Here is a 130832-nt window from a genome sequence, read left to right on the forward strand (position 1 = left end):
ACACCGCTTCGAAGGCAACCCGAGACGCCAAAGCAGCCTCCCCTCTCCCTCCGGCAGGGAGAGCAGGGCTACAGGCCGGAGGGACGCCGGCACCGCCGCCCCGGGAGCCCGGGGTGGCCCTGGGGAGGAAGAGGCCCGGCGGGGACGCGGGGACAGTTCGCCCAAGGGTGGTCGGGGCTGAGTTTCTACACGGGAAAGTTGTGGAGAGATTTTGATGTGAGCAATTCTTTGATGTAGAAACTCGTCTCTCTCCCTTTTATAGAGTTCTGCTTTGGAAAACATAGGCAGGTTCAGAGAACGTCTATTAAGGGAGAGGAATTCTACGTTGTAATGAAAGACTTACCTTATGTATTGAAGGGTGAATAGGGACATGGAAAGAATACTTCTACTGAATGAGAATGCTTAACTGGAGAAAGCTTTTTAGTCAGGACAGGTTTGTGCCTGAGCTGTGTGAAGGCCAGGCTCCGATCATAAGACTGTTCTAACCACAACATCAATAAAGCAATTAATCACCTATGAAGCTAAAACAGTCCCATACAGATTCTGGGGGTCTTCTATATTTATATGTGTATGACAACTTCACTTGCTTCTGAAATACTTAACATCTCTGGAGTAAAAATTATATATATATTTTTCTTAAGAATTTGTTTACTACCTAATTTCAAACTACTATTAGCTCCGAAATTTTAAGTGAGCAGAAGGCAGCTGCTGAAACAATAACGTCACAGCAGTGTTAAGGTACTGTCTCAGTCTCAAATCTGCCTGTGCAATTGCTTTAAGATTTTTAATTAATTTCTCTTACGTTAACATTCTGAGATCAAACACTCATTTTGTCACCTACTTGCTCTCCGTATAATTTTCCTCCCTGCTTCTCCCATTTTCCAGAACTTTTCCGTCACCTGCTTTGAATAAATAGGTTACCTTACAGAGTGTAGGACTGAACAGCACATCTGGATTGGGAGCACTGTTTCAGTAAATTTCCTTCAAATGCATACACACTTTTCTCTGTTCCAACACAGCAGGCGGAGAAAATGGTCATCACTTCCCCTTGCAAGTCACCGACGGTGCTTTTCTCTGCAGCCTCGCCAAACGGGCAATGTAGCTGAGAGCGACGGCTGGCATCATGTGGCCTTAATTTCGTTGGTTTGAGGAACCAACAACAATTTATTGTCACTTAGACAATAATTATAAATAATTATCATAAATAACTCTAAAGAACCAGTATTGGTCCCAATACTAATATAGAATATACGAGGATTACACTCAACCAATTCTATCAGCAGGAAGCTGCACGCTCCCAGCAGGGGACAGCAAATGTCGGACACTGCGAGTGCTACGACTTCAGGGGGAAGGGAAAGACTCAGGGGTCTGGCACGGGGCCAAGAAGTTCTCAGGATGGCAGCCACCATGGGAGAGAGAGAACTTCTCAGCAAACTTACTAATTTATACTGAATGTGACGTTCACGGTATGAAATAATCCTGTTGGCCAGCTTGGGCCAAGTGCCTGGGCCTTGGCTCCTCCTCATCCCTGCGCCTGGCAAGGCTTGAAAACACTGAGACCTTGAATCCCGCATACCATAGCTGGCTGTAAAGTAAATATTTTCACAAATTTAGACACAAGAGTCTTCTAAAAGCCCATTTTCCTAGGCATTAGAAGATAAATTTGTTTTCTGTCGCTCAAACCAGGACATTGGTACACCAGGAAAAAGCTTGGATTGACTGAAGCTGAGACAGGGAGCAGGGAGGTCAATGCACAAGGAAAGTAGCAGGACGTATCGCCCATAGTACTGAGCTTCATGTCACATTTAACTCAGCTGCAGATCACCTCCTCTCACAACCTCAATGTCTTTAGCCTTACTAGACTTAGTATCATATAACTAGCATTTACGTACCTCCATCATGGCAGAATTCGTTTTGCTCTTTAAAATAGACCAACACAGAAGCACAACAGAAGATTTGAGAGGGTTTCATAGCTCCCATGAAGTATCATGAAATCTCACAGTTTATCACAACTAACAAAAACCAGCAAAAGCTTCCAGTCTAACTGGCCATTGTCAGTCAGATCACCCCCTTCTTAAAACGGTGTTCATGCTCAATGTTCAGGACCAGGTCAGGTTCACAGGTGCCTCAGAACTGGAGGGAGGCCTGAAGCAAACCCATTTAGTCTCACTTTTCCAGAGTTTCCCATGTGTGAAATGTAATGAGGATCCTTTCTTCCGCTTGACAATAAGATGGTAATAATATTTGGTTCCTCTACCTGCTTCTGTAATGCAAATCAACCATTTTCATCATGCTAACCCACAAAGTTTTACTGCATTTTCCCAGTTAGGGGAAAGCATGTCTACATCTGACAGTTCAGTCTTACATCCTAAGTTATCAAGAGATATTCTCTGTCAGGTTTGTTCATTATTTTTAATAATGGGAAAGCAAGTTGGAGTCTTTGGACACTGATATTCCTACCTGCTCTGCCTGAGATACCTAGACACAGTTCCTGCAGCTGAACAATTATGAGAGTGAGATCACTTAAGCACTCTCCAAATGCCCCAATGACGAAAGCAAGCTCTACTGATCAGGCTTTTCTCCTACCAACGTGACAGCACGATTTTACCTACGGTTAACTGTTAGCTCTGCAGCTGGGACATCACGCAAACCAATGACCCGCTACCCAGTAGCCTTGTTGTCCATCACAGCTCTGTGCAGTAACTAGAGCATGGCAAAGGTTTTCTGTCTCATAACCTCCTCAGGATGACTGATGAATGCAAAACAAACACAGCTACTACATTTTGTCAACAGGTACTTATAACAGGCAGGGAAAACTAAAATTCAGCTATTTTAGCCATGCTGCCTGTCCATGAATCCCGCAGAGACACTGATGCTCCCTGGAGAGGAAGTTCTTCATTTGCAACTTGTATTTTGTACGTATCGCTGCCAGATTGAAGGACCTACATTTACAGACGTTTGTTTCCTCTTTGTTCTAGCTACAGTACAACAGAGCTGGTATTTGGCTCTACACAAAATCTGTAGTTCAGCAGTATTGCCAGAGTTCAACTAATTTTTCTGTAGTTCACAGTGCTGTGTACGTAACACAAGCGAACTCTTAAAAATTGCTGGCCAAAAAATTGGAAGTTCATTGAAGCAGCTATTAAAAAATATCTGTTCTAGAACGTATTCCAGTGTGCCACACAGCAATCTTGTTTCATTTTGGGAGATGGAGTTAGTGTTGATAGTAAGAAATAAAGCTCTGTCTAGCACACAGACATAAACTTAATTTCTAAAAGGCATCTTATTGCTTATAATCAAGGAATCAGAAACTCCGAGATCTTTAGTTTATGCACACATATTTTTCTTTCCTCTTATGAGGGAACAGAGTCACTGTTGTCTGAACTCCTAAACTGTGCACTTTTTAAGCTTAAGAGTGTAGAATTCTCAAGTGAAAATTTAACTCTAAATCTGAAGCAAGTCTGTGAAGTGTTTTCAATGTTTGAGTCGTTTTTTCCCCTTAGAAATGGACTGACTGTCCATTTCAGCATAGTTTTCCTTAAAACTATTTGTAACATTTACCATAGTTTGATGACATATACTAGCAACCTTAAGACCTCTCACATTTGATTTTAACAGGAGGATAAAATTCACAGTGCAGAGCTAGCTAGTATACACCAAGAAATAATCTGAATTTACTTCTGGCTCTCCCAGACCACCACCAAGTCTTTGTCTACTGGCTTGCTGCAGCAGGAAGGAGAACTTTCAAGTCATCTTGTGGCAAAATGGGAAAACAAATGAGGCTATGAAAAAGTACCCAAAAAGCATGAAGAAAGGTGGACTTCACAAGGATCTAAAAATGAAAAGAACATTATTCAATGTAAAGTCAAGAAGTCAAGGAGGAGAACAGGTATGCTTATTATTAATGCAAAAGAGTGTGACACAAGCAGAAAATAGAAGTCTTGATACCTAACCAAATCATCATTTATTTGGTAAAACAAGGACTTTGTGAAATAATTGTCAAGTGGACTAGCCAAAAGAGCTTCTTACAACAAGGAAAGAAAGATGTACAATCTCTTCCCAGGTCATCAAAGATACACACACCAAGTCCAAAGTCCGTTTCTCTGAGTGAGACGGGTCTCCTGAAAAATCTGTGATGAGAACATACACCTGATTTTTAAGTCATGAAGATGTGGGAAACACAGGCTTTCAAGCAGCCAGCAAAGTCATCCCAAGTTCTAATAGTACTAAGAGGATTTTAATCAAGCAACAGCTGTTGGGAAAGGATACCTACCAACTGATAGACTGGCTAGGAAGATTTGGGAATACAAATGATAAATTTTAATCCAGGATTTGGGAGAAAACAATGAAAGAAGAGGCTCTGGTAGATTTGATTTGAGCCAACAGAGAGGAACTGGTTGAAAATATTATGCGGAAGGTGGTCTGTGTGAAGAGTGAACATAAAATGAATTCACGATCTTCAGCCAATAAGGGTCAGAGAAGAAAGCAGAAACTGACAATTTCAGAAAAGAGGACTTCAGTAAATTCAGTTATTATGACATCCAAGGGGAGGAAACATAGTGCAGAAAGACAATTCTTTCCTTGCTTCAGGAAAAAAGTACAGTTTCGTCAAGAAACTCTTCCACTGTAGAGGAAGCGTAGTCTTCTACTACACTTTTACTAGTAGTATTCTAAGTCATTAGTTTGTCATTACCTTCAATTCAAGAAAGTAGTTTAAAGGAGATGAAAGCTAGGACCAAGCATAACACATTAATGCATAGACAAAGGCTGTGGTAAAAAATTCAAAGTAATTAGTATAGGACATCAAAAGCAATTTTTTTCCAGCAGCCAGAGGAATTGAAGTATTAGACCACTACTGAACACAAAAGGACAAAACAAAAAACTTAAAATTATCAAAGTATTTATTGCCTTTTTTTTTTTTACATCATTCTTTGCAAAAAGAATTAACTGTGACCAGGTGTCTATCATTAATAGCAAAGGCAAAGAAGTAAGCTCTTAGCTTTTAAGGAGATAAAAAAATGTTGGAGAATACTGGGATAATTCTGATAGTAGCAAATAATTTGGCACCCTTACAGAGTAGGCTCATTAAATCTTTGCCATCAATAAGTATTTTAAGAACTCAGGGGATGGACAAGTGACAAAAGACTGGGAAAAGGCCAAAATAATGTCAATTTTCAATAAGATATTATGGAGGAGGAAGGGCTGAAGAATCATGGGCCAGTCTAATTTCATTTGTTTCAGAAAACAGAAGTTATTTGTAAAGACCTAGAAGATAACAGATGATTAAACAGTCAAGATGGATTTGCTGAGAACAAATTGAGTCAAGCAAATCTCATTTCCTCTTATGACAGTCCTGTGGACCAAGGCAAAACAATACATGTCATTCATCTTGATGGTAGTGAAGCATTTGGCGTGGTCTCTCATAACGTTCTCACAAGACAGATAAGGAAAGTCCAGATGAAACTAACAGATAGATTGGACAAATGGGTGGGTTCACTGTTAAATGGAAGGGTGCAGAGAACGGGAGGAATTAAATACCCTCACTATTTAATAATAGCCTCAATGACCATGTAGAGACCACCCATAAATTCCCAGGCTGCACCTACCTCAGAGATGCTGTAACATTTACAAAATTTAAACAGATCTTGGCAGGGGGAGGGCTACTTATAGATGACGAGCTGCACAATTACAAGAGAAGGCAGAGCTGATATGGAGTCAGAAGTTACAGAAGTCACCAGCTGCATGTGATCATTCAGTCTGCCCTGGAAGTCTACAAACACTTGAAAAGTGCTTGCATAGTAGACTGCAGGATCTACAAAGGAATCCTCCAAACGGATTAGACAAGCATCTGGCAGAAGACAAACATGCCTTCCGACAGGAGATACTCTAGCTAGTCTATCATTCATGAGCTTTTAAAAGTGCCTTCCAGTATTGCAAATCTATGATTTTAACAAACTTGCTGTATGTAAATACTGAGGCATATTCCTCATGGTGAAAAAAATGTGCGGTATGATTGATCTGACCAAAAGAACTGGTTAAGTCTGAAATTTATCAGCTCCTTTATGTGGTTCACCATACCCTGCACAAATTAATCATGCCAGCATAAAAGATGTAGCGACACAGGGCAGAGAACAAAGAACTGGGACTGCCACTTTTGGTAGCCATAATTGTACTGGTTTGCTGCTTGAGGAATTATCAAGTCCCTGAATCCAAATATCTGTACATTAGAGACTTTCTTGGTCTCCTGACCAGGACTGACTGGTCTCCTCCAGTTCCTTTAACAGTAAAACCCAAAGAGTGCATGGAAGCTCTCCAAGCCCAGTGCCCAAAGGTGACATGCACCCGTGTAACCTAAAGGATATCTTTACCAATTCATACCCCAAAAGGGTTTTGGAAGAGTTTCTGGTGTTGCATCTCATTGAATTATGACAAGCAACAGAACAGCTGAATATAAGTTCTTTATATGTATTACAGCTATTTTTTGCATTAGGTCTAAATGGGCACGTAAAGGGTGTCATCTTCAACAGGAAGGGTTAATTTATTTCTAGCATGAGCTCAGACACCATCAAGACTGGCCGTCATCACACCACGCTGGGTCAAGCTGGGATGGAGTTAGCTTTCCTCATCACAGCCCGTATGGTGCCGTGCCTTGCGTTTGTGCCTAGAACAGTGCTGGTAACACAGCAGCGTTTTGGCTATTGCAGAACCCTCCCTGCACAGCACTGAGGCTTTCTCACTTCTTCCCCCGGGAGTGGGCAAGAGGTTGAGAGCGGACACAACCAGGACAGCCGACCCAAACTGACCAGAGGGATACTCCATACCTCATAGAATGGTTCAGGTCGGAAGGGACCTTAGAGATCATCTAGTTCCAACCCCCCTGCCATGGGCAGGGACACCTCCCACTAGACCAGGCTGCTCAAAGCCCCATCCAGCCTGGCCTTGAACATTTCCAGGGATAGGGCATCCACAGCTTCCCTGGGCAACCTGTTCCAGTGTCTCACCACCCTCACAGTAAAGAATTTCTTCCTAATATGTAATCTAAATCTCCCCTCTTCCAGGTCAAAACCATTACCCCTCGTCCTATTGCTCCACTCCCTGATAAATAGTCCCTCCCCATCTCTCCTGTAGGCCCCCTTCAGGTACTGGAAGGGGCTATAACATCTCCCCGGAGCCTTCTCTTCTCCAGGCTGAACAACCCCAGCTATCTCAGCCTGTCTTCATAGGGGAGGTGCTCCAGCCCTCTGACCATCTTTGTGGCCCTCCGCTGGACCTGCTCCAGCAGGTCCATGTCCTTCTTGTGCTACCACTGTGCTCAGCAATAAAAGCCCGGGGAAAGGAGGAAAGCAGGGACATTCATGGCCTTGGCGTTTATGTTTCCAAGGCCCCTGTGCTGAGTCCTTGCTTTCTAGGAAGTGCCTGAACATCTCCCTGCCGATGGACAGCAGTGAATGAAGTTCTCTTTGTGCTTTGCGTGCAGGAGCAGCATTTGCTTTCCCTGTTAAACTGTCATTGTCTCAATCCAGGAGCCTTCTTGCCTGCCTTTTATTTTGTCCCCATCCTCTGGGAGAGGGGAGTGGGCGAGGGGCTGGGTGGGACGCTTGGCTGCTGGCCAGGGTCAGCCGCAACACACAGAGGAAACGTTTGCTGAACTGCTAGCCTAGGCAAAAAATTAAGCTCTACACAACGGGGCTCTGCATTTAGTTGGTTAATAACAAGATATGTACGTAGAAACAGTCCAAGAACTAATGTTAAGGTAGGGCACATGTAGCCTGTATAATCAAAATAGATACTATAATCAAATTCTTTCAAAACATAACCCATCTAGAAGACTGCATTTATTTGAATTACATGGACAGTTTGAAATATATATTTGATTCAATTGTGAAATTAATTTTGGATGAGGCAAAAAGTGACATCCTACAATATATTTTTTGTTTGCAATTCATCAGAAAATTCAATTTGTGCCAAAGATAGTGATTTAACATGAAAAAATAGCACACAGTTCTCTAAAAAACGTTTAAGATTAAAATCCCCACTTGAATGAAAAATGAAATTCAAGCTGAATTTATACAAGGCCTGCACTGCAATAACATCACTTAATTGAACAGCAGACATTTTCAAGTCCCACTAAACATGAAGGAAAATTCATGTTTTAACATCATAAAAACATTTGAAAGCATCTTTAAATCAAATAGCACACATATACGAAATCTGTCTGTTAAGTGGATATTATGCGTATGTGTCTCTTATCACCTTATCAATGTGTATATACAGTCATGTCAGCTATTGAGCCGGATATAGGTACGTGATTGCACATAGAGAACCAAGGGTTAAGTTTTCCTGCTTTAATCCCAGCCACCATAGAGCAGCTCGTGGCAATTCCTCCCTAAGAACAAGCACAGACCTCGCTGCCACGATTCCTTCACGCAGATGGAAACGGCACCAGCCGTGGACTAGAAGCGTTCCAACAACAGTCAACAGATTTGAAAAATATACTTCAAGATATTTAGCCAGCCACAAACAAAATCATGTTACCAGCCACTTTTCTACAGACCAAACTTCAGTTTTAAGTTGCATCTATACAAGAATATTGACTAAATGTGAGTCTAAGGAATCAGTTAACACATTTCCTAAACAAGTGATTACTCCTGCACGCGGCCCACTTAATTGCTATTTTCCAATCACATCTGTAATGTGAATCTATTCTCAGATGCACTTTTAAAATTTCACCGTCTTCAGCATTGTTATTTCTGTTGTCTAACAAGGAACAGTTTGAGAAGAACATAGATTTTTACCTACAGAAATTCAATCCCAAACTTGGCAAGGCTTCATTTGCATCACACTAGGATGCATGACTCGTGCTAGCGGTACCAAAACTCCTCCATGGTCCAAGTTCTGAATGCCAAATCATTTACAATAAAATCTTTTTTCAAGTTAGGCAAGATTCTCGTAACACAAAATTCTTCAGAAAAGTGAGGAAAAAGTGCCTCATTTATTTTGAGCTAGAACATTATCACAAAAAATGAAAGCTAGAAGAATACTTTTTACGGCTTTCTGAAGTTTCTGGAGCTTTGATTCAGTGCTTAAGAATATATTTGAAAGTAGTGAGGAATCTGATTCCTTGCTGCTTTGGCTGACTGGGATCAAAGAATTTTAGAGAGTAACACGTGAGGAAAAAGTAAAGAGAATAATTGAAGAGACACCATCAGCATCTTAAATTTGTCTGCTAGAAACATGCAAAGGTTTTAAGAAAAAACTTGTTAGCAACAAAAATTGAGCTTGTTGAACATTAAACGCCTTAATTTTAATTAAACTACACATCCAAACCAAAATGTTGCTAATACAATCAGCATGACAGTATTTCCACATCTGGTTCTTAAAGCAATGAGGACCTGCTGTAACGTATATTCCTTAGGAAGATGACCCACCGCAATGAATACAAGTGGCTATCGCGTGTATCCACACCCAACAGGGGTTTGAAGGCCACTGGGAGCAAACACAGGCGTTAGAGATGAACGGGGACAGGCACACATTTGCTAAATGTAATCAATGCAGCTGAAGCATTAAGTGATTGCTATGGGCAGCTACGTATAGCATCATCCTCTTCGTAGTTTTTTTTAACCTCCCAGTGTCAAAACCATTCTATAAACATTCACGTTCATCCAACCTTCCGAGAAGCTTCAGCCGCTTCTTTTTGTAAGCTATCCTCTTGCCCTCAAACAGAAGAAAAGGCCCTCAAGAATGTACTTTCAAAACCAATAAAATCGCCCAAACAGGCAAAATAAGGAAAATCTCTCTTAAGGAGAAACCTACATAAGTGTAATTTCTGCCTTGGAATGGATAACACTGGAATACTGCTATGATTGAAAAGTATGATGTTTTAAATACACACTCCCAAGAGATAATTATCCTCAAGTCAAGCATGAAGGTAAAAAAGAAAACAAAACAGGTTTGCAGGAACTAAACAAATACAGCCTCTTTCATAGCCTGACAACTGTAACCAAAAACGTATACTGAGTTAATTCACAGATGTTAATTCTAAGCAATCTAAATCATTCGTGTACAAAAGAAATTTACACATCCACAACCTTCAACCCATGGCATTCAGCCATCCTGACCCGAATTAAGGGCTCTCACAGTGTTTGTAGTCTCGGCTTAGATTAATTCCATCCCTAACGATCAGGAATAGTTTGGTGGAAGATGAAGTTCCTCTTAAATCGCAACTCTCTGCAAGGCTGCCTGTCAGCGGGAAGGAAACGGCAGGTAGTGAATGCTGCAAGGGACTTGATCTTACTGTAGGGAAGGAGAGGAAGCCTTCCTATTCCAAGCCTTCCACAGCAGCTGCTCACTGTTAATTCAGGAGCAACCTTCTCATCCTCAACATCCGAGTGCTTAATGCAAAGGGAAAAGATCAACAATTATACCCAAAAAGGAAAGGCAAACTTCAAGGGCTGGTAGTACTTCTTAGCAGCTATAGCTGTAATTCTAAGAAGTGACGGAATTCCACTTAAATATGCTTTTCCTAAACATTTGAATAGTCACATTCAGTCAATTATGATTTTCTTCAAGATCTTAATATGTTGCATATAATTTTTGGTGGCTGCACATCCTGAATAACCAAGAACCACGCACAGTTAATTGACAGACTCACCCACTGCATGTCTTAGTTTTAGACATTTGCCCCCCCCCCCCCCCCGCCCCCGTTTCATTTTAACATAATTTTTGACAAAAAACCCCATACTGCAAGTACACTGCAAAGTGAACCAGGGGCTCCAAAAATACTGAAAGTAACCTCGCTTAGTCTATTTGAACCAAGGTGTTGATTATATAAGTTCTAATGCTTTTATGTATTCTGTGCCACATTAAAAGAAGTGCCAAGCAGCACAACGCTCAACAGCGAACAAAGGCACGATGCTTCACAGTCATTTCCTGGACAGGAAATGAAAGGCCATAGATACGCCGAGCTGTGACTCCCTGACTTCCACCGCGTAAGACTCTTCTTATTAACTGATGAGAGATAGCACACTGACGATATTAAAAACAAAATCTACACTGATTTAGCTCTCCGGTGTCTGTTCACAACTGGTGAGAGAAGTTTAATCGGGTCTCAAATTATTGTAACAACTTGATTTATCTATTAAAGCCTTTCTGTATTACTTGTATTTGCTTTAGATGGCACAAATAACATTTGTAAAAGTAAGCTGCTGCAGAAGAAAAGAAAGCTCTGCCATATGCCACACATCAACTGCCTAGACGTGAAAGGCATGTTCCACTCTGTAATAAACAGATGTTCCCACTGCTCTTCATTACTCACAAAATATAAAATATTGATGAACTGTTAACGTTGTTAGCTATCCCCTCTATCTCATGTTCTTATATCAACAACCAGACAAATAGATTTTTTTCTCTAAATATGATTTAATTAAAAACACTAAATCAGCTTTGATTTTTATTTTATATATGTACAATAGTTACCAAATAATGAGTACACTGATCAGTTATGTTAAATTTCACATAACGTCAAAGGACATCAGCATGGCATGGAATAAACTCACACTGCCTTCTGCATATACAAAAAATGCATTAACGTTAATTCCAATTACTATTTTGGTTTGTGGGTTTTGTTTTTTTTATAATCTGATCATTAATTCTCCAAATACTCTTGCCATAAAAACAGTGTAAGTAGTTAATTGATCAGTTAATATATTAGCAAAGATAAACATTAATAAAGTTTGCAAGAAATCGATTGCAAAATTACCTCAAGTGTAGGACTGACTGTATTCACGTAAAAGTTACCTTCAGTTAGAAAAGTTCTGAAGAAGAGCCCAAGTTGGAGCTGTGCATTAATTTGGTCAAACTGATTCATATGAATGAACAGTCAGTTTATTCAGGTACTGAAAATATGACTATCCTTTTTAGTATTCACAAACATTTGTGTATATAGTGTGTGTATGTGTGTAAATATATATATATGCATATATAAAGTGAAGATATGTTAATGTAAAAATATACTGTTCATCCACTCCCAATTACACAAAATCCGGTATTTGGACATTAAACTGTGTAAGTATAAATGTCCATTTCAAATCTACATTCAACCAGCAACAAATACTTAGAAGTATTTTTGTAAACATTTGAGATAGGGCAAACCCATTCATTTACAGAACAATCCTTCTTTAACACATCAGCATCTCTTCAGCTTGAAAATTTTGTAGAGTGGCTTCAGCTGGCCTATTATGAATCTGCTGAAATCAAAGAGCTCACACTGTCTTAGGTCAATACATGTGAAAGCTCGACAAATGCAGAATTTTCAAATTCATTCTTAATCACCATCCATTTCCAGTTCACCAGCAAAAAGAAAATGCACTTGGCTACAAAAATATTAAGGAATGTTATTGAAAACAAAAGGCTATTTTGGTAGAAGAAACTACAAAAATAGTTAAGTGGAGTCATGTTGTAAAGCTTTAATGCAAGAGCATTACAGTACAGATTTTCTTTCCAACCTTAAAGCTTAATCAACACCAAATTTAAATATCCATCTCTCAAGTGCTTGAAAAAAACGTGCTCAGTAAAAGTCTTTCTTCAATTTAACCAGCTGTAATTATGCAGGTGTCAAGCTCTGCGTGTCAGACATCTGTTGAGTGCTGTCTCCTGTTCCATTGGCAGCAATTACAGGTGGTGAGATACTCTGATATAATGACGTCGGACAACTCAGCACAGCTCCGCTTTCGTCCTCTCCAGTATCTGAATCTGGTGTTACAGAACTACTTTCTATCCCCAGGATCTCACTAACTGCTTGAGGCAATTCCTACAAAGGAGCAGGGTGGGAAATAAAAAAAAAAAAAAAAATCACTGTAATTAAATGAAAAGAGTTAAGAACAAGGTCCCTCCCAGTCCATCCCCCATCCCCAGTAAGTAATCATTCATCTGAATTTAGCTGTACCGAAACCATCTCTCTCAGCATTCGTTCCATTAAAGCTACCATTTTCTGTATCTGCTTTTCGAAAAGACAGCAAAGGAGACAGGCTCAGGAATCAATTCTTGATTAACAATATAATCTTCATTACAAAAAAAAAAGTGTAAACAACTATTATAAATACACTTCATGTTATTGAAATTAGAGTGAACCACTGGCTTCTGCCTGGTAAGTCTAGTGTGCTTTCAGGGCAATGTGCCTTTCACCTCATTTTTCTCAAGCACACTGAACATCAAATTACTTGTATTGTTGTTATCTAGTAAGAGTTAAGAAATCACCATCAAAACCAGCACAATTCAGGTTTACCCCAGTGAACGATATTACTCTATAAAATTAATCACTCTTTCTTAGAGACCTTTAGAATATAGGCGCTGTATAGATACAGTCCATCCTTTATCATACACAGGCATTTAGTTATTTTACAAGTCATACATGTACACTTAGAGTCAACTACATACTTTTACTCTCTATAAAAGCTCATGGTAGATATATTCAAAATAACTTTACCTTGCAATTCTTCATCTGCATAGAAATTGCTTCTGCTTTGCAGAGTATATATTCCACATCAATTTTCATAGACAGTTCATTGATATGCTAAAAAAATATTCACGAATAATAGTAAGTGTGATCAGTGGTAAATATGCTTTATTATAAAATACACTAATACTGCACTGCTAATAAGTATCACCTTATAAGCTTGCCTCTTAAGCTATGAAATGTTAAACATACTCTATTTGCTGTGACAAATGGTACTGAAAGATGTAGTATGCAACAGCTGGCTTTCACCGGCATCCAAGATGTGCAAGAGGAATCCATGGTACTTCTAAATGTGACAAACTATCTAGCCCTCCTGGGTACCCTCCCCCTCTCCCCCCAGCCCCCCCGCTTCACATTTTCAAAGAGATAACAAGTAAGATTACAGAAGAAAAAGCAAAAATTAAGATTAAACATACTAAGCAGTAGTCGAAGGGGGAGACCGTTTTCCATCTGTTAACGATCTTATCACTAAACACAGACATCAAATAAACCATTTTGAAAGCTCGGAGGACAGACATTCTGTTCACATTTAACCCTTCAGAAGGTAGTACGCACCTTATCCTCCCTCCAACATGAAATACAAACATAATGCATAAACACCAAAAACTTAATTAATATTTAAATAATGCATAAGAATTTAGTACCTTTAGTATTTCATTAAAGCCATAGTGCTTGTCCATTATTTGCTGTTTTTCAGATTCTAAGATAGCACAACAAAGGAGAAGATGAAAATTCTGGCAAGGCAATTCCGTCCACATGACCTGTTAGAATATGAAAACCACTTTTGAAATGCTTATGCTTTTCCTCTGAAAAGAACAGTTCTTGGAAAAGAAGTAAGCCCTCAAGCCGAGTGGCTTAACTGCAATTAAGCTATTTTTGAAGCCAACTAAGTATTTGTCCAGTGGTTTGAAATCTTTCTTTTGGCCAATTAGTGACAACTGCAAGTCTGACTCACCAAATGCTTATCTGGTTCTTTAAGACTTCTGTGTCTACCAGGTTATCCACCATAATAACATTAAGCTCCCTGAGCTTGCAATCTTGGGAACATGTGTGTTCTGCCTCAGCTCACGTGAAGTTTTCCTCCTCAACTACTAACTACACATAAGTAATTAAAGCTAACAAATTATTTATGTATCTTTTGTGTCTGGATTAAGTGTGAATTGCTAGAAGTGTGTCATGCTCAGCAATCCCTCCAAAAGGTTCTACGGGTTATAATTAAGGTGCTAAAGTTGTACCCAATCCCCCACTACAAGAGCCTAAATACATGTACACACAGGTGTTAGGGGTGGGTGGGTGTTACTTTCTGACTGGAGTCACATTGGCTTTTGGAACCACAGAGGACACAGATAATCACTCTTCAGGTCACTGGCACAGAAATGTGCACTCTCAGTATTAACACCCTATTTTAGAGTGATCATGAGAGTCAAATCTTAAAAAAAAAGTATTAAAGAGAATGTATGTGGTGGGCAGAAGCTAGAGAACAGTTTTGACAAAAAAAAGAAGGAAACAAAAACTTGTTTGCATAAATTACTCTTGTCAAACAGATAAAGGGATTTAAGTCAATGGATTTATTTTTTAAAAAAGGCAGGTTAAAAAAAAAAAGAGAGGAGGCTTATGAGAGTCTTACTTCACTAGTAAAAATTTTCTTGCTTCATTATTCATAGAACAAGGCCTTAAAGCTCAACAAGAGCTTACTTATACTTGAACTTTTATCGCTAGTACATGTAGCCCACAAATGAAATTGCATAAATCTGAAAGATATCCAAACCAAGTTCACCCAAAAATAAAGTGCAATTAATCTTGAATGTTTCAATTAAGGTTCTATTCATTCAGTCCAGAATTAAATTTCTTATCTTTTTCAGGTATCCAATGTTCTGTTAAAGCACTCTCTCACACCAGGAAAAGGGCTGGAATGTAAATAGGCTGATATACAATAACAATCATTCAAAAACACCTACAGTCTACCAAATACAGTCTGTCTACAAACTACTAGTGTATTTCTACTTCATAAGAAGGAAATGTTGACAGCTGTACATGGGTTTCGTTCAACGTCAAGTCTGCATGTGAAGAGAGCAAACTACTGCCTACACATTTCCAGTACAATCAAATTCTCACAGTACACGTTATTAATCACCTACAGCAATCACTAATGAAGCATATCAGACAACAGGCTGCCTCTTGGCATTAAATCTAAACCAGAACATAGATGATAGAAACATGACAATGCAGGATATGGGGGGAAAATCAAACCAAAATATAGATCTGTATAAAAGTTACCTTCTTATAGACATTAACAGATATTTAACTTTCATATCTACAATTTAATGCTATCCTACTGGAATATCTCCTTTAAGAGGTATTTGCTTTAAGGTGTAACTACAGCAGTAGCTGGATCCAGCTTCAAGAATAGAAAAAACCCCAAAATACTAACAAGGATGTTTACAGATATTCTCTCCTCTGTGAGGTAAATTAGCTGCTGTCACCAGCTGCTAATACCAGCTGCAAAAAATTCCATACTTTTTGCTACCATTTTTGAAACACCTTTCAAAGTCTGGAGCAGAGCACATACTTAAGCTTATGTATGTAAATGTGTAACAGCATCATCACAAAGTGCTTGGAAAAGGATGAAAGAAAAGCAGCATTTAAATTAAGAATATAAAAATACACCACTTAAGTACAATAATTCTTTTCCTCCTATTTCTTTCTGATAAAGCTATGCAAGTAAGGACTAATTAGTTCTAGCACTACCTGAGCATGCATGAATATTTGTATCACATACTAGCATATATATGAAGTAATTTATCACTAGGTCATCCTGGTTTCATACAACATGAGCTGTACTAGAATGACATTGGCAGTAAGTGTGAGCTAGCTGTGTAATTGTTACAGAATGTTTTATCTTTCTGTTTCTTCTTCTACTCAGTCTTCCTGCACCATCTTGAGAACAAAGCAGCTCACTATGCAAAGGAAAGACGAAGAGCTGTCTGGAGTTACCGAGTAATATTGTCTGTCCCTCCAGTGTGAAGGAGGGACTGAGCTGCTCTCATTTTGGGACATCTAAGCAGCAGCTCGGGATGCTGTCTATCTGGGCTGAGTTTGAGAGAGATTGCTAAAGTGTACTGCAAATAATCCCACCCCCCCCCCCCAAGCAGTTTAACCTCCATTCGTATTTCTGCAACCAGGTGTTGCAAGTAACTGCAGTCATACAATGTGTCTCAATTTATGCACACAAAGTGGAATGCCACCTCTCTGGCACTCACACTGCCCGGCACATCCTGCTGCACCACGCAGCGATGATGTAACCACCCACATTTGCTACCACAATCCGATTATTAACGGCTCTCGCTCAGTAAATGGGAGAGCTTGGTTTTAGCTTCTACTCTGGCTGATGGACACTGGTATCTCCCATCTCGAAGGTGAATGTCTAATAATCAGTGTAGTGAAGAATCTTCTTCATTCCTTTTTTTGAGATAAAACACTGGAAGTCATGAAGCCAGAGGGAACAGGGAAGAAGCATCCAATGCTACCTTAGTGGTCCAAGCAACTCACAGGCCAGAAATGGAAGTCCAAAAGGAACACCCTGAAATTCATAGATTACACAGAACTAGGGACTGGAATCTCAGATGGTACCTCCCTCACATCACTTTCAAACGGGTTCCCTCAATTCAGGCACTATTACAAAATAGCACGTGAAATTTGCTCAAACTGAAATACCCTAAAAGCAGTTAATTTTTCTCTACTGATTGCAAAGGAAGAAACGGGCTGCTGTGCCTATGCTTGCCTTTGTAAATCCCACATAACACACGCCACCGATACCAATGAAGCTGCATAGCTATGAACAGGAAAAAACACTGTTGTAAGCTGGACTTTACTGTGACAAAGGTGTCACTAGCTTTCACATAAAAGCATTAACATAATGCCTTAATTATTTGGTTTTATAAAAGAAAACAAGATATCCCCTTTCCCATTCCATATCTCCCAGCAAGAAAGTTGAATACTTGTAGGAAACATACATTATGATTTGCTGGAAGGAACCTACAAGACTGTCAACAGAACTCCATCATCCTCTTTGGACAGAATAAAATACCCAGAAGTTAGAAGTATAGTGTATTTCTTTTCTTTATGCATATGTATACACGCATTAAGGCAGAGGTGATAAAAACATGCTAGCCTGGGACTATAAACTGAATAAAAATACTGTCGTCATCAATTTAAAACCAAAAAATACTGAGAAGGGAACATAACACTGAGGGGGGAAAACCAAATGATGGGTGAAAGTTTTTTCCCCAAAATCATTATCATTTTATCCCTTGGAATAAGAGAATTCTTTTTGGTTTGTACATTTTGGTTCCCTTATTATGAATGTTGTTAATAAACTTTTTAGTCCTCTTCAGTTAAAAATACCACCTCAATACTCTATGATAGTAAATTCTACCAACTGATGATAAAAAGCTAAAAAAGATTTATTTTAGACAGTTTTAAATAGTGGTCCTCCTCTTTATGTGACTCCTTTTTCATTAGTGGAAAAAGTGAATAAAAGCATCAACGTTATTTTTCATCATACCAGAAACAACATTATTTTTCATTATAGTACAAATTTTATGCATCTCAGTCCTGTTCTTTTCATTACCCTTCTGTTCCCCAGCACAATTCAATTTGATGTTATGTCCTAGTAGATACTCCTACCATTCATCTCAACATTTATTCTCGTTTGGGAGTTTTCAGCGGATACTGTGCTCTTGTTAAATGCATCTTAGACAATAAACCTATACTGTTGACACACTTCTCAATTTTATGGGAACAAAGAATCAAAGAATGTTCAACAAAAGTGTTAGTTCATCTTAATTACTCCATCTGATCCCAAGATCACCAAAGTCAGAAGAGATCTCATTAACCTGGAATTATTAGAACTTCAACATTTTGATGGTTTTTTTACATTATGTTATTTGGCATCACACAGCCTTATCATCAAGATTAACTGGATCTTCTGACATCATCCTCTACGGTTTTGAGTAACACAAAAGCTACCTTGCCAGTGTTTCATCCCACTTATTCTATAAAGTACTACCAATATCAAGGAACTAATCAGAGACACACACAAATGCTACTTCTTCTGGCATAAACTGTTTTCCATTAGAAGTTAACTGGTAGTCTACACTTACTACTTTCACTGAAGAGCCTCATCTGAAGGATCCTGTCCAAACGTTTTTGAAAAAGCCAATTTATCCCCACCAGCTCTTATAAATACTTTTTCATTAACTTCCCAGTTTGTTGTTTGGCTAAAAAGACATAATATATGCTAATATGTCCCCCTCTCATTGCAGTGGATCAGTTTAAAAAAAAAAATAATCTCAGAGTATTTATCACTTTGAAGAATGTTCCATGCTTTTCATTCTAAAGTCCAAAGACTGCTGGAGTTTGTGTGATGAAGTATCTTCTTACCTCCCAGAGTCGAAGAATATCTTGAAAACTAAATTCCCTTTTAAATCTGATAAGAAGCCATCGGAAGCAAAAATAAAGGTAGCCTGAGTCTTGAGATTCTAGGAATAAGAGTGTTACATTTCATAAACACCAAATTCGGTTAAGACAACAGGTTAAAAAAAAAAACCACACCACCACACTTCACAGGTACACAATCATACCACTGATTTTTAAGACAGTAGCCTCTTTTCAGAATCAAAGATATTTGCCAGAGGACGACATACTTTTAAAATCAGTAATAAGATGGCGCTATTTTTCAATAGGCATGGTTCAATTATTGAAATCTTTCAGACATTATTAATTTACAAGTCCTGTATTCATATATTACTACTATTGGAATTATGTTTAAAGACTGGTAAGGATATCAATGCACACAGAATGCAGTAAGTCGTTTTAGTTATTGTGCATGAATAATACACCTACCTAAATAACTGCAAAATCCACTGTCTAGTAAACGAAGCAAAGTACTCAGTTGAATTAGTTGTGTCTTCATACCCTGCATCTGTTCTTCAAAATTCTGATGCTGGATGGAATAAAATATTAGCACTGTCATTTTTATTAACTCATTGATAATTTTGAGATTTACAACTATTTTTAATTTTAAGAAAAAATTTTTGTTATCGCAACAGTAGTTCTCATCCTTTAGATATTTAACATTCAACTATACTTCCATCTAATGAAATGTATGCCTTTTACTGAAAGGTTCAACAAAGCAGTGAACTGTGTTTCTTTGGTAACACTTGTATCTAATAAATGGTATTTTAAATCAGCCTATCCTTAGTATCTCCAAGCAGCACCACTGCACTCAAACCAGAAAGATAACTTTTTTTTAATTCTCATACCAGTCACATTGTTTCGCCATATCCACAATTCACAGAAGCTTCAGTTTGTGGAAAGTCTAAATTGCATTTAACAAAATGTCATAAGCTAAGTATGACAGGGAGCCAATATGCTGAACAAAATCTTGCAAAAGGACTCCTGATTAATAGGAATTTGTCTGTGATGGTTCTGAGTTACTTTGAAATTTCCGAGGGGCCAAATTTGTCTGTATTGCACAATAATAGTATCACACACCCAACACAACCTGTGTCAATCAAAGAAAGACACTGGCTTCAAACAAAAGATGATTGCTTTAAAAGAATTTTAAAAAGTAATGAAAATTGTAAAATAAATTAACGCCAAATGTTATCCATAGGTTAACTGTTTATGTGGGCTAAAAAAGCCTTATTTTACCATTTGATCCATGTATGATACAAAGCACCAAAAGGCATCTACTTCATTCTCCATAACATACAAGACAGGCGAAAGTAAGTCGCTCATCCCCTGGACATAACCTTGATGGAGAAAAAGGGAAAAAAGGCAAATAGGAATTTACTTAAACTCAGCAGTTAAACAGTAATTCTTCAAGTGTTGAATGACTGAGTGAAATGAATGTCTGTATTCCCAGTTTGTACTACCATTTTCCAACATCCAGCAGTTCTAACAAAATTTAGCAGCAGTTTTTGCCAATCTAAAGAAAACATAAAACATACACATTGTTTTTGTAGTTGTTAAAATACACACAAACTGAGCTGACACCAGAATAGATTTTAGCTCAGAAGCATATATTGATATTTTTAAGATTAAATATATACCTTGCACCGTCACAAATACAGACTCATATTTAGTCTTCTCTCCACCTGTAATTGATTGCTTTCTCTCATATATTTAAAATCTTTTTATATCTTCCCACTTAACTGAAGGTTTTCTTTTCAATAGATCATCAGAGAAGAGATGCTGAGTTTCAATCACAGGAAAACATATGGTGCAATAGCTTTTATGAAGAAGATTTCACACTTAACATCTCTTTTTTCTAGAACTGAATATACTTTAAGGATTCCTGTATTTAGGGAAGTAGGAACTGTTCTGCTTGGATGGTATTTTAAATACACCAAAAGCCCAAGATCATCTATGTAACCAAGCAGCCAACAACACCCCAAAAAAAAAAGACGACTACTACCTATCAAATTGATGAAGGGGATTATTAGCAAAGTATTGCTTGTGAGAAGCATGAAACACATATCCAGACCTGGTTCAAGGAAGTGCTTTAGGTTTCTGTGCCCAGAAATGGTGAATCAAGCTCATATGTCCTAAAAAGCACTCACATACCTTATAAGAAAGGCTTACATCTAAGTGGAGAATAAAATGCCTATTTTTAGAGCATATCATTTTTACACATAGCTAGAAAATTCTAGTTGCATGCAGAACATTTTCAGAATTTTATAGCTTTTTAATGCGTCTTCCATCTTCCTTGTTTGTAGTTAACAGCCCAATTAAAAGTAGAGGACAAGGACTTTTAGAGCTCATTTTTCCCCTTCTTCCTGACTCTTCCAACTACCTTACCACTGATGCTCAAGTCAGCTTATCTACTGGCCTATTGCTGCTGACCTCCCTAAGTAAGGGAGAACATGATTTATGTGTATGTCTATCATCAGTGGTTGGTTCAACATGACATGACATTTCCCCGTTAGACTCAAGCTTGGCTGATTCCATTTCTTAACGATGCAATTAATTATAACTGAATAACCGAAAAGAGGATTTGAGTCAATGACTGAAAATATGGAGTAGGTGCGAGAAGAAAAATAGAACAAGGAACAGAAAATAGGTAAATAATTAAAAGGTCAAAAGAAACAAAATGATTATTCTCTATGCATTTAAAAATAAATCCAGAGAAAACTGTGTTTCAAACAGTTTAAAAATGTCTCTTAAAAATTAAAACCAGTTTCATTAATGCAGGGATTATTTTGAGGAATTAATTCAGAAAAAGTGTTGTATTAACAGCTGCTCTGTCCCTTCCCCTATCTGGCAGTTTGTGGCCTTATTCATACCTCTCTACAGCTGCTGTTGAAGGATTAAAATCAGCATTGTACCAATGCTTGAGTAGCTTAGAAGCCTTGGAGAGATACAATATCAAATGTACTATATTCCTATTATTCTTGCTTGTTTATAAAACAGAAGACTGCATACGTTTAAGCCATCTAAGCAATGTTTTTAATAGAGTGGGTGGTGAATGTGCTTTAATTTCACTTAGCACTGTGTGTTAATGCAGGTTGAAGTGTGGAAAGACACACGGGACAGAGCTACAGGTTTAAACAATCTTGATCAGTTTTAGTTTTCCCCTTCTTTTTCAAGCCAAAGATTGAGTCTCTCTACAGACTTGACAGAAAGGACAAAAGCTGACAAGTACCACCACTCTGCAGGAAATCTACTAGCAATTAAAGATTTGTTCCTACTTTTTCCCTTCAAAATTTGGCACAAAGTGGGCTTTAAGAACGCCAACACATTTTTCTGAGACAGAATACCCAAAAAAACCTCAAGTACACAACAGCCAAATTTCATGTCAGCGTGGAGGGGGGAATCAGCTAGAAGTATCTTTTCCCTCCCTCCCTTCCAAGACAATTAACAGAAGCCAAGACTTAGACATCGCGTATACGCTGTGATTAAAACAAGATGTTATATGCTCTTCCTTCTGGAACAGATGCATACACTAAAGCGTAATTTTTGACAGACTGTTAAGTGTACTCCTCAAGAACCAGCTTTGAAAGTATTGCTAAGAACACCCACGTTTACAAACAGCTGGTTCAGCATGCTGAGCTTTAATTACAGCAGTGGCAGCTGGTTTATCATTTTTATTGATATATCGGTCTTAAAAATGGATATAACACTCAAGCTCCAAAGATCTAAACCTATTTAAAAGTCTGAAAAGTAAACTTGCTTAAATTCTAAAAAAAACCAAAAACAAACAAAAAAACCACCCACCCCCACACCCCACCCCCCCAAAAAAAAACCCCACAACCCAAAACCGACCAACAGTACGGCTATGGTGAAGACAAACTGCCACTTAATTCCCAATCCCACCTCAGCTGATGAATTCAGATGCCTGTGATAAGCATCAGATAGAAGACAGAAAGAAGCAGGATGAGAAACTGAACAAAGTTATCTACATTATTAAAATGTCAAGATTTGTATTTACAAAAAGCATTGTAATCAATACAAGTTTAATAGTATTAACAGGCCTTAGCAAAACTGCACATCAGAAACTAAAAAAGTTTTTACATTCAGAGGAACACAACTTACCTAAGTCAAAGTCATACATGCAATAGGTCATCAAAATATCATGAAGTAAAATCAATCCTGGATTATCTTCACCTTCATAGAATTTATTTGTTCGATCTGTCCTGTTTACATCTTTTTCTGAGAAAACAGTCCAGATTTAAAAACATTTTCAAAACAAGTTCTACAAAGCCAGCATCAAATGAATTCAGAATGTTTTTAAGCTGCTGATTTTTTCCTCAAACACTGTTGCAAAGCTTTGAAGTGTTTAAGACAACTGCATAACAGAATGTCATTTCAAAATAAAGAATATTTTGAACGAAAAGAAAATCCTTCCTGCCTGGAATAAAAGGATTTGCTTATAAACAGATTTTAAAGCTTTTTGCCTTTTCTTTTGCTAATACTTTTTAATGGAAAAATTCCTGATTGTAATTCAGTGAAAATGTTCTACACTTACAGGGATTAAGGACAATTTTATGTGAGTTTGCTATGCAGTGCCATTTATGAGTACTTTTGCAATGCCACATAAGCCATAGTAGGAAAGTTACCACATGGTTGGTCAGCTCAAAGACACTGTGATAGGTCATGACATCACGTTTGTAAGTTCTGTTGAACAGCTTCCTGTAACTCAGTGAGCTGAAACTGCCCGCTTGTTTTATCAGGCGGTTTTCATGCCTCAAAAATACATGCACACAGCGTATGTTTTAATAATGTGACATTCAAGACTGATGTATTGAAATAAGCAAAATTTTGAGTGCACTTTAATAAAAGGAGTGTTTTGTAGTTTCGGATCTATTTTAGAACATAAACCTAATATTGTCATTTACATTTCAAACACTTAAAAAAGGAACAGAGCTGATTCAACAGAAAACTTTGAAGCCTTTTTGAACTCTGAATATTTTTTTTCATGTTAACACATTAGACTTTCTCAACCCTTTCAGCTTGACTGTTGAGTAACTGAATGAAATACATTTAGTCCATGTGTCAGAATAACACAAAAATTTTATCCTGCCTCCTGAAATAACTATTTAGTAATCCTAAATATTGGTGCCCAAATCTAACTGCCAAAAAGAACTGAGGACACAAAACGCTAATACGCAGAACCTGATGAATTTTTAGAAGTAGGTATAAAACCCCACAAGTCAGAATGCACATACAGAAATCCCTGTAAGAAATTTAAAAATATAAACAGACATATTTTCATTCTTATTGTATGTCATTAATGACATTTGCAGTAAAACTACATCATGAAATAACAGTAAATAAAGAGCCTTTTGTGATTAAGTAAAGGAAGATAAAAAAATCCAGCCGTTCTGTAACACTGATGTGTAAAGTTCTGAATTACTCTGGTTAAAATAAGTATATAACAAAGTTTAGACACCTCTGAAAACAGCAACGTGTTAGTTTTTATTGCCTCTTCATACAGGTTACTCAAAAGATTACATTTTTTCAACTTCATATTGTACAAGTGTGTGAACTTGTACAGTTAGGTATGTTTCTAAATCTAAATTTACCTATAAGACTCCGGTAATCTCTTAATCTTGAATTTCGTTTTTCCTGTTCCTCACTGACAGATTTCCACTGCAGTTTCATCCTGAAATATTCGTCCCTGAAGAAAGATAATTTTGAAATCAGAACATGCTCAATTATTACACTTCTTTTGTTTTTTATCTAAGCATTCATTCATTCCATTTGTTCTTCAGCATAATTAGGATAACTACACCCTGTTTATACAATATTTTTACTTTAGCGTAACAATCATTTTAAAGAAAGTCTCACACACTTCTTTGCATTCAACAAATTTTAGTAGCTGTCTTTCAAGCTTCCAAAAAAGCTTTCTACATCACTATATGCCTTAAGAAGAAAGCAGCTTTTTAATTTATTTTGTAAAATAAAAAAAAAAAAAAACCACTGTACTTACGTTTTCCTTTTTTGCAGATTTGCTCTCTCTTCTTTAGTGCTATTCCAAGGAAAATACCCCAAAAGATATTTCCATGCCTCTTTTCTTAAAGTATGGCAGAGACCCTAGGGAAAAATGGATATGAAACATTAACAAAAAGACAATTTCAACTTTGTGAGGAAACCTTCCTATAGTAATAAAACAGTTCTTAAAGTAACAACTTAAAAAGGAATTTTTATAAGTAAGCTTCTTTTTACATTGTAGCCAAATCTTATCTGCTAACTAGGTATCACATTTGGAGGAAATGGGAGGAAAAGAATATGATTAAGCAGAAAACCGCAAACGGACTGGATTCATCCTCGAAGATAAAAAAGAAACCTGACAAAAGATTTTTCTGTACTTCACTGCTGGCAATAAAAACCTTACAGGAAGAGACATTAAAAAGCAAAAAAAGTACCTTTAAAATGTATATTTTTAAACATCATGCTGCCTAACTGCCAAACTTCCGGTCTCACCACAAACTGATTTGGAGGACTAGACTTCCATTTATTTATTCTTTTTAAATGAAAATTTTAACCTTACAAGACACAGACAACATGCAGATGAATCTTCCAAGTGATCAAAAATATTAGTGTCTGCTGAAGGTCATTATTTGTCAGAAATCTTTCCAAGTAACATTCATGATTTGTAGATGACAAAAAATGACTAGCTGAATCATACCCCACTGTCATCAAGAGTTTCATTCAACTCCTGCAGTACAGTCGCGAAAATGAGCCCCTTTCGCTGTCAGGCTCCCCAGTCTGCGTCCAAGGCAGACCTCATTCCTCACTACATTTCCTCACTTACCATTAGATTAAGGTAACGAAGACAGTACAACAAACAGCATCAACCACTGCAAAAACAAGTAGCAACTGGAACTTTTCCAGTAACTGGCAAGGAGTTTAACAGAGGCATTTTAACTTTTTTCTTTGTTTTTTTCTTTAATAGGATCTGTACTTAATGTACTGCAAGTTATTGGAATCTTGAGTCAAAGAAAACCAATTAAAGGACAGTCACAGAAACTGAAGACAGCCTCAGTTTCGCTATACCCCCCTTCACAGTATATTACTTAATACGTATAGGTCTTTAAAAAACTGTAATATCAAAGTTATCATTCTCTACTTCTGCTCAAACTCCCAAGAATGCAAAACTGCATGCTTGGAAGCACGCATCAATGGGTACACAAAGAATGCATTAAGGCAGCTGGATTCCCATCAAAAAAGAAATAAAGTAACATTACGTAGAACGGATATGGGATATAACTAAAGTTTTCAAAATTTCCACCACTGAGACTGAATTCACATTCATATTGCAAAAAACCTCAGTTCAATAATAAATATCAGCAACAGTGTTTAGGACTGCTTATACAATGAGGGCCAAACCCAGGCAAAAAAAAGAAGCTTTTGCTGGAGAGGAAAAGAAAACATCCTCAAAAAGAACAGAATAAACCCAATATCTTAACACTGAAGCACCAGTTTTTTCCTGAAAGGCACTTTGATTTCTCTTTTTTATCACTTAAGCCTTTGTGTTTTCAACTCATTCACTTTAGCCAGCCACCACAAGATCTCTCTCCTTGTAGAGCACTTTGTATGGCAGCAAGACTGTCAAGGTATTTGATAGCATGAAATCATGGTTTATGACGCCTCTCCAACAATACTGACTGGCTCATGCTCAAAGTCCCACATGAAGCATTACAAGTATAATGAAAACTGCAGAACCATGGTTTGGGAAGGAAAGAAAAAGAAGCCAGAAGCCAGCCATAAGTTTTGTTGACTTCAGAAAAACAAGTTACCCCTTTGAATATTAATCGCTTTATGTAGTCGACATTTAAAATTCTTCCTTCAGAATCCATATTCTTAGCCCATTCTTCAGCCGACACAGGCTCTCTTCTAGTAACTTCAGGCTGTTTTCCTAGATCGATCTGAAACATATGCAAACATGTTACATGAATGATGTGCTTCAGTAGTTTTAAACAACTGCACAAATAGTACTAAGCTTGCCGCTTGCTTATATTCAGTGCAGCTACATTGTCATATGTGCGTACCTCAGTTAGCAATTCTACGGATCTAAGGCTGTGTCCACATTAGCAAGTAGTGCGGACCAAGGCAAGCACATCTTTAGAGCAAGACACTGTGCTGAGGAACTGGGTATGTATGTTAGTATTTCAGATTTTGGAGGAGGATACATGTGTTTTAAATCACCTTCTACCCTCACAAACACCTCTGAACTAGCTTCCCATGGACTAAAAGCCTCTAGGCAACTAGAAATGTATTAGTATGTGCAACACAGCAAACAAGGACAATAGGGAGCTTCACTTCAAAAGCACATTCCTGATACACACTAGCACATCTTAAAAGAGAACTGAAAAACTACTTGGGTTCAGAGATGTTATGCCCACGCAGACTGCACAGTATGGCTGAAAGATCCACTTAAGTACACCGCCTGTCACGGTTTGGGCTGGACTGACCACTGAAGCAAACAACAGACACTCTTCCCCACCTCTCTCTCCAAGGAGAGGAGAGAGAGAAAAGGAGACTTATGAGTTTAGAAAAAAAACTGCCTTTAAAAAAACTCAAAAAACAAGACTATATGTGCTTTCAGAACTCTTAACACACAACAAAGTTCCACAGTCTGTGGTTAGTCTCTCTCAGTTCCCAAATTGCACATTTAAGCACAGCAGAATTCAACAGACAGTAATCCCCTACTTTCAAAACATATTTTGATGATGGCAACCACCAAGTCAATTTGTGTTTCAACTCTTTAGAAGTCTAAGGCATTTGCCAGATTAAGATATATAGGTCCGTAGTATTTTAAATATGTAGCATTTGTTACGCTTTTTCTCATCGGTAAATTAACTGATTAAGTGCTGGGCAGCCAGTTCTTACAATTACATAGTTCATACACCTACTGCTAAGTTATTAAAATAATTTTGAACTCAAGAAAAAAAAAATAACATTCAAAACAGTTTAACATGCTAAAAACATGTTAGCTGCTTAAATAGTAATCACAAGCATTTAAAAATAAATCTTTTTCACCAATCTGTAAAAGACCCCAACAGGAGCCCACACAAAGTGATTCATGATTCAATTGCAAGCTCATTCTAGCTTTATTTCAATTCATACATAAATCCATACATTTATACACCCTAGACATTAATCATACAATTAAATACTTTCTTTTAATCTTCTTAGCCCTCTTAAAACAAATTGAAATGTTAAAGTGATAAGCCAAGAAAGTTGGTTATTAACCTGTATACCCCAATTTTACTTAATATAGCTCTATCTGACCACAGCGGAAACACTAAAAACAAAATGGGTCACTTTTCAGGGTACTGACACTAAGATAATATTCTCATTTCAGTAATGACAAACTTTCTTTCAAAGCAAAACTCCTATTTGTGGGCATAAAAATTACATATTCTAGAAGTAGCTGATAATGATCTTACTCTTCTGAATAAACGGTAGGGCAGCATACGCCACAATCGCCAACCATAAACAGTATAACTCACCAAGCCTCAAGTCCTACCATTCCTTTAAAGGTGTGCATAAACAGAATCAGTGCATCCATATCGATTTATACACTCACTCGTGTAATGACTTCAAATCCTGGTTCTTCCTGCTGATTTATCTTTAGCCCTGGAATAGCATCATTGAGAAAATCTGCCATTTCGGATGGTGGTCGCCTTTGAGTTGAAGGGTCACTTAAACGGAAACTGTCAAAAATATAGTTTGTGACTTTGGAAAATCTTCCCATTGTTACTGTGTATGGATCCTTCTTCAATTTCTGTGTTATAACAAGAAAAACAAGTAAAATACAAAAGGCCTCAGATTATTTGGAATTCTTGTACTCAAAGGAGGCAAAACAACACGGAGAGTATCGTAGCTGTCAACATAATTGAGGTTTCATGTATCAGTAGTTTCATACAGTACATTCAGCACTGTACATTCATATGTTATGTGATTAAAAAAAAGATATCTTAAGTATTAAGATAATACTACTGATTGATTTGAAAGACTGCATAGGAGTGTACTCAGTAAGCCTGACCTACATATAAAAGTGGATCAGATCTACTGTTTGCTTTCCAGCAATTAATGCCTCAAAAAGTCTTCCTTATGCCTAGCTTCTTTACCTTCATAGAAAAAAACACCTTGAATCATCATGTACTCTGTTAGGAATCTCACACAAAACTTGATTTGACAACTAAATCCAGAAACAAATTATTCACTCATGAAGATTTTCTTTAATTAAACAAATCAGTGGGTCAAAACTCTGGCTCATTCAAGTCAGTGGAAATTCTGCTGCTGACTTTCATGAGTCCACAAACCCCACCACATGATAAGCAGTTTTAACATTAAAAAGAGCATTTAGCTCTTTGCTGCTGTATTTCCAGCATCCCTTCAAAACTGTCAGAAAACATCAAGGAAAAGAACATTTAGTCAAGGAAAATTTATAAAATTCTGATTAATGCATTTTGATAACTCCTAAATTTTTTTCGTTCTTCCCCTCTCTAAAACTATCTGTACCCAAATGTAGAGTCACAGACAACACTAACGTGAATATGTTTGAAATACTGCCACAGGGAAGTTAAGAAATTAGAACATAGAAAGTGTTATAAGCTTCCAGAAACGTATAACCTCCTTATAAACTTATAAGTTTCTATAGTAAGCATTTGCTTTAGGATACAGTCAATGCTACTACAATGGCAATCATTCAGGGAATATTTGTGTGACAGTACAGTGGGTTTTTTTAATAAGTGTCTTCAGAATAAAAAAATTCAAAGATAATACATACTTGTAATAAGCCATATGATGGTTCATCAAAGAGATTTTCAAAAGACTGAGACAAAGACTTGTTCTGAGAATTCACAAGAAGAATCCGTTTATCCTGTGGAGATCTGAAAAAAGTTAAAAAGGGCTTCTATAAGTACCACCAGTTCTTCCTGAAAACATTTTTAGAACATCTACTGTTTTCTTAAATCACATTTCAGGTTTTGTGCACAGAAAGTATGTTTGATGCAAGATTGCTCTTAGTTCTTGGCACAAGTTCACAAGCTAACACACTACAAAAATGGGACTTTCATTTTTCACGAGATTAGTCATCATCATTAATTCTGAATTGTACTCTTTCATTCTTTGAAAAATCATGATGCTTTTGAGAAGTTATTCTAGAAGCTAACTTTTGTCACCCACATGTAAACAAAGTTTTCTTCAACTATAGTTTTATATATATGACAACAGACAAAAAAAGATGACACAGGAAAGGAAATTTTGTGAGACACGGTCAGCCTCAACACAGATACACTGAAACTCCTTTAACATAAGAGGACATGAAAAGAGCCCATGTCACCATATACAGTTAAGGATTTCTTTCTACTAATTGGTAAATCTTACATGAAGGCACCCTGTGAAACATTGCATTAAGGAATACAAACTGCTTTTCAACATATAGAAGCAGATCAACAAATTTCTAACCAACAGTATTACAACAACTACTGTCAGAATAATTCTAAAATTCATACTGATAGGAGCTTAAAAAACACCACAGCCATTGTATTGCCAAACAGAACCATCTCATCTCAGTACAGCCCTGCAAATGTGTTTCTGTGTAGAGTCCAAAAGCTAAATGAACACAAACTGATTTGGCCTAACTCACTGTATTTGTACACTCTTGTTCTTTAATATAGCATTTGCTTCTCTGACAGGCTTGCACAGGCAGATGAAAGTGATAACAACAAGGATAGAGGAACCACGCTGCTTCTAGCATTTCATTTGTTCTTTTGCACTCACCCCCCCCATCCCATCTTCTCCCATCCTCTGCCACAGACACCTCTTCAATTCATTAACCAGCTCCTGAATCACCAATTTACAGCTCAATGTGACAGAAGAGAACAGCTCGGAAGCCAGACTGACATTCCAGCTTCAGAGTTGGTGGCCAGGCAGAGGGAAGCCAAGCACTTCGCCATCTGACTCTAAATCTATCACACAGACTTACATTTATAAAATACCTCTCTACAGCTCTCGCCCAAAGTTCAAATCCACTATTTCTAGTCTTTGAAAGAAAAATTACTTTTATTTTTATGAGTACCTGCATCATCTACCAGGTTATTAAAGTTAAAGATAAGAACTTTAATAAGCCTTATCTCTCCTCCATTCCAACAGGACAGGACACTGTTAACACCGACGGATATGAAATGCAACAAGAGATCTCATTTTGAGACAGCCAGACACCACTGTCATAGTTCTGAGGCAGCAACAGTTAATGAAGTTCAACTGGCTTTGGCTAAAAAACAGAGCAGGGGCAAAGGCTGAGTCATGTATTTTGTTTTCCTTAACCAAAAGAACAAAAACTTTGTACCATATCTCCATTTTAATTAAACATTCTCTCTGGACAGGCAGTTGGGTATCAACAGCTACTTCAGTAATGTTCTCAACAAATTTGAGAGCTAGACACTTTATTAAACACTTACTCATAATACTGCAAGTTAGACAGTGTCATCCCTACCTGCAGTGTTTTCTCAATATTAGACTGGTGCCTCCAAACTAGGAAGCACACAATCTTTAAAGCAACAAACTACAAATATTTTGTTCAAATTTACTCACTTTACACACATTCATCACACACAGTGACATGACATTTTATAAGGAATGGTGTTAAGGGAAGGGCAAAAACTTTTGAGGTAATAGGAACAGAGGAAGAAAATACCCATGACAGAAAGATATTTTAGAGAAAAGCTAAACTTTCTGCCTTAACATCAATATCCCATATATTATAAACTAGAGGTTGGGATAATAAGTAATTATGCTGCCAAGTATTTGCTGATGACATCCAGAAAGCTGAGTAAACATCTTTTCCTAAAAGAGGTTGTGAGCTTAGATATATCATGTACTAAAGCATAAATAACCATCAGGAAACAACTTACGTGGCCTATTTGCTCTTTTTGCTCTCCTTAAAAAAATAATCATCTTAACTCATGACTAGACCACAGAAAAGAACTTGGTGCCAGAAGCAAAATTTAACTGGAAGAGAGGAATTTAAGTAAGAAAACCAAAACTGGAAGTTCCTGCTAGCTCAACGCTTAACTTCATTCACATTTTATTTCCATATCTGTCTTAGCTTTCTAAAAAGTTTTAAAGTTCCCAAAGTATCTGCTGTTGCATTCGTCAATGCTGAGAACTCTTCGAGGTGGCAATACTAAGCAGCTCAGCCTGTCCTGAATGCTTGAACATCACCTCAAGTTTCCCTTAGCAGGGAACTCATCTGATAAGCATTCCTGGACCTCCCAGTGCACAGCTGCTGGGTCAGACTGCACAAACCCTACGCCGCTGCCTTCTTGTAAATTCAGACACATGAGGACATGACTGCCTCTCTTCACACAGTTTCTTCCCCACCTAACAGCTACTGCTTTGCACTGTCCCAAGAAAAATGTCCATCACCTGGCAAGAGGCTACAAAGGGCAAAAACTAAGCATCCACTGGGTCAAATAAAGGAAGAATGGTAAGCACCCACTCACTCACCGCAGACTACCTGAAAGAGACAAGCGTTTGGAACAGGACCCAAAATCACTACCCATTTCATTTTCATTCAGTGACTCACCAATGAGCATTAATTTTATATAGCAGTGTGAAAGATGATTTTTACAGCACATGACTCAATAAAACTGGAAATAACACCTGTTAATAACACAAACTGCCTAACACCATGTGCAGTAAAAAACTGACAACCAAATGCTGGACAAAGCCTAGATGTTTGACTTACAGGAGCTTAGGTGTCCAACTTTATAAAATGATTTAAGATACTCTGGTATGTTAGTTTAGATTCCTGGGTGTTGGTTTTTTTCCCCCAAAGCTTTCAACCATGAAGTCAAAAGATACAAAAAACCTCCCTGAATATGAAAATACAAAACAACTTGTTACATAGCAAAGCAGTATCTTGTTGTAAATATTTTATGCCTTTGAGCAAAAAAATATTAAATATAAAATAAGCTTAGTCCTGGTGTCTCAACATTAAATACATCGAACTCCAAAATTAATGGAAGTATAACTACAGATCTGTAGTTGCAGTACTGCATTTTAATTATCAACTTTTCTGTTGCGCATTGCTTTTCATATGTGTGTATATACATAGAATCACTGAATCACAGAATCTTCATGTTTGGAAAGGACCCTTAAGATCATCAAGTCCAACCAAACAACCTACAATCGCTGCCCTTCAGAGCATGCCCTGAAGTGCCACATCTAGATGTTTCTGAAATACCTCTAGGGATGGTGACTCATCCACCTCCCTGGGCAGGCTGTTCCAGTGCCTGACCACTCTTTCAGTAAAGTAATTCTTCCTAATATCTAATCTAAACCTCCCCTGCCCCAACTTCAGACCATTTCCTCTGGTCCTGTCATTGTTCACCTGGGAGAAGAGGCCAACACCCACCTCTCACCAACCTCCTTTCCGGTAGCTGTAGAGGGCAATGAGGTCTCCCCTCAGTCTCGTCTTCTCCAAGTTAAACATGCCCAGCTCCCTCAGCCTCTCCTCATATGACCTGGTCTCCAGACCCCTCACCAGCCTGGTAGCTCTCCTCTGGACACACTCCAGCACTTCCATGTCCCTCTTGTACAGAGGGGCCCAGAACTGAACACAGCACTCGAGGTGAGGCCTCACCAGTGCCGAGTACAGAGGCACCATCGCTTCCCTGCTCCTGCTGGCCACGCTATTCCTGATACAAGCCAGAATGTTGTTGGCCTTCTTGGCCACCTGGGCACACTGCTGGCTCATGTTAAGCTGGCCGTCCACCAGCACCCCCAGGTCCTTTTCTGCTGGGCAGCTTTCCAGCCACTCTTCCCCAAGCCTGTAGCATTGCTTGGGGTTGTTGTGACCAAAATGCAGGACCCGGCACTTGGCCTTATTAAACCTCATACAGTTGGCCTTGGCCCATCGATCCAGCCTGTCCAGGTCCCTCTGTAGAGCCTTCCTACCCTCAAGCAGATCAACACTCCCACCTAGTTTGGTGTCATCTGCAAACTTACTGAGGGTGCACTCAATCCCCTCATCCACATCATTGATAAAATATTAAACAAAACTGGCCCCAAAACTGAGCCCTGAGGGACACCACTGGTGACCGGCCGCCAAGAGGATTTCACCCCATTAGTCACAGCTCTCTGGGCACGGCCATCCAGCCAGTTTTTAACCCAGCGAAGAGTACACTTGTCTATGCCATGATTCGCCAGCTTCTCCAGGAGAATGCTGTGGGGGACGGTGTCAAAGGCCTTACCAAAGTCCAGACAGACAACGTCCACAGCCTTCCCCGCATCCAAAAGGCGGGTCACATGGTCACAGAAAGAGATCAGGTTGGTTAAGCTGGACCTCCCCTTCCTAAACCCATGCTGCCTGGCCCTGATCCCTTGGCTGCCCTGCACTTGCCGTGAGAGCTCACTCAAGATGATCCTCTCCGTGATCTTTCCTGGTATTGAGGTCAGGCTGACAGGCCTGTAGTTCCCCGGATCCTCCTTCCGACCCTTCCTGTAGATGGGCGTGATATTAACCACCCACCAGTCATCTGGCACCTCCCCTGTTGACCAGGATTGTTGATAAATGTTGGAGAGAGGCTTGGTGAGCTCTCCTGCCAGCTCCCTGAGTACTCTTGGGTGAATCCCATCCGGCCCCATAGACTTATGTACGTCTAGGTGCAGAAGCAGATCATTGACTACTTCCTCCTGGATTATGGGTGGGCTGTTCTGCTCTCCATCCTTACCTTCCAGCTCAGGAGGCTGAGCACCCTGGGCATAGCTGGTCTGACTATTGAAGACGGAGGCAAAGAAGGCATTAAGTATCTCAGCCTTCTCCTTGTCCTTGGTTGCAACTTTCCCCCCCGCATCCAGTAAGGGATGGAGATTCTCCCCGGCTTTCTTTTTGTTGATGTATTTAGAAAAGCTTTTTTTGTTGTCCTTAATGTTAGTGGCCAAGCTGAGCTCCAGCTGGGCTTTTGCCTTCCTAATTTTCTCTCTGTATAACCTAATGAGATCTCTGTACTCCTCCTGAGTTGCCTGTCCCTTCTTCCAAAGGTGGTAAAGCCTCCTTTTATTCCTAAGTCCCATCAGAAGTTCCTTATTCATCCAGACTGGCCATTTTCCCCGCCCTTTAGACTTGCGACACTTGGGGAAAGCCTGCTCCTGGGCCTTTAAGATTTCATTCCTGAAGAGCGTCCAGCCTTCCTGGACCTCTTTGCCCTTCAGGACTGTCTCCCAAGGGACTCTCTCAACCAGTGTCCTGAACAAGTCAAAGTCTGCCCTCCGGAAGTCCAAGGTGGAGGTTTTGCTAACCCCTCTCCTTACATCACTACGAATTGAAAACTTGACCATTTCATGATCACTAAACCCAAGACGACCTCCGACCACCACATCTCCCACTAGTCCTTCTCTGCTTGTGAGCAATAGGTCTAGCGAGGCACCTCCCCTGGTAGGCTCACCTACCAGTTGTGTCAGGAAGTTATCTTCCAGGCACTCGAGGAACCTCCTAGCCTGCCTGCTCTCTGCTGTGTTATATTTCCAGCAGATACCCAGCAGGTTGAAGTCCCCAACCAGAACAAGGGCTGGCAATTGCAAGACTTCAGCCAGCTGCTTATAAAATACTTCATCTGTCTCCTCATCCTGGCCAGGTGGTCTGTAGCATACTCCCAGCACAACATCTCCCTTATTTGCCTTCCCCTTCAACCTTACCCATAAACACTTGACTTTATCAACACTGGAATCTAGCTCTATACAATCAAAACACTCCCTAAAGTACAGAGCCACACCCCCACCTCTCCTCCCTTGCCTATCCCTTCTGAAGAGCTTATAGCCTTTCATCGCAGCATTCCACTCGTGACAGTCATCCCACCACGTTTCCGTGATGGCAACTACATCATAGCTGTCCTGCTGCACAATGGCTTCCAGCTCATCCTGTTTGTTGCCTATGCTACGTGCATTCGTGTAGATGCACTTGGGCTGGGCTACTGATCTCACCCCCATCCTTGGCCCTTTATCCCTAGGCTCATTACTAGTGGGCCTGGTTTTATCCCCTTCTCCCTTCGATACTAATTTAAAGCCCTGTCCATGAGCCTTGCTAACTCTTGGCTTAATACCCTTTTCCCATTTTGGGATAGGGTTTTCCCATTCTTAGCAAGCAGGCCCAGTGTCCTGTAGATCAAACTATGATCACTGAACCCAAAGCCCTGCTCGTAGCACCAGTTTTGGAGCCAGGTGTTGATCCATCCAATTTTCTTGTTCACCCATTCGCCAGTCCCCAAAGCTGGAAGGGCAGAGGAGAACACAATTTGTGCTCCCGAACCCCTGACAAGCTGTCCCAAGGCCCTGAAATCTTTCTTCATTGCCCTCAGACTTTTACTCTCCAGCTCTTCACTGTCTGCCTGTAAGATCAAAAGAGGGTAATAATCTGAGGGCTGTATCAGGCCAGGAAGCTTCCTGGCTATATCCTTAACACGGGCCCCAGGGAGGCAACAGACCTCCCTATGGGAAGGGTCCAGCCTGCATATGGGACCCTCAGTTCCCCTCAGAATGGAACCCCCTATGACTATTGCCCTCCTCCTGCTCTTCACAGAAGCAGTCTTAATGCGTGGAGCTGGCTGCTTTGGCAACTCCCTGGATAGGGCTTTATCAGTATCCTTAGTTCCCTCCTCATCTACCTCCAGAGGCCCATATCTGTTCTGTATGGGCACCTGGGGGGGATGGGGGGTCTGGAGGGGGCTCTCCTGCTGCCATGAGCAGGTACCCATTTCCATTCCCCCCCATCCTCTCCTAGTTCCCCTCCTTCTGCCTGGTGACAAGAGGGCAGGGGATCCTCTCTCTCTCATGGAGCCTCCTCCTGCTGCTTTTTCCCTAAGGATGGCAGGATGTGGCTCCACCAATCAATCTCCCTTTCACGCTCCCGAATGCTCCTCAGTCTTTCCACTTCCTCCTTAAGCTCAGCCACCATGCACATATATAGTCAAATAAACTTTTTTAGTAGCAATTAAAAAACCCAGTAGCATGAACTCATTAGTTCTAAATTGCTTCTCTTAAAGCCTCAAATGGACTAACTGTAAAGAAGGCATAAGGGAGAATCTTCATGTAAAATTTTAAAGTTTCTAGTTGATAGTTAATCACATGAACAAAGTTTTGATTAAGTCAATGCAAACCAGTTTGCTACACTATCAAATGCACTCACTAGGCCTACTTAAAACTTCGTCCTGTTCACGAAATACACGTTATGGGAATCAGTTAGAAAATTTGAAATACATTGACGCAGTAGATAGGGTATAAAGCTTTCATCGACTCACTATACAACACAGCTGTTTTCCTAGTGTTTACTACATAGGTCACCTCAAAAACCTGCCCTAGCCTACCAGCAACTAGTCAGAAGATATCAACAAATAGGTAAACACGAAACAGTACGCTCAAAAAGGAAAAATTTCCCTGGGGGGAAGGGGAGGGGGGCAGGGGGATGGCAGGATGACCGTATTCCCCTGTGCCTGCAGAAGTGGTGAAATTAGGAAACGAAATGAAAAAGGAGATTTAACGAAGAACTCAAAGGAAACCTAGAGGAAAAAACTCAGGTTTTAAGATGAAGTTGTCATCCAGGGTTTCCTAATCTACAGCTGTACAGAGAATATTCTTACTTACCCCTTTATCTTGTTCCCCTATAGCCTTCTCTTTTTTTCTTCTTGAATTTTCCCCTTGAAAAGCTTGCATATAATGCTACAGCCAGTACCGTTTCACCAACTGGTCACACTGACCATGCTACTTTCTCCAAGCAGTTGAAAACTTCTGATTATCACCAGCTCCAACACCACATCTTGACACTGTCAAAGCCTTTCACAAATCAGTATTACTGAGCAACGGCCTTCCCTACTCAAAGGCAAATCTGACCTCATTGATCCTACCAACATGAGAAGAGCCCTCTATAAGGATTCCCACAGCCATTTCACTATCCACCTTCAAATCTGTCATCAGAATATTAGGTTGCAAGTGATGATCACAAAACACTTCTGAAAACAGAATACCTGTTACACTGATGTTACACATGTTACAGGTGTATCCGTTACCCTTCAATGTTTCTTCATGCTCTACCTGCTCTTATTTACCGTGTTGCCGTCTTAAATTATACTTATGCCTAAATAGGGAGAGCAGAACATCTTATTTTATTCTGCATATGCTGATCAAAAAGGCTTTTATCCAAGTGAAAAACTTGGAGGTAACACAATACAAAACAAAACCCAAGTATTTAACACCACAATAGAGTTTCACTATTTTTACATTCAGAAAGTTGATCTGAAGAGTAAAGATCAAGTGTGAAACACTCCCCACCACAAGAAACTACAGGGGAACAGAATTCTGGGGGAAAACTTTTATATAAAAGTTGATTTAGGTGCTATAAGTTCCCTACACACTGATGTCAATACTCAGATATTTCACATAAGGTAGAAGATTTTAACACAAATTTTAACACAAATTATCCCATTTAATAGAAGTGGTTCATGAAGGATTTAACTTTACACTGAGTGTTCATGAGGCACTTTTGTACCCACTAGAGGGAGCTACTGAGGTATTACAGAGCTAATAACACTTCAACAGATTCTAGATGAGCTCATAAATTGATCCAACAATTTTGAAACTTCAACCTACATTCCGAATGCGGATATAAAATTATCATTTCTGGCACCTTGAAAATTGATTCTACTAATAAAAAAAAAGGGGGAGCAATAATACATTAGGAAGCGTTAATCTGAAATTCATTACAAAATTTAAAAAGTAAACCAATAATCCATATTTAAATCAGAAATCAGAGTTGCCCGATACTTACTCATTCAGCACAACATGCTTTTCAAGGCATTTAATCAATAGTTTGCTATTTCCACGATGAAAGTGAAGAGCTGGAAGCTTCACATCGTCCTTCAGACAGAACACCAAATAAGACCATCCCAAGCCTTCTTTGTTTTGTTTGATTGACTTCAGATCTGTCAAACTGAACAGGAACGACCACTTGCTTTCACCATTTGCATGAGTTGCAGCATCTTAAAAACAAAATTACCACATGATTTTAGTTTGACTTCTAATGTTAGAAATTAAAAATGCATCATATCTGCCACTGTTCCTAAAAAACAAATCCAAACCCAAAACGCAGCATTTGTTCCAATAATAAAATGCATCCCATAACTACTTTAACTGCTATTTCTGGATTTTGCTTTGTGCCTCCTTGTTTTCTACAGACTTCTAAAATAACGAAGAAGTCCATCAGACTGCTCCCCTAAAGCTGTGCCTACAGTTTAATAAAAGTGATGCAGCAGTTAAACATACAACTGCTGTATCAAATTCCAGCAGCAAGCTGATTCCTACCAGCATCTCCACCAAGTACTACTACTTAAACTAAATGTAACATACATTACAATACTGTATGCTATGTATCACACACAGTATTAGCCATGTGTTGCAAGACTACTAACAAAGGGAGAAGGAATTGAAAGTCTTTCCACCCACCCCTCTCTCCCATACTGTGCAAGCAGGCATACACTCTGCGCAAGACTGTATACGTTTAAAGGGAAGGGATTAAATTTTACTTTACCACAGGATACAAAATTGCCAGCACGCCTGGAGGAAATCTGGCAAACCCCCTGGCCTGCCCCTATCAAGTTATAGCAACTGCAAATAAGAAACAAGTGGCAAAAACAATCTAAATCACTAGCACTCACTGACACCAACTTGGATGAAGATGTACTGACACCTAAAGAAAAAAATCGACACAAACCAGTGACATAATAGACCATCCCTATGCCTGACAGAGATGCTGGTTTTAGCTTTATATCATGCTAGTACTAAAAGCTCCTCCTCAAACACAGCATTCTAGGAGCAAGAACTGTGCTTTACCCAAATTTACCATTCATAATCTTAAATCCCAACCCTGCACTCATATATGACATAGATGACACTTGAAACTATCACAGATATGGTGAAACAAGCACAATGGTTCCCAGTTACAGGCTGAGAAATAATACATGGAAAATAGGTATTATAAAGAAAAACACTGCTGTAGAATCAAGAAAAAAAAAAAGATTACTTGAGAATCAACGTCCTTCCTTCCCTACTTTTTTTTTTTTTACAACATATCTACTGAGACACTATAACAAAATGATGTAGCTATAAAATTATTTTACTAAAGTAAAAAAGACTCTATAAAAAGACCCATGTACCACATAACTGTACATTCCATCTCCCCCTGCTGTTGCAGTGTGGAAAAGCATTTGAGTAGTAAACCACTTATTTTTTCATTTTCCTTTCTAACACAACATTTAGTTCCAATTCCATTTGTTTGAAAGAATGCAAGAGCCCAAAGCAGATAAAACTGCTACATCATATAACGATCATCACAGCAAGAAGATTTAACATTTTTTAAAATACAATTCTCTAGCAATTTAAAGAAAAAAATTAGATTGGAGGCAGACGGCAGCTATTCCATTGTGAATTTTTTTCCACACCCAGAGATTCACCTCTTACCACAAATGACTCTCAGCCTTTCAATTCCTAATATAAACCATTTTACTGTATGTAAAAGGCAATTCTTCAGTTACAAGTTATCATAAACAAAAACAAAGAACGCCACACTCATTTTTTAAGTACCTCCATTCGAATGAGGTTTCTTTTTAAAAGAGACTGTGGTGACCATGTCCCATTCTGCTTCATAACTACTTGGACGGTCTGCTCCTCGGGAACATTTTTCTTTAGGAGTGTGAGTCCACTCCACAACAGAACTGGAATCCTAAGAAGAAAAAAAGTGACTATCAAAAAACACAAGGCATGAAAGGCTCGTTTCTCAGATTCAATAAGAAGAATTAGCATCTTCATTTTCACAGGTTAAAAGAATCTGTAGTATTAAAATCCTAAGAAACATGAAACAGTTCAACCCAGGAAATTTTGACTTAAGACTAATAAAAGAGGTTTTACTTAATAAATTCAACATGATACTAAAATATTCTAGCTTTTCTTGCAGACTCTACCAACATAACAAACTATTTAAATGTAAAACTTAATTATTTTTTCTTTACTCACATCCTTTAATGCTGCTTAAATACCACATACCACTGGATCTTGGAACCTCCATAGACTTCTATTTTTATTTTGCATTAGAACAGTACCTCTTTGTTTTGAGTCTAATTATGAAGAGTGAATCACCAGACTACAACACAGTAGATGCAAGGGGACCAGTGACCATGATACAATCATTTGGTGTTTACTATTCATAGAGACAGTCCCCTTCTATTTTATATATGAACCAAGTTAAAACTAAATACAGTCACCTACACATGTATCCCAATAACCTCAACTGGGCTGCAGTTCACAAATATGATTCCTACATACAGCTATTAATACCAACAATAATCACATAACTAGATTTTGCTTCCAGTTATGAGATCACCTACACATAAGTTAACACAAAATAAAATCTCTGGAGAAACAGAATGAAGAACACTGATAACTAACAAGCATACCTTTCCAGCACAGAGGATATTAGAAGTATCCAAAGTATCATCCACTGGTTTCCAGTCTACTATTACTTCATTTTCCTACAATAAAACAATCATAAAACATTCCAGTACTACACAAAGCACGTACAAAGAACTTACACATATATAAAAAAAATGATGCAGACCATGTCAAACATTACGCGGCACTTGTTCATTTATGAAATCCTATACTTAAAAAGACATTTAAGATTTGCCAAACATGTTACGTGCTTTGTCAACAAATATATGAAGTTTCTGTAACTGTATTAGGCAAATACCTTTTCTATGACACGTAGTACTCCTGGTATTAAGCTGTCCTGGTCATCATTTTTTCCGCAGGATGAATGGATGAAAACACCTTCTTGCTCATATACAACCTATAACAAAGCAGGTAATGAAACAAAACCCAAGATTTAAAAATTGTTTCTCTCTCCTGTGGTACTCATTATCATTTTGACTCAGTTACATAAGTTGAAGTGAGCACTTCTACCTTATTAGGGGTTTTGTTACCTTTCCTTCCTCCCTACCCCCAAGATCCAAGTCTTTCACTCACTTAAATCAAGAAACAATGGAAAACAGAACTTGTTAAATTTACTCTAAGTAATACAGCAACTATTATTACTTCACTTGTAAATCACAAAAAATGCTTTCAACACCTACTATTTTTTTAAAATCAGCAGGCAGAGGGGTTCATATGGAAATACTACACATCTTTTAAAACATTAAAAAGCTTTCTTACTTAGTCTGCCTTCCCCCACTAACCATCTAAGTATGTTGAAATTATAACCTTAGTTTGAATTAAAAATGGATGAACTCTACCAAAATTGCAGACTTAGATTAAACAATGGTGCAATCCTACATTCAGGGTGAATGGCAAAGGTTCCATTTCAAAGGCAGAATATGTGACAATCCAGTAAGAGAGGCTTGTAGGAGTACACGCTGCCAACATAACTTTTGCATTTAAGCATTTACAAAACTGTTCACAGTATTCTGATCATGCTCTGAAAAAAAAAAGAAAATCTGAGAGTTCTTGTCTGTCAAAATTCATCAGGCTCTTCAAAGCTACATGCTATACATACTCTTAAAAGCTCTATAAACAATGTAAATGGGTTCCGTTTTAAACAACTCTCTAAAAGAAGACTGAAAAAGTCCCTAATATACCAAACTTAGATTTTGTGGAACTGAAATACATCAAATAGTTGTGTTTTTTTTTTTATAACCATGTTAATTTTCAAACCAAGCTGCAAATACTGCCTTAAGAAATACATATCTTTAAAGGCAAAGCCTAATAATTCTTAATTAATCAGAGACACATACTATATTTCTTTGGTAATGAAATATTAGTATAGTATCTCTTTTTCCCCAAATTATTTGTTTGTCAGATTTTTAAAATCAACACATCTGCAGTCAGGCCAGTAAACTAAAAGTTTAGGTGTGAAAGCTTAACTAGCCAGACAAGAATACAGAGCTTAAAAATAGCAATAAAATCCAGTTAACTCATCCTTTCTGTTGTAGATTTACGTCTTAAATTTCTCTTCCCTTTACACAAGCAAGAAATTTCTGAAGTGTCCTGTTTGATCACAGAAACATAATTTGGAAGAGACCTCTAGAGGTCACTTAGTATAATCTCCCTCGTGAATGATTATTAACATGAAGTTGCCTTTCAAATACTGGAAGCCTTCTTTCCTCTTCTCTATTACAGCTTTTTCTTTTTCCTATAAAAAACAAAATCCTCCATTTCTAGCAAATACCTGTTTTTAAATTCAGTGCCTGTTTAAAAAGGGTAACTTTGGAATTTATTTAGATTTTACCTTCTAGATAGTTGGACCTGACTATCACTACAACTAGTGAGAAGTATGAACAAGAGTGAACAATCACTGGGATAGCAGTTCCAGAAAAAAAGTATTTGTATCAGAATTACACTGGCAGAAGTGGATTTCTGCCAAGAATGTTATTAAGTACCACAAAATATACCATCTCAGTCTAGAAGGTATACTAATAATAATTTTTATTATTTTCCATCTATTAATCTCTCAGAAAGACAAACATTTCCTTTCACAGGAAAAGGGAATGTATTCCCAACGCCACAGTTGTCATGCAACTGAAAAATTCTCCATTGGTCTGCGTAACAGATCCAGCTCCCCGCCCCATGCTCCACCAAAACCAGCAACAAAACCAAAGAAGCGGGAACATGCGCAGAAGTTTGGAGAGCATCTGTAAAAAAAGAGGACTTCTCACAGTGCAGCTTATTTCACTTCTACTGTTCTTCAAGAGAAAAACTTCAAGTTTGAAAAGACAGAAGGCCAAGCCGCTGGGATTTATTTTTATCCAATAACAGGTGCAATCTTGTATATTTTTTTCCAACTGTTATCAAGTATTTAATAATAAAAAATTGCACTTTTTAAGCTCAGTTACAGCATTGAACAAAAAAACTTGAGTCTCCAGTCACACATAGATGGGAATCTAGAAGATGCAAAAATGTAACTAGTTTGAAGACAGACACGGCATTCATCTTACAAAAGATTATCTAGAAAGTGATTTAACAGCTTATTCTACTGCAAAACATTTTGGAAGTTACCCATCTTTGAATTATCTGAAATATTGAGCTGTTCCGTTTAGCAGCACTTTGTAAGGTAACTGAATTTGAATAAGCTGATTTTGAGAATATGATTTTACAGTGGTAGCACCTGAAGATTATTTACACTGGGTGGCTGTATTTCACACAATGTTCTTAGCATGCTGAAAATTCAAAAATGCTACTAAGTATTCCTATAGCACCTTAGAGTAAAATGCAGTTTGTGATAGACTTTTGTTTGCCGGTATTACAGCACTGGCAAGCTATTAATCAATTCAAAGAGGGAAAGTAACATTAAATTACACATACAAGTACTAAGGAAAGTATCAAGCTGAAAGACAGTATTCCAATAGTTAGATCTGAATAAAAAACATCCATCAGTAGACAACTGCTATAACACTGTGTAGCTGAACCCCACACACCATGTGGCCCACAAAGGTATTTACTCAGTGCCTCCACAGCCAGGCAAACGTCTGGTCCATCAGCACACATGGAAAATTGATATTTCAAAACCAGGCAACAGCAGTATACACTGCCACTTGCCAAACAGCAGATTACAGCAGAACACATAAGATGAGTATCTTGAAACAAGATGTGGGAGAACAGACAGCAAATGATGGAGGACAATTAGGAGCGTTACTAAAATACTAAGTACTTGTGTAAGGCATGCATGCAAAATCTATGTAGTGAAATCCTGGTACATATGGAGACTTCAGAAGGAACGAGATATGAGCAGCGCAGGATAATGAGCCCGTTGCCCCCTTATTAGCAGTTAAAGTAACTACAACCCTGCAAACCCTACCAAAACCAGCACCAGTATTACTTGTCGACACCCCCTGCATAAGAAAGTAACCCAATCTTCTTAAATCTTGGTAACTTTTTGGCTTCAGTGTCAGGTGTGTGATCTAGAAAGGCCTCATTATCCACTGTGTGGAAAGAATTCAAGAGTTTTAAGAACGCCATCCATTCAGTTAGTTGATTATGCTTCTTGCCTTACGAGACAGAAAAACAAGCTACTGGCTCACCTTGTTTTTGTACTATTCATTATTTTACATATTTCATCATGGTCTTGTTTTCAAGGGTGAGAAGTAGGTGGAGTCAAGCTCAATCTTTCATTTGCTTTTTGTATAACAGTCATCCCTCTTCCTCTAAGTCTACACAATATTAAGACGACCATCATGAAAAAAGACAAGTTCATGTTAATAAGTGTACACCACAGGTGACTAGATAAGTCGATACGTCCCTACAATTTTAACTAAAATCTGAAGGTATTCCTCACCCTAATGTTATAGCCCTTCTACTCATCCACCCACTAAGAAACCTGTGCTCTGCACAGTCAACTGACTGGTCACAGAAACAGAACCTCAGGGAAGAAAAGCAGCATACGTTGCTTAGATGCTTGAGGCCAGAAAAGCTGTCCCGCTACACAAGGCCTAACTACAGATCTAAACAACAGTAGTTTTGGTTTCTTCTATATCTATTTGCAGACACTTGTTGAACTGTCCACAGAGATGCATGTTCCTCAGGTTTAAATACATGCATAAAAGCCAGACCCTGCTAATCCCACAACACCACCACAAATAAAAAAAATAACAGAAGTGTTTGTCAAAGGCACACACCAACACAACCAAAGCAAATTAAGATGTAATGTGACAGGAGCTAAACAACATTGAAAACTACTTGATTTCAAACAAATTTTCATTCTGTCTTGTAGCCGTACATATATCAGGATTACTCAAAAGTTTTCAGACATCTTGCTAGGTTAAAGCTAGTTCTGTACAAAACAGTTTTCAGATTTATCCATCTATGGTATCCTTAAGTTTCTCGAATGCTTCAAATCATAAGCATGACTACCTAAAGAAACTTATCACTGTAAAGCACTCAGTTGGCAACTTATTTCTACCAAAAAAAAAAATATGGAGAAAGTAGCAAAAAAAAAGTTTGTATGATTTAAGTATTACTTTTTAATAATCTCAAAATTTCAAGTCTGAAATAACACGTGCCTGAGAAGCTCATGTTCATATGTATTTCCTGCTTGCCAAGCAAGTCCATGCTTGCAGTCTGCAAGAACGACTTACACATTTATTTTTTCCAGTTCTACAGAATGAAAACAAGACCCATTGCCTATTTGATTCAGAATGCTACCAAAAAGCTAAAAATTGATGCAAGAGTTTCCAAGTGACACCAAGCCACCTTGACCTGTTGTTCCCCCTCCCCATACAGAAGTCAAAGGCAAATTCACAATTCATTGTAATCAGTCACTAAAAGCACTGTGCCACACAGAGACCACAGCTATTCCATCTCATAGACTGACAGAGCATCTGTAAAAATAGGGAACCACAGCACAAAATTCAGGAAAGCTGCACAAAGGAATACCTGTCTACTCATCTACTATAAAAAGCAGAGGGAAGCTGCAGGATGTAGGCTCAGTTTACATGTCATGGCATATGCTAGTTAAGGTACTGGAAAACTGTTCAAGTATTTATACTCCCTGTCCAGCAGAAAGTAACTTTCTGAAGTCCCACTGTTGTCCCAGTAACATTTTCTGAGAAATAAATGTTATCATTCTTAATACTGTAAGGACACAGCATGGACAATTCGTGTCTTCGGCTTATTATGCTGCTTACAATGGGCAGTCATCACGCAATGTTTGTAGCTTATTATTTCCAGGGACATACAAGCACAGAAGGCTCAGCATACCACATCAACAATTACAACATATGCCAGAACACAAGCAAAGTTTTGGGATTAAATGCTTGCCATCTGATGGCAATTTACAGCCCTGTGCTACCAGCTAGCAAGAGATGACAACACTGCACCCAAAGACAATGTGGTCCAGCAACGAAAAAGGAGAGCTAGGATCTAGACCTAGCATGAAACAGGGTGGTCCTGCCCTCCTCACCCATGTTTTTCCCACCCTGCCTGTGCTGGGCACCTACATACTAGTTGATGTCATGTGCACTGATCATTCGTACCTTACACTCTTGCTCTTACCTGTCACAAACCAACAACCTGCCAAAAGCAGGACATTTGAGAGAATGGAGAAGCACTGCAACTGTCCCAGCTGGTTAACTAATCCCATCCTCCAGAAACTCCACAATCTCTCCCCATGTTCTTGTCCAACTCACTCTCCTTTTCTGCCAGAGAGTATAGCTCAGGGCCAGCATCACTCTGCCAAGATGCCATCCAGCTTCTCATGACAGATGCAGCTTGCAGCACTTATACAGTGAATCAGCCACTGCTCTGGGGTCATTAAGTAATTATGGCACTGTGCAAATCCTGATCCTAGCAACTTTTCAATAGCAGGGTTTTTTGCCTCGTATTAGAGAATCAGGTAAAGGACCTCACTGTGGATTGAACAGTTGAAGCAGCAAGCAGGTGTGCTCATAAGAAAAGTGACTGAATAAGAAAGTCTGAATGCTCAACAGACTACAAATTAAGGAAAAAATGGGTCTGGTCTGCAAATGTTAACAACAGATAGAGCAGCTGTGCAGCATCTTATTTTCAGATTCTGACTGAAGGTAAACAGAACAAAAGATGCAACACAGTAAGGAAACAACTACAGGCCAATAAAATAAATTCAATTTAGGCAATCGTTGCCCTGAGAGACCTTACATCCCCAAAAGAAAGCATATTAGTTCAGAGCTATGCTTTAAGTTAGAAGAAACATAACTCAATTTAAAAGTCTGTATTATGCTGCTTTAATTTCCATCTCCCTCTTTGGAACAGCTGAGGTTTCCCCAGAGCTTATTCACACATCCACTGCTAAACTGTGACTGGACACGTCAAAGTACCTACTACATCAATAGTCTGCTTTCAGTGGCCAGATAGCAGCACATTTGAGTACTCTGCAGAGTACCAAACTAACCTTACTTAATCAACGTGGCCTTCTGCTCCACTGACGATATCCTACATATCCTGGCATTTGAATTTTAATAAAAGTATAAAGCCATATCCTCATATGTCTTTTTTTTGCTGACTCTGTGGCTCAACCTTCTTCTCAAGACAGTAAAATTTCACCCCCTGCTAGTCTTAAAAGACTAAAAGTCCTACAAACATCAAGTTTCTAAGCAGGGGAAAAAAATTCCTCGTATATTGTTCATGTTGTGACAAATATGAGAAAACTCACAACATCAGAAACCACATATCATAAGAAAGATCTCCTGCTTGACAACAGTAAGTTTTTCAAGTCTGCCTTAGGTACAGTGAAGATTTCTTGAACCACAAAGTATTTCTGCTATTTACGCAACAATAGTGGGATATCAGTGGAAATACAAGTCTATTCAGGGTACCGAGAGTAAGAGCTTGAGGTGGTAACAGACTATTTCTACTGTGAACACTTCTGCAAGAGAAATCTAATGAACAGAAAACAGAAAGAATAAACGGAACTTTCCGAATTATGAGTGAACTGCTCCTGTTCTGAAGGCTTCTGTTCACAAAGAAAACCTGTGAAGTACAAAATATTCAGAAAGGATTATTATTCTGTATATAGTAAATGATGGAGGCTGAAAAAAGTTATAATGAAGATTTTAAATCAAGTGCTTAACAAAATGGCACAACAATACATCGTATAGGAGTCTCTATGCCCCCAAATTTAACTAGTAGAACGTACAAGATGACACTGCCTACATCACAGACTATATATACATCTAAAATAATCCACTATATCTGTGCCAAGAAACTACTTGAAGGATGCAAAGCCAATTTTAACAGACTGTATTTTAAACCTCTTTGCTGGTCCCAGCAACAAAACTCAACAGCAAGCACACACCCCACTCCCTAACACTACAGCATTTACAATATTGTTTAGTACTAGCTACAGTGCCACTCAAACACTTCTAGTTGCTGAACTGGCCAAACATCTGAGGTTAGACCTGATGTTTAGTCATTTAAAGCTCTGAAGCTTTAAATTCACAAGCAAGGGCATAGGCAAGTGAAAAATAACTTCTCTGACAGCCCATGTGCCAATTGGTAATTTGAGAAAGATCTAACAGCCCATGCGCTGAAGATACTCTGAACTCCAAGAGCATAAAACAAAAATCGTTACTGTCTTTAGACCTGCTGTAATAATAGCCTACGCACCAAGAGACTAAACTTGAAGTTTGTCCTCCTCCCCATACACAGCTTTTTACCTTATTTTCTAATATGGTTTTCTGTTATAAGGCTTCCAGAGTCGATTCTTCGAAATAAGGAAAGTAAACTGCTACTTGTTAAACAACACAAAGAGAGAAAATATACCTGCTTTCATGCATAATGTCAAAAGCACTGAAAACAAAAAGCCTTACTGCCAAGCTATTTGCAGAAACCAGAGACAATATGAAATAGCCGAGCTATGAATCCACTGGTATTAATGATGTCTGGGAAATAAATAAAAAAAATATAGAGAAGGGGAAGGCAAACAGGGTAAAAATATAATAGAAACCACAACCTTATATGGTTTGCTGAAACAGCATTTCATGAAAGCTGAGACAATGCAGGCTATCCCAGCTACTTAATATATTGCCGTGTGCATTCCATGGGAATTACTTTGTGCAATATTTTGCAGAAAAGAAGATATACATTAAAATACATTACTTTCATGTCATAAGATCTGCCAAGTGAGACTAAAGCACCCCACAGACTAACACCTACTAGTCTCTAAGAAATCTACCACCTGAAACACCTCATTACAACACTGCATAGCCAGAAAAAAAAGTGCAGTTAATTTAGGACACCCATAGCTTGGAAACTCATGAAAGTGCAAAATGCCCTAAGTGAGAATGTTGGGTCTGTACCAACTTATACTGTGTTTATTCCACCTGGAGTGAAATTTCACTAGTTTGTGAGCCCTTCTAAAATCCTGCTGCCATCCAAAGGAACAATTTGTGATCAAATGTGCTCCAATAGAAAACCAACCCAGACAAAAATAAGTACACACAGGCTTTTTTATAGTATTTCAGCTTGCTAACTCAAATCACTGAGAGATCAATGAGTACAGAATCCAAGAAAGCAGAAGCGCAACACACAGGTGGGGAGAGCTACAGAAGGATGGAACTGCTCCTACTGAGAGCAGTGAAACTTCAAACCAGCCCAGCCACTTCATGAAGTTTGAGAAAACACAACTACCGTTTTTTCCTCTGTATTAACAGAGACATGGCAAAGAATGTTACTGCATTAGAAGTTGCGTTAACAAGTTGCATTAGTATTGTGGACGTGGAATAACTGAAATGGAGTTTTGCAATGTCTTAGAGATTTAGTTGCAAGCTAACAGACACTTTTTTTTTTTAAACAGCAAATATATAGCAAATTTCCAAACAAAAATTTCCCTCAACAGTTTCAGCCTGTCATATAAGCTATGATAATACAGCTGCTTTCAGGAAAAACTTCCTGAAGAAGATCCTGACACAAACCTATGTGAAAAAAAAAAAATCAAATGCTGCAAAACGAAAATATTTACCACCATCCAATAAACTGCTGGACTGAGCTTAAAATGGACAAAACCAGAAAAGCAACTTTCCTCTATATACATGAAAAACAGATGTGCATAGCTAGTAACAGCTGGGAGGACAGTATGGCTGTCTTTACATTTACAGCACCTAACAGGAGTAATAAAACTTTATTTTTAAGTTGTAACAACTTCAGCTGAACAAATTGCCTGCTCCACCAGTTCTGTTGAAACAGACATGACAAAGCAGCACAAGTGAGATACCGTCTAAACTTTCCTGCTAGCTAAATGCACTCCTCAGCTGAAAGAGTCATTTGCTGCCATATACTGGAAAAGTGAAACTGAAGGCTATCACACTCTAACGCCGGCTACATACAGTCAGACACTACACTGAGATTTTAAATCCTAGATAAAGGATCCATGTGACCAGGAGCCCAGCATTATCAAGTAACACCTTTAGAAACGGAGTCATGGAATAAAAATATTTCTACAATAAAGCCATAGGGACCCAGCTCGGGTCTGTCGGTGGGGGAGGAGGGAGGCAGAGATGGTTGCCAATACCTTTCCTCCTGTGACCTCAAACCAGCCGGACATTTGAATCCTTGTCAAGCTCTACTGTTTCATTCAGGAACACTCGGGCAAGGCTCGGCGGCATGTGAAAACCTTTACATTACCAAATATACCCGACCGACAAGGCTTTCTATCCATGCCGGGGCAGGCACCCGCGCACCACCGGCGCGCAGGCCAGGGGAAAGGCCAGTGACGCCTCCGAGCCCCGCAGGGACAAGCGGCCACGTAGCCGGGACAAGCCTCGTCCCTCCGGCTCGGCCCCAGAGCCTGCTCAGCAGAGGCCGGCCCCGGGGCTGCCCGCCTCCGGCGCACAGCGGCCTCTTCCCACACCGGAGCCGGCTCTCCGTGGGACGCGCACCGGGCCGGGCGGGAGGCGCCGCGAGGTGCCGCCGTACCCGCCCCGGGCACGGCCCGAGTCCCACCCGCCGACGGCGACCCTGTTCCCGCACTCCACGCAGAGGGCCCACGGCCACCCGCCACCGCCAAGCCCGCCAGGGGGCGGGGACGGCCCACGTCTGCAGAGCCCCGCGGCCCCGTAAGGAGACCCCGCACCCCCGGGGAGGACAGGCCCCCGCCCGGCCACACGCAGCGGCCCAGCCGCCCCTTCCAGCGGCTCCCGCCAAGCGGGGCGACACCAGCGCCGGACGCGGCGGGGACACCCCGAGGGGAGACACCGGCAGCCATCGCCGCCCGGGCCCAGCCCGCCCCCCCGTTACCTTGCCGCTCGGAGGCGCCGCCATGTTGCCTACGAGTGTTTATGATGACGTTGCGCTCTTCACGTGCTTCCCCCGCCGCTCCACAACAACACCCGTCAGCCCCTCGGCGGGGCGGGGCGGGGCGGGGCGGCGCAGGCGCACTCGCGCACGCGCCCGCGCACGCACCCACCCGCCCGAGGCGCGGCGGACGGCGACGCGCGTGAACGGCCGGGCCCAGCTGGGGGGCGGGGCCCCAGTCACGGGGGGCGGGGCCAAGAGGGAAAGCACCGCCCCCCGGCGCGCGGCGGCCTGCGCGAGCGGTGGCGGCCTCTTTACCTCAGGGGGGCGCCGGCAGGAAAGAGGAGAAAATGGCGGGTTTATTCCTTTTTCTTTTTTTCCTAAAAACTGCGCTCTTTTTCCTTGATCTTTTTGCTCGTTTTGAATCCCCCGCACGCAGGTACCTGCGGTGCCCAGCCGCGGAGAAGCGGCTGGCCCCCTGAGGCGGGCGGGCAGGCAGGCCCCGCGGCCCGGCCCTGGCTAGGCCCTGGCTGGGCGTCGCGCTGCCCGTGACAACCCCGGGCAGGTTTCAGAGGGAGAGTTGTGGGTGCAAAGAAGCAGCGAAAGAAAAGGCAGCAGCGGAACGTGTAACCAGCGGGGGCAGCCAGCGCGCCGGCACCGGGAACGGGCCTCCACAGTGGTGGGAATGGTAGTGACCCAGCTAGATCGTATGCTAGTAAGGAGAAAAGAGGGTTTTATTTTGGCGTTGTTTTGTTTTTCCTCAGCCTTAAAGCTTTTTCTGAGCCACCTGAGATTGCCGTCACAATTTGAGGACTGTTGAGCAAACGTAGCGTCCTCTCTAGTTATTTCCTTTTTCTTCCCACAGTTACACGGTGTAAATATAAAGGAAATACTGGCCCTTAGGCACCACTAACCTGCCCTAATATCCATGGACCAGATTTTTACTGTTAGTGAAAAATGCACCACTTTCAAGTTGAGATTCCTTTGGCTTCCGACACATAACATATTTATACTCATCACGGGATAAAGCCAAATGTTAATTACAATCTTATCAATGTTAGCAAATGTTCAGCATCTGCGTATGGGCAGATCTATAAACTCTGAAAGAATTCTGCAGATGTCAACAGGTTTTGACTGGCCTTCTTAACTGGAAAAGCATATAATGCATGGTATTGCTTAAACAGAAAAAAAATCAGGTTTCACCTAATGCCTGCAACATTTAATCCCACTGAGATGATTTTTAAGCCATTTGTTATATTCCAACACCTTATCATAAAATACTTTGAGCAAATACTATATGCCCCAAATACTGCTTACTTGAAACAGATGAATGAGATGCTCACAGGGAAGCGATTTGCTACTCTGAAGGAGCGACAGATGTTTAGTCTTTTTTGTCCCTGTCATAAAATGTCATCATAATTTGCTTTTGACTTCTCAAAAATTCATTTGGCTAGATTAACATCCATACTGTACTTTTTACTGTGAAAAACCAGATTTGCTATTCCCAAGACAAATACTGATTTGCTTCAAACTTGGGAGAGCCTGTTGTGACTCTGTATATAAATGTGCATAAGGATGAGAAAACTGCAGTCAGAACACACGTTATTGTAGTCATATCTGGGTCTGGAAAACTGTATGGGCGTAGCAGAAATGGACATCAAGGTGGTCCCTTTCTTTGTATTTAGTAAGAATACAATTGAGCGTTAAGGTGAATACAAGGAAGAAGGCTGCACATTAAAAATGCATTACTATAAATGAATTGCTTTGAGAGGTGAAATTATCATTTGCCGTCTTCCACACATGCACTTGGTTTCATCTCGTTTGGTATCCCAGGTGTTCGTTTTCATCCTTTCCTTTATGCTTTCCTTTATTTCTTTCTCCTTGCAATATAATCAAACATTAGTTACACACCCCGGTGTAATCCCATTCCTCTCTCCACTACCTTTTCATCTCTCAGCTCCCTGAAGTCTGCAGTGAACACTGGGGACTTCCTTCACTTAGCTCCATTGCATACTCTCATTCTGCCACTACGCTGAGAGTGCTTTGTCAAGGTTTCTTTCAAATTTTGTTTCCTAGGAGAAGCTCAGAATTCAGATTCACGTTTCAGCTTCCTTAGCCTTTATCACAATCTACAACAGACTCCTTGAAGTCTGCTCTCTTCGCTAGCATGACTGCCTTCTTCTGGTTCTCCTGTCTCTTGGACTTGATCGTTAGCGTATTCAATGAGAGACTCCCTCTCTTTGTAGGTAATTGTGTCAACAAATATATATTTATCTCATGACTCACTGTTTTATTTCTACTGCAGCCATTAATCCTGATCCAAATTAAAATCTTGTCATCTGCAGGCAGCTAACGGACAAGATGGTTTTATCCTCCTCCAGACTCTCTTGGCACCCATCTCTCTCTCTTCAATATCAATACCCATCTGTCTCCAAGGCCTACAGCTTGATTGATGCCTTTGTCTTAGATATCTCTTGGGATTCTTGCTTTCACGTAACTAGTTCTCTTGCAGACTTTTTTGTGTACAGCAGCTCCAAAGCATAGCCTTTCCTGTCTAAACACACAGCTTCGTGTTGTTTTTTTTCTTGTAACATTCTATTTTCATCTGTTTGGACTCCTCCAGAATGCTTTTGCAAAGGTCATTCATCCAGCCCATATCGCTTTAACCCTCTCATCTAGCTCCTCCTGTCCATCTGCCAAGTCTCACCCTTCCATAGGGCCCAACATAAAATGCCCTTCCTCATTTTGAGGAAGATTATCTCCTGCTCTCACTCACTGCAAAAAGGCCACCTTCCATATCAGGTCAACTCAGTGCTAGACTCTGCCTATTATTTGTAAAATTTTCACACAAGAAGTTGTATGGATGGCTTGTTCCTCAAGCTGACCTTCCTTCAGGTCAAAAACTCCCTTAGAAGTGCACCAAGCTGTCTAAATCCTGTCCTCCCTTTTGCTGGAAAATGTACTCCGAAAATTGGTATTGAGTAGATGGTTGATGAACTAAAACCACCTCTCATGGTGCTGACCGCTACATTGTCTCATTGTTTCCTTGTCTATTCTGTCTGCATCCATGTGTTGTTTCTTATCAATTGTTTGATTGTCAGTGGGACTGAATAGAGTCCTTATTTTTCACATGATCATACAATAATTTAGGTGGGAAGGAACTTTGATACGTCATCTGGTCCACCTCGCTATTCAAGGCAGGACTAATTTAGTAGTTGGGTCAGGTTGTTCGGGGTCATTTTTGCCCTTCGCAGACTCAGGAGCACAACTGCAGAGGCACCATGCAATCAGCTGAGAAGCATGATTCTCAGCTGAAGGACTAAAAGAGAGACCAAAACCAATGTGTGGGGGTTGGAGATATGCTTGGTGTGACATGCTTACGCAGAAGATCCTGCTCTGAGCAGGACAAGCGTTTTCCATTTTCTCCCCTGAGGATGGTTGAAAAATCTTGTTTATTCCTGACCCGAATGAGGGTTAATGGCTGCTTTTCAACAAATCTGGTTATTTAAGGGAAACACAGTTCAAGAGACTGCCCTTCAAATCCGCTTATTTACCTGAGTTAGAGACCAAGCTAGAGAATCTAGCAGAGCAGGATCTTGTTCCTTTATGAGATTCTTAAGGTACTATGGCAATACTACTACTACGAGTTTCTTCCTTCGCTGTTTCCGTTGCTAAAAACATGCTAATTAACAGTTAATTACAGTGTATCTGTAAGCTCACTGAATGCTAACCTGTGTTCCTCTGTGCATTTTCCCTTAAACTTCCAGCATTCCCATATTCATTTGTACAGTCATTCAATGAGAATAGAAACATGGAGTGGGAAATGGAGAATACTAAGATGCAGATTCCACATAAGATGTGAGCAGCAAGGAACAGCTACTGTACACCTCTTGTGAGGGAAGAAGGGGTATAACACAGAGGGTTTATGTATCCATACACAAAATCAGAGTTGCCTTGCCAAACATGGAAGTATGACTCAAAATAATGGCAAAAGAGCCCTTCAGAAGAAGGATGGGGGAAAAAGATCACTTAGCGGGGGACAAGCCAACAGAGAAACTCAGAATAAATTTTTGAAACAGGTGTAGCTGTGAAAATATCCAGGAAATTGTGAATTATTTCTAGACTGATTTTCTTAAACATTTTAAACTAGAGAAAAGATTATATAATTTGTTAGGACTGGTTATTGTTGCCAGAGCCGTGCTAAGGTAATCAATGTTTGTACTAGGGAGTTGCAGCTCAAAACCTGACCAAAGTGACAAAACTATCTTCCATTATTCCCTAAGAAAAGCAGCAGCTGGGGCTTTGGAGACTAGACTTGGAAAAAACAAGAGGTATAAGAAGGGTACAATTTTTTTAAAAAATCATTGACCAAGAAAATACTTGAACATCCCTGAAGCTCAATGGAGCTTGAATGCCTATAGAAGCATCATGGGGTTCTAGATAAAGCCTTGAGCAAAAAACACGGAAAACCAATGGCCTGACCAAAACCCTATATTTAAAACAATTCCTGATCTTTGGATCTAGAGTTGTGCCCAGCCCTACCCAACATGCAGTTCAAAAGGAAGAGACTGGAATGAAGAAGAGAAGCTCCTGCAGTTTTCAAACATAGACTTTAAAATGTACACGCAGATGGGGCCATCATTTTGCGATTACACAGGTACACTACAAAAGCAACATATAAGTCATTCTGAAAAACAGCTTTGCAGAGAAACATTGTATGCCAACAAAAGAATGGTTAGAAACATAACATATTCATCTTTATTTAAAGACACGTCAAAGGTTTGATTCACAAGAATTTCCCAAGCAGCACCGTAACAGAGGAAAAGATGGCCTTCAAAGGCTGTGAAACAAGCCCAAAATGAAAAGCTTTCACTCCTGCTGTGCAACCAGAACAGGGAACAGCACAGCATTACCTGAAGGAGCTATCAACTAAGAAAAGAATTAAATGATAAATTCCATTTGTATTACTGCCGGACATCAGTTAATGCTTGCATTTCCAAAGTTAATAAATTTTGTTGGAAAACATCACTGGAATACGCAGTACCAGACTAGTGTGTAAAGTCATTGGAAGAGTGCCATCCCTACAGGGCAAGGGACTAATCTTCAACTTGTGATCTATTTAAAGCGTTAAAATTCAATACATTTATTTCTTATCTGGCCTTAGGACCACCCCAGTCCTTGGGAATCATCCATTACTCCCAAATGCTCCCCACAGCTCCCAAACACAGGTATCAGTCCCACTGAATTGCACCCCCAAGTTTGAAATAAATCCTCGCTAAGCAATAGTTCTCACACAACCACCAGGGTTCTTTTTGTTTCCTAGAGAAGTCTTGTCTCAGAGGTACCTTAAAGTCAAGCTTGAGACACTTTCAGACTTAGCATTTACTTTCCTTTGGTGGAGAGGTGTTCAATGCAGCTCCCTTCTCCTTCCACCAGACATAGGAAAGGAGTTTCTGCTCTAAGTTTCTTTGGTGAATGATCAACAGGTCTCACAGGACCCTTCCTGGGTCTCCCGTCCTATCACACCGCTCTCAGCATTCCAGTCACTACTTGCCTCGCTGTGAAGAAGGGAGAGCGTTTCAGAGAGCTCAGTCCCACACACCAATTTACTCCATGAGATAGATGACCACCTTCTAGCTAGTTGCCTAATCTACCAGACATCCCTCTTGGGCCTTTCTCCCTTGTTCTTTTGCAAACTATCATTGCATAACAATGAGTATATCGTTATTCAAGATGGAGAGCAAAATGACTCTTCGCTATCAGGCTGCGATATCACAGGATCACAGAAAGGTTGAGGTTGGCAGGGACCTTTATAGAGATCATCTAGTGCAGCCCTCCTGTCCAGAGCAAATCACAGATCAGATTGTAAAGCAGAGCAGATTGCCCAGGGCCTTGTCCAGTTGAATTTTGAGTATCTCCAAGCATAGTGACACCAAACCTCCTCGATCAAGCTGTTTCAGTGTTTGGCCACCCTTGGAGATGAAAAAGATTTTTCTCATGCCTAAGTGGAATTTCAGTTCTATTTCAGTTTGCGTCTATTTTGTCTTGTCCTTTCACTGGACACCACTAAAAAGAGTCCAGCTCTGCCTTCTTTACTCCCTCTCATAATGTATTTTTAAACATTGACAAGGTCTCTGAGCCTTCTCAAGACCAAACAGTTCCAGTTCTGTCAGCCTCTCTTCATATATCAAATGGTCCAGTCTCCTAATTATCTTTGATAGTCCTTCGTGGACCTTGCTCCAGGATGTCCGTGTCTGTTGTACTGGGAAGCCCAGTACTAGACCTAGCACTCCAGAATTCTCTCACTCGGGCTGAGGGGAAGTTTCACCTCCCTCCACCTGCTGGCAATTCTCTTCCTGATGCAGCCCAGGATGCCGTTGGCTTTTGTTGCTGGCTCATAGCCAACTCGTCGTGCACCACAACACTCAGATCCTTCTCTGCAAAGCTGCTTTCCAGCCAGGAGTCCCCAGCCTGTAATGGTGCCTTACGTTATTTCAGTTTACAAACTTGAGTGATCCACACCACCAAATTCCATAGGCTGACACAGTGCTATCAGGATACTCTCTCCCTTCTGTGTAAGCTCATTAAGAAAATAACGGGTCATTCTGCAGCTCCAGGCTAAAGTCTAAGCCTTTGCACGCTACACAGATGGGAATCTAACAAGGAGGGTATCTTCACCTTGGTGGCCCACTCTTCTCTGAGCCATCTGCTCTAATGAGGAATCTTCTGCCACATAAAGATAGTCACAGCACCCCAACCAGCACTGAGTGTGCAGCCAGAAAGCGTTCATGGCTTTCCTCTGGTTTCTGTTGCTGCCACAGCTGCGCGTGTAGCTATTATTGCTATGCCAAGCGCTGCAGCAGCTGCTATTGTTGTTGTTCACACAGCTATTTCAGCAGAGCTCCAAGATCCATTCCTGTATTCAGAAGTGTCAGCTGCTCACATGCTCAACCACATGAAAACCTGGCCTGCACAAGACAAGTGCGGATTCTGTCAGGTCCTTCCATCACAGGCTTAATTTGTACAAACAAAAACCCCACAGCAGAGAAATAAAGAGAAACAGCGCCAAAAATCTCTTTCCCTTTGACCCTCTGCTCACAGGAAATGGATATATTCCAAACCTTGCTTTGACAGATGCAACCCACAGTTTTTCCAGGTCACTCCAGTTTGTCACAGATCACAGACAGTAAATGGGGGGCTGTCCCGGACCTTGGGTGCAGTAGGACACCCAGGAGGAAGCTGCAGACCAGGCTTCTCTTGAATTTCTCATATTCTAAGAGGTACCAGCCCTCAGTGTGAATTATATTATAGACAACAAAGGAGATATCCCAGAATTTAGCTGTCACATGGTCTTGTTTTCCACATACAAGAGGAAAAGGTAAAAAAAGAAACCTCCCATCCTACCCCGCAATTAGGAGAGCAGGAGAGAGAGCAGGCTCTGGCTACATCCATTCAAGTCAACCAGGTAAGCCTGGAGTACTGACCTACAGTCAACCTTGCTGTTTAATCACTAATGTGCTTTTATATAACTATGGCCCATACCATTTAAGGTTTCTCAGACTAAGAGCTTGACGTAGCATAGGGAACAGCACAGCCACTCCAAGCAGGCGGCACGTAAACGTGGTTTAAAAGGCAGAAGAGTACTTAGCCACCTGGATGAAGGCTGTACTGTGCCACGCGCTCTCGAGGCCAGAGCTCCTTGTGCACACTGGCCTAATTCATTTGCCTCTGGGACCAGCTGGGATTTTCTCTACTCACTAGTTGTCTCCACCTCAATGTAGAAACTGAGAAATGAAGATAGGATAGCCTTCGTGACCTGTTCTAAGAAAACATAACACACCTAACCTGCACAAGCAGAGCATGCAGGTATAGTAACATTGCATGCTTGGCTGTTTTCTGCTGCAAGGTTAGACAAGGATAGGGACAAAGAAATTAAATACACACACAGTGAAACTAAAAGGAAGGAAAACCCATTCCCCAGCAGCATTTATTTGTATTTAGAATGTGAAGGCATGAAGATTTAACAAGACATGAAGGCAGTACACTGGATGATGAGCTTTCTTCAAGTATTTGCACTGTGTCACATTTTGTATATCCATAGCCACAGCTGTGAGATCCTGTTTGTGAACCTGGTATTTTTTTAATCTATGCATATCAAGTATTAATAGAATTCCAGAACATGAAACAACTCAAAACAAGACAACCCAAACCATGACAAGATGTGTCAGAAGAAAACATTACGATTGGTGCAACTGATCACAACTTTACAATAGCTTTGTTGTCTCAGTGGGACAAGAAACTTTTTTTTAAAGTATAAAAGCAGCAGAGCAGATATCAACATGAAATGCTCTGCGTTTGTCATGCAAGGAGAGATTCGTGATTGCATCAGCCTCCACATAGACTAGTTGGAAGCTATCCGAGAGTGATGACTAAACAGAAACTGATCTGTTGTTTGCCGATTGGCAGAGACTAGTATTGCCAGAGCTAGAAATGCAGAAAGAGACAAATAGTAGTAACCCCAATCACTTCTACATAGGCATTACAACACCACCAACAGGCAACATTTCCTGGAAAGAGCAGGAAACTAACAGAACAATTGTTTTAGGGTGGGGATAGGCAATGCTGTATTTCATCCCAGCCATTCAAAAAGCAATGCTAAGGATGGGTCTGTGCTACTAACAGAATACTTCCTTCCTTCTCGTAACTTGCCATGATAAGCCCCTTCAGACATTGCTCCATTTCTCAAGCTGAAATCCCCAAGTCTCTGAAAAAGAATCAGTGCCCCATGGTGCCAAGCACAGCAGTATTAACATACTGCAAGGATGGTCAGGATTCCTTGAAGGCTCCAATCAAAGTACAATTTAGTATAATTTTAAGTCTCAGACCAACCTCTCTAACCAGTATGGGCACATCTTATGGTTGAGGATTGTTTTGCAATTACTCTGTGTCACAAAATAATGGGAGAGTAGGCTGGCAATCAGAGGTGCATTAGATACTCTGCTGCCTCTTGCTATTTGAAACATTGACCATAGAACTCCGATTGCAGGGTGTAACTACAGGCAGCACGCTTGCTCTTCGTTATTTAATACAGACCCTTTAATGAGATGCTGACAGTCTTCAGAAAGCTAAATCTGTGAAGGAACTACATTTACTCTAAAAAGCTCTTAAGATTTTAGTTTCTAGACCAAAAAATTCTCACCAAATAGAAAATACACTTTCTGACACAAAGATAATAGGATATAGCTACTGACTTTTTAAGAGTGCAAATGAAAGGGCTGAGGACAGCCAAAGCAGGAACTGTGCAAATTCCCCTGATCTTGCCCTGCTTTTCCTGTTGCTTGCTGTTTTCACTCGCAGTGTCCATCCAGTTCAAATCCATAGCACCAGCCGAACAGCAGTTTTTGCTAGGGAAGTGTGCACAAGCATTCATTATGGAGGTAGGACATCAGTAGGATAAACACATAACTGGTGGAAAATTCCCACTCTTGAGCCTTGGTTCCAGGTTTCACTTGGTTTTGCTGCTCCTTTAGCATACAGGCAGTGTGCCTGCGGCTATCATTAAACTGACAAACATGGTTCAACAGCAACTGCTTCTTGCTCATGAACTGTTCTGGGCTGCCAAAGACCAACTTTGAGAATCAAAGCTGCATTTTGATGGGTCACACTACAGTTGCTGGGATATATGCTAGCATAATGTAGAGCAACCTCATTGAGCCTGGTTTGGCATCTTAGAGCCATCTTTCATCACATCATGTTCAGATGGGTTCAGAAATTTGTTATTGTATTTGTAACATAAAAAAACCCTGTGATCTCAGTTCTTACCAAATCTCTTTGTAAGCCAGGTCACTGCCCCCACTGGGCACCACTCCAGTAATTTTCAGGGCCACTTTATTACAGACTGCTCATCAAGTTTCAAATTCTGTGACTTACTAAGATGTAAGAAAGAACAATTTTCAGATATGACCATAACAAGAATTCCCAGCTCTGTTTTCTTGTATTGGTTTTCAGTACACATTTTCTTCCCCTTTCTGTTGATTCATTCCCACTTACATGCATTTTCACTTTTAATATCAGGCATTGATAGAATAGCAGTCATGCTAAAGAAGTTCTCGTTTCCCTAGTTGATTGATCATTTAGAATTAATTTATTGCAGAACTATCTCCATGTAAATGCACTGGTATATAAAATACTCCATGATGTATTTACAAACTTCAGCTGCAGCAATGCACAAGGTAAGGTTTGTGAAGGCTCTGCTAAATACTCTTTTTCCAATGTGTTTGGTTTTTTATTTTCTTTTATCCACAAATGCCAAATAGCATATTCCTACAACACTTGACAATGTCGAGTTACCTGATATTAAAAATGCTGTGTCCTTTTCAGTGTTGGCTTTTGCCCTGCTAACATCTTCTCTGGGTTCAAAGAGAAGTATCCTACCTGATTGAGCCTGATAAGCTCAATGAGCTTATCTGGCAAGAAAAATCCAGCAAGACAATCATTATAAAGCCTGTATGATCAAATAGCACTGACAGCACTTAAATCTTCAGGTATCAAGTCCTCTCCTCTTCTCTTTGCACTAAGAGAAGCCTGATCAGGCAGTTCCTTAAGTTTCCTGTTCTGAAAAAAAGAAATTGTTTTCTTCCACTGGGAGTCCCAAATTTGTTTATCTTTCAGAATGGAGTGATGGTTAACTTAAAGAACAGGCTGCAATTTAACAGTTTCAACAGCTCAGAAGAGATCTGTTACATGAGTTTGGATCTGTCACAGGATATCAGCTTCTTGGCAACAGATGGGAAAGTAGTCATTGCTCTCTCCAATCCTCTCTACTTGAATTTCTTCTAAGTCGCTTCCAAGAATCAGGAGTTAGGTACCAGAGGTAGCAAGGACGTGCCATCAAACTTCCAATACTTTCTCCGCACTGGTTTGGAGGCAGGATATGTCAAGATTGTTGCTAGTCATCATCCTTTGTTGTCATACTTTCAAATTGCATTGCTTCTGGGTGATCTACGATGAAGTCTTAAACCCCTTGCAAGAGATCACTGAGACTAGATACACTGAAAAAAAAAATGACCTGTCAAGAAATAAGAAAAGCTCCTTTTGAGGGGGGTTAAAAAAAAAAAAAAAAGAGATCTCAAACTGGGAGAAACTGGGTATTATGGCTGCAGTACTTATCACTGTATAGAAGAGCTAGAGAAGCAAGCAAAGAACATGTGTATTTCCTTTCTTGTACAGGGGGATCTTCAGCACAGAAAGTTTCCTGTAGTAGCAATTCATTAACAATGGGGATCAGTGCAGCCAACAAACAGAAGAAGAGGGACAGAAGCCCTCTTCACATTCACTCTGCAGCTGCATCATGTCACACTGCTTGCCTGCATGTGCAAAGCAGTGGAAAGAGATGGAAACAATTATTTTTGCAGCCTATCTTTCAACATCCTGGTATTGAGTAAATACAAATCAAAGCTCCCAACTGTCCAGTGGAACATATGTGAGTACACAACTCCTCTGTACTGTCAGACACGATTTTAGGGCTGTAGAATATGCCAATCAATTGGAGCTTTTGGCCTTGTTTGGTGAACGTCTTAGAAAAAATTAAGAATCAGAAGACATCAGCTTGAAATAAATTTTCATTTTGGAAGTAGAGCCATTTATGATTTTAATCAGATTACAGTAAGACTTTTTCCAAGCCAAAATATTTTCAGTTATCTTGGATAGAATAATAACTTTGTCATAATGGTGACCGTTTCACAGATTCCCACTTTTCAAGCCAACTCAAGACAAGAAATATTTAAGATTCGCCACAACTCTCAAAACTGCTTCTCCATCTCATTCTGCTCAATACAGTGGCCAATGACAGCTCCAAAAGTGTGAGAAGGAACAGTATACATTATTATTTGATAAAAAAAGCCTGAATTCAGTAGATGACTACATCACCGAGATGCACAGATTGGTCCTAAATAGAGGAAAAATCCTGGTGTTAAGCAGAATCCCCTGAAGAGTAGCATGAGCAACAGTGCTTAGCACAAAGCGAGCAAGTTTTGGGGCTGTCTTCATTGAGCCTGTGCAGCAACTAGCGCCAAGGATCTCTGTCTTCATCTGCAACTCCTTAACACAACTGCAGTAAAAGTCATCCTCAGTGAATGATACATTTACTGACTGTCAGGAAAAAAAATATTCCTAAACTTTGATACAAACTAGGGTTAACAAAGTATTAACTAATAATTAATAAATTAGCATATTCTAGTCAAGTTTTAAGTAGGTTAGTATTGTGTCTGAAAGCCTCTTCAAAGTTAATTGTAGTCTCTTTAGTGAAGCAAAAATGGTATTCCACAGAAGGAAAAACAACGTAAAAAAAATAAAGTTAGGCAACTATCATTGCTGATATGACACACTAGCAACTCCGCCAAGAACTGGTTAACTCAGCACCTCACTCTGCAGCCCACTACCAGCACCTTCAGTTTTTCCTACTTGTCTTTTTCTTTCCACTTCTCCTTTTCCTTCCACAAAGGCAGAAAAATAAGAGAGGTGGCTGGCTCCAACTCTCTTATTTCCATACTCTATCATCCATACCACTTCACTGCTTTCAGCTTGTTGAGATTCCTGAGCTCCATTTGTCCTCAAGCAGGACTCCCATTCCTCTTACTTTCTTTAAACTGTTTTTTTTTTTCCTGACAACATCCAACATTTTCAGATAACTCCATTTGAACTCTAACCACCTTCCATGACCTCCTAAGGTTTTGCAAATCTTTTTTCATCTGGCTTGGAATCTAAAGTAGAAATTAAATTACTAGGTTTCTTCCAGAGCTGTAGGCAGAGACACAAGTTAAACACCTAGAATAATAAAGATGGCAGGATAAAGACGACTAAGGGATACTTTTAAATGTGGCAGGAAGCACGAGTGCCTGCACATAACGCGTGAACACTGAGGAAAAGCGTGTAATAAAGTCAACACCCAATTACTTAACTGCCTCAAAGAGAGCAGCCAACGCAGTTCATCTGAACACTGAATGTCCCCATCTTGGAACCGTATGTGAGTTCACTGCAAACCAGTCAGTCATCATCCCCAACCTTTATAACTAGTTACACTCATCTCCAAGTGCTACACATCTTATTAGGGTTTCCTTGTCTGAATTAGTCTATCTGGTCTTTTATAACTTCTGAACTATAGTCTAAGTGCAATAAGACAGCATCCATAAATAACTCTTACTAGATACATCCTGCTGCATTAAAGTTTTTGGACTTTGGTTTGTTAGATTTTATGTCAGCAAGTGATAGAATTTCATAGGTAGCTCAAGTACTCATAGCAGCAGCATCAAGACTGTGAGCAAGTACTTAAACTTGCTTTAGAAAGGTATTTGTACTCATATACTATAATAAAAGAGATCTAACTTACTCTTTCTGAAGATTTACTCTGAGGAAGTATGCTCAATGTTGACTTACATGCTGTAGCAGGTGTCTAGCTGGTATTACCTTTCCCACAATACAGGTATTTTCTAGAGACAGATATAGTTGTTCTCTTGCACACTTCTCAGAAGAATGAAAAACAGCTTACTTGTTTTCAGTGACAGAAGTTAACAACAATTTTCCTTAAGACACAGAAACCAGACAACGTAGATGGATTCCAGAAAATGCAAGACTCTTGAAAAGTCAAACCACACAACAGTAGTACCAGGTTACTGAGTAAGATCCTGGTCACATACAGAAAACCAAGCTTTCTGTGCTTTCCTGTATATTTAATGCAAAAAACACTCTAGATATCTTCAGTAAAGATGCTTTTTCCTGGAACTGTTGTATTTTGCCTGCCAACAATGAATAGCTGAAGTCTTATGTTAATCAGTCTAAACAAACCATAATGTTCTTATTTGTGTCTCGGTAATCAACTTCCCTGACTTCACAAAGCTGTACTTCTTTTAAAAGATAATATAATGATACGCTGCTAAGCACAGGTTTTAAGTTCCATAAAGTCCAATCAAACTGCACGTTAGACAGGAAGGTTTCCAGTGAGTATTTTTCATGCTGTAGCTTAAGAAAAGTAACTCCCGAGAATTTACTTTTAAATAAAAAAGTATTTTGCCAATAGCAACCAGAACCTTTCTTAATCATACAAAATTGTCATCTTCCTTACCCCCACCTAAGTCTTCAGTAGTAATAGTTTTAGTTTTGTAAGAGACTTAAGAGTTAGTATTAACACGACTTTGTTAGTTTTATAATTGACAGAAGTCACACAGAATGCCCCTACCATAGAATACACTAAAGAAAAACTCTTTAGCTGCCGGCAGAAAGATATACTCTACACACTGCTTCTATTTCAGACTAGTCAAACGTAACGTTCTCTTGGGTAAACACCTAGTATTAATTTCCAGACCAGAACTGCATCTGTACACTTCAACAAAGTAGAGAAAGCTTTGTGCTGGAGGAAACATATGCTCTGGTGTAGGTAAGCCCTCATGACTCATCTACTTATCAAGTCTAGTTGAGGTTGGGTTGTTAGTTTTCTTTCCCCCCATCTCTGCAAAGAAAAAATAATGCAGAGATTCAAATGAAATTTGAATAAAAAAAAATCTGTAGCTCCTATTATGAGAGATTCTAGTCTCAAACATACAGTCTTGCCAGTTTCACTCCTTATATCAAGATTTTACCACTTACAAGACTGACTTTCATCTAACTGTATGGATTTGAAGGTACTGGTTTTAGAACAAACTGACCTGTTTTTCACCTTTGGCAAGACTCACTGTTAAGTTAGATATACTATGAGAACATTAACTTAATGGTGCTGCTACATATACAGACATAATAATGAATTTTAAATTCACATCAAAGCTACATGCAGTCAAGAAACTACCTTCACTAGCATGAAGAAGTCACCTTTGTTCATCATGCATACAACCATGTCAGAAGAGCATGGCAATGGTAGCTTAAGAGAAAGTATCTACACCACAGTTTAGACAGAATGGAGAAAAAGTGCACCGGGACCAGTCTGTATCAAAGCCATCTATTATTTCAGAGAAAATAAAAATCATATTGAAGACAGCACACTTCTCTTACACATCAGACTGATCAGTTACTATTACTCCTTTTGTGCATCGAAACATAGCCACACCATTCAATGCACTCATATGCAATACTAATTCTACCCTTCAGAAAAAGGAAGGCCAAGGAATATTCTATTTTGTCACAGACATCACCTTTACTGTTTTTCCAAGCATGACAACTTAAGTAAAAAAAAAAGTCAGAGCACAAAACATTTTGAAGTTTCAGCTACCACCATTTGTGTTCCTTTGTGATAGTAGTTTATACACTTTGTTTCTGAAAACCCTCCTCCCAAAACTTAAGTGAGCTTCAAAACACTTTACAAGAGAAAGAGCAAGTCAGGAGTAAGTTCAGTTCTGTTTAGATTCCCCAAAGTTACAATTACATCTGGTAAGTTTCATATCTTCCACTTAATCACTCCAAATCAGAAGCAGATCTAGTTAATGCCAATTCATTTGTTCACTCAAGCCCTTCAATACGGGGTGGTGGGGGGGGGGGAAATATGCTCATTAATAATCTATAATGCTGTCTCGGGACACAAATGTATTAACGCAGCTTAAGAGTCTCCCATGCATCTGGTTTACTGGCTACCGGACAGACTTTCTGGGGATATTCTGAGAGGCCAAAGTAACTGCAGAGGCAAGATACATGCATGCGCCAGCTGGGAGTCAAACACCTCAATGTTAAACAGCAGTCAAAGGAACCATTCCTTTCCCACTAAGGAGGCACTCTAAATGCTGCTACTTGCCAGAAAAGGCTTAGAAAAAATGCTGTAGCTATGAATGTACCAAAAAAAAAGCTGTTTTCAGGTAGGGGGAATAGAATGGGCAATTCAACAATACACATGAAAAGCTTGCATCTTTCACTGACTTATTCAATTCACAATCACTGACAAGACTGATGTACATATTTCTGCACCTGCAATTGTAAAAGCAGATAAAATATTTAATATGTAATTTACAATGTATTTTACCAGCTTGGCATACAGGATGGACAGAATATATCAAAGTAGTTGACAGTTATAGGCTTGTAGAGGCCCTGCAAAAATATTACTTCAGATATCTGCTAATTTAAAAAAAAAAATCAATTTGCATTTTAGAAGTGATACAATTCAATCTACCACAAAATACAAAGAGCTGCAAAAACGTATACCATTCCAACAACAATGTATATAAGTTATTAAATAATGATCTGATTTAAAAGAATATAAATGAAGCCTTTAAGTAGGTCTTTTCTACATGCATATTATTCCTCATTAAAGAAAAATATGTAAAAAGGCCATTGGTAATTGCTTTGTTAACCACTGTAGAAAATGCCAATTCTCTGGTCACAGACGCCACTAGTTTAGCACTTAAGGTCTCTGCAGTGTTACATGTGATTATTTTTAAATACTGTTAATCCTATTACTCCATTGGTAAAGAATGCGTGACTTGGAATATGGCAGTCTTCATATTGAGAGGGCAGTGATGCACAGTTTTATAGTTATCCAGAAGAACAGCACCCTCCACTGCTCTGTACTTGTGGCTCATCATCAATGATCTGTACACCTCGCCTTGCTATTCCCGACTGACTGGAACCATTGCCTCTTGCTCTTTCATCCACTTGAGCAGTTTCTATCATTCCTGTAAAGGAAGATATGTATTAGATGACATTCCATTGCATTTTCACACAAGACTTTGAGATCTTAATCTATTTGGGTTATATGCACAGAGACCAAAGTTCAGCAAGACTGGTTCTCCTATTCATTATGCAGAAGTAAGTACTCCAGTATCATGTGGCATAGCTGCAAGAACATACTTGAATCTTCTTCCTAAAGCACCAAACATCTGGCAGCTCCTGTTGACTAAAGGAGATCTTAGATGCTCAGATGTTCTGGAGCTAGTGACTTCAAAAGCTAGATTTACTTATCCAGATGAAGAACATTCTGTTAAAAAATAAAAACAAGCTGCCACACACATCACCCCACCCCACCTCCCCAAAAAAACCCCACCCAGCCTACTCTTCAGATATGCAGGTGAAGTCTTCCTAAAATTCTTACATCACAAGAACACAATGATTAGGACAACTTCCCTCTGTTGTTTTAAGCATCCTGAAGCCTTGAGCATTTTGTGAATGTGCTCTTTACCAAACTAGGTAAATACCTACTTTTACAGAGGTCAAGAAACAGCTCTTCAATTCCTTTGTTCTGTTTAGCTGAAGTATGATAATGTTTTGCTCCAACAGATTCAGCATACCTGTACCAATGCAGATACAGAATTTCATTATACTGAAAGAGTCAAACTTTCTAAGCCACTTTAAATGAAGCAAGAAGAAAACCTCTTGCAATTATATTCCAAGTTCAGAGTTAATCTACACATGCTGATTTAATGTAAAGAGGGAATTATGTGGTTAAAACTGCCATGATCCATGAAAAATACTAGATAAAATAAATACTAGATGAAATAAAGAGAGTTTCATGTCTAGAAATGCATTTAAACTGCAAATGTTGACTTTTATCGCGTACAACTTTGAAGTTACACTTTCATCAGTAAGGACACTCTGGGACTCAGATACTAACAGAACACTTGACGCAGCAGCCAGCTAGATACTGGTGGTTTATGCCTGCCAGTTGTTAACAGCATCACAAGTTCATTACTCCAGCATAATTCTGCAATGACTGTTTCTGTTAATAATTGGTGTGACTTACGTTTCTGCTTCTTGCACTGAAACATGTCTCTCTTTTTCCAAGTCTATTTTGTTACCTGTTGGAAACAAGTTAATCTTTCAAGTCTTTGTACTCCACAATTACCCGAAATAAAGCAATCATGTAATCATTGTACCCCATCATTTTCTTACAAGCTGTCCCATTAAAGACCAGCTCTTACACAGGTCTCAATTTGGAGCACAACGGTATGATTTATGAATTCCCCTTCACACAACGGGCAATGAAGATGAAGTTCTACTTCTGTAGAGAGATCAGAATAGCTAAATACCTCCATATAAGCCAGCATTCAGTCTTCTGCTTTTCTTTTGTCATTTATCAGGCAGCTTATCTGTGCTGCAGAGGTAGTTGTTATAAGATATCCATACATCTGTCCTCCTGAACACGTTCTAATAACTAGACTCTACTTTAAAATCTAAACCCAGTATTTCTGTTGCATTGTTTGCACTGAAATATCCAAGCTTTAAGACTCATTCCACCCCCCAAGCACTTGATTATGAAAACAGAAAAACATCCAGTCTATGCCACTAAGAACAGTAAAAAAACATGATGTTAGAGTACATGCAAGAAGGATAATACACATTAGAGGTTTATGTTTGTTAAACTACAGTCTGCAGGTGTCCATACCATGCACTTCTGACATGGTGTATCATTAAACAACTTGTTTTTCCAAACTAACTCTTATTTTCCTCAATGTGATCTACTGAAAATTCTAGCTCCAACTGAGTTTTGAATATCAAATTAACATTAGCTTTACCCCTTCACACATTCAAGTTGTTTGGAAGGTGCTATTAATCAAAAGAAATTCCAATTCAGTCATTAGAATCACATGTTAAAAAAAGACTTACCTACTATACATAAACAGATTTCATTTCCCAACATTTTTCTTAACTCCTTAACCCAGTTTTTTACCTGCAAAAAAACAAACAGAGCTAAGTGTATTTTCACTTGATATACTACTAGCTCAAGCATTGCTGAACTGACCCATTTCTTTCATTGACTGTTTACTCTAAACTTGAAACAGACATGTTTAGAGCAACACAGATGGACAAAATATTCTTTAGATAGCTAGGCATGGTCCTTGTTCAGCAGGCTTTAGTTTACCATTGAAATTAAGTGCAAACGACTTAGCAGTTCAGTTACTCCAGAAATATAACTCACCATACTGGTATTAGCCCCACTCCAAAGAACACATTCACTGCATTAGCCACTTTAGGTCAGGCATGAGATCTTTTATCAACAGGCACTTACTGACAGATCACAAATGGTACTTTAAAGGTAGAGGTACCTGAACTGAATTGTTCAGATTAGACTATAACAGATGTTTATTTCCTGAGAGAACAGATGGGGCAAGAGCGTCAAGTCAGCTGATGGTTACAATTCTGTTGTCACGCTTTGAAGTTACGATCACTGCATTGACTTAGGGACTGCTATTTTAGGAGAATTTAAGTTGTTAAGAGAGGCAATCACTTCAGAACTTAAAAACAGTTAAGCTACATGATACAGAGGTAGTTATGCAGTAATTTCTGCAAATTAACCTTTCCTCTTTTTTCTGAGAATTTAAGTGTTTTGATATCACAGGATTTTACTAAGTAGGGTTCAGCGAAAAGGCACAAGTTGTATTAGTACTCACAAGTCATCACAGTTGTGCGCATGGGGGACAAGAGTTTAACTGCAAGCACAAGTACTTTACTTGCCCTACATCAGGCTATTTACTTGAGCTGTTGTGGAACTATACCCTTACACTACCCTCTACCACAGCTAACCCAACCCTTACCCATACAGCCACAATTTCTCACTCCTCTACACAGAAGTCCTACTACTTTTGCCACAAGCTAAACAGAGACAAACTCACTTAGGAAAGAGTGTCACCAGTTTTCAGATAGAACATCCTATAGAGTGATAGCACTGATTTGACACAGGGTGGGAAAAAACTCACCTGCCCAGACTGATCAACTAATACTGCTGTAAAATAATTAGCCTTAAATTTCAGGTTTTGATGAGGATTTGAAGTCCAAATATCTACTATCACTGAGAAAGTAATGTTTCCACTATCACGTATTGCAATTTCAGAGTTCTCAGATCTGTAAAAGGTCACGTCACTTAATATATCTTAGTAATTTGTTTTATACAGTAGAGATCAGTATTGCATACTATCACAACAGTACTGGTTTATGTTTATAGCTTGTAACAGGTAACTCATACATCTAGTTCTCTGGTGGTTTTTGAATAACCCTGCCAGAACTTTAGGAGACTGAAAGAGTCAGCCTTCAAAAGAATAATAATAAGGTGTATACTTCCATTATATGGTCTAAATATGCAGATGTAATATACATTGCTATTCGCTGAAGACAGAAGATTTCCATTTACACATTCCCCATTACTTTTCAATCGGTTTATGTCTCACATAAAGGTAAAAATCTGTCCGGTACCTTTTGAAAAGAGTCTTCATCTGTTATATCATATACTAGAATAGCGCCATTAGAATCCCTGTAGTAGATCGGCCCCAATGCATGAAATCTTTCTTGACCAGCTGTATCCTGCATTTAAATTACACTTGTTAGCATCTAAGACAAAGCAAACAATACTTCAAGAAATTCCAAATACTTTGTAATTTTACTTTATTAAGAAGTGCCTGACATTTGAGTCTAGTAAATCTAAGTAATTTTTCAGGAAAATAGTCTATTTAGCAAGAGGATGGAAAATAAGAAAGTAAACATACCCATATTGCAAGGTTTACTCTTTTCCCACCAATATTTAGCTTCTTTGTAAGAAAAGATGCCTGGAAAGCAAAACAGATTAGAGTTAAGTTTTACACACAAATGTCTCATTTGACTTCAGATTAATTTACAATAAAAACACCTGAATCAATAAAAGACAGATTTCTGGATCAAAATACTCTTTTAAGCCAGAAGGCTGAGTCAATACTAAACCAGTTAATCATTTCACTACAGTTTGCCAGGAGTCCATTCTAAATAAATTTGGCTTAAGCAAATCATTTACTACATCTTTTTGCTTTGTTTTGAATGATTTGGGAAGGATAACAGAGTTGAGTGGAAAGAGTCTGAATTCACAACACTGATAACTCTTAAGCTGAACTCAAAGCATTTCACAAGAGTACATGAAGTTTGAGTAGGAACCAGCCAAACAAGATTTTGAATTTGCAAGAATTAGGCAAAGTAGACCACTATTAGTGAGCTAATAGAACAAAATAACATAGTTTGAGTTTACCACTAAAAGTCCCAGAACACTAGTGTTCTGCAAGTTTTCTGGTCTGTATCTTTTCCCTTTTCTTGCTGAAGCGAACCCACAACTCTCCCCATCTGTTTGGGGGGATTTTTTTGGGGCAGTGGTGTTATTTGGATTTTTTTTTTTTTTGCCAGACAATGTCCCTGAAAGCTCAGTGATCTGCTTCTCAGCTAACACACAAAAGGAGATCAAGCATCAGGATAAGAAAACCTAAGAATTCTACTCCATTATCTTCTGAAAATGTTTTAAGAGGACCAGAGATATTGCAAAGTTAGACTAATTTCAGTAACTCAAGAGTATGTCTGTTCTTCTCCAAGCCTGCGTGATCCACATTTTTAAACACACCACCTTTGTTACCAAGAGTATAGTTCAGTGGCTAAAAGGGGGTATAATTTAATACAAGCTTAATAGGTTAAAATGGTTCTGAAGGAGTTGATACATTAGGAACCTGCTCCCCCTGTTCTGAAGGCTAGGAGTAACAGGTTATCATTCAATTCATTTGCCAAGGTTTAACTTTTGTCTTTTTCTTTAAATTATACTCAGTTTTCATTTCAGGTTTGCCTCAACTTGCATTTATATACCAGCAAGTACTCAGTGGTATCTTACAATAAATTAATCCCAGATTATTTTAGGCTGGACTGTAGCAGCTTGACATGAGCCCTCTGCATGAGCACTGACCAAGCATTGAACTGACTAAAAGTCATGTATATGTGGGAAATGTCATGGGCCGGATCAGCTGTTTGAACCAGCTTGCTGCTTAACTACATAAGCAACCAGTATGCACACAGAAGACCATGGTAGTTCAATTTATATCAGCCTAAAATGCTATGAAAGTGTGTCTCTGGAGTGCTGCCTGTATTACAGTTAAAGTCACCGAACACTCAGCTGCTAGAGCAGCTCCTGCTCTTCAACTATTTGCCAAACATCAACTCCAGCATCTGTATGACCTAAGGTGAGATGATTCAAGATAAGACAGCAGACAGCAAAGAACTAATCATTATGACCACTGCATTCAACATAACTAAAGCATTAATGCTACCCCTTCAGTCTGCAGTGAGGTAGCACGTCAGCTTCAGAAAAAGCTGCAGACAGCATCTTTAAAAGCATTTAAAACTCCAGCCAACTTGTAACAAACAGCTTAACAGCAGAGTAGCAAACCTCAAACATCAGGAAAACTTTAATTCCTTAATAAAAAACTCTGCAGAAAGCAGTTCATGGCTTTCAGCTAGTTGTCCCTAAAGATTATCTGATCAGTGTCTAGTCTTCCTATTATTTGTTCTACTACAGCAGAGTTTAAAAGCCAAAAGCTCAGAGGTGACTTCAAAAGTGTTAATTCACCAACACTCGGGCCATATTAAGAGAAGGTATGGTTAGGCACGATGAATCAAGCTTACCTGACAGAGTTTTATTGATCTGCTGTACTACAGTACTTGATATTCTATTATAAGTCTCAAAGGAAAAGCTCTTCTAAGCACAGTTTACTTTTGTCATAACACTGACAATCAAATCTGCACAGCTGATATGAATTTCACATAACCGAGAATCACATTTCTGGACCAAAAGGCAGAAAAAGCCTTCACAGAAACAGGATTTATATTTAAAAAAAAAAAACACAGAACTCAGTATCCACAAAGTTATATCGCCATGGCTTTAGACATTGGCCCAATTAATAGCACTGATAGCTTTACTATCTGAAGAAGTAAATATTAAAGTAGGCTTAACCCCACAGAAAAGTTTTACTTAAGTATCACCACCAGTCCTTCATGTCACTACAGCTTTTGACAGCAATATGGTCTTCTAGCACTGAGTTGAGCATTTCCTTTCCTAAATACTCTAAGCCAACCCATACAATTCAAGTAAGGCTTTTTAGTGTCTCCTGAAAAAAAAAAAATCACAGGAAACTGTGGCAATTGTACTTGCTCTCTGCATTAAAACTTGATCAATTTGTACTAATTAAGTTTTAGTCCACCTAGTCTTAGGCCCCTAGCCAAAAAAGGAGAGAACATCCTGTACCAGGTACCTTGATTGCAAGCAAGGTTGTCTAAAAAGCTGTCCCAGTAACAAGACTGGAACCTGGTATTTGAAGTAGTCATGGTTAGTAATGAGCAGAAGACTTTGTGAACATGCTGCAAAAAACAGTCAATATTGTATTACAGACTAAATGATTCTTTCTTCTTCATTGTGTTCATATACTTGAAGAATACTGTTAGCAGGCTCCATTCTTTAATTAATAGGTATAGTTAAGTTTGGCATATTTAGTATCAGTAAAGCATCTTTTACAGCCACAGTGGCAAACATGCCTAAGGCAAAACAGGTAATACTTACCTTTTTGCATCCCCAACCCCCCCAAGTTCCATTTGTCTCATGGAAGAGCAAGGTTACTACTCTTCACTCATTCTGAGGTTAGACAGCAAAAAATAATAATCAGGTGAACAGCAAGACTACACTATTTTTTAGAAATTTGGAGGGAGCCCAACATGGAACTAAGAGCCTTAACTGCTGTTTTGAGATAGTTTAGGAAAAAAGTCAGCTGACAAGAGTGTCAAAGCCTTTGAAATCAGTACAGCCTAGACAGTGATAGGGACACATAAAAGAGGATTCAATATTTTTTCTAATCTCCCAAGAATTTACCAAACTGAGTACTACAGATTTAAGTCTGAGTTGTGACTCGATTTAAAATCAGTAACTCCTTTCCATGTTATTTTCATTACTATGACAATTCATTTTTGCCAGGACTTTCAAAAACCCACAAATGCATAGGACCACAGTTAATTCAAAGATAAGTAATCTCAAACAGGTCTTTGAAGTAAGTTAGTTATTTTGGTATTTTGACTGTAGTGTCTTATGACTGGTCTGAAGAATACTTATACATTTAAAAGAAAAGGATAATGCAGTAAGAGCTAAAATTCCATTCTCTTTATGTCTGGAGAAAATCTTTTCTCTTAGTTCTTTCTTCTAAGAGCTCCGTTTCACATGTCCCTCAGGCCCTGTTAAGAGCTGATAAAGGGGGCCTGAGTAAACACAAGACCCAGCTAGAAAAGATTCTCTTGAAAGTCACTGAATAGAAGCAGATGTATGTCACCTGCCCCTTGACTGTTTCACCTGCAACAGAGGCAAGCCAGGTACATGAACACTGCATGTAGCACTGAACCTTCTTGCACTGTCTTTCCCGACCTCCCCCCCCCCCAACTTAAGACAACCAACACAGCTTTTCCAGGTTATATAAGCAATCATGATCCATATAGTATGATTAGCACCACATCAGTGGCTCTTTTGGTTTGGCTATTTTGCAGTCCTCCACACATTTGAGAGATCCATACACAAAAGTTGTATTTCTGTTAGTTAATTGCTCAAGATAAAAGTGCCTACCTGAATGTTTTTAAAAAATAGTTTGACAGTAGGTTTGTTCTTGGAATAATTCCAGGACACTTCACTTTTATCAATTTATAGCCTAGAATAACTTTATCAAGACAAGAGCACTGACCTCAGTATTTCAATCAATGGGAACTAATTCTAACTGTCCCACCAGGTCTGACAACAGGTTATGGATTATATTCATAGCTTGCAAAAAACCCTACCTTTCCTGCATCAGCTTTCTCACACTATTCTATATAAATGTTTCCTTATGTGAATCAGTAGCCACCTTAATTTAAATTTGCAGGTCATCAATATCTTACATACATGACTTGAAGCTAACATAACTACAGCAACACATCCCAGCAGCCTCCTAACCTCAAAGGAAGTTCCAGTTCACAATTTCCCTCTAGCTAGCATTTAGGGAAGGGGGGCAGGGGGAGAAGAGAAATAGCTCCCTTTCACTAAAAACCTGTTAGTAGCACAAGAGAAACTCTCCTGTTTGGGTGTACACAGGTTAAGTTCACAATTAAAAAAATACATGTTAGAATTCAGAGAGGAAAGCATAGATATACATTAGATAAAAGACTGACAGTGACCAATTTAAAGACTTCTGTGCTCTCCCCCCATCATCAGGCTCGCTGCAGGAAACACTAGTCAACACTGGTAAATAAAGTTTCCAGAAGTCTACAGTCTCATCATCCTTTTTGTTGCAATTATATTTGAATAAAGCACTACGCAGTACTTTCTTTTTTTCTAAATCGGGGATTACTGTGGATGGAGAGCCTCTCATCTCAGTATCTAGTGATCTTTTCATATGATTCATCATTGTGGCTCCTCTGCTGAATCAGAAGCTAAGTATTTATCCAATTTTGGCTTTACAGGAACAAAAGTAAGTTGCTGCAACACGTTGAACTGATGCCATAAAACAAAGCCACCTTATTAGATTAAGCCTCTAATATTTTTTTTGAAGAAAGGATGTTTTGCAAAAAATGTCACTTCATTGCTTAATCAGATATCCTAGTTCCTCCTTATTTTTAAGGGATGTTTTAATTTGCTAGTAGAACTTACTAAAACTTTATTCTAAAACTCTAAGATATAAGAAAACAAGAATAGAGATAATACTTCACAAGTACACATTATGTACAGTAAGATTCAACAGCAATTAACATTGTATTTTACAATCAGTAAGACGCATATGTGTCTACGGAGGCTCAGAACAGAAAACCGAGTTCAGAAACACAGTGCAGTCAGTTAAGAGATACAGGTAGCAACCAGAAACCTAATCACAGTGGAGAAACAAAATCTCAGTATCAAGTGTGATCATGTGCTTCCACTTCTCTACAAACACACAACTCTCCAGACAGTCAAACCTGAAAGCATTTAAGCCATAGTATCTAGAGTCATTTTACTGTTTACATTTTGGAGCCACTTAAAGGCCCATTTTATGACATCTGCAACCCAAGTCTGTATTCCAATTCACTTTTTGCTTCTAATTGTAAATTTTTCCACTACAGATTTAAAGAACATGATTAACAAAAAAAACCACACCGAGCTGCATCACCTGACAAACTACTCAGCTCTACTCTATCTACATGTGATACCAGAATTCAGCTGGTATATATGATAATTTTAATGCACTGATTGTTTGCTCAATGCTAGACTTCAGCTGAAAGTTACAACTGCAAATCTGACCACTTACAAGCTGCTAGTCATTTCTGTAGGAAACAAATACCCATTACCTCTATGGCAATCAGAGCTACAATCAGCTTGTCATAATTACCATGCCTAGTAAACCCACCCATGTAAACCCATGAATAGATTCATCCAACAGTACAGTATGAACATAGGGTAACTAAGTTTAAAACACGTTGGGTTTAGCGCTTTACAGAGGAAGTGGAGCAACAGTACCTGTTTATTCACTGTATTGTTTATAGTGCTCCTCTAATGTTGCTTTGGTTTTAGGGAAAATTCCGCTATTAAATACTTCTAAGATACTCAACCCACAATAATTTCCCCTAGACACAGGAACAGCATGCAACTACCCTAAGGCTCTTTTTTGGCATCACCTACTATTTATTCCGTACTTCACAGAACCTCAAAATTAGTTAAAAGCCCACCCATGGTGGCAGGGTTTGTTTCTTTATTCACAAAAAGAAGTATTAAGAGTAGTATACACTACAGCGCTAAAACCACGCTTTCATATATGTGTTCACAACTGCCAAGAAAGATGCTGTACAACTGGTGTAACTTCAAATAAGAATGTTAAGCAAGCTGAGACATCTAAAAAGACTTAATATACAACCCACAACATGAAGTTTAAAACATGTTTTCTGAGACCATGTACAAGTGTTTTAATTTGTATCATGACGTACACGCCATTCAGTGCTAGCAGGTAACGAATAAACACTGCTTTCAAGCAGACATCCTGTCACACATTTTTAAGTGGAATATCACTTTTTAGTTCTTTACAAATTAGCAGACAGTAATACCGAGAATCAGGCCAAAATTCAGGGAGATAACGTGACAAGCAAGTAAGCCTTAAGAACCTTTTCTGTTATTAAATCATAAGCCTTAATCTCATAAACCATTTTGTGAAAGCTGTTCTCTTTAAACAGCAGTATTTAGGTAGTTCAAGTGTTAGGATTTGAGAACATGAAGACGACTATAATTAATAGAAACGCAGCACGTATGAAACACTTAGTCATCAGTCCACTGCCAACGATTACAATAGCAACATTACTTTCAAATCATACTTCCCAAGATTCAAATGAAGACATTCATATACGTAACTGGAAAAAAAGAGCAGCTAGTAGTCAGAACAGAAACGATACCTTTAGGTCCTGAAAGCTTAAGTCAGAAGCATCAAAAAGAACCAGAAAATTCGCTTCCAGCAATCTCGGCAGGGGACAGCCACCATCTGAAGGGCAGCAGTGGTCACCCTGGCCGCCGTTAAGCAGTCAACAAGACGGCCAGCACCAAAACCCCAGTGCGGGTTTAGGGAGCGACACTCCACCAGCCCCGCGGCGGAAGGGGCAGGCCGGTGAGCGCCGCAGGGCGACCAGAGGCGGGCTGGCACCCGCCAGAAACCCTAGGAGGTGGGCAAGGGAAAGGGAGAAGAGCAGCAGACCCCCCTCCTCCCCAACACCCCCCACCCACCCACCCTGGCCCGGTAGCTGCGGGCAGGGTCTCCCCGCCCGCTCCCGGCCCGGCTCGCACCTGCAGGGTGGTGATGTGCTTGTCGTTGAACTTGTTCTCGCAGTAACGCAGCACCAGGGAGGTTTTCCCCACGCAACCCTCCCCGAGCAGCACCACCTTGAAGGAGAAGCTGCGGCCCCCGGCCGCCGACCCGGCCCCCGCCGCCATCCGCGCCCCGCCGCTGCCGCCGCCTCACATCAACAGTCCCGCACCGCGGCCGCGGGGCGCCGCCGCCACCAACCGGGACGGGGACCCGCGGGGAAAGGAGGGGAGGACTCGCAGGGCAGGAGGGAGAGGGGAAGGTGCCGCCGAGGCCTCCAGAGGAATAGCGGGGCCGTGAGACGAGGGACGCCGAGAGCCACAACGTTCCCCACGGCCGACGGCCCCGCTCCCCCTAATGGCGTCTTCTTCCTCCTACGTCACGCGCCGCTCCGTCACGCGCAACCCCTCCCCGCCGCCAATGGGAGGGGCGGACGCGACGGCGGCGTGAGGTCCCGCCCCCTTCCCCTCAGCGGCTCAGGGGGCGGTGCCCGCCGGGGCGGGCCGAAGTGCCTTCGCAGCGGCTCCGCCGCGCTGGGAGCGGCGTGTTCCTGCGTGAGTGCCCGCACGGGCACGGGAGCCGCGGTGTGAGTAAGTGTACGTGCTTGTTGGCGGCTCTGCCGGCGCCGGCGGCCCCTGGCGTGGCCCTGCGGGCGGTGGCCTCCTCGCTCCGGGGCAGGCTTGGCTGCACGGGTGGATCGCCTCCCGACAGCGGCTGGATTTTTCCATCGCCCGTAAAGGGCAGCCGGAAGGACGGCTCAGGCGAAGGCGAGGTGCGCCGCGGGGTGGGAGGGAGCTCCTCCTCAGGCCTGTCACCGCGCCGTTTCTAAAAATAGCCGCCTGTCCCCAAAGCGCGTAATGAAGGGGAGCACTGAGGCAGACCGCTGAGGGGGCGACGCTCCAGGCCCCAGCGCAACAAATAGCTTTACCATATCTAGAAACAAACCGTCGTCAGAGATGGAAACCCATGCAAGATTTATATACCCGTATGAATTTGCTTTCAGATGTCCTGTTAAGGCTTTTGAATGCAGCAGATGTACCTACCAAACATCTCCCTGTGAGGAGGAGACCGAAGCCTCTAACAGACAATAAACACAGGTTTTGATCCAACTTCAGTGGCCCCTACCCATGTGAACTAAGTTATATGAGCCTCTAAATGTTTGTGAAAAAACAGTCCGTAATAAAATGCTTTAAAACTCTGATGTGAGAGCAGGCAATGAAAAAGGCACAAGAAAAATGTTCTTCCTTGGTCGTAGGGGTCTGGTAGTGTTGCATAGGCTCAAGAGCTAGGTAACTGCCTTGTAACACTGGGTATCATTCCATAATTAAAAGCAATCCTCACAAACCAATCCAAACTACAGCAGCGTAACTTCTCTCTGATGATCATTTAGCGGTAAGAAAAACAAGGCTTATGAAAAGGCATCATAGTGCAATTTCCTTTGTCTCTGACACATAGTATTAATGCTCTGTTGTGTGAGAAAGAATAGAGGAAAGAACAGAGAATGCATCCAGGAGAACAAAGATCAAATTTCCTGAAGCAAGACGCCTCATTATGAACAGCATTACATTCACATACAAAATGGATTGTTTTTTATTTTCTCCAGATGTAAATAAAATAAACCTTTTTATTTTATCCAGATGTAAATAGAGGAAATAGGACAAGGTAAAAAATCAATGCAGACACAATCTTCAGGAGTGTCTTTTCTTTAAATAAATTGCTGGTTTTATTAGCACATAAGTGGTTTCAGAAAGTTGCTATAAAAATACTGTCTTGCTGGAAAGCGATGCTGGCTTGTCGATCGTGCCTTCTGTGTACAGGCAGTGAAACTGGCCAACGTGTTATTATTCTTTCACGCTGACTAGAAGGAGGTAAGATCAGGTTTGGATTAAGGTTGCCAGAGACAATGGAAATCAATGCTTATGAGCACAAGCTGCTTGCAGGGCCCGGCAAGTCAAGGCTTTCCTGGGTAACTGCTGGCAAATGCATCTGCTGAGACATAGGGCTGTGTGGAAGGCTGTCTTGAAAACAGCTAGCAAGAAGCCTTCCTGTTCTTGTAGCTTTTTACTGCTTTCAGCAAAAGCAGGTTCTGTGTACGTTCTTTATAAATGCACAGGATTATACTGAAGAATACACCTGATATGTACTTTTCAGTTCTCATTTGAATAGAAACGATCCACATATCAGTTATATCTTATTGGTTAAAAGGGTACTTTCTGCATGGGTGATTTTTCATCAGTCTTAAGTGTATTATTATACTGAACACTGTGATGGACATACAGGCTATCTTCCAGTGAGAGAGCTGAAGCTTTGTAAAGGGCTACAGGAGAGACACCCTGTATGAAGCCCATGTGCTGAATGGGCCTGACAGCGTAACTGTAAGCATTGTTTTCCTAAAACAGGGCACAGCAAAGTGTAAAACACCAACTGAAGCTCAATTCTGGCAGACTGTATTTCGGTGGAGTCCTCTTCCATGGTGCAGAGTTAGAAGATGCATCATCCCACTGAGAGTAGGCTGCTGTGAGTGACTACTGTATTCCATCATTTCTGTTTTCCTCTCTCGTGTCTAGAACCTGTGATTACTGGTTTTCTTGTATGAGAAATCCCGTACCTTCCAAAATTTTAGCTACCAGTGCTAAATGAAATTAAAGGCTGAACTGGCTGAGGACAGAAAATTCTGTCAGAGCTACCTAAAGTGTCACATTTCAGTGTAATCTGATATGCATGACTTATTAAAATCTGCAAGTTTAACTGTCTGTGATAGTTATCAAGTCACTTTATTTTAATAGTGTTAATTTAATTTGGGATATGTTTATTTTATTTCAGCATGTTTGAGAAGAGAATGCCTCTCTTTCATTTAATTTCGCGTGCTTCCCCTTTTTACACAGCTTTTGCAAACCTTCTGTTTTAACTATGTTGGTGATTACATCTGCATGAAAAATGCCTTTTGAGACGTATTTTCTATTTCACAAAGAAACTACAATACCCTGTATGTTATTATACCAAAACAAATTGCACCATTGTATCCATTGCCATTACCTTTTATCATTCTTAGTAAGACTTTACTTGAGCCTTTTACTTCACAGGCAGTGGCATCTCTGAAAATGAAAATCATGTGCTTCTTTTGGCTTGCTTTATGAAAATATTAGATGTCACAATTCCAGTGTAAACTTAAGTGCACGTAGTAACTGTACAGAGGGTATCCTGTAGTTGGTCAAACCTACAACAGCATGAACACCTCCCATGCCATTGACAACATGCAACCCAATTTCTAGGCCAATTATGAGTTTCCTGTAAATTATAAAGGTGCCAGTTGTTTTGCAGATAATGTCAGTCTTATTTTTGCATTTTTTCCCTTGGAGAATATTTCTGAGCATAATTTGTCTTAGTTGCGGTAAAATGCTCTGATTTTACCAGATTTGCTTGGAAAAGAAAGATAGTATGAAATCTCAGCCAAATAATGTACAGTTTTATAAGATCATAGCATCATAGAATGGTTTGAGTTAGAAGGGACCCTAAAGATCATCTAGTTCCAACCCACCTGCCATGGGCAGGGACACTCCCCACTAGACCAGGCTGCTCAAAGCCCCATCCAGCCTGGCCTTGAACACTTCCAGGGATGGGGCATCCACAACTTCTCTGGGCAACCTAAATGGGTCCTTGAAACTACATATATGTCCATGAAAGCAAGAAATTAGAGCAGGGAAAAACAACAATAACAAAAATAAAAACCATTTAAAATTAAGTTGGTAATACAGTTTCGGTTCTGGCAGTAAAGGGAGATGCTCAGAATGAAATGTGTGTATTTGTGCTTCTAGCATGACTGATACAAACATCCAGTCTAGACGGAGGGACAGTAAATGCTATTCTACCTAATGGCAATAACAGGTAACATCAACCTATCCATCAAAAATGCAGTAGGTATATTTATCTACGGTGAGATCAATACTTTGCGTTGCTTAAATTATAATTCAGTAAGCACATGTTAAGAAATGTCAATGTAGTAAAAAGGTGTGGTCTGCTCCAAAAAGAAAGATGACTATTGAGGTTTTGAAGATGAAAAATAAAGATGAAGAGCAAAGCATATGAACCTGAAGAGGAAAGAACAAATAATTCAGAAAGAACATTGAGCCAGAGGGGCTTTTCTGAACATGTTTTATCCACTTTCTCACTGCTGAGAGCCTCTGCACACCCATGGGATGTACTTGACAGGTTCATTAATTTGCTTGGAGGCTTTGTGCAGCATGAAATTTGTTTCTAATTTGTAGAAACAAGTAAAACGTAGAATCTGATTTCTAGCTAAGAAACAATGCCAGCAAGGGACAACTGTTATTTTTTCTTTAAAAAAAAAGGTGATTATTTTTTAAAAGTTCCGTGCTCCACGTTGAAGAGGAGTTGGCTGTAAATGTAATTTCCCCCTGGGATAAGCACTTGTGAATCCTTTGCCACTTTGCATTATCTTTTTCATACATACACAGTGACACATATGGCTGTGGCGAATACCATCCCCACGCGAGCCTGATAGATCCCCTCACTGACAAGCCGCATCCTGGAGGTGTGCTGAGAACAGCAAGCAGCCTGCTGGCTCCACCATTCATCCACCCCCTGCTCTCGGTGTTTTCACTCGCAAAGGCTCCGTTGAGGCTCTCAATATTCTGTTCAGTGTTTCTTCTTCTCCTGCTCTCCTTGAATGAACATCCCTCAAACCCTTTAGTAAAGGAACACCGGCGTGAAAGCATGAGTGAAACTGAGGGCAAGGCAGAGTGATGCATAGATGCATCAGCATGCTCACAGCAAGCTCAGAGAAAGAGAGATGCTGGAGATCCAGAAAAAAAAGAAAGAAACAAAAAGGAAGGACTCAAAAGAAGCAGTCAGGTAAATGCTTTCTTAATTTACAGCAGTGCTGCCATTCCCTGGGAAAAGTAGAAAAGGAGAGGGAATAATGATGTAGGCTAAGAATGAGGAGGAAGTACAACTTTTTCCTTAGTTTGTCCCCGCTTTTAAGTTCTTGCTCTCATATTCATGCCTAAAATGTTTTCTCCCTCCAGCTGCCTCAGTTTTGGAAAATTTGGCCATTACATTAAATACGCTTGACTGATTAGTGTATGTTTTTAAAGTCACCCATCTAAGTCATTGCAGTTCTTGCTGTATTAATAATTAAGTGATAATAATTATGATAATAATTCTTGTGTCCTCTGCAACATTACTCAAAATTATGTGTGGAGGTGCCATATTTGTTATAGGAAATAAAATATTTAGGATTTAAAATATGTACATGAGGCAAAGGTTATCATCCACAAGAATGCCTTTTGTCAGAATGGCATAGCTTCAGTCCAGGTATTCCCAAATTTGACTGACTGTAACTATTCTCACGCACCATTTAATTTCCCATAGGCCTTTAATGTGAATTTTAATTATTCCAAATTTGCAGAAAAGACCATGAAGACAGTATCTGTCACGCTACTTATTTTGGGGCAGAAATGCAGCATATAACAGCAAGATTTCCCAGGACTGTAAGATACGGAAGTTTCTCTTCGTTGATGCATTGGAGCAAATTGATTGGCATCCCGTGGAAACTACGTAGACTCTCAAAGCAATGAGGAAGAGACAAATGGTGCTGGTAACGCCTTTCGCTGTTAATCCGTGATCCCACTCTTCAGCCCTGGGGCGGGGGCCCTGAGAGCAGCCCTGCTCTGGGGGGTTTGGCTGCTGGGACTCAGGGACAGCGTAGAGCCGGTGGCAGCCCCTTGCTTCTGGGGAGAGGCCCCAGAAGAAGGTGCACAGTATGGATTGGTGGGTCCTCAGCTGCTACAAATGACTTTGTGGAGCATTTGTCCACATTCCAACAGGTGGTCTGAAGGTTTCCGTTATGAGGATTAGTCCTCCTGGTTGGCAACTAAGGTGACATCAGAAGAGGCTACTGAGAATAAATACATTACAGAGGCATGTACATTGTTTTGTACTTACATTAACAGCAAGAAATGAGCAAGAGGGATAAAAAAAATGACTAATGAGAAGAAATGTTCTATCAATAGCATTTCTGAAGGATGGACATGGACAATTTGGAATATAAAAACGATACAATCTATTTAATAAGCATAAAGGTAGTGAAAAAGTGCAGACTTTTTCAGACAAAAACTTGTTTTTTGTAGCTTGTATCAGCATTATTACCAACTTAGACATTATTATTAGAGAACCTTGAATGCATTATTTTAACTTGCAAAAACCCAAGAAAGGGACATTGCTGGAGGTCAATAAAAGACCAACACTCAAACCGGAGCACGAGTTTTAATTTCTTCATAGAAACTTGTCTGTATTCTGCCCGTATGGTTGAGGAGGAGGAGAGGAAATGGCATGACAGTCATCTGCTTAGAAAGTCTGTATTGAAGGACCTGGAGACCAGATACAAACTGTCAGCTGAATTTCAGGAGTGCCTCATCTGTGGAGCACACAGCATGAGGCAGTCCTGCTTCGGACTTAATGCTTAAAAAGAATTGTGGCATTGGAGGTGGTTTCCTAGGCATCAGTGACATAAATATGGGCAGAAGAAGAACATTATCAGTTAGTACGAGCTAAAGGAGCTGATTTCACAGAGGAAGAAAACTTCTTGCTTACAAAGGAACGTGGAAATCATAATTGGGACTCCTCTAAAAAGAGCTTGTAAAGCTAGAAAAATCACAAATCCCTGATTTAAAAAAAAATATAAAGAGGTTACTCTCACTAAGTGCTCTACCTGGATGAGCAGGAGGAGAAATTAAATTTTAAAAAAGAGAGGGAAGACAGAGGAAGTAGAAAGCAATTGGTAGTCATTTAGGATAATGACAAGCAGAATATGAGCAGGGCAGCGAAACAGTAGAGGGTAAACCCACTGCTTTATAAAGTTAATAGGTTTTAAAATGTCCCCCAAAAGTCTGTTTACTAGATATACGCTATAACAGTGTTACGAATGAAAAACAAAAAAAAAGCAGAAGTGCGCATTTTGAACACATGCTGGCAAACCAGGGAAATTCCAGAGGAAGGCAGAACTGGTAAGATTACGTCCAAATTTAAAAAGTGAAAATGGGACTCATGCAATCATAAACGACCTAGATGAGTATCAGTCCCTGGCAAGCCTTGTTTAGACAATCATGCCAATGTTTTCGAATATAAAAGGCCAGTGCAGCTACTGGCAGGTCTGTGTTTACTTCATGGGATGTATAAAGGGGGAAACTTCCCACCAGAGTAACTTGCTGCTGTGTGGTGCAGCAGAAGATGGGGAAGTCTGTAGGTTCCCTCAGACTCTGCCTTGAGTGAGAGCGATGTGCAAGCTGATCCCCAGTGAGATCTTGCAGTGTGCTGACCATGGGTCAGTCACCGCAGTAATAATGAAAGAAAGGTTTTTTACTTCCTGGCTGATCAGCCAGTAAATTCTCCGAGAAGTCCTATAGTGGGAACGAGAACATGGAAAGGAAGCGTGGGTGCTACCAGAGTTCCTCAGGGACATCCTGAAGACCACCTGTTTCACTGCTACTGAGCTGCAGTTAAACAGCAATAATTGCACGGGTGAGGAAGGGAATGAGCTTCTGTGAGCAAAACCAGTCTGTTTTGGATCACGGAAAGCTTACTTAATCAACTATGCATCTTCATTCAAATCATCATCCATTATAACAGCAACCAGGCGGTTCACAGACCGACTCTTTGGTAATCATAATTGCCTGTTGCGCATAGGCTTGTATGGCCTTCTGTACACACACGGACCTCAACTCACCCCTCCTCACCGTGGCATTCAGACCTTCAGCTGTGGGGAGGAGCTGGCGATGATAAGAAGAAAAGTAATGACGCAAAAGAACGGCTAACAATTAAATGAAGTATTCGAATATTATGTGTGCCAGTCAACAAAGTCAAATGGAAAAACAGGTCTCCGCAGAGAAACCTGAGATGAGATTACAGGCTTGGCTGGTAGAAGATAATGTCATAGCTGTACTAATTTTGTTAAGGTGCTTTACTTAGCACTGCATGCTAATGATCAGAAAAAAATTACATCATAATGCAATAAAGCGCAGATTCAGACCGTCGAGAACCGGATAACCAGTTCAAAGCAGCTGTCAGTGAGACAATTATCTTTGAAAACTGATGTTTCCTTTGGGGCTCTTTGGGTTTCCTAAATGGCCTGGAAAGTAAATATAAAATCAGTGTTGATCAAACTTGAAGTGATGTGTCACTATCAGTGTGATAAATGGTGATAAGAATAAGGCAGCCAGCAAGAACTGTATGAGAAACTATCCCCTGGAAAGTAGGAACATTGTAAAGGATATGAAAGTCATAACTCTTAGGCAGTGTAAAGAATATGAGAGTCAAAACCTAACAAGTATCTCAGTGTATGACTGCAGCAAAAGAGCTGAGAGAATTCCTGGATATCAAATAAGGAAGTAGCAAAGAGATGATTTTATCTCAGTGTATAGCACTGATAAAACTGATACTGGAATTTGGCACGTAGTTTGAAAATAGGGCAGAGAACAGGAAAGGGCACGCTTTGGTCAGCTCATCGGTGCTGTAGCAGGGACAGGCACAAGGAAAGAACTAATAGCAGAAACCCAAAGCCAGACAAATTCAGTTTCAAAATGAAATACAATTTTTAAAACCAAGACAAAGTGAAGCAAATGATTCCTCATCTTCTGTCAGCTTTGCATGAAGGTTGATGAGGAGCCTGCCAGCATGACTTTGGCCAGATACATATTGTATTTCAGGCAGTCACCAGGACCCGTTCACAGGAGATTGACCATCTCGGCCAGCTGTGAAACTCAATAATAATTTTAAAATAATTTAATTTATTTTTTCAATATCGTAGTCATCGTATTTATTGCTGAAGTAAAAATAGTCAGAATTATTAATGGCCCAAATGAGAATAACATTTCACTGAAATATAGTGCATTCATCTAAGACTTCTAAAATTTGGAGGAAAACTTGCATTCTAAACGTATACTTCATGGGAATAAGTGGAGCAATCCTAGGACTCCATTGTATGGAGTATGCTAAAGCAGCCTTCAAAACATTTAGCATTGTATGCTAAAGCAGCCTTCAAAGCAATGAAAAAAACAGAGAAGCTATTTTTATAATATCATTCAATTCTTACTATTGATATAAAATGTATTCCTGGTCTCTTAAAATATATCGATTTTATAGCTTCTTTCCTTTGCAAAGTATTCCTTAAAGTGCTGTGCAGTACAGATACTGGCAATGAGCAAGTAAACAGATAAACAACAATTACATGCTCAATTGTCACTCCTGTTCAGTCCTGCGTTTCAAAATATCATATGAAGGGGGAGTGACTGGGCACCAGGATTATCGTATAAACTCTTAAAGGAAGGCTTCCATTTCGACTGACTGAACAAACAAAATCGAATCAGCCATCCTTTTCTTTTCCCTCATCATTTATTCCCTTAGAAATTTCTAATTTAAAGCCAGTTCTTCTTTTAATTACACTAAGTAACCCAGTTTCGAGAGAGTCACGTGGACACAATGGGAAAAAAAAGTATACTTTGTCAAGGACAATTGCATATTACTGTCAGAAGAACACAACCCATAAAAAGCAATCATCATCTTACTGCTTTGACCAGTGAAGTATTTTCTTTTAAAATGCAAAACCTCGTGTTGTTAGAAGTGGAGAGCTGTAGTGATAGAAATATTGGTCTCATTTTCTGTCTAGAAAAAATGCTTAAGTAAGACTTCTGCCACAAGCCTGACACAGGTGATGCTCCAGGGCAGTATGAGGGGCTGGGGGGGTTGCATCCATCATTTCAGTTCTGCGGGAAACAAGAAACCTCCTTAGGGGAGGAGATGCTTAAGGAGAGGGATGAGTGGCCCCGCTGCATTCCAGGTTGCCCGATGAGATTAGGATTACGTTTTTGAGAAGCGCGTTGTAACAAATGACAGCACTTCTGTGTTTCTGGCCAAAATCCCCCACCTGCCCGGGAGTGAGAGCACTACATGGAGTTGCTTCTGCATCGTACCCCTGAGGAGGCTGCCTGCCAGCGCGGGGTTAGACAGCCTCTGGAGAGCAAGCACAGCAGTGTAGGTACACTCTGTGCATGTATATATGGAGAGATAGGTATATATTTTTAATTTGCTATTATGTGTATGTATGTTGTGTATATAAAAAGTGAGATTAAGGGTAAGATTAAGGTCATTATAGTCATTCAAATAACAACATTTGGCTGTTCAAGTGGGAGCCGCTTTGGGAAGCCATAGAATCAGAATCGTTTAGGTTGGAAAAGACCTTTAAGATCATCAGGTCCAACCGTTGACCACGTTAACCAAGTCTACCACAAAACCATGTCCCTCAGCACCACATCTTCACACCTTTTAAATACCTCCAGGGATGGTGACTCCACCACTTCCCTGGGCAGCCTCTTCCAACGCTTGACAACCCTTTTGCTAAACCTCCCCTGGTGCAACTTGAGGCTGTTTCCTCTTGTCCTATCGCCAGTTACTTGGGAGAAGAGACCGACCCCCACCTCGCTACAGCCTCCTTTCAGGTAGCTGTAGAGAGCGATAAGGTCTCCCCTCAGCCTCCTTTTCTCCAGGCTAAACAACCCCAGCTCCCTCATCTACTCCTTGTAAGACTTGTGCTCTAGACCCCTCACCAGCTTCATTGCCCTTCTCTGGACCCGCTCCAGCACCTCAATGTCCTTCCTGTAGCAAGGGGCCCAAAACTGAACACAGTATTCAAGGTGTGGCCTCACCAGTGCTGAGTACAGGGGCATTATTTGTATTAGTTATAATTTTTATTACTATTATTATTTATATCAAGCAGTTTCTTAGTTAGTTGGTAAAAAACATCCCCTGTGGCAAGTTTGCACATCCAGCCAGCAGATGCGGGGCAGGGGGGCTGTCGTGGGCACCAGCCTGCTCTGCTGCAGCTGTGCCCTGCGTGGGGTGGCACCTGTCCCCTCCTCCACTGCTGGCACCCTGCAGAGGCTGCATCCCAGTGCCTGAGGCTGCATCCCCACCTGCAGAGATGGGTCTTACAGACTCTTCAGGCCTGAAACTAAAGCCACAGAGAACAGATCTGGAGCCGAAGATAGCAATCCTTCGTGCTGGAGATAAAAAACCTGTCATTACCCACAATGAAGTTGCAGATAAACAGAATGGGACTGTCATAGTTTCCCATACCCATTTTCTCTGTGTTCCGCTTCGGGTTTTATATTTTAATTTAACCCTGTAGTAACAGCCCTCATACCATTATTATAAAACATCTCTCAAACTAAGTTGATGTCTTGGGCCTCAACACAGTTTGCTCCGTACAGCTTTACAAAGACAAATCATGCAAATCTTTAGTGTTTATTTTTCTGGTAAGCTGCTCACTTACTTCTGGAGCAAGACCTTTGAGACTTTGCAGGCTCATGGGAATTTCACAGGAAAGGTCTGAGGTGATGCACCTCCAAACAGACCCCTTGTCTCCCATTGAACGAGCACATCTGGAAGACTTGTCCTCCCTGGTCTGTAGATACTCCTGATGGTATTGTACCATTAGGCCATATAGTTTGCAGATTAATTTATACAGAAGCTTGAGGTGGCAGTTAGGCAGCATTAAACGTTTATCATTAAACATTTAATCATTAGCATCATTAAACAGCTGAAGGCTTCCTTGTTATATTATTTAATCACGTACTTTTCTTTCCCCACACAAATTATTTTTCTGAACCTTATATGTCTGTGTGAGCATAATTCTTCAAGTTTGCAATGGACATGAGTTTAAAAAAGACAGACAAAAAGCAAATGCACAACAGCGTTTGCCAGACTCAGTGAGCATATAGGCAAATATCCCACGAAGAGCTGTGACACTAAAAATCTTGGGTTGAAAAAGGAAGAATCATCCTGATTTGAGGTTATCTGGTGACCTGTGAGGTGCCAGGAAACATGCTGACTCGGGGAATGCTGTAGGGCCGTGGACAGGACTGGCACAGAGATGGTGGAACCACAACCAACGTCCTGTGCTTAGCAGGGGTTTTTTACCCCTAAGATCTTTCTTTGTAGAGTGAGAATTGGAAACCACTTATAATTGGGTTACTTGGAGTAATTTATGAAGGAATAGCTGTATTCCCCAAAACCTGGTGAGTGTCTCACTGAGCCCTGATAATGTTCCCAAAGCTTGCTGGGCCAAGTACATTGCACTACTTTTCCAGTAGATGAGGGGAAATGAGGAGTTTATGTTTCATCCGAGAAGCATGATCCTCGTATTTCCATGATCTGCCTGAATCTAAATGGAGCAGTAAAACAGTGGATGTATGACATTATTTATATGTACTTCAGAAAAAGCAACTAGTAAGTTTGTAAACAGCAGTTCTCCTGGGAACTACATTTTTTAAAATAAGTGAATCCATGGTTAGGGATTCTCTGCGGTGTTTTGATAGTTTTGTTTTTCCCTTATGGAGACACTGATGGCTACAAGACATACTGATGTGTTCACTAAAAAAAACCAACACAGATTTATTAACAGATTCCTAGCAAGCAACAGCATTTGCCAACTAAAACAGCCAAGACCCAGCAAAAAAACACCCAAAAAACCCAAAACAAGCCCTCTGGGGGGAAATCTGGTTTTCCAAGTCCTTTTTACAAGTACTTTGATTCAAAATACCATCGCATCCTTGGTTAATACATTTGTTCCATTGGTAAGGTTTACTAAGCAGTGCTTACTATAAATAAAAGAAGGGAGGGAAGGTGTGTGTGTTTATAACTCTGGTTATTAGCTGTGAATTGACCGAAAGGACTTTTTCCTTTGCTGCTAGTGTCTGTCTCCAGCGGTGAAAGAAGCCCCTGCTCATGCAGGAGGAGGCAGAAGGAGTTAGCCACCTCTCCTGCTCCCCAGCCCACCGTGCTCCGTGGGAGTCCTGTTTGCTCGGTTGAAGAAGCGTCACAGGCAGGGAAGGAGGGTTTGTTTGCTGCAAGCCAGGGAGATGTGGAGTGCGTGTTACTCACGTTGAACCACATGCTGCTGCTTCAGAATGAAAGTTCCTGTCAGGATTGCATGCAAACCCAGCATTTTCTCACAGAGTAGCCGTTGCTGACTGAAGAGAGCTAACTGCTTAATGGCTTCACCTAGTGAGGCACAGAAATCATAGCTAGCATGATTAATACTAATAAAACTTTCTTTTACTCTTGATGTTTGGTAATCAAGCTGGTTTCAACTTGTTCACTCATTTAAAATGTGCGTGCCAGTTCAAACAAAAGCTGAAGAAAGCCTTTAACGATTAACGATGCCTGGGCCTGGTTGTGTGTCAGCTGTTCTGCACCTTCTTGTCTTGTGTAACAGCAAAGGTTAGTTTAAATGGTGGCACTTTCTCATCTGCCTTGTCCTCACCACATGAGGACTACTGCAAGGGGAGTGCTGTGAATCTCCAAGGGCGACAGGCATAAGGCTACGTTCAGTCTTCTTTGCCTTTCAGGTGGTGAAAGCGTGATTGGAGTTTTAAAATGCCATATAGCAGGCACCTCTGAGCTCCCAGCTCTGTCAAGTCTCACTTCTTGGCCCCTGAGCTCCCCAGATGTGCAGCAGTGACTGAAGTAATGATACAAACTCCGAAGCTTCAGGAAATTCAGCCTCTAACTAAAGTGAGGTAAGAAACATCCACTATGTGCAGGTCAGCTCCAAATTGTCCAGGCCAATTCTCTTACTTCAGGTTGATTCTTCCTTCAAGGCATCTAGCACAGACCAGTTTCCAGGAGGGATGCTGAGACTTCTGCTCTGATTTGATGGTATATTTGAAAGCTCCCAGAATATCTGGTATCTCTACATGCGTTTGACAAAGGAACAATACAAGAACCCAGGAACACAGAGAAGGGAAACAAAGTACTTTCACGTGGCTGGGCCACAGGAGTTACAGGTGACAAGCTAGTGCCTTGAAGCCTCAGGGTCCATTTTGGTGGCTCCCTACTTCACTTTCATACAGGACAGCTGCTGCTACTGTTAAAGGAAGAGATGGGAGGAGTTGGAGGATGATCCTATTTCAGTGGAGGCATTCTACAAAAAGGTCTGAAGTTACAGGTGATGACGAGTTTTACACTTCTCTTTCCATTGGGCTGTAATTGTGAATTCGTTATAAAGGAAGATGTGAAGGAAATAATTTACCTGTATAAACAGCTTGTTTAAAAGGTGAAGGCTGAAATTACCTGTGTATCTGAAATTACTTGTTCCATGGGGAAACATGAGCCAGTTGGTTATGTACTTCAACACAATGACATGGTCTCTCTGATGCTACAAGTATGCTATAATAGCATTCAGTCGCCACGCTTTCCCACGCGTTGTTCCGTGCACGATGGTTTTCTCTGACCAAAGGTGGAATAGATCGTCCTGTCTTCACGGCAGCAACGTCTGTACCTGCAGTGTGAGAGCCCGGGGGAGCAGCGCTGCAGAGGAGGTGCTGCTGGTGGAGGTCGTGGGTCCGAGCAGATCAGGAACAAGAGCTGTGGAATAGGGTTTGCAAAACTGGATATATATATATATGTAAATGATGCAAGAGGGTCCTTGGCTGTGGGAGGCTTTTGCACATAAGAGAATACAGTGTTCGTCTGTGCAAATATGGGGGTATTCAGGCAGCCAACTTGGGGCTTCTGCTTTCAAGCGCTGCAGGACCTAAGAAAAAACCTATTTGCAACCATTAGAAGAGTGCAGATAATTCACAGAAGCAAACTAAAATTCTTGAGGATCAGGAGGGCGGGAGGACTTCCCTCCTTCTCTTCCCCCACTTGTTGCGGTGCTGGCCGGATTGGCCACACAGAACAACAGATGGCCCTCCCCCTGCTCTCTCCTCAGAGACGAGAGGAAGAGATCTACGAGTAAATCTAGGAGATTTACGAGTTTAGAAAAAAAGAACTAAACTACTTTAATGAAAATAATAATAATAAATAAGGAAATAAGAAATAATAATAAAAGAAAATTTTTAAAAAGTATACAATATATACAAAATCGTATCCAGCTCCCAGGATGACGATCACGTCACCAGCAGACACAGGGAAAGTCCCAGACTGGAGTCAGCGACGGTCAGGAATGCTCGGATGGGGATCAAAGGCAGACAAACAGACAGGGTCCTCCTCAGATGTCGGCCATTGAAGAAAGAGAGCGAGCCAGAGCAGCCTTGCCCCTTTGATCCCTCAGCTTTTACACTGAGCGTGGTGCATATGGGATGGGATACCCTGTTGGTCAGTTTTGGGTCACCTGTCCCGTCTGCTCCTCCCTGCAGGTGGGACCCCTCTGTGCTTCTCCGCTTCCAACCCTCTAACGGGGCAAGCAGCGGAGTTAGCTGACCTTGGCTGTTATAGCAATAAGTATAAGCAGGAGCCTCTGTGCGTACCATTCCTTGGTATAACTGGGTCTTATCACTCTGAGAGTGAACAGTTTCTGAACAAATGCTGTTAATTTCAGACTTTAGTCAGTTAGAAGAGGCCCAGCTAAAAAGTAAAAGTACAAATCAGAAAATTGGTTCTGTTTTACCTCAAACCAGGACACCACTGAATACTTTGGTACTGTGGAACCAGAAGACTGTAAGATGGGCAGAGCAAGTTCTCCCCCTGGTGCTGCCAGGTCACCCTGGTAGGAGAAGACAACCCAGACCTGCTGTCCCAGTCCTACCTCGGGAGTTGCTGTAATACATTCCAACAGTCTTCTCAGCAAGCAGAATTAAATGGCAAGTCCCTCAGGACACAGAGCCACAGACCTGTAGCAGTAGTGGAAATATGGCTTGGATTCTTCCAGTGGTGTTATTGTGACATTAACACCATTGTAGAGCTCCGCTGAGGCAAACTGCTTTGGAAATCCTGCTGTATTTAGTAATTCTGTGTTTTTGTTAGGAAATCCCTTCTGCTCACCATCAAAGTCCTGCAAGTTGCTTTGGGTCTGAACACTTTAGGCTGCTTAGCTATTTCTGTGTCCAAATAAATTTTAAATATATTAATGTTGGCAGATGAAGAAACCATGTGCATCTAATGGCAAATTCAAGGCAAATGAATGCTTCCTTTGATAGTAAGCTGTGCTTCTGTCAACGGGCACCAGCCGACAACTCCGTTCTTCATAATAGAAAAATATTTTGCTTTTTTTCCTACAAAACAGAGGAGAGAATGAGCTAACGTAGCAGGACAGAGTCCATTTGCATAGCTGGATGAAAATAACAAGCTGGTCGAAAAACCACACAAGATTTGTGAAATATTAAGGGTATGTATAAATATAATGCTGCTTGTCATTAACTTTACTTTGCTGTCGCCTGGTGATGTGATACCGCACCGGGAAAGTGGGTGAATGCGGCTAACCCATTCCACATCCCAAATCCCAGTGCTTCAGGGAGCAACACTGCAGAGATGGCAGATTTCTTGCTAAAGTAGCATAGCATGAAAGGCACTTTCTGGTGTCTGAGGGTGCCAGTGTTTTCAGTGGGATATAAAACTGACATATTGATCACTTTCATTGTTTAATTAGTTGATGAGGCATTTTATAAAACTGTATAATTGCACATTCACGTCACTTGTCTGCCACGTGATTAGTGTTTGTTTAAATATGTTATAGGTGGCTTTTATGTGTTCTGTGTTAAATGGCTGTTATGTATCAATAACCCCCACCAATATCTCACTCACAAATGAGGCGCACCACTGTGAGAGTCACTGCTTGCTCAGATACATTTCTAGGCTCATATAAGAGGTCAGTTCACAAAGTTCACAGACCATCAAGCCAAAACATATTGTTGCCATCAACTAGTCTCACCTCCTGTCTAATTTAATTATGACATCTTCCCTGACTAATTCTCATGTGACTTAGAGCATATCTTTTAGACAAATATTCAATCATGGTTTCAGCTTTCTGCCTGTGTAACCACAGTCACTCTTTAAATGCCTGTTTTGCCTCGAGAACTGGTTTGTTTTAAACCTGGATTCATTTAGTACTATATAATTGAAAGGAGTTTTACTACACCCAGTTTCTGGGTGCAGCAGTTTTAAATAGCCTATTCACATTCATTTCTCTAAAACCTCCTTTGAAGAATACCAAAATGCTTTTTCTGATGCTGAAAATAAGTGCCAGGGTAGGGAGGATCTGAACTGATAGCAGTAATAATACAGTCATTCTGAATTTGTTGCTTTATGTTTGAAGATTAAGCACAATTCGTCAAAGATAAAATGGATTCACTCAATCCTGCAGCTGTGCCTGCGCTTAATGAACTTGACTCGCACGAGTAGGGCCTGTCTGCTAGAGGTGACGCGGAGGAGCTGCTGGCTGCAGTTCAGCAACCCCAGTCCGGGTCTGCTTCACTTCAAACAACACTAGCACGCCCCTCAATTACATATTAGAATTAGATTAGGTATCAGGAAGAAATTCTTTACTGCGACGGTGGTGAGACACTGGAACAGGTTGCCCAGGGAAGTTGTGGATGCCCCATCCCTGGAAGTGTTCAAGGCCAGGCTGGATGGGGCTTTGAGCAGCCTGGTCTAGTGGGAGGTGTCCCTGCCCGTGGCAGGGAGTTGGAACTAGATGATCTTTAAGGTCCCTTCCAACCCAAACCATTCTGTGATTCAATTACTAACACTTCAGCAGGACTACTCTTGTGCTTAAAATGGACTGCGTGCTTGAACATTTTGCTGGGTACTATCTCACTGCTCTCCGCTGAGTGGGGTCAAGCAGTGATGAACTTAAGCTGCACTGGAGTGCCTGGTGCCACCTACCTTGGCAACACCACAACAGCATCATCAACTGTGCAAAGATTTGTACAAACTCTGCAGTGAAAACAAGGCACAGGAAAATAACCCTGCTGAAAACTTTGATCAAGCTGTGACACTTCAAATTAAGACTGCTCTGGCATAGTAGAGATAAAAGCGCTTTCATTGTTAGGAAGAGTCTTTACAAAAATTACTAAGTGGACTGTTTCTTACTAAAGACAGGACAATGTAAGTGCAGGTGGCTTGGCAAAGCTAATTTAGTTTTCTGCTTTTCTGTCTGAGAAAAATGGGAGGCAACCTATTCTAGGTGCTCGGGTAGAGAAATCCAATAATCCTGGTGCAGATGTCTATGTTGTGTCCTGATACGGTCTCACACAGGACCGATGCTCCACTTCTGGAGGAAGACGCTGAGCTGATTTTTTTAGGATTGCCTTCAAATCTAAAGGTGTCTCTTTGCATTAAACTCTTGTACTGGAGAGAGTACCTTAGCACCCCTCAGCATCCTTAGTACAGACGTGGAGCTCAGCTTTCTGCAACTTTCAGCCCTAGCAGTCAGCTTTTGTTGGTTTATGTTTCACTTTTCCCTAAATCTGGGTGGAAAAGGGAGACATAGGCCCCAGAGGACACCAAATAGTATTTTTACATGACTATTGGCACTAGAAAAGAAAAAATAATTGCACAAAACAGATCAGTCCTGTGCCAGGCACAGAAGAGTAAACACTAACTTTGTATCTGCCACTATGAAAAGAGTCACTGTTCTGTGGTTCCTCTAATTCACATTCATGAGGATCAGGGAGTAGCTGCAGACTCCAGTCCAGAAGCTGGGGCAGTAAAACACAGGAATAGAGGGAGGACACTGGAATGATGAGAGCGAGATTCTCCAGATAATGGCAGAAAATAAACAGGAGAGGATATTTAGCAGGAGAGGATTACAATTGCAAAGAAATAACAATAACAACCCCAAGATGGCATATGTGCAGTTGTTATTTTTGGACTTGTAAATTCTGTGAAGACGTGGGTATAGACTGATGTATATATACACATTATTTTCACAATCCTTTTTCTCTTACCTTCTAGCTTAAATATCGAAGTAGAGCTGCTGTGTGCAAGTGCATACAGATATAATTTAAGGGATTTTAAGTGATACTACAGATTTAACAGTAATTTTCAATAACTTTAACTGCAGCAATAGGATGAGGGGTAATGGTTTTAAACTGAAAGAGGGGAGATTTAGATTAGAGATTAGGAAGAAATTCTTAACTCTGAGGTTGGTGAGACACTGCTCAGTGAGTGGTCAGCCCAGAGAAGCTGTGGATGCCCCATCCCTGGAAGTGTTCAAGGCCAGGCTGGATGGGGCTTTGAGCAGCGTGGTCTAGTGGGAGGTGTCCCTGCCCATGGCCGGGGGGTTGGAACTAGATGATCTTCTAACCCAAACCATTCTATGATTCTGTGAGTTTATACAATGCCCTTCTACCTTCGTAGCTTTGCAAAGTCCTTACAAAACTAGTTAGTTAAGTTATTAGAGGACATAAACATATGAACACCAGAAGGCTTTTCTTACTGCTCTCTTGCTGACGTTTCCTCTAACTGCAGAATACATTCATATTTTTTTAACTGCTGTCATCCTTGCTAGTGGTGTGGGTTTGAACCTCCAAGTCCAGTTTGGATGGTGATCACATTGCGGTGTTTAATTCTGCTTTATGCTTGCATGAAGAAAGCCACAAAAAAGCAGCCATCAGGCAAGAGATGCGCAAACAAGTTACACAGGGCTTCACAGGTGGCTCTGCAAGTCCAGCCAGGTAGGTTCCCCCGACCTGGCGATTGTTTCCACATTGGTGGTATTCCCCTTTCCAAAATCCCTTCCCGAAACACGGGTCAGACTGGTTCTTCCACATTTCAGCTAAACCCAGTCTTTTCTTCTTCAGTCAAGCATCCAGATTAGGAACCAGCACTTGCCCCTGCTCTAAGATGACAGAACCCAGAGCAAGAGAGAGCTAATGATCCTGCTAGAAGGTCTACTAAAGGAGGGTACCTTTAGTTTCAAGATATTTTCAAAGTGATAACATATATGACATTATTACTTCATGTTATCAGTCAGTCACACAGCAGGTTTCCCAGACAGAACTCACATAACCACGGTTTTCTACTTTCCTGCGCATCCACTCATTGTGTTTCAAGGAAAACTGACATTAGGGACATGATAGAGTCCCCATCACCAGCGGTTTTCAAGATACAATTGGACAGGATGCTAGAATACAGGCTCCCTTTCCCAGAAAAGATTAGACCAGATGATCTTTTGAAGTCCCTTCCAACCTGGGCTGTTCTATGATTCAGTGATTTAGTTCACAGTTGTAGTGGCAAGATATTAAAGTTGACCCATTTTCTCCTGGGGGATGAAAGTTGTAGAAAAGCTACTGAATAAATGCTCTCCCGGTGGAATTTCTTTACTTGGACTCAAGTTTTACAGACTTGGGAATACCCAAATAGAAGCTGCCATTTGCCCTGCAGCTTTATTTCTACTTTACCATATTTCATCATTTGGGACTTGCATTAAAATTTACTGAAGGTGGCTGCAGGCTTGGGAGCACTGCAGGGATCTACATAGTCTGAGTGAATTCATGTGCCTGCTCTTATTTACGTATTACAACAGGGCCACAGCTTTGAGAGCTGCACCCTGCCCCCACCCCCTCCCCAGTATTTAAATTGAGAGTTATTATCCAGTTACGGCTACAGCCAGAAGCAGAGAATGTAATGTACCTACAAAGCTTTAAGTGAATAAACTTGCTGTAAAACAGGCTAACTCCTGCTTGACGAAGAGTGAGTGACTTCAATTTTTCAATTTAAGATGCTGGATAATGAAATTTTAAAAAAGACTGAATGGGGGCAAAACATTGCCGGGAGAAACACTGGGAAAACAAAACCTATTTACAAATCTGAGACGCCCAATCCTAACAGATTTTAATGTGAGCATCAAGGTGTCACCACATTTATCCAGCACCCAAATCAGGTTCCATAAAACATCAATATTTCAAGATGTTTCAGGCCTTTAATGTTAGAAAACGTCAGTCTTCTGAACATCAGCTAGCCCTCTATACCCAAGAGAGGTGGTATACCCCCTTCATTTTTTATACCACTTTATTTTGTTGTCCCAGGGAACTGTGCTTTACATCTGCCACGATGGAGCACATAACAGCAGCATGGACAGGCCCTGGAGAGTCTCTGTAGCTGTAACAACAAAATAGAAATATAAAAAAAGAAACCCAACTGAATATCGGTGACTCTCATACCACTATACTTCAACACTCGGAATCAAGACACCAAGCCTAAGTGAGGCCCAGCTAAAGATTTCCCGTATGCAATTATGTCATAATCATGCTTTTACTTGAACTTCTAACTCATCTAAAACTCAAGCCAAGAATGAGGACCAATGCTTCACAATTGGAACCTCTTCAGTTAAGAAAAAACTGAGCGTATCCTCTTGGTACTGTGGAAATATTGGTGCCACCTCAACATGAAAGGAACATCAGGCACAGAGTTAACTCGTATACTAAGGGTACCGAGGGCTCTGGAATTAAATTTGCTTACTGCAGTGACCTATTTTGCACCTTCAGATCTATCGGTTTCCTTGCTTTTATCCTAGCTCCTGCATTTCCTCCCTCGCCAGGTAGCAGGTGGACAGGTGGTGTCCCTGTCTGCTCCTTTCTGAGCTCATTAACTGCTCCTAGTGACACACACCAATTGACAAGCAATTTCTCACATACTTTAACTTCTCCCTTGTATCCCCTACTCCCCCCCCCCAGCTAACAATTTTACAGCTACTAAATAGTTAAACGTAAAAAATTTGTGTAAGCTATACCTCACTCTATGTAATATACCCAGAGTTAACACCATCCTTTTTTAGACTTCAAGAGTGCTTGGATCTAACTACTGTAGATTTAGGAGTGGGGATTCCAAAAGCAACTCAGTGTCATCACTAAGACAAGACAAAGAAAAAATTCTGAATAATGGCCTTCGAAGGTCCTACCTGATTCAGATCACGTTCATTCCTATGGTAACTGATCAAAGCATTTCACGCCGCTATGAATTTAAAATCACAGATGTCCTCTCACTATGGCAAGCTGTTTTTAATATGAGACCCATATTAAACAGCAGGGAAAAGCTGACCAGGTCTACTTCAGTGTTTGAAAGTACGCTTTGTTTCAGAAATCAAAAGAACACAAAAATTAGGCATTTAATTGAAAGAAAAAGTATCTTACAAAAATCATGTCTGTCTTAATTCTAGAAGTCGCAACAGTATTAATAAAATATTAAGACAACTAATACAGTGTTTATTTAGCAGCAGCATAAATCCAAACAATGCATAAGAATCTCAAGTGTTTTATTGTTACAATTTAAGTGCATATATTCCTTTTATAATTTTGCGCCTTGCCCCAGGAACAGACATACAGCAGCCACACAATTTGTTCTTTTCAGAAAGCTTTCACTAGTTTGAAATCTCATCTTTATAATTGGATAACGCAGTAAACTACTTCCAGTGATAAATTCCAGATTTATATAGACCAGATTTCGAAAGAGTAAACTCAATATGGAAGGTGTTAAAATTTTTGAATACTCCCATAAAAGGTGACATAATGCACAATTCAAGTGAATTAAGACAGGCAACATACACAAGACATTTATAAAAAAATGTTCAATACAAAATACCTATCTCTAAAGATAAAAAGAAAAAGCTTTATAAGTTAACAGTATGGGCTCCACCTTCTGAATGTTGACAGTGACAGTTATTATGAGGGTAACTAAGTTTAAAACACAATCTGTGCTGGCTAAATTACTTTCACCTCTTTATAAATTCATGATGGAAGATGGAATCACCAGATGGAATCACCTAACACAGGATCCTGAGCACCAGAAGTTAAATTCCCAGTCTGAAATACTTTGTGAAATTTTCCCCATTCACTACGAGGACAACCTCTGTGGCTTCTTTGGTTGAAGCCATCATCTCTGAATAGCAACCTCAAACAAATTGGGAAACAGTTCCACTGCTGAGAAAGAACCAAAGAATATAGTTTGGTCAGATTGCTAAACTTTAGGAACAATTCTATGTTTATGAAAAAAATGTCCTATTTCTGAAGAGATGGATGTGAATTCACAACTGTATTCTTTAATTTTAGATAATTTAATAAGTACCACAGTATTGACAATCTTCATAAATATAATTAGTTTTGAAATAAAGATGTCCAAAAAGCACAGAAAAATTTATTATTCTTACTGGAAAAACTAGTGAGTTTTTATTTTAAATTTAGTCTTTTGCTTCAAACATTATGTAGTAGCATCGCTTTTACCAATCCTATTCCCAGGGAAGTGGAGACAGTATCAGGACCCAGAATAGGCAACAAGGCTTACTTCTCTCTTCACCCCTCCCCCCCGCAAAGTAATTAATTTCCATAAAACCTTACATACTGTAGATTATGGCAAATACCAGAATTCACCCATTTCACCCATGTTACCACTGTCTACATAGAGCTGTAGGCAGCATACTTTATGTCTGGCTTGGACAATAGCCGCAATGCTTCGTCACGTTGATTGATGTAGATTAGACTTCTATTTCCAGCTTCTTGCCCTTCCAGATGCTGGGGACTGGAAAGAACATAGACGCCAACCTTTCAGCTCCATGAGGATAAATGAAGGGCTTCACCATCTACGTCCACTTAAAGCGCAGCAAGAGCATATTGACAAAACCCCTTCCTTGCCCTGACAGATGCCAATTGCCGTGTGACGCTTGCAGCCTTCAGAAGTTGAGATGGAAAGTCCTTTGGCTCTCTGAAAGTTTCAGATCTCTCTTCAAGAGAGTTCAAAGAAAACGTTTCCGAGTCTTTGAATAAGACTGAACATAACTGAATCACATGCAGAAAACTTTAAACAATTTCAACGCCTGGGCCAGAAAAACCATGACATGCTTGGAAGCACCAAAGCTATTATTATAGAAGAAAAAAGATTTACTGTGTTGTTGTCTAATATAGGTTTTCCAGATATGTGCTTGGAGTTTTTTGTTTGGTAGCTGACAACCATGCCAATATTCTGGTCAAAACCTGGGAAAAGATAAGAGACTTCATTTTACAAAGTCAACCAAGCTGAAAAGAAACTTAGTAACGGAGTGCATGCAACTTCCTAAATTTAATTTACCATTACTGTGTTAAACCTCTAAGAAAAGACAGCAACAGACTAAACTAAATTGCAGTTAGTTTAATCTGGTAGCTTCAAAGAATGGGATATAAATGCAATACTTTACATTAGAAGTTACTTCTTTTGAAAAATTACGCTTCTGTCAAGTCTGCTTCTCTCTTTATGTAGTTTCATAGCAAAGAAAGGAATGAAACAAGCTAAATCAGAAGAGGAAAAAGCTATTTCAAGAGAAATTCTAAGGCAAGGGATGCTGTTTTGAACAGAACAGAAACAACGTACTAGCAATATATATTTCCTCCTCAAGATGTGTTTGTTTTCAAAGGAAAATTATGGAAATCACATTAATACTTAATCTGACAGAAAATAAGCTCCTTACAGAGGCTGAATTTATCATTTCTATTTACACAGCAGTTTTATACTACCAGCAGCTGGATTTTTTTCCTAGTACAGAAGCCATTTCTTGCTCTGTGTCTGCATTATCAGTACTCTAGCATTGTTTCATTAGCTGTTACTGTACACACACCGTTACCTTATGCTTTGTCCAGCTGCATTATTCTATATGCTGATAAATGCATAAAATACTAGGATAAATGCATAAAATACTTGATTTTAATGCCAGCTCCCACTATAATGAAGTATAACTGGGTATGTGCGTATGCACACTTTTAAGATCGACGTGAAGAAACATTCCAAAACAAATCAGTATATTTTATATTAACATAATTTTTCTCTGTAGATATGAATATCTGCTAATACCCACAACATGGAAATTTGAGTTGCTGCTTTATTACAAAAAAAAAAATTCAGCACCTCAGACAAAACTTAAAACTCCCCACACCACAAACCCACTTGGCAGGTATATAGCTGGTATTACTTTACCTTTGATTGTACATTTAAACCTAGTTTTGGTTAATGCAAAAGAGCTACAGAAAAATCAAACTTCAAAGCCTGATAGTTTAACTTGTAACACTTGCTATGTCTTAAGTTTTCTTGAGAGAAAAACTGGGAATAACTTTTTATAAATAAATACCTCAAACGCACACAAAGCATGGATTCAGAGCATAAACAGACAGGAGAGGTAACAGTGAGTCTTTCCATTAGCTTGGTTATTTACAGAGTGGCTATGGTTTCAGACTGATAACGTGGGAGAATTTGAATCTAATTCTGCGCATCTGTTCAAACACAGTTTTACTTAATAAAGGTGTGGGCAGGGAAGGACTTTCTCTTAGAAACAGTGGGTATCACAGACTAAAGACACAATTCTTTATTACCACAGCCATATTTATTTATTGTTTTTCAAGATGCTGCAAAGAGACTAGCGCATTTCTTATGAGACTCACACTGAGTGAGGACTGGAAAAGTGGGTTAAAGAGGGACACAAAACCTAACAGCATGCATCACGTGAGCAGCACTATTGCATCTATATCACAGCATATATACCATAGCGTAACATGTATATAATATATGTACTCCAGCGGTGCTTATAAATTTGTAAAAGAAACTGTGGAACTTGCACACTTGTCCCTGCTCCAGCTAGCAAAGTAAGTTGCTGAGCATGGAAAAATATCTGAAGTGAAGAAAAAATAGATGCTGATAAATGCTGGCATGCATTAGCTAAGTTTACCAAATTCTCTTAATGCATCTGCCTCATTAGGAGCATGAAATACTGTCTGAGTGCTTAAGTGTTTCCTCTTTAGTACAGAAATATTATATCTAAAAATTCCTCAAATGGATTAAACACTCCATTATATTTTGGACGCTACAGAAAAATAGAGCATAAAAACTGCTGGGAAGCCAAATACACAGCATCGACAACAGTTTGCAGTTCTCACTGTGATAGTAGATTTGAAGGACTTGTATCTCTCGGGCAGTTCATCTGCACACTCAAACCTCGACTTCCAACAAGTAAGTATACTGACAACAAAATCTGAAAACTTAAGTTCTCTCTGTAAACCAGCTGTTAAACAGAATAGTGTCAGATATGGTCTGTAAACAATTTTTAAACATAAAGTTTACAGTTTAGCCTAAAGGTTGTCTGCAGCGTTTATTCACAGACGACGACTGTTAAGAACAAAGAGTAAGTAAATACTGAAGTTATTTAGAAGCAGCCAGCCAACAACTTCTTTAAAAATGGACATGATTTTTTAAATTTTTTTTTAAAGTCACAGCTAGTTTGCGATAAGCTTAACTTACAGAAAAAGAAGAATGTAAAATGTTGTGCCCATCTTCTAGAGCTCCTCTTATTTAATTCTTAAAGCTAAGACTATTACTAAGTCTTCAGGGTAAGAAATGGAGCTTTTCCAGTACAACTTAATCTGAGTAAACGGCTAAAATTAAGCTGACATTTTCTCTTATAAAATGTTACCAGAATTAGATATACAGAAAAGGAGAGGGCAGCAATTGCTTTTCCCAAAGTAACATGCTGGAGATCTCCGGTCTCTTTCAGTCATCAACAAGACAGTAACATAAGATAAATAAATCAAAATGTGGAAAAGGACCAAGTGCCCTTGCTCCTGTTTTCATTATCACATCTATCACTTTGGCTCCTTTTGTCCTTTGTGTTGCTAATTCTGTATTTTTTCCATTTAAAAATCATGTCCTCAGCCCTTCTTGAAATTCAAGTCCATTTTTAGGTCACATTAGGAGAGGGCAGAAAAAAAAAAAAAAAGAGAAAAAAAAAAAGAGAAGAATCTTACCGCTGTATTGCATCGTAGCTCCCAAATATGAATCAACAATTGATCCTAGAAGTCCAGCTGCTGCACCAAACACAATAATGGGCCATTGTGGAGCAGATATTTCCAGATCAGTCACGAAAATGAGCTGTGTTATGAAGTAGGCTATACCTACTGCCATGCCCCCAAGCAAACTTGAAAGCAGGCCCACGAAACTAACTGCTCCGTTAGTACCTAAATCAAACGAAACCAAGCTGATTTACAAACTTTTTCTTAAACACTTGTATTTGTTCAAATCTTTTATATGAAATCAAAACTGCATTAATAGCGATCTTCCCCCTCCTTATATCCACAAGGCTCTGCTAACATAGCTTTTATTTACAATTCCCATTAAGCTGCTGCGAAGCATAACTTGTACCATTACAGCCTATTACTATTACTTTTCCTGTCTCTAAGGCTAGTTATCTAGAAATATTCACTAGCATTAAATTAAATCAAACCAGATAGTACACTTCTCAATGTCACCTTGCATTTGTCTGCTGTAAGGTGTGGGGGATGGGATAAGAAAAAAGACATTTGTTCCAAAAAATAGAGCTTGAGATGTGCATGCTATTAAAGCAATGCCTCTTTCAGAAGTATACCAAGATAGATATTTCACCAACACATTTCAAAGAAAGAACAAAATCCATAGAAAGGAAGATGATTTGCTGCTCAGTGAATAAAAATCTGAAGAAAGCTTAGAAAGAGGAAAAAAAATGTCCGTGCATTTAAATTCTATCCCACAAGATCTGAATCGCAGATCAACATGCCAGCAAGACTCAAAAAAGACACACTGCCCTAAGGTAGCAGTGTCATCCACTGTGTAGACAAGACTTGACAGACAGAAGGTCCACTTTACCCACCCTTGATAACATATGAAAGGAAATGAGCAATTTGATGGAATTTTTGTAGTGTCTGTATTGAATATATATATTCTTCCACTGATTAAAATTCTAATGTCTGAAAAATACAGTTGATAACTTGCATTCTTTATATTATTGGCATTGTAAACACGCTTTTAAAAGTGCCAGAGAAGTGACGGCATTCACTAAGAATGATTTTAGCTCCCTGGATGCTATGTTGGTGCATCTCACCAACAAGATGCAACAGAAACGCAACTGAGTATATTCCGTTTCGGAGAATGCATTCCTGTTAACATTTTCTAATTCCAGACTTCCAACGTTTGTTTTTCTGGGGCTTTTATGGAACTTTTCAAGTTGGATACATAATTCAAAACAGAAACAGATTAAGTAAAATATTACAAACATGTAGAACAGATAACACCTTACCTACTGGAACCTTTTCCCAGGTTGTTATCAACCTTGGCTTGCTTTTACTCATAACACTACCAATCTCTGAAGCCCATGTATCACCAGCAGAGCATGCCAAAGCTCCCAAAAGCGATAAGCACATCCATGATGCTGTGTATTGCTTTGAAAAGTCGATAGGAATTTCACCTGGTCCGTTTTCTATCATATATAAGACAGCCAGCTCAGTAGGAACACCACCATTACAGAATACTTGCACCCAATTCCTCTGTCCACCTAAAGTGACAAAAACTAAATTTTAGTATTTTCAGGCAAAATACCTTGTCAGGCAACAGCATGAGACAAAAGCAAAATACACATATATAAAGTTAAATTAAAAAAGACTCACTTTCAAAACAGAAACCAGATAGCAATTTATTAAACAGAACAAAAGCAAAGTTCCTTGGGATCATAGGGATGGGGATAGAGGGGGGGCACAACAACAGTGTTCCATACTCTGGATGTTACCTCTCATCTGGCCCTTTGAAAGGAAAAGGAACATGAAGTAGTTATTTTCCACATGGGATCTGAAAGAATTAAAATGTTATGGCTTACCTTCTTTGTATTCTGAATCTATTTGCTTCTTTATATCTTTTTTCCATTTAGTAAGTTTTGAAGAAGTAACAAAAAATACAAACAAAGAAGTGAAGAAACTGTAATTTGCAACTGTAAGGATAAATCCAACCACCAGTCCTATGAAGAAAAAAAAGTATATGAAGTCCCTTCATGTAACAATCCCTGCTTTTCAAAGCAATTAAGTATTTTGTATCTCTCGAGTATGAAGAGTATCTTCATGATAAACCTAAGACAATCATGCAATAAGAGAATTACTGAAGCACCTAATACCTGTATAAGAATTCCAGAGATAGCCTGACTGAAAAAAAAAAATCAGTTATCTTTACAGTCTTCTCTTAAATTTTATTGCTAAATTGCTAATTTTATTTCTGCTGGTAAAGTGTGTGATTTTTAAGACCTTCTCTTGACATAAATCAGTAATGCCGTGCAAAAATAAAAGACAGAACAATAATAAAAGGAGCAAAAGGATATATAATCGAAATTTACGTACTCTGACTGAAGAATATGGTTATTTCTATAAGAAGCATATATACAGCTGTGACTGTGTCTCTATCGGCAAGCTTATCTTCAGTTTAGGAATCAAATCCTTCCCCCAAGGTCTCTAAAATAACATGGATAACCCTGCTCCGTATCTTAACAGATGCTACTTCTCCCTTCTATTCTTCATTTCCTTTTTCCGTTTCTGATTTTTACACCATCTTTTTCTTTCTGTAATTTTCTTAAGGATTTGAGCTCCTGGATGTGCTCCTTTTTTATCTCCTCTTTCACAGAGGAGGTCTAATTCTCGCTGTCCGCCATGAGATTACAATTCTTCATGACTGAAAGAAAATTGGCTGCACTTAAAGCAAATGCCAATGTAAGCTGGCTAGCAGAACTGTTATGTTAAGAGGTAAAAACACAGCAGAAGAGAAAAAAATATTTTTTTTTTAATTTAGACAATGGTCCCCTTAACACACAGACAGAACAAGATTTGCAAAATAAGTGACGTGGGAGGAAAGGATTTGAGGTCCTGTTTCTTTCCATTGACCATCGATTCAGACAACGTCACTGGACAATGGTGAATCACCTCACCCAGAAATCTTGCATCAGATTTCAATGGACACTATTGTACACTACATTGGGGTTTTTCTCATGTGGTCAAGAAAAACTACGTTGAAATGCTCACTTGCTTGAAGTGAAGTGCAGATTTAATTTTCGTCATATGTTTGGGAGGCCAAAAAACGCCTAGAACTGCTCATATTACAGAAAGGAGAACCCCATCATCTTTACTGGTTTCCTACCAGGCAGGTAGGCTGCTGACATGGCTCAGTTTTATGGTATTCTTTACCACCGCCTCTGCCATTTCTTTATCTCCATGTGAATCCATCTATATGTCAAACCAAAACATGCAATTTAACTGCATACTGTACTGAAGTTTAAAAGAATCTTCTGGGTTTATATAAATCTAATTACAATATTAATCAAATGAATTACAAACAGCAGCAAAAATTAACTTGACTGTTCAAACAGGCATGAGAAAAAAAATCAGTATGAATTCAAGGTACATATGCTTACATTTACACTTTTATAATAAAAGAACTAGGCAATAAAGTCTTAAAAGAATATTACATGCAATAAAAACGATCTTAATTTAGTTTACTAAATGTTTAGCTTAATAGTCTCAGAAAAAACATACCTCCCAATGCACCACTGTGATCAAGACTCTTCTTCTTTAAACCCTGTGTAGCAATTATGAGTGGAACCAAGACTGAAAAAAGCCAGCGCCATGGAGAAATGGGTCGTAAAGTACCTGATAAATCAAATAAAAGGGTCACAGATGATCCTTATAAGCCTTTTTAATGCCTTTGTGTCTGAAAAGTCGTTATCTTCTAGTATATATTTAAAATCTGATCTTAGTGGAGTTTAAAACTTTTTATGCTTCAGAAGAAAAATATTCTTACGAATGGATGATCAAAATATCTGCCGTTATCTACTCAAGTTTTGCTATTCAGCTTTCACAGAAAAAAGAAAATACATTACATGAGCTAAAATCAATTACCAAAAAATAGTGAGTGTGACAAGAAATAAACATGGTGATATTTTCCATTCTAAAAGGGATTTATAAGTACAAAAATTATCATTCAAAATGTTAAGACCATCTGAAATCTGATTTGGATAGAACAGATAAATTCAGATTTTAGAAAAAAAAACCACCAACATACAGCCACAGTAAGTTATGTAGAATTTGGTTTCAAATATGAATAAAATTCAAACTAAAATTCCAGTTAACAAACCATTAGCATTCCTCATGTAAAGAGACTGCAAAGCAACTTTAATAAATCAGTGCAAGAGCTTCCCTCAGATCAAATTATGACTAATTCTATGTAACTAGAGGAACAAATCTGATTTTTTAATTATGATGATGATGATTTTTTTTTTATGACGTTTCAGAAAAGATGGCAACAATAAAGGGAACGAACAACACTGTCTATGATCACTAATGCTTTTTAGCACTGCGACAGAAGGAAAATTAGCACAATACATTGGAAGCTTTACCTTGTTTTTCAAGACATCCCAAATACCAGTGTTTTTAGGAACAGTCATTCTCATTTATCAAAAGCTTTAGCGTGCTAGCTCTTGGCTATGAAAAGCAAGCATTTTTTTCATCCCTTTTTTCAATCACCTACGTATTCTGACTTATTCCTGGGATGTGCCTAATATTGTGACTTTGTGGTCTATGTCATCAATCAGAATTTTACACTATGTCAATAGAGGGACTCCTGCTACTTGGCTGGCAGAAGACTTAAGAAGTAGTTTCACATCTGTGTGGAAAGAAGATGTCAGCATGCATATAGGCTAGTTAATGGCTGCGTTCTTATAGCTTTACTATTACTACCATATCCTTTTTATTCTAGTCTGAAAAACTTACATATTCTGTAATATATTTAAGTGCTTAGTCAAGCTACAGTGATACTTGATGTCATCTAATAAAACCAGCAGGAAGTCCTGCAGTTCACATATATATATTGATATATATTTATTTTATACACTGATTCCTTCTTTCTCCTCATCTATGAGCAAATCATCAGTTTAATCACAGCATCACTGCTACTTTAAACTGATGCAAGAAAGGAAGTTTAGATGCTTGGCCTTCTTTTATATTTTTAAAAAAGAAATATTCCTCTTTCGTTGGTATCCAAAATTTTTTGATTGTCTCCAGACTACACTTGGTTGAAAATACAAGAACTTCCAAACCAGATCAAGCCAAACATCTGCCTGACTCAGAATCCCATCTGGCAGTGGCGAGCTGCACATGTGCAAGGGAAGAGTATAAAGAACAGATAAAGACTGATCTTCCTCGTTTTATTGGGAACTTTTATGTTGGCATTCCTAAAATCCCTCATATGTTTGCCCAATCCACTTTTTAAAATTTTATTTTCATCTCCACAACCACCCACAGAACTGAATTCTGGATTTAGATGCGCTGAAAACAGCCTTTCAAAAAGCCGAACAACAAAGATCCTGCTACCTCAAGTTTCATCAGATATCTGGTAAATTTTATGACCAACTGAATAATGATTTTCTATTCACCTTCTTCTTACCATTCATGACCTATATAAATGTCCCCTTTCTATGCTAAAATATCTTTACCTATTTAAGTCCTCTTCAAATGGATGCTGTTACCTGCTCTGATCATCCTGGCTGCTTTCACTGTTCCTTTCTAATTCTGCTATGGGCATTTTGAAATGGGACGACTACAAGTGCACGCAGTAGTCATAGCAGAGAGACACTATGATTTTATAACTGTGATTTTACAACTTCTATCCATCTATTTATCCTTTGACAGGGTGAAAGGCATTTAATTTCCAAAAAAGATTAGACTATATTAAGTAACCTGGATGGTGTAATTCCGCTCCCCTGATCACCTGCCCGTAATGAACCAAGCTACTGACTTCTTCAGTCATGCAGTACATAAATTATAGACGGCTTTGGTGTAAAACACATATATTTGTCCTGCTGCTCTCTGTTCTTCTCATCATCTTTCCCCGCATTACTATCTGTTCACCTTTACCCATGGTAACCAAACTCTTGGGTCCCTCTCTCCACCACAGGAAGTATCTCCTCAACAGGCAGAATTTACATCCCTCAGGACCTGAGAACACATCCGCTGTCTTCACAATGGATGTTCTTACGACTTTATGAACCCTAAATTTTTCACCAAAAGGGCTAGTCCTAGAAACATTCAAAGGAAACAAGGAACACTTAAGAAATTAAGCTTATTTCAGCAAGCCATTGCGCTTCCCAAATCATAATTTTTAATAAAGAACAATATACACTATAAATTTTGTATTTAAGGAAAGGTAGCTACATGACGTCCAAGTCAGATGTTGGATAGTCTGGTCTCCACCTGAATATTTATCCGCAAGCGAGCCTGAACCTATCTAATGCCGTTCTCCTTGTCCTGTTTGTTTCTACAGAAAAATTGGCTTAGCTGAGAATCAGAGACGATTTAGACTTCTTATTCTTCGCTTTGCACAGTCCATCTCCACCGCACATGCATGCACACACTGCCTCTTCCCAACCTGGCAGCGGCACAGACAACTACCTGCACACTTCGGTCTGGAGCGTTGCAGAGACTTGTTGAAAAGCAAGCTGCATCCAACAATTTCACGTCTTGTAATACAGACTTACTCTCAAAAATTTCTTGTTCTCTGAGGATTCTCTAGACTAATCCTTTTCCACTTCTCCGTCCCACTGTCCCCCCTTTTTTCTCAGTTTTATCTAGAACAGCGCAATCAAACAGATTTAGTGGCAAGAATTTATTTTAGCTGGCACAACATGCTTGCAGGAGAAATTATTTTCTTTTTGGCATGGTATACTCAGCATAGACTGAAGACAGATATTTAAGCTAGGAGATACCCTTCTGTTTCTATGAGTTAATGTGCCCCACATAGTTGGGGAATCCCTTCCTCTGATTACTGTTCTCTGACAGCAGCTGCAACAGAATCGCTACGTTACTCAAGTCCTGCCTTGTGATTTCACATAAGTATGGATTTTAGGTTTACATATTTGCTAAGTGAGCAGTACGTGGGAATTTAGGGGTGGTAAAATTAACAAGACAGCTCTCAGCTTCCTCTTTACTTTGTTTACTGATTAAGTTAAACTGAGCTTCCCGTGTTACAGCTATTAAAATATTTGATTGTAGCTTATCAGTTTTCTCACAGAGCTAACAATTGCAATATATTACATGGCTTAAATCTATCAATTCCTTGCTTTCATATAAAAACAATTATACTTAATCTAAGCTTCTGTATTTGGAAAGTATACTGCTTTTTGGGAACTGACAAGAAATAAGTCATTTCAAGTTTAGTATTAACATCTAGGCACAAATGGCTTACCTGTTATCCTCCTTGTCACACAGAAAACAAGGATGATAACTTAGGACAACTTAGAAGTATTGAAGTTTTGAAATACTTAACTGGAAATTAGTCAAATCCAAAACTTTTTACAAGTTAAGTTGTACAAGTTTACAATCTTACAAAAGATTGCTTTTAATGATATTCTTCACTGACAATTCTGAAATTTAAACTGCCAAGACAGACCACTTGAAATATTCCCAAACGAAAAAATGCTGGTTTTCAAAACGACAAACAAAACTGAAAATAAAAAATTAAGCTATTTTCACAGTGCCTTCGAAAAAGCTTTTTCTTGAGTTTCCAGTTTGTTCCCTTTGCTTAGTCATTCAAGTCAGTATGATCTGAATTTGAACAAGCTTGCAGAACAGGAAAATATCCCACTCAGCTGCCATAATTCCACACCATTCCATAAAACACTAGAGGTGTCCATAGCAACTTACTTCTAAGGAGACAATTATTATTACCAATGTCCTTAACATATGTTTCCTTCTAAAATTCCAAAACACTTACTAAAATAAAAGCAGTTAATAAAGGAGTTGTTATTGTCCAGTTAAAAGGCATATTACTACCTGACTCAATAAATTATTGCCTTAGCAGTAAGATTCTTACAACCTCCATATTCTAAGACTTTGTTTTGACTTTAAATTGGAATACACAAATTTCATTGCAAAAGATGCCAAAATTACATCTTAAAGAATACTTAAATTTAGAAGTCTGAGAATAAATTGTTCTCTCATACTATAGATTAAAAGTCTTCCATCTTGGCACTCACAGAAGACAATAAAGTTATTGATTATAACCTGACCTACACTACTTTGACGGAATTTCACTACCAGAAAAATGACAAGAAAGCCAGTTGACCAGGTGAAAGTGGCATGACCACCTTCTACAACATCAGCCCTTTCAATACTTTTGAACCTGATGTATGGCTCTCAAAAATATACTTTAAACTGATGACTATCTCAGCAAGATTTCAAGTGATAGTTTTTGTTTAAAAGACCCACAATTAAAAAGTAAGCCTAATAGTTAATGTAGCTTTTGAGATTAAAAAAAAATGCCCCAAAACCATGAGAAGTTATTCATCACATCTGCTATACAAATAGAAGACATCACGAGTCTAGCATTAAAGTGGGTCTCAATCTCACAGAAGAAAGATTTCACACAAGCACAGCAGCTTCTCTTCTGGAAGGCTAAACATGACGGTTTTCAACAAGAATTTCTGTGTCAGCAGTAACTAGAGCTTTGCAGATATACAGGCTCCCTGGTGCAAAGTAGGACAAGCATATTTCACAGTAAAAGACTTGTCATTGCAAGCACAAAGATTCACAAGATGAAAACTTCTCTTCTGTGTACCAAAAAGCCCCAGTGCTGTAGGAGGTGTGCAAGGGAGTCTTGCAGACAAGGGCTGCCTCAAAAACTCAAAAGAAAAGCACCACTGCTGTGTATGAAGAGATCTCCAGTGCTGTAGTCTGGTACTGCTAATCACAAACAGAATTTTCATCTTTTTAAGGTAATTTTTAAACTGACCTTTTTTCCTTGGGGGACAAAAAAAGAAAGTATTGGTACTAAATTACTACTAAATGTAAGTAGTTAAGACTAAGATAGAACACATTCATTGGTTTACTATGGATTCTTTAACACTTCCATTTTATCAACATTTTGGTCGCTGTTTGTTGCTTAAGCACTACTACGAACTATAAATTGTAAATTAATAAAGATATATTTGTACTATTTTTATATTTATGGTTTAGGACTGAATTTCATCACTTCCACAGGCTGTAATTATTTAAATTCTCGCTCCCACTTTATTTAACACACTCCTACTATATGCTTCATTCACCTCTTCAAGCCAAGGTCTTTCCATAGTCTCAGGCAAACAAACATGAAAAATTCTATGTCCTTCCTGTTCCATAATCATTCTGTACAAAAAGGAGGATTCATGTGCAGTCTCCTCCTTTGTATCAGTCCCTATCCTGACTGACCTGATACCAGGCCTCTCCACTCTATGCTGTCAACTCTAAATCACATTAGGTTCCAGCAAGGGCTGGAACACCCTAATTAGAGGCAAAACTCAGAGAGATATATCTGCAGAGACCAGACGTGTACAAATAAAAGTGTCTTTAAATCCAACTTGGCTATCTCTAAATGACACTAACAAGACCTGGTTGTGAAGCCTGGTTCTGCATACCTTCTATGGGTCTGGCATCTCACTGCAAACCAAATTACTAGTGGCCAGACAACACAGATTTAATGCTGTACCAAGACTAATATAACCGAAAGCACTGAAAAACACTGATCAGAGACATCCAATTCCCACTGCAAAAGTCAGCTTACACTGGTGGGATATTTATTCTAGCTCTTTCTGGATCCAAGGCAACAGTAGGCACTTGGGGGTGTTCATAACGCAGCCCTAGGCATTTGCAGCAACAGCAACATTGCAATGACACTGGCGCTCTTCCTGCATGAAATTGGCCGAGGTCTTAAGGACAGGTCTTTACCCGTCCTGGGAGAGCAGTTAAACTCTTGTAGGCTTGAACTGACACTGAAGGCAGGCAGTACTGCTGCTTTTGCACATTGCTGTGAAAATGGTCCTAGAACTGAAATGACAGACCACAGAAAGTACTAGCATCCCTGCAACTACACACAACTAACCCACAGCCTGCCTGAGTTGCCCAAACAGAACACAGCTGACAGCATACACCCACGCCAGAGACTCCATGCATACATTTCTCTCTTCTTGTACCATTTCCCTCTACCTTGACCAGGGAATTCTTCTCACGTGCTCTGTTCAAAGCCTGCATGTGCATTCTTACAACTGTTTTGAAGGCTTGCACACTCCTCCCTTGCTCTCACAACTTCCTGCCACAGAGGAAGACCTCTATCAGCTCAGTCTTTCTTCTCACTTTTTCATTTTAACCTTGTTTGCTTTCTTTTAGGGAGACAAAGCGCAAAGAGTAGGAGATCGAAAGAAGGGTACAGTGGCTGTTAACACCTTCTGAACTATTATCGGTTGCTGTCAGGGCTGAGGTTTTCAGCTCTACTTGACGATGGCAGGGGCCGTGCGCGCCCCTCTTCCACTCCTCCATCCCCACCAGCCCGCGGGGGCCGGAGGGGAGGGCACGGGGGTGGCGAGCGGCTCGGCTGGCCCCTCGCCGTGCCCCGACAGCCTCTCCCCGGCCTTTGGACTCACCGTAGTAGGTATTTGCCGTCATGGACACGATCCAGAACGCCAGAGAAATACAAATGATCAAATTCAGGACGATAATATTCGCCATCATCTTGATGTACTCTTTGAAGAAATCCTCCTGCTGATAGGACATAGGAAACCAGAGGGAGAACACCTGGTGGGGAAGCACAAGTCGCAGCGCATCAGAGACACCTCTTCTCCCTCCTCCTCCTCCTCCTCCTCCCGCCGGGCCCGAGCCGCGGCCCTGCCCGGCCCGCACCGCCCCCGCCTCTCGCCCCCGGCACCTCGGGGCCCTCATGGCGAGGCGGCTGCGGACACCCCCCGCCCGCTGGGGGCTGGGGCTGCGCGACGCTCGGTGGCTGGATGCCCCCACCCCGTCTCCCCCGCTCCTCGACACCGACCTGCACCCACGGCCCGCCGCCGCCGCCACCATCCCGCCCCGCCGCCGCTCCGCGCATGCTCCGCCGGCCACCGCCTGCGTCTCCGTCGGCGGGGAGAGAGGGAGAGGGGAGGCGGTCTGCGGCCCGACTGTGCCGGGGTGCTGCCTTCCGCTCCCTGCCGCAGAGCCGTTGCCGCGCCCCGTCAGTCCCCGGCGCTGCTGTCCCCTCAGCGGCGGCTTTTCCCCGCTTTGGTCCTGGGACGCTGCTGCCACGGCATGGGCTCCCCCGGTGCCTGCCCCTCCGCAGGGAGCGGCGGCTGCCGCGGCCGAACGGGATCAGCCGGACTCCCCGGCTGCCGGGGCACCTCCTCCCCGAGCCGCCGCGGCCCTCCCCAGGGCACCCCAGCCCTCTGGAGCGGCCTCTCCCGCCGCAGGGCCGGGTTGAGGGGCGGGCCTGGCGAGCTCGTCGCCCGTGCACAGGCCTCGGTACCGAGCTGGGGCTGCGCTCCCTTCCCCGGAGCCCTTCCCGGCCCCGGGTGGGGCTCCCGGGTAGCAGTCCTCGGCGCGACCGGGGGCTGTCCTTGGCGAAACGCCGGGCTGTGAGCCTGCCTCCTCTGCGGCAAGCGACCATCCCTGAGCCAGCCATCTTCCCCCCACCCCGTCAGGCCCGTGGCTGGCCTGTACGCCCCAGCGTTTAGTGCTTTACGTGGTGCGCCCAAATAACAACAATTAGTGTACATGCCAAAGGAAGAAACATATCTATGTCAAATATAAATCCAATTTGTGAAATAAAAACGGGCGACACCACTGTGAAAAGTATTAAATCGGTTGATAATTAAGGATACCAACGTGTATCTGGATGAGGTTTGAAACCTGTTGGAACACCGCGAAGTTCATTAGTGCTAGGAAAAAGAGACTTGAAATGTTTCCTGAAGTTAACTTGGGATGAAAACAAGCCAAACCTGCCTGGTAGCTTTTCTGCGGGCGTGCCAAAATTACTCCCAAAATGCTGGACTATAATGAAGCAGCTAACACGAGTTACCAGGAGGACTCCATGACTCCCCGCTTCCACACATCAGAGACTTTGTCAACAAAGCACAGAAAGAAGTGAAGCTCCACAACTTTTCAAAAACCTGCCCCTTATTTTGAGGCAGCTGCCTATGAAATCAACCAGATTTCAAGCATGACAAAAGATAATTTTGAAGTAGCATTTATATATTCAATGTTTGTTCAGTGGAAGGCAGACCAAAACCCTTCGAGTTTATGAACACTGCTCCAGATGAGTCACCTCCCGAACATCAATAACCTCAGGTGCTTGTTCTCATGGATCTGAAGCAGCAGCAGAATAGAATATTTATTTAAGTATTGAGAGGCAGAGTAATAGGAAAAAGTGAATTAAAATATCTTTTACATACAACAGGAAAAGTTTTTAAGCTCAAAAGTTCAAGTGAACAATCTTGGTGTAAGAGTTGATAATTTTCTTACTGAATTTAAGACTTTCTGGTTCACTGGTACCCATTCATCTTGGAGGCATGTTCTATTATTTTTCATTCAGCATCCCGAGTAAGTTTCTAACAGGATGTGAACACAGTCCAGGTTGTGGATTCTTTTGCAACACAAACTTAGATATATTTTTGTGTTGTTGTGAAATAAATGCTTAATTATCACTCAGAGCTTTTTCTTTAAATGTTGTCTAAACTAGGGACCATATTCTGCAAAGATTTACAGATACTTGGTTTTAGCTGAAGACAGTAGGCCTATTCTAGATGTTAAAGTTAACACTTAGGTGTTTACAATCTATTGGGTCCAGGCAATTAGATACAACATTTGGACCAGGTGCCTTAGACAAGGGTGTACAGGCTTTACCATATTTTCTGCAATATTTATTTGTAATGAAGACTGGGAACACGCAAATTTTCTCTGAACTAGAGATCCATAAAACATTAATACTCATGTAGCCAGACTGACTTTGGTCTTCCTTCTCACCTCCCAAATTTTCAGTTGTTATGGTTTGAGGAACCCACAACAATTTATTGTCATTTAGACAATTGTTCTATCACCTGATGACCCCTCCAGGAAGGGGAATAGGGAAAAACAAGGAAACCTGTGGGGTGAAATACAAAGAGATTTAATAGAATAAGAATAGATAATTAACATTAATAACACTAAAGAACCAATATTGATCCCGATACCAATATAAAATATACGAGGATTACACTCAGCCAATTCTATCAGCAGGAAGCTGCGCACTCCCAGCAGGGGACAGCAAATGTTGAACACTGTGAGCACTATGGCTCTTGGAGGAAGGGAAGGGCTCAGGGGTCCTGCACTGGGGCAAGAAGTTCTTAGGATCGCAGCCATCACGGGATAGAGAGAACTTCTCAGCAAACTTTCTAATTTATATTGAATGTGACATTCATGGTATGAAATAATCCTGTTGGCCAGCTTGGGTCAAATGTGCAGGTCTCGCTCCTCCTCATCCCTGCACCTGGCAAGGCTTGAAAACACTGACACCTTGAAACCCACATACCGTAGCTGGCTATAAAGTAAATATTTTCACAAATTCAGACACTAGAGTCTTCTAAAAGTGCAGTTTTCCCAAGCATTAGAGTAGAAATTAGTCCTGTGTCATTCAAACCAGGACATCATTAAACCTCCATCTGAGATCTGGACTTGAAATCTGAAAATCAGGGGCTCAGTAGCTGGGCTTCTCTGTAAGAACAGGACACCTTTCAAAGGATAAAACCGATATGACATTGCTTAGATGTTCCTGCCAAAATCTAAGTAACCGAATTTTTCAACCAGAACAAGATCAACTCTACTTAGACTGGTGCCTGAACAAGTAGCTGCTTGTTTAGGTGTAACCAACTCATAAATTTATTAACTCAGATACATCCTTCACTGCAATAAATTGCTTTATTTAAATTTATTGCTTACTTTTTGCTTTGGAAACTGTAACAGACTGATACTGGAATTTCTGGAGGAGAAATAAAGGTTCCTGCAGGAATCTCACAGCCCTGGCTGATAACCTGTGGGACTGTACAACCATGGCACCGTGATTAATGGTAACACACAAGCTGGTGTGAGAGGTTTGTGGAGCTCTAAAGGACCCTTCAGCTTCCTTCATAGATCCCATTCCTGTGTTAAGCAGCACTGATTCAGCGTGCCAGACTATTGCCCTGGCTTATCGACAGACCTTGCGCCTTGGCTTAAAGCCATGGATGCTGCTGCTGGAGTTTACGTGAGCGAGAAAAGCGAAAGAGAGTACTGCTGTCAACACCTGTCGTGAAAAAGGTGGTTCTAGTCATGAAATCTGTATCAACCATTGCATGAATAGTGTTGGCTTTGACTCCGCTTTCAGCTCTGAGACTTTCATGAAATGTGGCTTCATACATCCCTCTCCCAGTGTTTTAGATTATATGAAACCAACACCTTTTCCTGCAGTTGCTTGGTACACAGTAAATGTTACAAGTAGATTAGAAAATGAAAAAAAAAAGGAACCCGAAGTTAGACTGCTTTCTACATTTAGAAACTGGAAGAGGTAGCCACGTTTGTGAAAGTAATGTCTACAGCACTTACTGCCGTTGGCCCAAATACTATGTTTTAAGTCCTCTTTTTTAGATGTTGCCCTTTGGTTTTACTAGGTTCTGCAATTAAAAAAAAATCAAACAACAAAACAAAACCACAGCACTTCTAATGGGCAAAAGTTTTTTTTTTTAAATTTAAATGTCCAGCTGGACGTTTACAATATTGTGAATTTAGAATTCACATACTTAAAATGCCATCTTGAATCAGTAAGAAGAGTATTATGCATATTTAATACAATACATGCAATACATACATTTCATAAACAATTTTAACTTATAAAAAAACACATATGCCATACACACTTAATAATATTGATAAACTTGATAACTAAAAAATGGCAAGTAACAGTTGCTTGAGACAAAGAAACCTGAAAGCTTTTCTTCACAATTTCTCACAACTACATACTTGAAATAAGAAAAATCTGAGAAGTTTAAATAAAAAAATAATGTTAGAATTATAAGCTGGCTAATATTGAGAAGAAGAGTTTCTTCTTAACCTTTACCAAGATCTATAGGATGCAAAGCAGGACCAGCGCAGTCTACAAGTAAAAATAAATATGATTTAATAGGAGACAGGAATGTGAAATGATTAAAGGCAGCATGACAAACTGAAGATAATAGCATGTTACTGTACATAGCATCCTAGTCACTCTTTTACATTCATTCTTTTCCAAGGACTACATTAGAATTTAGTAGATTTGCCATAATACAGCATAAAATATCCAAATGTTCATGGAGACTTTAGAAATAGACTTTCTGTTCTGCTTTGCATTTCTGCCTATTTTTTTTTTGTCTCTCTGAGACAGTACTCTCCATTTCTCTTCACTGCTTAAAACATGATTCATGTTTGTGAGGGTTCTGTTTTCATTATGCTAGTCTTTTTTCTTAGTGGCGTAACATTGATAGGAAATGCTGATCTGACCATGGAATAATCCATTTCACCTCGCTCAGTAGTCTTTTTTACAAGATACGAAATATTGTTTATAGTGGAGGCAAGAAGAAAGATAAAGGGAGCTGGGCATTGGTTTTTAAAAGCTGAACAGATGACATTATTAAAATTCTGTTTGGAGATAAGTATTGTTTGTGTTATGGCTAATACAGCAATGAAAGGAAAAAAACCACCTTTGACGATCCTGATTTTTACTTTCTTTTACTTAGTTACTATGAGAGAAAACACCATACTTGGACATGAACTTTTATGCTCTACTTTCCTTGTTACACTTCACAAGAATTTTTATACATACATATATTTACTTAAGGGAATATTGCTGCTTTTTATTGGTTGCCTTTATAGGTTTTGTGCTTGATAGAATCTATTATGAATAATATAGCTTGAAGCTTAAATAGTAATATAAGCATTTTTTTTATTCCTCTGTTAAACATGTCTTTTCAATAACTAGAGAACTGATTGAAGACAAAATAGTGTTAAATATGTGAGATTAAAAATCTGGAAACGTTGTTAATATTGTTCTAAGGATAGCTACTTGAAAGAGGGTACATTTACATTAGATATTAGGAAGACATTCTTTACTGTGAGGGTGGTGAGGCACTGGAACAGGCTGCCCAGGGAAGCTGTGGATGCCCCCCCATCCCTGGAAGTGTTCAAGGCCAGGCTGGATGGGGCTTTGAGCAGCCTGGTCTAGTGGGAGGTGTCCCTGCCCATGGCAGGGGGGTTGGAACTAGATGATCTTCAAGGTCGCTTCCACCTCTAACCATTCTATGATTCTATGAATGACCATAAAATTTTATGCTGATAGCATCATTAGATAGTCTACAGAAAACAGAAGGAAAAGCTTAATACTGCATGTAAATACTTGTCTCAAGCAGAGCACCCAAAATTAGTAGTCAGCTGTGAAAATGCTAACCAAATTGCAAACAATCATTTTCATACCACAGAAGTTGCTACACAGATGAATTCATAACATTTCTGAGGCAGTGAAAGTCTTAAGTGATTAACACTGTAGAAAAACCATTCATAGCAGGATTTGGATTGTGGACTATACAGCAACACATGATGAAGAGTAAAGTAAATATCCAACTGCCTCACTGAAAAGAAAAGAACACAGAATGATGCTTCAAATATTAAATTTACTAAATATGTGTGGATAGGCTTTACCTTTGTGTTGATTCAGTATTGTCAAGGATAGTGGCATGAGTTAAATGTATTCATAATATTCTGAAGTGTTTTGGCTTTTTCAGAGCATCCAAAGTATTACTTGAAGCTTTCAAGAATGATTTGGTATTTCACTGGGCATGCCAAATTTATTTTAAAAAAAGTCATTTTTATTTCAAGTTAAGCATTTTGTGCACTTTGCATGCTGTGCAAAACTGAACTTATACCAGATAGAACTATAATCTTCCTTCCCCATCCATAACTTCAGAACAAGGACTGTGTTTTTCATAAAGCTTGTGAACATGTTTGAGTACTACTGGAAACAACTGTTAGAAGGGGTGGTATAGAGAAATGCTTCATGAATCTGTATCAATGTATTATCCCGGTTTAGCAAACTTCTGCAAGCGCCTGACTCTAAACATATTAACCCTACTGTTTTATGATAAAATGCTTTACTGAGTCAGTTCTGTTCCCTATCTTGATCCCTGATGGTCTGTGAACAAAGGATTTTCCTATGCTTTATTTTCGCACATGTCCCTAATGAGTATAACAAATATTCCCAAACTGACAATGATATTTTGAGTATTTTTTTTTATTGTTTGAAAACCTACACTTGATGAGTAGTGATCTATTTATTTCAGTTCCTTTGATTAGATGAACATGAGTCTCTGTTTTCTCTTTGAGATTCTGGGGTACTTTCAGAGATGGAAGTCCATCCCTTCTGTTCTCCTGTTTCCTCAGTTGGACACAATTTATGATGGCATTATATGTCCAGAAACTGCCTTATATTGCAGGACAGCTTTCTGATGCAGCAAAATTGTCTTTTTCTAGTGGTGGAAACATTTATTGCACACGACTTACTTTTTTTACAATGTGTTTACTCTGTATTTATCTACTTTAGCAAGTAATTCAGTGAAATAGGGAAGGATCGATATATTGAAAGTAGTGAGTGTTCAGGCTTCTGATACCTCCAGTATATTTGATCTGGGGAGTTTATTTTGGATGAGATAGACTGGCCCAGTGCTGCACATCTCCATTGCGCTTGTAGTTTGAAACTGTCTGAAAGATAGACAGCCTACAAAGCTTTCTGTGGGTCCCTCTGGAAACACCAACCCCTTCGTTCATTTAATTCACAACAATGTCATTAACGTATTAGTGCCCATATTATTATCACTAGTATTAAAGATAGCATATGAAAGCCCTTTCAGTGTTATTATTTGTACCATTTCCAAGTGAAACAAGGGCGTGTGCTATATGATCTACCTTCCCTGTGCAAGTTTGAACAACATATACTGCAAGGAAGATGTAGGGAAGAATAGTAGACTTAATCCAGCACCTGCAGCAGCAATGCTAGGAAGGCACCATGAACAAAGTGGCCTTCAGTCCTCTGACATGTCCTTTTCGCTGAGGAAGCAGTGGAAGAATGTCCTTCTGATGACCTTGCCTCTCCAGCTGCTTTGCCCATGGTTGACTGGAAATTTATGGGGATGGGAGGTGACCTCAGGCTTGTGGAACTCCATGATCATAACACATGGGATAATGAACACTGGGTGTGAAATTTTCAGATGCGGAGGGGCACCTTTTGAAGGTGTCTCAGCTGGCTGCGTTCCTTTACCGTTCTTGCATAATATTTTGGAATCCATACTTGTGTTCAAAAGAGTCCACTCCACCTCCTTGTGGAGTCTTGCAACCCCCAACTCCTACTAATCAGTGGCTAACCAGCTTGGCATAGACAAGACCACTGTGGGCAAAACAGTGATGAAAGTCTTCAAGGCCATCCATGAAACACTTTTTGTTTGAATAGTGGCAACCTCCTGGCACTGTTGCTGAGTTATCCTATTGTTTTTGTGATAACTTTGTCACTTTCAGATGAACAAGTAATGTTGTTAATTGGTTTCTGGGAGGTGGAAGGCATTTTACACAGCAGGAAAGTCAAAGAGATTGAACTAGACTGTAAAAATAAGGTAATAAAAAATAGGGGGTTCAGCACTGGGGAAGAGGAACAAGAAGGAAGGCAGGTAAAGATGGGAAAGGACTATGCACAAGGAACGTGGATGACTGAGGAAGGATCAGCAGAGTTTTAGGAAAGAGTTGAGAGCTGGCAGCTGGCAGTTGAGGCAAATGCTCCCACGGCATTTGGCTCTGTAGAGCATCAGATGGATCCACTGTGTTTGAAAGCTCTGCCTTGCTTGAGAACCTCATATTGGCATTTGTTACATACATGGTGCAGGACTTTGTGACGGCGTGGTCCTCATGTGGGGTCAGGCCCCTCAAGACATTGAGTGTATCTGGGGGGAAACTGGGAAGTTAGGCTCCTCCAGGAGGAATCTAGCTCAGGTACACCAAAACTGCTTTGAGAAACGAATACCAACATGTGGTGGGTAAGAGCAACCACGGGACTGGCGTCAAAGCTGCATCGTTGTTCTGTAACACTGTGCTAGGTAGTCAACCTAGTCTGTGTTGACATAATAACAGCTATGCAAGGGAACAGGATTGGCTGGCTTTTAGATTTAGGTAAGTCTTAAATGATTCAGAGTCATTAAGTTACATACATTTTTAGGCTGCAAAAACACATGTCCTTCCACATCTGCCTCAACACAAGTAAGAGGGTGTAACTTGTCATACATAATGACTCAAATCAGCAGTTTGACCTGTTTAGGCAGACGGAGTAGAAGTGATGGAACTATGCACATATATATTTTTTTCTACATAGATCACAGTTAGATTTTAAGACCTTCAGCAAAAGAACTATGTCACATTTATCTCTAGAGTTTTTAGCAGAATTGGTAAATACTGCTAAAGATTTAAGATGACTAACTTTTTGCTGTACTTAAAATAATTTGTAAGAGATACTGAGGGGCAAGGGGATGAACCAAAGCTAAATCATGGGAGGTATGGAACAAAGTCTTAATAAAAAATATCGTCTTCCAGGTTATTAGTGACTAGGCCTGGATTCTTACAGGTTTGCCAAGCTCCCATTGATTTTAGTTGGAAATGGGTGCCCAAATATCTGTGAAGACATAAGCTGTAGTTCTTTAAACAGAAAATACTCAGAAATGCAGTCCAGAGGAAGGGCAGATGGGAAGTATGAAATTGTTGAGCTGGGGCTTCATATAAAAGAAGATTGGTGGCTTCAGGTAAAAAAAAGAAAGTCTAGGACAAAAATGAGGACTGCAAAGAAAAGAAGGGCAGGCAGAATGCCTGGGAAACACTGGTGGAAATAGGCTGGAACATGGGAAGAACCCTCAGGCAGAACAAGAGGTGGAAAAAGCTTTGCTGACTGACACCAGCAAGAAGAAACATAGAGAGGAAGGTAGAAATGGTAACATGATGAGTGGATGCACAAGTGCAAAGTGGATGTTCCAGCACTTTTTGACACCAATTTTCAGACTTAAATGTGGACAGAGGAAATCCCTTTTTTTTGTTTTCTTGTCAGCAAGATCAAATTAAGACCTCAAAAAGAGATTTTTGGCTGCAGACATGACAGTTTCCTCAAAAAAATTAAATTCAGTGCATTTACCTTCAAATGATTTAATGGCCTGGAAATCAGTGGGCACGCAGAAGACCAATGTTTACTCGTCTTTACTTGTCTTCACACAAAGAAGCAGAACAAGGATTAAAATTGGGTTTACTATTTTTGAGCGACTACTCCAACCATCAGACTACTGTATTTTCCAAGGGATGTCTCTATTATAAGAGTTTTATCCACTTTCTGTCCTGACTTCAGGAGTTTCACAACAAAAAAATTAGTCAAAACTGTTTTGATTTTAGCACAACAGCACTTCCCAAAAGGAAAAAAAAAAAAGTACGTAAAATTCCTAAACATTTCTTCCTGGTAGAGGAACCACATCAACAGGCTATCAAGTCCGACTATTTGTTGAACTTATGTTTCGTTGTAGAGGTTCAAAAAGTAGACCACCCTATAAGCCATTGGAAGATGAAGAGCAACAGGGAAATATGACTCACATTTCAAAAACGATCTCCTTTAAGAGGACAGTAAACTATGCTTTCCTTGTGCTGTGTCTATGTGAATAGCTTTTAACTAAGATTTTTCAAGCAGTTGCTCATCGTATCTTTATTTGCATCTGAAATTAAACAGTATTGAACTACACAGTGGCTGTTTGCAGGGGTAACTGCCAGTGTAATCAAGGGGTGGTGGTGTTTTCATGTGCCAGGTCTCCAATAAGGTGTAACTTCACATTTCCTCCTACTTCCTTTTTCCAACATTTTTTCAGTTGCTGTAAGCTATAGTGGCTCCAGTTCTCTGCCTTTTCCATGTGAAGGAGGGTTGGGATGCTCTTGTGACACAATGGAGACTTACATACATTCTGGGATGAATCCTTTGTGGCTCTATGATTCTGCAACACCAAGCAAGTCACTGAAGATGTGGTGTATTATAGAATGTGCAAGTCTGAACCAAAAACTCAAGGCAGATGCCGTTAATACCATCAAACAAATATTTGCTCACTAATTATTGTTTTAAGAGCAGACCTGATATCAAACAGATCATCAAACAGACATTTGCCCACTAATTATTATTTTAAAAGCAGACTTGCAGTGAGAATTGCTTTTTATTAAAGGAGAGATTGTTTCTCAAACATCACTTAAATGCATTTATTTTCTTGTCTCTGCTTTTTTGCTGCTTGTTCCTTATTATGAGCATCTTTTTTAATTGCTTCAGAGAAATAGATATGTGAAGTGGTATTTTTTTATTAGTGATAAATGTTTTCGGAGTGGTAAATCACAAAATGCCTGGGGTTTGTGTTCCCTCTACCTTGTAGATGTATCTCCTTTAAACCAGTGGAAGAATTATGCTTAGGTACTTACTAGGCAGCAAAACTATGGGCCACAAAGCCAGCCTTTGCTGAGCTCATGAAGACAGATGACAGCGAAGAACAGATGACGAAGGCACTGTCCCTGCTAGTATATTTTGCTTTAGTTGCCTAAGGCATTACAGCTTGGACTGATATTAGATGACGCATGGATGAAAGTGATACAATTCGTATTTCCAGTGAGAAGCGTGTTCATTTCGGTTGAATCATATGATGAATACCGATGTGCTCCTGCTAGTTCTGATAGAAGAAATAAAGTAGTCAGCACTTCATGCATTATTGAATGTGCTCTTCATTTGTATTTGTTTCAGTTGATTAAGATTAGAGGCACAATAGAGGTTACTGCACATGTACTAAATTCCAGGTCTGACTAGGGAAGTATAGAAAAATAGCCTTTGCAACTCTTTTCCGCAAATATGTATTCTTAGATAAAATTTATAAGCCATTTTATAAAATCGAGTGGAGCATGTAAAATGCCTCTTAAATCAACTTCAAAGCAACTTTATTTCACTTTTTTAGCTTACTAAAAAGAAGGGTTAGCTGAAAGCGACGTATCAAAAGTAATCTGAGTTTTAAACTGAATGAATTATGGTATGAAGTCACCTATTAGTGTAACATTATGACTGGATGTTATATGCATCTGAGAGGCAGGGGCACCAATTACGAAGACACAGCTTAAGTACTGCCTCTGAATTAGTAACACACGCTTTGCATTTCCATAGCAGTTCAATCATAAGAGGTTAAAAAGCTTCACAAACATTACATTTTGGCATAGTGTAAGGGAGGGAAAGAATATTGGTAAACGTCTTGTTCCAGACCACACGGGAAACTGAATCAAGAACAACATAAAGCCAGATGGTCTGCCAATTCTTTCATACACAATGAAACATTATATTAAACATTTTATTCAACATTTGGAAAAGACACCGTAAGCCCTAAGCAGAGTCTCTGGATCCTGGAATAAAATAAATGATAAAATCATCCTTCAATGCTTACCTCAATAACTACCAAAGAAACTGTAAGGAAAGTTTATGCTGGAATTATCCAGCTGAGGGGTGTACCTGGATTCAAATCTACAGCACTATGGGCCTTCCCACACGTTTCATACATTGTAGAAGAAGCCTTGTATTGATTTGGTCTCAGGACACAGAAGACTCTACACATTAGTAGTAGCCCATTAAAAATGACTACAGACAGCAGTGGTGTCTGATGAGTTTTTAAAGAGAGTTATTTTTCTTAACCTACGCTGCAGCATTACTATAAAGATATAAAGTTTATAATATAAATTAAACCCCATAGTGCTTAGATTTACAGTAGATTGCAAATATGTATTAGATTTACAGTAGATTGCAAATATGTATTTGTAAGGTTGTATCTGAAAAACTAGATGTTGCATAGTTCCTGGACAGATGTTCAGTTTTCTGTTAAACCAGATAAATATTATTTACTCGGAGAGATATATATTAGAGGCCAACGCACTTGTTAAGCACACTACAGATTTAACTACGTGTTGCAGCTAGATGAAAGCAGCAAGTTCTCCGTGGCCAACAAATTGGATTTCAGGAGATTTGCTTTTAAATAAAGAACAATTTTTGTATCATTAAATACTTCACTCATGCAAATACAATACTTCTGATTTTGGCAATCCAGAATTTTAGTCCTGGGTTACCTGGGGCAACTACCTGCACATCTAACTGTAAACACTGCTAAGGAGCTGAAGAGTTTTTCACTTTAGAAACTGGATAATTATGTGAGAAATGTGAAGACAACCTGGAAAACCCAAACCACAGAGTGAGGAAGGAAAGTTTTAGGTAAAAGGGGTGATTACAAAAATGTGCACTCAAAAGTTATGCAGAAATATCCCTTACCTTTCAAGACTTCTGTTCAGTCCCGATTCAGTAGAATCAGTGCAGAAAAAGTACTTCAAAAGCAAGATGAGCTTAAGTCCTATGACAAAGAATCGCAGATTCCCAGTGTTGTCAGCAACTGAAGCTTCTCATCAGAAAGAATATTTAACTGCCTATTCTGCCGCTTTGCCGCGATAATTTATTCCCATTCTTTCAGTCACAAACAGCAAAGTGATGCCACAGCAAATCATCCTGTCGTGAAGCAGAAGAAAAATGAAGAAAACCAGACACTAACAAACAGGGTGGAGCCCAGTCCACTCTTCTCATGCCAAGACAGTGTCAATTAAAGATTTCTTTTCTTGTTCTCCTGACTTCAGAGATCCACCCAGTGTCATAAATTGGTATTGAAGCTGCAAAGTGCCCTATCACTGTTCACAACACTCTTAGTTACCACTGTTTTAATCTCAGAAAAGATTGTATTTTTGTCTAGCTGTGGGGAAAAAAAAAGAAAAGCATCCTTAATCTGTGAAAGGATTCTGTATTTATTCCCTAACGTGGTCATAACAAAAATAAACAAAACTTGGTGCTCTGCTTTTCCACATAAATCTGAGCTACTTCAGTTTTGGGAAGTCTAGGACATCACCATAGCAACAGGAGGTTACCTCACTGCTGCCAAGTCTGGCTACGTTTGATACTTTCTCTTGATGACATAGGCATTGGGTAATATGAATGCAGAAAGGAGAATGAATTGGATTCAAACAGTATCTTCTCAGGAGAAATCTGAAGACATAAATAAAAAGTGAGTATTGTTAACATCCGTGATTATTTTAGTGGAATGGGTCATGATTTTTTGATATATTTTGCATTCTTCTGTCTTGAGACTTTACAGAGCCTGCTTTTATGCTAATTATTTGAGCCTCCCACTTTTAAGTCTGTTCAGCTATCTGGAATTCATCTTATATGTTTAATTTCTCTTATGTCAGCCACTGATTTGGTTGTAAGCCTTAGGCAAGCTGCAGCTGTTCCAGTCTTTGTGAGCAAAGTACTTACATAAAAAAAAAACACCTTTTTTTTTTTTTTGCCGAAAAATTCAAACTTTTGTCAAAGGCTTTAGATTCCTCTCTTGCAAACGAAGGCCATGAGAACTCTTCCAGAGTCAGTACTGCCACATAGAAGAGCTTCTGATTTATTCTGATCTTACGGTTTCCCTAGAAAATGCTCAGATCCAAAAGATAAATAGTAACGAAAAGTTCTCTATACAACAATCAGGCCAGTGGTAGCTGCCGGCTGATGTAATGTACTAACACTTTTGCAGAGATGGCGAAAGGTATGATGTTCACGGATTTATTTTCTTAGGGCACTTGTGTTGTATATATAAAAGTTAAGTTCAGCCTATGGAAGCCACTCTCCTCTTATTAACACAAGATTCCTGCTATGTGTTACCCCTCTTGAAGTCAGTTGGCATTAGGTGAACTGAAACAACTGGTAGAGAAATTTTTCTCTCTCCATTAACTAAGAGAAGACCTTGGCGATAAATTTATTCTGATAAATAAACAAATAGGACCAGGGTGCAGCTCAAGCACTGACCTCTCCGTAATCGACACTGCTTAATTTGTAAACTTACTCTCCAGCTGCATTTGGACTGC

At 39.9% G+C, this 130832-nt stretch overlaps 3 protein-coding genes across 4 annotated transcripts; all 3 read right to left on the bottom strand.

The window, feature by feature from the left end:
* Positions 1–11438: 11438 nt before the first annotated feature.
* Positions 11439–51976, bottom strand: TBC1D15 (TBC1 domain family member 15). Its single transcript, XM_063322933.1, has 17 exons — positions 51833–51976; positions 41826–41924; positions 41533–41607; positions 40664–40802; positions 38853–39063; positions 29817–29919; positions 28611–28808; positions 26818–26946; positions 25008–25111; positions 24601–24695; positions 23111–23227; positions 20228–20328; positions 19418–19517; positions 18956–19053; positions 14158–14274; positions 13484–13570; positions 11439–12808 (listed from the first exon to the last, which is right to left on the bottom strand). The coding sequence occupies exons 1-17, from the start codon at positions 51854–51856 to the stop codon at positions 12602–12604; spliced, it is 2004 nt and encodes a 667-aa protein (XP_063179003.1). The 5' UTR covers positions 51857–51976; the 3' UTR covers positions 11439–12601.
* A 7801-nt stretch (positions 51977–59777) lies between these two features.
* Positions 59778–79772, bottom strand: RAB21 (RAB21, member RAS oncogene family). The gene is made up of 7 exons (XM_063322934.1): positions 79377–79772; positions 72277–72336; positions 71987–72094; positions 70403–70466; positions 69540–69594; positions 68999–69087; positions 59778–68475 (listed from the first exon to the last, which is right to left on the bottom strand). The coding sequence occupies exons 1-7, from the start codon at positions 79521–79523 to the stop codon at positions 68336–68338; spliced, it is 663 nt and encodes a 220-aa protein (XP_063179004.1). The 5' UTR covers positions 79524–79772; the 3' UTR covers positions 59778–68335.
* A 21657-nt stretch (positions 79773–101429) lies between these two features.
* On the bottom strand, positions 101430–129456 carry TMEM19 (transmembrane protein 19). Of its 2 annotated transcripts, none has more exons than XM_063322937.1 (7): positions 129208–129456; positions 116432–116582; positions 109521–109634; positions 107825–107962; positions 107252–107506; positions 105948–106157; positions 101430–103157 (listed from the first exon to the last, which is right to left on the bottom strand). In XM_063322937.1, exons 2-7 carry the CDS (start codon positions 116559–116561, stop codon positions 102994–102996), a joined length of 1011 nt encoding a protein of 336 aa, XP_063179007.1. In that variant the 5' UTR covers positions 116562–116582; positions 129208–129456; the 3' UTR covers positions 101430–102993. The 2 variants fall into 2 exon arrangements, with proteins under 2 accessions (XP_063179007.1, XP_063179006.1); XM_063322936.1 differs by lacking the exon at positions 129208–129456 and adding an exon at positions 116830–117468.
* Between the last annotated feature and the right edge of the window lie 1376 nt (positions 129457–130832).

Source organism: Chroicocephalus ridibundus, chromosome 1, assembly GCF_963924245.1.
Source record: "Chroicocephalus ridibundus chromosome 1, bChrRid1.1, whole genome shotgun sequence".
NCBI classification, from domain to species: Eukaryota; Metazoa; Chordata; class Aves; order Charadriiformes; family Laridae; genus Chroicocephalus; species Chroicocephalus ridibundus.

Coding starts and splice junctions, on each gene's coding strand:
- TBC1D15 (XM_063322933.1), bottom strand. CDS start 51,856: ATGGCGGCGCCTCCGAGCGGCAAG. Junction 29,920..38,852: donor AAGCATGTTGTGCTGAATGA/GTAAGTATCGGG, acceptor AACTTTTTTCAG/ATCTCCACAGGATAAACGGA. Junction 19,054..19,417: donor TGGATTTTGCAGTTATTTAG/GTAGGTGTATTA, acceptor TCTTATTCCTAG/AATCTCAAGACTCAGGCTAC.
- RAB21 (XM_063322934.1), bottom strand. CDS start 79,523: ATGGCGGCGGGGGCCGGGTCGGCGGCCGGGGGCCGCAGCTTCTCCTTC. Junction 69,595..70,402: donor AATCTGTTTATGTATAGTAG/GTAAGTCTTTTT, acceptor TGTTTCCAACAG/GTAACAAAATAGACTTGGAA. Junction 68,476..68,998: donor GTTTCTTGACCTCTGTAAAA/GTAGGTATTTAC, acceptor CTTCCTTTACAG/GAATGATAGAAACTGCTCAA.
- TMEM19 (XM_063322936.1), bottom strand. CDS start 117,453: ATGGCTGGCTCAGGGATGGTCGCTTGCCGCAGAGGAGGCAGGCTCACA. Junction 116,583..116,829: donor GCGGCGGGCCGTGGGTGCAG/GTCGGTGTCGAG, acceptor CTTCCCCACCAG/GTGTTCTCCCTCTGGTTTCC. Junction 107,963..109,520: donor TCACAGTGGTGCATTGGGAG/GTATGTTTTTTC, acceptor TTTTCTTCATAG/GACTGGTGGTTGGATTTATC.